The sequence below is a fragment of the Ovis canadensis genome, chromosome 20 (genome assembly GCF_042477335.2).
Source record: "Ovis canadensis isolate MfBH-ARS-UI-01 breed Bighorn chromosome 20, ARS-UI_OviCan_v2, whole genome shotgun sequence".
Lineage (NCBI taxonomy): Eukaryota > Metazoa > Chordata > Mammalia > Artiodactyla > Bovidae > Ovis > Ovis canadensis.
Window position 1 is genome coordinate 64,617,182 of NC_091264.1, and position 136,368 is coordinate 64,753,549.

Below are 136,368 nucleotides of genomic sequence, written 5' to 3' on the forward strand. Positions count from 1 at the left end.
CTTTCTAGGTCCGTCCTGCAAGTGGCATTGCTTCCTTCTTTTTTATGGCTGAGAAATAGCCCACTGTGTAGAGATGCCACGTCGTCTTTATCCCTGCAGCCGCTGATGGACGCGGAGGCCGCTTCCTTGTCTCGGCTATTGTGAACAGTGCTGCTATGCACACTGGGGGGCGCGTATCTTTGCAAATTAAGAGTTATTATCTTTTCTAGATGTATGCCCAGGAGTGGCATCGCTGGGTCATACGGTAGCTTCATTTTTAGTTTTTAAAGGAACTATACTGTTCTCCGCTGCTGAACCCGTTTACACTCCCATGGCAGTGCAGGAGGGTTCCCTTTTCTCCACACCCTCTCCAGCATTTGCTGTCTGGAGACTTTTTGATGACGGCCATTGGAAGCTGTATTTTTTTTAAGCCCTCTCACCCACTTTGCCCTCGCATTCCCCACTTGTGGTAGCCACCACTCAGTTCTTTGTCTCCGCGAGCTTGCTGTTCTGTTTCTCTTTTTTATAATCCACATGTGAGATCACACAGCGTCTGCCTTTCTGTCTGACTTACTTCACTCAGTGTAATGCTCTCAGTCCGTGTTGTCATGAAAAGCAGGATTTCCTTCTTCTCACAGATAAGTAACACTCTATTTATTATTCCAGTTTCCTTATCCACTCGTCCTCCAGCTTGTTTCCACACCTTGGTTGTTGTGAACAACGCTGCAATGAACGTAGGGATGCAGACATCTTTTCCAGACGGCGACTTGCTTTCCTTTGGATGGATACCTGGGAGAGGTGACTTGCTTTCCTTTGGACGGATACCCGGAACAGGAGCTGCTGGATCAGATGGCGCTTCTGGTTTTAATTTTTGGAGGAGCCTCCATTTTGGTTCTCATCGTGGCGGCACCAGTTTGCGCTCCCACCAACAGCGCCCAGGGGCTCCCTTTCCTCCTCTTCCTTGCAGTTGTTGCCATTTCTTGTCAGTTTGGTGACAGCCGTTCTGACAGGTGTGAGGTGATAGCTCACTGTGCTTTGGGTTTGCAGCTTCCTGATGATGGACGGTTAGTGATGTCGGGCCCTTTTCATGTACCTGGTGGTCATCTGTATGTCTTCTTTGGAAAAATGTCTGTTTAGGTTGCCTGCCCCGTTTTTAACCAGTTTGTTTTGCTATTGAATTGCTTGGGTTCTTTATATATTTGGGGTATTAACTCATTATCAGATATATTATTTGCAAATATTTTCTCCCACTCTGTAGACCGCCTTTTCATCTCGCTGATGGCTTCCTTTGTTGAGCAGAAGCTTTTCAGTGTGATATCACCCCTCTTGTTTATTTTTGTTTTTGCTGCCTTACCTTTTAAAGCCAATTTAAAAACTCAGCAACAAAACTAATCTCATGGAGCGTACAGCCTGTGTTTTCTTCTAGGAATTTTATGGTTTCAGGTCAGAAGTTCAAATATTTGACCCATTTGAGTTAATTTTGGGGTATGGTATAAGAGAGTCGGCCAATTTCATTCTTTTGCATGAAGCTGTCCAGTTTTCCCAGCACCATTTTTTAAAGACTGTCCTTTTCCATTGTATATTTTTGGCTGTTTTGTTGTAAATTAATTGGGTATATATGCGTGGGATTGTTTCTAGGTTTGCTATTCTGTTCCACTGGTTTGTGTATCTATTTTTATGCCAATACCACACAATTTTGATTACTTCTGTAAAAAATGCCACGGAAAGTTTGATAGAGATTGGATTGAATATGTAGATTCTTTGAGTAGTATAGACATGTAAACAATATTAATTCTTCCAATTCTTGAGCACAGAGTATCTCTCCATCTACTTGTATCTTCAATTTCTTTTATCAAACGTCTTAGAGGTTTCAGTGTACAGGTTTTCACTTCCATGGTTAACTTTGTTTTTGTATTTTATTTTTATTGATGCAGTTGTAAAATGGAACTGTTTTATTAATCTCTCTGCTAGTTCATTACTAGTGTGTGGAAATGCAACAAATTTTTGTATGTTGATTTTATATCCTGCATCTTTGTTGAATTTGACTTGTTGCATTTTCATTCAATTCAAAATATTTTCTAATTTGCCTTGAGATTTCTTTCTTAACCTATGGGTTATTTATTTAAAAGTGTATTTTTAAATTTATAAGTATTTGGAGATATTTCAGTCATCTTTTTGTTTTTGACTTCTGGTTTAATTCACTATGATCAGAGATGTATGATTTTTATTCTCTTAAATCTGTAAGAATTGTCCATAGCCCAGGATATGGTCTATGTTAGCCTATGTTATAGAATTTTTAACTACGGTCATACTTAGTTAGAACTAACTAACTAACTATGTTAGTCTATTTCCCTATGTTAGGGAAATAGAATGTGTGTTCTGCTTTTATTGACTGGGGTGCTCTAAAAATGTCAGGTCGGTTGGTACAGTTCTTTATCTTGCTAATTTTCTATACCCTTGTTTTATTGATTATTGAGAAAGAAGTACAGAAGCTTCCAATTATAATTATGTTTTTTTCCATTTTTTATTATACAATTTTTCTTCATGTATTTTGAAGCTCACTTGTTGGGTACATATGAGTTTGCTGCTGCTGCTGCTGCTAAGTCACTTCAGTCGTGTCCGACTCTGTGTGATCCCATAGAAGCCAGCCCACCAGGCTCCCCCGTCCCTGGGATTCTCCAGGCAAGGGCACTGGAGTGGGGCCGTTGCTCTCTAGGGTTGTTATATCTAACTGGTTGTTGTGTTCAGTCACTCAGTCATGACCCACTCTTTGCGACCCCATGGATGGCAGCAGCCAGGCTTCCTCGTCCTTCACCATCTCCTGGAGTTCGCTCAAACTCATGTCCACTGAGTCAGTGATGCCATCCAACCATCTCATCCTCTGTCACCCCCTTCTCCTCCTGCCTTCAGTCTTTCCCACATCAGGATCTTTTCCAGTGCGTTGGCTCTTCACATCCGGAGGCCAAAGTACTAGAGCTAATTGGCAGGTCCACCTATTATCATGTCTCTTTAACTCTAGCAATTTTCCTTACTTTTTGAGTTACCCCTGTTTTCTTTTGATTAGTGTTTGCATGGCATCTTTTCCATCTCTTTGCATTTAAACTACCTCTGTAAATATATATAAAGTAGGTTTCTTGTAGACAGCATATAGATAGGCCTTTTTAAAAAAATCATGGTGACAATTCTTATCTTTTTATTGGTATGTTTGGAACCCTTTACATTTATTATTGTTAGGATTTACATCTGCCCTCTTATTATTGTAAATTTTTCCCTATTTAAATTTCTCTGTTTCCTCTTTACTGCCTTCTTTTGAATGACTTGATTAGGATTTTTTGAAAAGCTGAGCGCCGAAGAATTGATGCTTTTGAACTGTGGTCTTGGAGAAGACTTTTGAGAGTCCCTTGGACTGCAAGGATATCCAATCAGTCCATCCTAAAGGAAATCAGTCATGAATATTCACTGGAAGGATTGATGCTGAAGCTGAAGCTCCAATACTTTGGCTACCTGATGCGAAGAACTGACTCATTGGAAAAGACCCTGATGCTGGGAAAGATTGAAGGTGGGAGGAGTAGGGGACGACAGAGGATGAGATGGTTGGATGGCATCACTGACTCAATGGACATGAGTTTGAGTAAGCTCCAGGAGCTGGTGATGGACAGGGAGGCCTAGCGTGCTGCAGTCCATGGGGTTGCAAGGAGTTGGACACGACTGAGTGACTGAACTGAACTGAAGGTTTTTACTGGGGCTTCCCAACAGCTCAGCAGTAAAGAATCTGCCTGCCAGAGCAGAAGACGCAAGAGGCACGGGTTAGATCCCTCGTTCGGGAAGATCCCTTGGAGAGGGAAATGGAAACCCACTCCAGCATTCTTGCTTGGAGAATTCCACGGGCAGAGGAGCCTGGTGGGCCACAGTCCATGGGGTCGAAGAGTCAGACGTGATGTAGAGACTGAACAGGAGCAACAGCATCTAAGCTGATCACAAGCCAGGGGTCAGGGAGCCTGGAGCTTCTTTGCTTGGGTGATTTCTCCTGGCTGCTGGTCATCTAGAAATCCGAATTTCTTGGGGTGGGGTGGGGTGGGGAGATTCTGGCTCAGCCAAAGGCATTAGCTCATAAACCGTATCAGACTTTGGCTGGTCACAGCAGGACTGACGTGTTATCAAATTAGTCCAAAGGCAAATCCAAAGGGCAGGGAAAAGATTGGATTAATCACAAGAAACTACTGATTTGGAATTGAGTCGATCTTCACAGCCAGATCCTAGTAAATGGTTGCTTCTCAGATTTCCAAGGACCCAATTCTGAACGCCTTTGCTGAGGGCTTACTCTAGGGGAGTGAACGTTCGGAATCAAATCCTTTTTATTCACTTGCAGCTGATAGTGAGATTTTTCCATTCCTAGTTTCCTGGTTGGTCCAGGTCATATGTTACCAGTTGTCTATTGCTTGACATTTAAGTTGTTGGGTTTTGTTTTTTTTTTAACTCTGTAATAATTGTTTTTATACCTGAATCTCTGTGAGAGAACTCTTACCGTGCCTGGCATTTAATATACATTAGTTATTACAATTTTCAGTAATCCTTTTTAACTGGTTAGCCCTTGACTTTCTGTGATTTTAAGTTGAGCATCTTGCATTCTTTAAATTTCATGACAAAAGTTTTTAACCTACTTTTCTATTGAGGAGATTTCTTCTTTTCGTATTGATTTATTTGTTGCTATTCAGCTGCTAAGTCATGCCCAGCTCTTTGTGTCCCCATGGACTGCGGCACGCCAGACTTCCCTGTCCTTCTCTATCTCCTTGAGTTTGCTCAGATTCATGTTTTTATTGATTTGTAAGAACTCTTTATATATTATATTATGTTGAGAATACCAATCCTTTATCTGTCATATAAGTTTCAAACATTTCTCGCAGTTTGTTCTTTGCATGTCAACTTAGTTTATGGTGATTTTTTTGGGTCACATGGCAGTTTTTATATTTTCATTTTAATGTAGCCTAATCTGACAGTTTTTCCTTGTTGACTTGTGACTTTAATATATATTTTAAAATTCACTCAGTTTTGTAGTGTTGATTATAATTGTTTCTTTTTACATAGATACTCTAGCTGAGATCTATTTCTGAAATACTGTAAGGTGGTGAGTTAGATTTTTTTTTTTTCCCCCAGAAGGTACTAAATTAAAATGAAAACTTAGGAATACTTCTTAACCTGCTCCTTGAACCAGAGGTATTTTTTTCTAACTAGCAGTAATAAAAGTAAAAACTAATGTTTGTATAAGATTTGCAACTTACAAAGCTTGTTTATATACTTATCAGTTGGCAATCTTTCTGTTTCAGGTAGGAGAAGCCTGAGTCAAACTGGCCTATATAAAAGGTTCAGTAACTCACTAACCCTAACCCTAACCTTAACTTACCTGAAAAACCTAGACATCATCTGGGCTTTGCACGGGGCTGGATTTGGAAGGTCAGTAACCTCACCCTCCTGCTTCAGCCTTAGGATAACACTTGTTAGGGTCGTAAGACAATGTCTAGCAGTTTCCAGGAATTCCCTGCTGTCTTGTCCACATCCAGGGTGGACAAAGACTCTTCTTTTGATTGCTCTCAGAAGAATGAGGGATTTTCTTTCCCAGATCCCACAATAAATGTCTTCTTGTCTTTTCCAGCTGTGGTGTCCAGGAAAATGACAAGTGATCTCTTTCGATTTAGTCAATCAAAGCCTTCTCTAGCACAGGGGGTGAGGTTGGGGAGAGGTGGCTACTGCACCTTGAGGTGTCCAGGAAAGGTGACTCTCCACCCAAGAAAAAATTAGGGTTGTGTCACTGAGAGGCCAGTAATTTGAACTTTTTTGACTTTGCCTTTCTTTGGGATTGAAATGAAAATTGACCTTTTCTAGTCCTGTGGCCACTGCTGAGTTTTCCAAATTTGCTTGCTCCTTGGAAAATAAGCTATGACAAACCTAGACAGCATATTAAAAACAAGAGTCATTATTTTGCCGACAAAGGTCCATATAGTCAAAACTATGGTTTCTCCAGTGGTCATGGATGGATGTGAGAGTTGGACTATAAAGAAAGCTGAGCATGAAGGAATTGATGCTTTTGTACTGAGGTGTTGGAGAAGACTCTTGAGAGTCCCTTGGACTGCAAGGAGATCCAACCAGTCCATCCTAAAGGAGATCAGTCCTGGGTGTTCATTGGAAGGACTGATGTTGAAGCTAAAACTCCAATACCTTGGCCACCTGAAGCAAAGAGCTGACTCATTGGAAAAGCCCCTAATGCTGGGAAAGACTGAAGGCAGGAGGAGAAGAGGACGACAGAGGACGAGATGGTTGGATGGCACCATCTACTCGACGGACATGAGTCTGAGCAAGCTCTGGGAGATGGTGAAGGACAGGGAGGCCTGGCGTGCTGCAGGCCACGGGGTCGCAAAGAGTCGGACATGATTTAGTGATTGAACAACAACAGAAGTGGAGCCGATTTGCTAATTTCTACTGTGCAGCGAAGTAGTTCAGTTATATGTACACACAAAGTCTTTTTTCGCATTCTTTTCATTATGGTTTATCCCAGGATGTTGACTGTAGCTCCCTGGGCTCTACAGCAGGGCCTTGTTTTGCTTTTCCATCCACAGTGTTACCTGAGGGCGAGGATATGAGATGCATGGAGCAGGGGCAGGGCCGACCTCTAAACATGACCACAGCCTGCATGTGTGTGTCTCAGAGGCTGGAGCACTCATCTCGGGTTCCCTGTTACAACCCCCCAGTGGGGTACCCACCCCTGGAGGCCCTAGGGCCCTGCCGCCACCTTGGCTGGGACGCTAGCCGCCTGGCCCTGGGAGCCTGCAGCTTTTCAGATGAGATCACCACCGTCTGACCCCGGGAGCAGGGCTCCAGGCCAGGATGCTCCAAATCAAGCCAGATGCTGTGCTTTTCCTAGAGGCAGGAGTACGTGTGTTCCAGCTTTGTAGGAGAAAAACCACTCGGGCTTCACGTTTGGATGACACTTGGCTCCCACCTCCTATAAGCCTGAACGTCTGTGGAGCAGGGAGGTGAGCCCGAGTCGAAGGATCCAGCTGACGTGGTTCGTGAGTGTGTCGGGAGGAAAGGCGCAGGAAGCCGGGGGCTGCGGCCAGGACTGTGACATCATGGCTTTGGCATCCTGTCCGGTCCTGGAAAAATGCCGCCCACACCACCCCGAGGAACTGAGACTCAGGAGACAGAAGCTATGTGGCTGCTCGGCCAAGTCCTGGGAGCAAGGAGCCGGGCTTGGAGGTCTTATCCGTCAGAGCGAGGGAAGGGTGAAACGCTGGTATGTGGACGGCCGCCAAGAACTCAAGGAGAGACGAGAGGAGAAACAAAACCCTTTAGTTGAAACGCCAGTGGAAAAACACTTCTCACAGACAAACACCGAGAAGCACAGTGTGTCCTTATTGTGCCTGGGCTTTCTTTCTTTTTTTTTAAACGGTTTTGGAAAAATGATCTTTTGATGTTTATAAAGTGGCTCCTGAATGAGGGTCACTCTGGGGCAGTTGGGAACTCACGGCCTGAGCGCTCGCATTTCCCAGACATAGTGAGGAGGGAAGGTGAGTGTGCGGGAGCTGGTGGCGGGAGGAAGAGGAGGAAGAGAAGGGACTTTCACCTCCTCTGGTGGCGGAGGAGTGAGCGGTCAGGGTGCGCACACCCCCCTTCGGTGAGTGCATCTAAGGGCCCTGCCATCTGGTCCACAAAGGGGAAGTATTTCACCCGGGCCTAAAGCAAGAGAGCTGCCAGGGAGGGGGCCCCTCTGGTCGCCCAGATCCAGACCCCAGAGCCTCCTCCTCTCCCCAGGTGCGGGGCCATGTGCCTAAATGATACGTCGGCTGTCGGCCGGGCCGTCTCTGCTCTCCGTTTTCCTGCAGTCCTTGCTGGTCGCACAGCCCGGCTGCACCCCGCCTCTGCCCTGCGGTCCCTGCTGGGATGTGGCTCCCTTCTCTGAGCTCTGTGAGGGCAGGCTAGGCTCGATTGTCTGCATTCTCAGTATCTATGCTATAAAAGGTGCTCAGTCAACGGATTTCAGTTAATAAGCGCATAGACCATGGCTTACACTTTTAAATTAACAGAGGAGTTGAGGCTCATATCCCATGCAGACAGAACCTCTGTCCAGCAGGAGGGGACCCAGACATGACAATTTCTGGGCAGCTACAAACGCAGCCCAGCTTCAAGCCAACATTCTTTCACTATGTAGAGTCCACATTTATTTAAGTGCTTCCCAGGTGGCTCAGGGATAAAGAATCTTCCTGCCAATGTAGGAGAGGCAAGAGACATGGGTTCGATCCCTGGTTTGGGAAGATTCCCTGGAGGAGGACAGGGCAACCCACTCCAGTATTCTTACCTGGAAATCCCATGGATAGAGGAGCCTGGCGGGCTACAGTCCACGGGGCCGCAGAGAGTTAGACACAGCTGCGTGCACACGCGTGTCCACACACAAACATACCACGTTTATTTAGCAAGAAGAAATAGCCTGTGGTGGAAACTGTATCTCTCTTCCCACTTAGGGATTTGTTAGAGACATTGAACACAGCCCAGCATCTAAACTGTGTCTGGAGTTGCCGTTTTTCATTTCATTTTTTTCCATCTCTTTTGACTGGATTACAGTGAGTCACTCACATACACAGAGAATTGAAATAACACAGAGCCTTATTCAAAATGAATTTAAAATTTATTTTTCCTGGCTTTCATTACCCCCCAAAAGACATTTTCCATTTTTCTGGGGTCTTTATTATCTTTGGGGTTTTCTTTTGCAATTTTCTGAGCACAGTTTCTTGTTTACACACTAAGCGGTCTGAAATTTACACAATGAGACAAACCCCTCAGTCCCAGGAAACACCCTCCTCGGCGCGTTCTGTGGGGTCAGAACCTCGACTGACCGTGGAAGCGGCCTCAGCTGACGGACGCTGGTGGCTGCACCTTCAGCGTTCTCTCAGCCGGGAAATATGAGCTGAGCCAGGGGATCTCCGCTCCCTCTCCACTGGGGGAGTGAGCCACGCAGTGGGGAGAGGAGGTTTCTATGGAGTCATTTATCCGAAGAGGCTTCCATGAGCTCCTGCATTAATGAGGCCCCACTTCTGATGGTTCCAGGAAGGCCTGAGTATGTGGGGAGCCGGGGCTCCAGAAGGTGCCTGGTGTTTTGCAGGTTAAGCCCCCTACCTGAGCCCTCTGCTCACATCCATCAACAGCCAGCCTGACGGCGACCAATGGCCAGGAAATAATGACAATAGCGCCAGCTGCCCCAGAGTGTGAGCTCCACCCAACGCGGCCGGCTCCCAGGGCGCAGGAAGCGAGGTCCAGACAGGCAAATGCACCAGGTGTAAGAAACAGGTGCTCAGTGAACAGTGGGGACTGGAGGAATTCGCTGACACGTCGCTCTGGATAAAGCCCCCCTCTGTGTCCTTTTATTGAGCCCTCTCCACTATGAAGAGCACCGCCGTGTCCATTTGACAGGTGAGAAAACTGAGGCCCAGAGGCAGACTTATCCACATAAGTACAGCTGACCTGAGCTCGGACCTGTTGGACCTTGGGATCTGCGCTCTTTCCACATCCTGCGTGGTCGCTGGGGACCTGATTCTATCAGAGAACCTGGCAAGGCACAGAGGACGCCCACTGCAGCACCCACTCCCCGCAGACTGCTGGCCCCCGGGGGCAGAGGCTCAGGGCCGTTTGCAGGGCAGCAGAGCCTCCTGTGCTGCCAACTGCAGATAAAGCCCAGCAGAGCCTCGGCTGGTCGGCTTGTCGCTGCCCCAGAGCAAGGCTTTATTTGACTCTGTGTGGGCGGGTTTTGTGAGGCAGAGAGGGGTCGAAGTCCAGGGCTGCAGAAAGCGGCTCTCCAGGGCATTCTCACAGGAATCGCTGGTTTTGTGATGGATGGGCCTCACTTGGGGCTCCGCCAGCGGGCTGGAAGCACTGTGCCCTTTCTGTAGAGTGGTCCTGCCTCTGGGCATGTATTCTGGGCGTGTTTTCCACATCACAGCATTTTCACATTTTCACATGTGTATGCGTGTGTGTGCACTGGTGATTGAAGGGCACACGCCTGTGACCAGCCCCAGCAGCTGAGCCGGGGGCAGAATCCCTGGGGGAGGGGGCGGGCAGGGGCGGCTGATCAGGGGACTCCCAGACCCGGTCCAGACCTGGTGACTCAGCCTCTGGGCTGGGTCCCTGGAATGTTTAACATGTTTCCTAAGCCAGCGGTCACCAACCTTTGAGGCACCGGTGCCTAATTTCATGGAAGACAGTCTTTCCGCGGACTGGGGTAGAGGGCATGGTTTAGGATGATTCAAGCACAGTAGTCTATTGTGCACTTTGTCTCTAACCTAAAGCCTCCAGTGATCTGACAGGAGGCACCAGCTCACGGCCCGGGGTGAGGACCCCTCTCCTAGACGGTTCTTACGCTGAAAGATTAGAACCACTGTTGGAGGGATTGGGCAAAAAGACGGATGTCCACCTTCTGCTTTTAGACTTGTGCAATATGGGATAATTTTGTAATTTAAGAAGTACAGGTTTGGGAGAAGAAAGGAAAGTAGGGGCAAGAGGGAACAGGCCGGGGTGGAGGCTTGGACAGAGGAGCCCAGTCTCCCAGACTCTGGGCTGCACAGTGATATTTACAGCTGCGGCCCCCTGGGCCCCCTTCTCTGTTTTCCTTCTCTCTCCTTCTCCCACATACCATCACCCCCCAGGCAAGCATCACTACAATACCACCCTCCCCACAAAAAGACCCCAAACGACTCCGAACTAGTATCCTCAATGTCCGGCCACTGGAATTGTTCATTCTGCCCAAGGGACAGACATCCCTATTTCATGACTGGTAGAGCCCATCCAAACCTTCCGTACTTTTGCAAAGCTGCCTTCTTATCACAAACAGATAAACCACCGTCTTCCGTCTCCCAGCTTCCAGTTCACGCGGGGGTGTTTGGGTTTTTGTATTTGTTTCAAATGACTTTCTTTCACATCAAAAATGCAGAAAAAGTCCATTTCAAAGAGGACCGTCGATTCTAAAATCTCTAGTTTTTCACTCTCGGTGTTTTTAAGGTGCTGCCACTCAGGCTGGCCCCCAGGCGGGTCCTGGCAGGTGTCAGTTGTACCTGATTCAAGGGCAGGCCGTGCTCACCACAGGGGGCCTTCCAGCCTGGACACCAGGCACTGGCCAACACTGACCCAAGCCCTCGGCCCCCTTGAGTCCTCCGCCCTGGTCCTGCAGGCCTCATGCCCTCTGCTTGTGAATAAGTCTTCTTGGTGACCGGGTCTTTCCCCAAACTGGGCAGATTAAGTTGCCTCAGACTGGCCTGCCAACTCCCAGGGTGGCCTGAGATTCACTGCTTGGGGAGGGGGTGGTGAGAGCCCCCCGGGCCCACATCTGCTGGCACACCCTAACCCCACAGCAGCCCTCGGCCAGGCTCCAACCACGCCAAAGGACGGGGTGAGCGGGGCTCCTTCACAGGAGGCAGGCGAGGTCTTCACGGGGTGGGAGAGCTTGCCACGGGGTGGAACGGCCATAGACAGCAAGTTCGCACAGGTGTCCTCGACCCAGGCTGCATGTTAGAATCACCGAGGACTGTCAGGACATCCCATCCCAGGCTCCACCCAGACAAGGAGGAAGCCAGAGTTTCTGGAGCTTTCTGTGCAACTCTGCACAGGCGCCCTGTGAGGAACCAGTGCGGAGACCCCTGCTCCCCTGTTGCCCCGGACAGTCGGCTGTGGCCCCGAAGCCCTGGGTCACCTTGGGGGTCAGGAAGCCCTAGCCTGGACCCCCAGTTGGAACCTGCGTTTTAACAAGGCCCCCGGGGTGGTTCGCTTATCCACTAACGTCCCAGAAGCTCAGCTTTGGATGACTACCCTCGAGATGCCCCGGTGCCTGAGTGTCTCAGCAGATACCCACCCCCCATCTGCAGGCCTGGGGAGCGGTCGCCTTCCACCCCCATCAGCAACACCTTGGGAACAGAGGTCACAGACTGAAGGCAGTGATCTGAGTGAACTCGTCCATACTGACAGCAGCATCTTGGTCCTGCGCGGTTTTGGAAAATAGGTCACTGCTGAGATAACAGTAACGGGTTGTTTTCTTACGTCTCCATGATCTTTGTCATGAAACAGAGCTACCCTGTGACTTACAGGCTTAAAATAGCAACTGTTTATTTGTTTCAGTAACAATGACTTACTGCTCAAATAAATATTTGTTCAAATGCTACGATTTATTTGAATCTTGCGGTTCAGCAGTTTGGGCCACGGTTCTCCTGCTGGTCTCGCCTAGGGTCGCTCTCACGGCTGTGGCCACCTGGTGGGTGGACGAGCTGGGGATGGTCTGAGACGGACACATGGGCAGTGAGACGCACCATCACCAGCTGCCAGGGTTCTCCACCACGTGACCGCGAAAGCCTCGGCAACTTACACGGTGGTGGCCACAGCTGGAAAGCGGGAAGCGGACACTGCGAGATCTTGCCTGGCCTTGCTCAGAATCTGCACATCACTTCCAGCGTATTCTATTCCATCTGGTAAAGCAGACTGCAAGGCCAGCCTGGATTCCAGGTGTGAGAAAGAAACCCACGTCTGATGGGAGGGGCTGCAGAGCGGGCGGCTCTGTTCCGTCCTCTCCACCCCTCCTTTTGCCACAGTTGTTTCCACCATTCCCCTGAGCAGAGGGCACTCCCCCAGCCCAAGGCCCCTGCACCTCAGCCCGCCAGGAGGGGCCCTGCCCACTCTGGGCTGCTCCTTGTTGGGGTGCATTTGAGCAGAGCCCAGACTGCCTGCACGCTGGAACCCGGGACACTGGGCCCAGCATGAGGCCCTCAGAGCTGGGTCCTTGGGCAAGTTCCCCAGGGCAGACCTGTGGGGGAAGACAGGCCAGAAATTGTGTCTCTCCCCATCTCTTTCTCTCTCTGCCTCTCATTTTCTGTCTTCCCCTGCTGTCTTTTCTGCACTGAAGTTTGCACCTACCATTCATCCATCCATTTGGCTACCAGTATCTCCTCAGCTCCTGTCCCATCCTGAGGTCCCCACCTGGCCCACGGGGGAGCCCAGGATGGCGCTGAGTGGGCACCAGCACATGTGGCTTCTCTGGAGGCTCAGATGGTAAAGAATCTGCCTGCAGTTCAGGAGACCCAGGTTTGATCCTTGTGTCAAGAAGATCCTCCTGAGAAGGGAATGGCACTCACTCCAGTGTTCTTGCCTGGAGAATCCCATGGATGAGGAGCCTGGTGGGCTACAGGGCATGGGGTCACAAAGAGTCAGACACGACTGAGCAACTCACATGCACGTGGTAATGAGTGTGACTTCTGGCAGCCACAGCGGTGTGGGCAGCCCTGGCCCAGGCCCACCAGGAGGAGGTGATGGGTCTGGTCCGCACGGAGGGTGGCTGACCCAGGAGGGCACGTGGAGAGTTGCAGGGGAGCGGAATTCGGAACACTCAGGCCCGCAGGCCACAGGAGAGAGCTGGGGCTAGGGGGCAGGTGGGCAGGTTGGGGCTCTGAGGGGCTGCCCAGGAAGGCCCAGTGCTGGTGAAGCCGGTCCCAGGAAGGCTGGTCGGGAGAGCAAGACGAGCTCAGGGGAACACCTTCCATCCTGGGGCCTCAGAGAGGGGCCGACTTCACAGGACTCAGTTCACAGAACGGGGACTTTGGAGTAAGAGCCAGGCAGGACTCAGGGGCTCAGGTCGGGGCCCAGGTTCTGAACAGGCCCAGCAGGACAGCTGCTCAGTCCGGAGTCACTGAGCTCCTGATTTCTGACGTCTGCAGTCCCAGTCCAAGCTCAGACCTCAGACTCAGAACTGCAGGGGGCCTCTGGGCAGCGGTGGGTGGGGAGCTGAGGGACTGGGGTGGGCAGTTAGGCAGAGGGGGCCTCTCCCCTTCCCCATCCCCTCCCAGGGCTCTGACCTCCCCATCGCCCTCTTGCTACGACATGTCAGCTTTCCTCCACCTCTGCCTCCAGCCCACCTGGGTCCTTCATGGGCTTCCTTCTTGAGAGTTTCTTCTTTTACTAATAAACCCTTGGAGGGGCTGCTGTTCCCAGACTGTCCTACTTTTGTAAAAAATTTGAGCAATTCTTTTCTACTCTGATTTTGATGGAACAGTTAAAAACAACAGTGTAAATTGTAGATGGCGGAGACTTGGAACTGTCTCCAGGACATCTTGTGACATGAAAATTCAAGTTGCAAGGGAATATATTTATCTAGTGTGATTTCAATGCTACTGTCTGTTTGTCTATGTAAGGATATATTTGTTTTTTGTTCGACATGCGTATATATTCGGTCTCTGTATACGCTGTGAAATGATCGGCACCATCAATCTAGTTAACACTCGTCACCTTATGCAGTTACACAGTTTTCTCTTGTGACAAAAACTTCTAAGATCTACATGCCCCGCGACTTTCAAATATGTGACGAATGTGATCAGCTGCAATCACCCGGGTGTGCGTCATCATTTGGGCAACTTTGGGGGATAATCTCTGTGGTGACTTCTTCCATGAAGGCAGATTTGCTCTCACAAGGATGTACCTGAATGAGGAAAAAATTCATGTATTTTCTTTCTGATGAAAGTGTCCTGTGGTGGGGGTGGGGAGGGAGGGGAGCAGCTGGGAGGAGGGGGTGCCTGTGAGGTGGGGTCTGAGGGGCAGGGGGCAGGTCTCCTCCAGTGGGTCCCACAGAAGGTGAAACAGCACCGTTAAAATGTCAGTATGATGTCCTGAAGTGGATTATGTTTAAAAGTTTGTGAGGAATTGTTTGGAGCTGGGAGAGCATTTTTCTGTGGAATCCTCCGCCAACGACACTGTTTTTCAGGACTGTCAGTGGAGGAGTCACTTTTCGAGCAAATCCACACAAACGCATTCCGCCCACGAGGGCCCGGCTGGCCACGCTCTGCAGGGCGTGGGTGGGCGTCTGCCTCAGTTTCCCCGTCTGTGACCCCAGGTGTCCCGCCTCACACCATCACTGGGAGGAGTCCACAGGTTTCTACATGTGAAGTACTTGGAGCAGCGACTGGCAGATAACTCGGCGAGTTTATTGTTAGCATTGCTATTTTCAACAAAATCACAACCTGCCTCAGCCCCTCTGCTCTGAAAGTCTGTGGAGGTCAGCTGTATCCGAGGCAGAGGGCCTTGAACCAGAGAGGTTGGCCTCGGGTCAGACTAACCCGTGAGAACAGGACATCCAGTGACAGGAGGGGGCCTGGCCGTATGACAGGACAAAGTCTGAGCCCAGATATGAGTCTGGGGGCTGGTGGGGCACCTGGAAGGCGATTGTTCCCCGAGTTGGCCCAGGACCCCGGGCTGCCTTGAAGACCTTTGACTGAGGTGTCCCCGACCTTAGCGGAAGCATGTTCATCCCTGCAGGCTGCACTTTGTGGCCGACGCCTCTGCCCAAGCCCATTGAGTGTCTCCAGCCCAGAGGTCAGCTTCCGGGCTCCTGAGCCCCTGGCCCCCCGACTGTCCCTCTGAGGACTGCTAAGTCAAGAGCATGAAGGACTCAGCTGGAGCCACTGGGTGCATAGCTTCCTGAGAGTGAGGCCTCTCAGGACCTGGATCCCCGGGATGCAGGGCAGGGGCTGCCCCCCATCAGGGGCTGGGAGGGGTCGGGGGCATCTCATGAGCCCCTCTGTCCGGGGGTCCAGCTCGGGCACCAGCAGGACCTCAGAGTCCACCCCCTGCCTCTGCTCCCGACTCTCTGGTGATCCTCCCCTGGCCCCAGCTCAGCCCCCAGAGCAGGCTGCACGGTTCAGCAGAGCCCTCTGCTTTGGGTGGTTTACAAAGCTCACGCTTATATGTGTCCTAAGGCTTCGTATTCTTTCACACACACCCTGCCGTCTGCTCACACAGCAATTCACACTCATAAACCCCATTTCTACTACAGTCCAGAAGTGGAGGTTGGCGTCGTCTCAGTGTGTTTTGAGTAATAGAGGGTGAGGCCTCTGAGGTGTGGGTCTCCCTCGAAACTCCTCTGCAGCGCTCCTGACTTCACCCGACGGGCACTTACGGAGCATCCCCTGGTTCAGCCCCACTTCACAGAGCCAGGCGCGACTCCCCGCCAAGCGGCCTTTCCAGAGCCGCACACGGGGTGATGTGCGTTTTCTTCGCTCTGGCTCCTTGCACTGTGAGTTCTTGTTGGAGGCAGGTGTTCACAGAGGTGAGCGATCAAGAGTCACGACTTAAAACAGATGTTTCTCATTTCCTGTTACACCCAGCTCTCACTCCCCTCCGGAAGGGAGGTGGACTTGAGCCCCATCCGTCATCGTGATCAAGGTCCAGGTGTCTGATGTGGGGAGACGGCAGGGTGAGAGTATATGGGGATGTTATGGGTAGAACTGGGTTCCCCTAAAAGATCTGCTGGCGTCTCACCACGTGGGGTGTTTCTTCTGGACCAGACGACACACCTCTGTCTAGCGTCTTCTCTGGTCCCTGCCCGGGGGCCACCACCCCGAGACATGGCACCCAAGATGCCCCCAGACTCCCCTCCCCAAGAGGAGCCGAGGACTCACCAGTCCGTCAGGAGGGCACTTGTGTGTGTTTACGATAAACTTTTGGCTATGAACAGAAATTATGAAAGGTGGAAGGAAACAATCACTGTGGGTTGGATTGGGTCCCCAGGATGGTGGCTTGAAGTCCTCGTTGAGATACCTGTGAGTGTGAACGCATTCAGGAACAAGGTTTCTGCGGGTTATTAAGAGGAAGTCACACAGTAGATGGGGCGCCTGGTGCAGACAGCTGTCCTGACAAGTTGGGTCTGGGAGGAGCCAGCCCAGCGCAGGGAACACTCGCCGGCTGACACTCACAAGTGCACACCCCCAGTTACTCATCCCGGGAGATGAGGACCCGGATTCGGAGCCAGGCGTGGGTTTCGTGTCTCAGTGCGGAGCCGTGATGAGAGCTGACAGTGAGTCCTTCCCCACCGCATCGAGGATGGGGTAACAGCAGTCATGTAAATGAAGGACCCACAGATGTGAGAAGGAATCCACCTTCTGCAAAATGCAGGACACTGCTGTCCAAGGTGTGTGAGGCTGCGGTCCAGGCATCTCAGTGGCAGGCCAGACGTGCGGGGGTTCGCTCCCTCCGCAGAGCGGCTCTGGGCTGGCTGTCTTGTGTGGCTGCTGATACAGTAGAGCCCCTCCCCGCTCCTTCTGAAAATGTCTTTAGGAGCTATTTAGGGAACTTTCCAGAAGGCTGGTCATCTTACCCACATGACTTTCCACAGCTTGGCTGCCTCCTCACTCCTGAGACCTGGCTTCATTTGAGTTTCAGTTCCTTAAAAATAAAGCCTACCTGCCCAAGTGATGACTTGCCTGAGGTTAACCAAAAGACTCTGCCCTGGGTATGCGTCACGAGCACTAGAGGCACTTAAAGCTTCACCACACACACCTCGGAGGGGATCTGATGGCTCCATGGAAGGGCACCGGTGTGGCGGAGTGTTATTTATGATCAGAAAACAGTGGAGAGCACACATTTCCCCCCACGTGCGGACTGTTAAGTGACTTCTGGTACATCCATAAGATGACGTACTCAGCTCAGTTCAGACTCAGTTGTGTCCAGCTTTTTGCGACCCCATGGACTGTAGCACCCCAGGCCTCCCTGTCCATCATCAACTCCCGGAGTTTACTCAAACTCATGTCCATTGAGTCAGTGATGCCATCCAACCATCTCATCCTCTGTTGTTCCCTTCTCCTCCCACCTTCAATCTTTCCCAGCATCAGGGTCTTTTCTAATAAGTCAGTTCTTTGCATCAGGCGGCCAAAGTATTAGAGCTTCAGCTTCAGCATCAGTCCTTCCAATGAATATTCATGACTGATTTCCTTTAGGATGGACTGGTTGGATCTCCTTGCAGTCCAAGGGACTCTCAAGAGTCTTCTCCAAGACCACAGTTCAAAAGCATCAACTTGGTGCTCAGCTTTCTTTATGGTCCAGCTCTCACATCCATCCACGACTACTGGAAAAACAATAGCTTTGACTGGACAGACCTTTGTTGGCAAAGTAATGTCTCTGCTTTTTAATATGCTGTCTAGGTTGGCCATAACTTTTCTTCCAAGGAGTGACTGTCTTTTAATTTCATGGGTGCAGTCACCATCTGCAGTGATTTTGGAGCCCAGAAAAATAGTCTCTCACTGTTTCCATTGTTTCCCCATCTATTTACCATGAAGCAGCATAATCTTTATTTTTTGAATGTTGCATTTTAAGCCAGCTTTTTCACTCTTCTCTTTCACTTTCATCAAGAGGCTCTTTAGTTCTTCTTCCCTTTCTGCCATAAGTATGGTATCATCTGCATTTCTGAGGTTATTGATATTTCTCCTGGAAATCTTGATTCCAGCTTGTGCTTCATCCAGCCCGGCATTTTGCATGATGTACTCTGCATGTAAATTAAATAAACAGGGTGACAATATACAGCCTTGACGTACTCCTTTCCCTATTTGGAACCAGTCTGCTGTTCCATGTCCAGTTCTAACTGTTGCTTATGAATCTGCATACAGATTTCTCAGGAGGCAGGTCAGGTGGTCTGGTATTCCCATCTCTTTAAGAATTTTCCACAGTTTGTTGTGATCCGCACAGTCAAAGGTTTTAGCGTAATCAATGAAGCCGAAGTAGATGGTTTTTTTTTTTTTCTGAAATGCTCTTGCTTTTTCGATGATCCAACAGATGTTGGCAATTTGATCTCTGGTTCCTCTGCCTTTTCTAAATCCAGCTTGAACATCTGGAAGTTCTCGGTTCACATACTGCTGAAGCCCCGCTTGGGGAATTTGGAGCGTTACTTTGCCAGCGTGTGAGATGAGTGCAACTGAAGTGCTCGCGAGGCGTCAAAGCTTAAGTTGTAAGAAACAATCGCGAAGCGCTGACACTGTAATCCCAGGTTTGTGACGACAGATCCCCAAGGCCGCGCTTCAGTGCGATGAAGGGGCCTCTAGTTCTCCTTGGGCCTCTTTGTATTCTTTGCGTTTTCTGCAATGAGTATATATCTTTTTGTAATGAAAAATAAATCAGGTTGACTGAGGTCTATACAAAACGCAGCCCATTTTAAACATGCAGCTGTCTGAGTGACACATTCAGATGGCAATACGACCACCCCCACCGTCAAGACGTCCCCATCCTCCCAGCAAGCCCCCTCCTGCCCGCTTTGCAGTCAAGCCCCATCCCAGCTCCTGGCAGCTGGTCTCTGCCTTCTGTTGCCATCGGCTTGCCTGTTCTAATGTCACGTAAATGGAAGCCACAGAATGCAATCTTGCGGATGTGGCTTTCTTCTCTTAGCATGTTGTCGAGATTCATCCATTGGCCTCCATCCTTCACATGAGATAATGAAGCTGCCGCCAGCTGGGTTTTCCAGGCCTTGTTGTTGGCACCGCTCTTAACTGGTAACAGTATGGACACCTCTCTGGAAATTCCACTCATTGTTCGATCTTCTCCCTAACTTGACTTCCTCCCCAGGGAGCCCTTCATGATAGTTCTTTTCCCAAACAATGACGATTCCTCCGTCTTGAATCCGTGTGTACCATGTTCTTGATGTAACATAGCTCATTGTGTTCTGGTTTAATCTACCCTGATACATCAGACGTTAGGCTTCTTAAAGCCAAGAACCATATTATTTGGCCGCAATACCTCCGGATCTACACACATCACGATCTGCCGGTCTGACATGTGGGAGCACAGGCTCTCTCTGGTCACCCCGGCTCCTCACTGCCCCACACGAGCCGTGCTCACTCTGCTCATGTCCTCACCGGGTGCCATGAGCCGCAGTGTCCTCAGGCTGTAGGACACCCCCAGGTTCCTACAGGATGTTCATCACAGGTCGGAAGGCCGAGTGTCCGAGTCTGGGGACGGTCTGTGCCTGGCATGTCACAGGACAGGCTGGCTCACTTAGCAGAGGTGGCCAAGAGCCCTTGCGAATTCTCGTCTCCATCACAGCCTCTCCAAGCTTTGTTTTGGACCCTTAAGAAAACCCACAACTCAGCCCATGTCCTGTGTAGCTATGCCGTATGAAAGTGGGTCCCAGGTTGCCTGAGGCCCCCCCAACAATCTCGTCCCTCTGCTGCGGGACTTCTCAGAGCCGTCAGAAAATCAGGAGCTTGGTGGGTCCTCAATAGAAGGATGCTACACCCAGCCTTTTCCAAATGCGTTTACCCACAGACCCTGCCACATTTCAGAAACTTCCCTGTGGAATGATTCCAGGCTCTCAGGAAGCTGTAGAAATACTCCAGAGAGGTCCTGGTTTCCCTGATTTTATTTCCTGCTGCAGTGATCTGTCAGACTCCGAGACTTCCAGAAACTGCCTTCAAGGATTATGTGCTGCTTTCAAACTAAAGTCTCTTGCTTGACCAAGACAAAGAGAATCAACCAACTCCTACAAGGAGCCTGAGACGTTTTCATGTTTAGAAATGAGCATGTTTGTTTATGAACCGCATACTCAACTGCTCTTTTCAAGCTAAGCTTCTGTATTCCAAGCGCCAGACCATAATATTATATGTATGTTTCAATTTTTAGTAGCAGTTCCAGGCAAATTAAAACCCAACCAAAATACTGTATTTCAGAGTCACGTAGGAGTCAGATGGCTTATTCCTCCCTGGGAGTTCGTGGCTGACACTGGTTATCAGGAGAGGAAAGCAAGCCCTAATTACAGAGAGGCTGGGGTGGGAGCCGTCGTAATGAGAGACAAGGTCCAGCCAAACGCTGCCCTGCAGATTGCCGCTTGCCTGGGAGTAGTTTCTCCTCAAGGGCTGACAAGGGGGGCACTCCTGACCGAGGCTGTGGGACACCCTCCTCGTGAGCGTCTCAGGGGCTCTGCCCCACCTTCGGGAGTCTTCTGTTCCCTCGCCCTGTCCAGCCTGGCCCACGCCTCCCGTCGCAGCAGACCTGCTATGACTCTGCCTATGCAGGGATGCTCCTGGCACGCCCGCCCTCACCCCTGCCTCTGTCTGGAGACACCCTGGCTGGTCTTCAGGACTCAACTGGACGCACTCACTTCTCTGATGCCCCAGTGAGAGCCCACCCTCTCGCCCCCCTGCTTCCTCAACCCCATTTTCACTCTTCGGAATTTTCCTGCCAGGTCCAGAAACCCAGCTCAGACTGACTAAGGCAAAAAGGGGCAATTTACTGGTCTGGAAGCCAAACTGGGGCAGGACGGGAATGCTCGGCAGCAGACCCTGGGCCGAAGCTCCAGCATCCTGGGTCCCAAACTCCACCTAGGGGAGGGCCCACGGTGGCCATGTTCTGACTCCGGTCCACAGCCTTACACCCACGAGGGAAGGGCTTGGTCCTCCCAGCAGCAGTTCAGCAAGTCCCGGAGGGACCTGCGTCCCTCACTGTGACGGGAGCAGGAGGCACCTGGATGGGTCAGGGCTGGCCGGGCGTCACGTTCCGCTTCAGCCACAAGGTGCAGGGGCATGCGGGCAAGAAGGTCAGTTTATTGGTTGAAGAATGAGAACGGGGAGGACCGGAAGCTAGCCACCAGTAGCAGGACAGTTCTGCCTCTATCAAGAACGGGTCACACCTGAGACGGACTCATGAACACTGAACAGGCTTTTGGTCACCAAGGGGAAGGGGAGGGGGCGAGGGAAGGATCGGGAGTTTGGGATGAGCAGATGCATACTGTTATATATGGGCTGGATAGACAGCAAGGTCCTACTGTAGGGCACAGGGAACTATAGCTGGAACCCTGACTATAATGGCAAAGAATATAACAGAGAATGCATGTATGTATGTAGAGGTGAGTCGCTTTGCTGTAGAGCAAAAACTAGCAACATTGTAAACCAACCTTACTTCAGTAAAACTAAAGAGAAAAGAGGAGCTCACGTCTCACACACCTGGACGCACCCTGACCCTCTGTGCTTTCAGTCTGGACTGAGAGCTCAGTGAGGGAAGACGCCTGGGCTTTCTGGTCCTCCTGGTCCCGAGAGCAGCCACAGGGCCACTCCTGACACCCAGGGACCCTGACAAGGCTTGCAGAATTGAATAGTCATTAATAACTTTATTTTGCACGATGGACTTAATGTAACAGGATTCATGAAGTTTACAAGACCTGGGATCCTTGCATGCTTTCACTGAACCATGCCGTGAAGGAGCAGGCTGAGTGAACACTTCCTCAAGGAACTGATCTTTCCCTCACAGCAAACCTATTTACCTGCCTAGAACCTGTCGTTAGTTCTCTAATTAAGTTTTAAAGAATAAATAAGGCAAAGATTTACTGTCGAGTCACCAAGCAGCTACTTTGTGAAACTGTTATCTATCAAATTACCTAATAGGGCTTTACTTTGGATTAGTTCAGTCATGATAAAGATTTAAAAAAAAAAAAAAAGCTTTCATAGATTTTGACTTGCCGAATCCAATATTGCTATATTTCATATAAATGACTAACCTCCCCCCTTTTCAGTCTTATGGCAGCATTAGAAAAGCTAGTTAATATTCTAGTTACCAGTAACTGGAAAAAGACAGGTTTCATTTCAGACATATTGTCCCAGGCTTTCTGGACCAAAGGGTTGCTCATATTTGTATAGGGGTGTTTGGGAAAAACAGCTTGCTAATAAGTTTCCAGAAAATGCAGGACCCAGTGTGTACACGAAGGTGTTGGGGGTGGGGACGGGGTCCCTCCCAGCTCCCGAGAGAGAGCTGGGTGCTCTCTGCTGTCTGTCCCCCTTCTCTGCCCCCACCCTGCCCTGCAAAGTCCACCTCCTCAACCCCACCGGGCTTCACATCCTTCTCCTTATTCCCAACATCAGTGCCCAGGTCTAGGTCAGCATCCTCTCTTTCGAGGCCAGGATCTGGCAAGCTTCTTCTGGAAAGAGCCACCTAATAGGTAAAGGACATCCAACCGGTCCATCCTGAAGGAAATCAACCCTGAATATTCTTTGGAAGGACTGATGCTGAAGTTGAAGCTCCAATATTTTGATCACCTGATACAAAGGGTCAGCTCACTGGAAAAGACCCTGATGCTGGGAAGATTGAAGGCAGGAGGAAAAGGGGACGACAGAGGATGAGGTGGTTGGATGGCATCACCGACTTCATGGACGTGAGTTTGAGCATGCTCTGGGAGATGGTGATGGACGGGGAAGCCTGGCGTCCTGCAGCCCAGGGGGTCTCAAAGAGTCAGACACGACAGTCACCGAACAACAGCACTAGTTTTTGTCCCAGCCTCCCAGCTCTGCCACAGCAGAAATGGCCACAGACAGCATGTCTGTGAATGGAGGTGCGGGCGTGCGTGATCGGTCGAGTCCGACTCAGCCGCCCCGCCCGGCTCCTCTGTCCACGGGGTTGCAAGGAGTCGGGCGAGACAGAAGCAACCGAGCAGAGTGGAGCCTAATCTCAGGGATGTCCTTTCACACACTCTAGGTTTTCTCCCCTTGGTCTTTCAAGTTCCTCCTGATAGAGCATCCCTCCCTTCTCTCCCTCAGTCTCCACTGAAGGAATCAGGTCCGTGTCTGACTCTTTGCAACCCTATGGACCCCACCAGGCTCCTCCGTCCATGGGATTCTCCAGGCAAGAATCCTGGGGTGGGTTCCCATTTCCTTCTCAAGGGGAGCTTCCCAACCCAGGTTTCAAAACCGCGTCTCCTCCTGCATTGGCAGGCGGGTTCTTTATCACTGCCACGTGGGAAGGTGGATGGAGGTGGCCCTGGTCCATTAAACCCCAGGCTTTGGGTGCGTGGCCCTCGGGCTGCAGTTTGCCAAGCCCTGGAACGCATTCTTCAGCCACCTCAACCCCACGTCAGCAGCCTGTGTGTTTTCCTTCTTTATATCCCCAGGTTCCTATAGGAAGTCTGGCACCCAAAGACACGCAATGAAAGTCTGTAGGAAGACTGCTGAGCGTACACGCCAAGGGCGTCAGTCTGTTATCAAGCAGTCAAACATTATTTCAATTTCAGTAACTTAAAAGATTCAGAGCTCTTTTTAGATTTGGTGAAAGTTAGAAATCCATTCCCTTGCTAACAACACAATTACCTAGTAATGTTCTGGGAACAGTTGTTTCAGGAGCATGGAGTCCAGCATCTCTAATGGCAAGCCTTTAACAACACATTCCTCTTGGTGGTAAGTTTGACCAAGGCTTGGACAAGAGACGTTTTGTTTTTTGTTTAAACAAGAGCATCTCAGACATAAATGAGTGATGGAATCTGCTGGCTGGCAGGAAGACTGTCGTATCACTGAATTCGGTATTGGGTCAGACGTGCTTAACTTATCTTTAGGGTTAATCATTCTTGGAAGAAATTCCTCACCTTGTTCTAAGCCACAGCAAAAAGGTTTTGTTCTGTTTGCTCTTAGGAAGACGGGTTTTACACAGGTCACACAGCCCTTGGCTGCTTGAACACAACTCCGTGTTGGGTCGGGGTCCTACCCCTGGGGGCTGCATGGAGCTCGGGTGTCCTCCGCTGGGCAACACATAACCCCTATGTCCAAGTGAGATCTGTGTAAATCATTCACCAGCCCCATCAGCAGACCCCTCCAAGGCTTTGTGCTTTTGAGAACTGATTAGAGGATCACGGAGCCAGGGTGCCTCCCAAACAAGGCCGCTCTGGGGTTAGACGCCTCGTGCTCCGCCAGCAGCCACGGAAACCCCGCAGCCCCTTCCACGGCCCGTGAGACCAGCCGCGCCCATCTGTCCCTTGCGCCTTCACACTGGCTGCTCGAAACCAGTGCAGGGGGCGGGGGGCCCGGGGCAGGGAGGACACACGCACTAGAAACAGGCAAACGCGGCGAATCAGACCCAGAGCAGCGCGGAGCCCCTGGTCAAGCCTCTTCCTCTCATCTTCCCACACAGAAATGTGTTAAAAGACAGCAACGGAGCAGCCCAACGCCTGATTTCTAAAACCATGGGTTTCAGAAAGATCAACATTATTTGATTCCTGCCTTCAAGGGGTCTGTGTGGGAGATAAAACATGGACATGTGAAAAGGTGACTAATAGCGTCAACCTCCCAGAGTGACCCCTGTAAGCTTCCCAACCACCCTGTATCCTGGCTTTCTCATCTGAAAAACGTTGCAGGAGAGGAGGCTAGACTAAATCACGTCGACAAAGCCTCTAGAACGTAACAACGCTGTTAGCATCTGTTTAATAAAAAGAAGACATTATTGTCGTCATTATCATTAACCCGCGAAGAAAGAAGTTGGAGATGAGGAGAGTGGCCGAAAATTATGATTCGAAGCAAGTGAGCCCACGGCTCTAAGGCTCACTCAGAGCCTCATCTATCACAGAATTCAAAACAGGATCCAGAGAGAAACAGCTGTTACCCAAACCTACTCTGCTGGCCCCACACCAAGGTCTCAGGAATCTTGAAAACAATGCCTGCAGCTCACAGTGAAGCTGGCCTCCACGGAAGCACTGGAGTCACCCGGCCTTGGGGACACGTTCTGAACTGGTCGTGTCTCTGCTGGGCTTTGAAAAGGAAGCTCTTGCTATGGCAACTGGTTCACCCTGGACCCCCCAAGCAACCCCATGGGAGAGAAGAGCCGACCTCGTGTTTCCTTTCAGGAAGTAGAAAATCACATTTCATGTAGAGTTTTAGAGGACTCTCTAATGATTTAATTGAATTTTATGCCTCCTTCATCATGGAAATCCAAACATAGAAATGGAAAATGCTTTGATTTTGTACACACTAGGACTTGGGGATGCATCTGTTTTCTATGCTCAAAAGAGGTGGCGAGTGGGCAGTTTCTAACAGAGGGCTTCTGGCAGACTGTGTCACCCGTAGCTACCACTGCCTGCGGATCGCTGTTCTGTCAGTACTCCTAGTTGTAAGCAACAGAAATCAAGTCTGCTGTTTCAAGAAAAGTGGAAATTGGTTTAAAAGGTACTGAGGAGCTCAAAAACTCATGGAAGGATGGAGAGCCAGGCTCAGAAGCTAAGCAGCTTGAAACGGCCTCCCTTACCCACATCAAAAAACGCCCCCTGGGGCAGGGAGATAGGAATTAGGAGATTGGGATTAAAATATACACACTACTATAAATAAGGTATACAAAATAAAGTAGGTAACTAATTTAAACCTGCTGATTAACCAGAGAACTGTACTCAATATCTGGTGTCAACTTTAATGGAAACGAATTTGACAAAGAATATATATGTATAGGCTTTCCTCGTGGCTCAGACGATAAAAAATCCACCTGCAATGTGGGAGACCTGGGTTTGGTCCCTGGGTTGGGAAGATCCCCTGGAGGAGGGCATGGCAGCCCCCTGCAGTATTCTTGCCTGGAGAATCCCCCTGGACAGAGGAGCCTGTCGGGCTTTAGTCCATGGGTCACACAGAGGCAGACATGACTTCATGGTTAAGTATAGCGTGCGTGCACACACACACACGCACGTATATTTATGTGTAGACCTGAATCACTGGCTATACACCTGAAACCAACATTGTCGATTGAGTGTGCTCAAAAAAATGCCACTGCTGCTGCACCAGAAGCTGACTGAGGCCCCCGGGCCCAGGCGCTACTGCAGTCAGAGCTTGGCCACTGGCCCTTGGGACACTGGGTGCAGCCCTCCCTCCTCACTCGTGTGGATTCTGCACCGTCCCTGTCTCTCCACACCACTGGCTTCTGACTCAGGGCTTGGCCTGGGTGCCTGATTGGTGGAGTCAGTCCATGCTGAACTGCCCAGGAAGCTAGGGAAGCGAGCAGTTGGCGTAGTCAACTTCTGCACTGTGGGGTGTGCTTTGACGCTTAACGCAGGAGATGCTACAAACACAAGAAAAGGGTTCGGACCAGGAAGACGGATTTCGGCTACAGTAGTCCTAGCCTATCCAGCTGTAAGTGGTTTAAACAAGGACTCTTCTCGCATCACCAGGGTTCAGAAGTAAGTGGTGTCAAATGCGGTAAATTCAGACGCCAAGCAGGTGAATAGAGACACATGTGCGTGATATATCCCCAGCCCTCTGTCTACAGAGCGCTGGTCTGTGTTTCTGGACTTGGTGCTTTATGGTTACGAGATGACGGCCACAACCCTAGATGTTATATCTCCACACTAGCAAGTTCTAAGCATAGAGTGGAGTTTCTTTCTGCAAATATCTTCTGATCAGCAAGGAAACCTTGCCCTGGAAGTTATATAGGAGGCATCTCCCTGTGTGCCCCTGGCCAGGATTAGGGCTCAATTCTGTGTCCTTGCTGCAGAGGAGGCTGGGAAAGCAAGTATCCTGTGCTTTCAGCCTCCACAGCCGGATGTGAACTCTGCCAAGAAAGAGGAAGGGGAGGAAGTTTTAGGCAGACCACCGACAGGACTGCATTGCCACCCTCCTTAGAGAAGCTGGGGGCGCTCTGGGCTGATACTATGAAGCGGGACTTACCCTGGGCTTCCCCCTGCATAGTAACGCCATCTTTCAGCATCGCTCGCCTGATGGGCTTTGTTGGGAAGGACTGTGCAGGTCCACCCAGGCTCAGCAGGAAAGGGTGATGTCATAGGCCATGGGAAGGACGGGGGAAGCGTCACGGCCGGTGCCCCCACGTCCCACACCCATTCTGGGAAGGCTCTGGCCTGTCTCCTGGCCTCTTCATTTCCTTGCAAAGCTCCCATCCAGCCTGAGGAGAGCCCAGTGCGCCAGCTGTGGGGCTGGGCCCCTCTGCTCTCAGTCACCCACCCGCGCCGTCCTCTTCCTGGTCGTCAGGTGGTCCCTTTGCTTGTCACACTTTTCCAGATGCAGCGATTGGGGTGGATCCCAAAGGCTGGTGGGGGCCCACACTGGCTGGGGGAGACCGACTGTGTGACGGGCAAGAGCCAATGTTTCCTCCTCACGTGTCCGTCCCCCCCGTTGGGGCCGCTCGGGGGCGATTTTGCTCATCTCCTACGGTGCGTTTGCTCCTGAGATCCCGTGATGTTCGGTTCAAACCTCTGGATTCCAGAGTGAGAAGTGGCTGACTCCTTCGGCCTTTCTTAGAGCGTAACTCTAAGAGGCAAAGATTCCGCACTGTATTTAGTTGCACTGAGCAGCTCCAGCTGCCTGCAACCAATTCTGGTAAATTCTCTTCTCCTTTTTGTTACGTTAAAAATATTTTTTTAAAAAAATTTTCCTTGTTATGGCTTTTTAAATATATCCGTCATTAAAAACTGGACATTTAACTTCCAAATACATGCGATTTTAAAAGTATTTTTGATATTAATTTCTCATTTGATATTAATTCCTCACTTAGATGTTTTCTTCAATCATCCTCTTGTGTTTTTTCAGTCTTCTAACTTCATTGAGGCTCTCAATGGCTAAGTCAAGGATTTCTCTTGGTAAATGTCACACTGTACTTGAAAATATGTGCGTTACTTTCAAATATCTTTTGATATTGATTTCTAACATAATTCCACAGTGATAAGAGGACAGACTCTGCATGACTTCAACCTGTACATCATGAAACTCTTGCACCTTATTCTACGTCCCTGGTTATGTTCCTGGGTCTCCTAGTTTATAGTCTATGGGAACTTGAACAGAATTTGTACCCTACTCTTCTGTGAAAATTGCACAAATCTTAGTTATGAAGCAAAAAATTGAAAATAAAGAATAGTGTACTGATTAACAGTAAAAAGAATAAACGTAAGAGAACTATTAGCAGTGAGCACTAGCCAGGCCACACCCATTATCACCGCTAATGATACGTAACACACAGAGGAAATGGGACGGCTTACAAGCCACCTCCCTGTACGAGCTATCGCCCTGAGTTCCCAGGCGACAGCAGTCTTCTGGGCGAGTCAGTGTGAGTAATAGCCAGGGTGAGCGTCCGCTGAGTTCTCACAACCTTCTAACCACCCAGCAAAGTGCTTCCTGCGTCCCTCCGTTCCTTCCGCTAATCCCTGCAGCCACACCGTGAGGGAGGCATTGTTTGTCCTCTCTGTCCAGAGAGGAAATCAAAGCCTAAAGAATGCAAGCAACGGCCCCCGCGGTCACAGGGCTCTTAAATGTAGACTCTGGGTTCAAACACGAGTCCATCTCATTCCAAAATCTAAAGATGGACCCTTATTCTACAGCCCCTGGTTGTTATTTTCGTTCAGCTTCACTGTTACTCCCTTTTCGGGGTTGCGGAAGCTGATGCGTAGTCACGGTTGGTCCATCCAAGTCCACCAAGCTGGTAAAGGGGGAACCACACAAGGCTGCTTGTTCCATTACGCCAAAGGCTGCAGACGAGCAGGACCACTGAAAAGAGAAGTTAGAGAGTGGGGTCCATTGTTTAACTGCCTGACTCATCAGATGCCACCCGCTTATCCAAGCTCCCAAACACAGTTCCATGCAGCTAGGCTGGAAGACCAACGTCTGGAAGGCAAGAGATCTGGGTCAAAATCTTGGTCAATTACTGCATCCCTCTGAGCCTCAGGCTCTCTGTCTGTGAAATAAAACCTACTCCATGGAATTGTTGCAGGGATTACGGGAGCCATTTCGTGAACTGTCTACACAGTGCCTGACGCTTAAATATGCCCCCATTGTGTGCCGTCTCCGCAGGCCATCTTTTCCCCCCTGTTTCCAGGAGGTTGGACTTCCTCCACCCTGATTCGGGAATGCTTCAGGAGGACCGTGTGCCCTGGTTGTGGGTTTCCCACCAGGACTGACCAGAAGCCGTGACACTTTTGATGTTTTGCACGAAATGCATCCGTAGAGTTTTGGGCCTTGTAAACAGAGATGTCTTACAGCAGATGCCCAGGGCTTCATATCGGAGAGTAAATATTGATAGCAAGGCTGAGCCAACAATTTCACTTATGTCTGGAAAGCAGAGATGGCTCCTTAAGCATCAAATCCAGGACTTTGCCTGATGGATAAAGACCAAAAGGCTAAGTGCCCTCTGATTCTTATTCACTTACTCTCTTGAAAGTGGATCCTGAAACTTTCAAATGACAGCAACAATTTAGTCATGCCTTCTTCCAAGTTGCTGGTGACCTAAAGGGTGTGTCCCACACAGGAGTCTACAGGTAGGTGCTTGGGCCCCTCCATCAAGAGACTTGGGTGCCAACATCATCCTTCTAGACACCAGGTTCCCTGAGGGTGGGGCCTTTGTAGCCTGGTACACAGGCCGTGTCCAGTAAATGTCCATGGATGGATGGATGCTTCCAACTTCCTCAAAGTGGAGCTACCGTAGCGAGGAGACTTCCTTCCAGTCCTAAATGCCAAAGCTGCAAAAATAGGTGCCACTTCCTTCTGGGTTTTTTTGCAGAAACTTTCCCTCTCAAGTCATCTAAGCTGACTCGTAAAACAAAAAACTGGAGACAGGAAGTGAGCTTCTTGGATGACATCAGTCCTGGCCGCAGCCCAGGCAGGGACTCTCCTGGGCTCCGGGGCTGGCCACAGCCACAGCCACAGTGACAACAAGGCCACCTCGGCCATCTGAAGACTCCAGGTTCATGCCCCGTCCCCTATCGGGGGCTAAGAAGGAAGTGGCTCCAGAAGTCAAGACACCCATTTTAGGCTTTTCGTCTCTGACTGCCCAAGATGAATAAGCAGGAAACATTTCCCTCAATTCTGCTGCAGCACTGGGCAGTTAGTTACAGCTTCATTTCAAAATCCTGCACCCTTCAGACAAATCTGCTCTGGGATATTCAGCCACGGCTTGAGGACAGACAGGAGCAGTCCTGGACGGGGGGCCTGCTGTGCGTCCAGCGCCATGACCTTCCCTCGCCCGTGAGACAGCCTGCAAGCTGGGCTTTATCTTCACGTTAGCGAAAGGACATTAAGGCTCAGGTTTGAAACATCAGGTTTAAATAAGAAATGTTCAGGTGAATTAAGAAGGGCAGAGGCAACGTGTGGTGGCTTAGCTCACCTGCCTCTCGTGTAAACCACAAACAAGAAAACACCAGCGCATCTATCTGCGCTTTGAATTATTATCTACAGTCTTGCGATCATGTGTTTGGGGTTGTTTTTGTTTTCAGAACAGCAATAGATCTGTACCCGCACATCCTCGTTGTTTCTTCTTGCGATCACCCTGCAGTGTTGGCCGTGACCTTTCCCATTCAGCAACTCCTGGACGGGTGCCTTGGAGAATATTTGTCAACCAGGTATTTCAAAATGGGACCCTACAAAGTCCTACTTAAACAAGTTTAAATTAAACAGAACTAAAATTAAAGAGATTTAGTTACTGCTTTTTTTCTTTTGGGGTCTTTAATCTGCCTGCACATGTCATGCATTGTCCGGGGTCTGTATGACCATATATAACATTTTCCAGTCGTATTGGAGACCATCATTCCCCTCCCCACCGCCCCCACCCCACTGCGCTTCCTACCATTTCCGAAAAAGAGTATAGCACAGAGTTTGGGAAAACTATGACTGAATGGATCTGTTTTTTGCAAGACCAGTCCTTAGAAGCCACTTCTATCTGGGAACTTATCTACAATCCCAGAAGCTGCCATCAGATGAACTGTGAGCTGGATCTTGGTACCTCAGTGTTTTCCACTGGGACTAAATAAGCCTCTGAGAACCACTGTCTGGCACCACCGCCCAAGCTATGGCCACTCCACAAATGTGCAACAATAATAACTTTCCACAGAGAGCAGTCCAAGGTCTCAACGTTCTTTCATCCAGGTGCCCTGGCAGTTAGCCATCTGCCTGCTTGATTTTCCACTGAGAGCAAGGACCACGTCTGCTCACCTGTGTGCCCCCATCATCAGCCCACTCGGGTCTGTTGAAATAATCCTCGTTTAGACACACACCCGACTCTCCAGGTGGACGTGGAAAGGTGGGTTCGTAAGTGACGCAAGTCAGGAAGCAGCCCAGGTGGGACGAAGACTCAGGATGAATCAGGAGCTGAATAATAAGACTATTTTGCTAAAGGTGCACTCTCAGTGGTTACTGGATAGTATCCTAGAGAAAAAAAGGCTGAGACTCAGGGAGGGAGCAAATTGATCTGTAACTCGAGAATGTAGACACAAAATACCTCACAGAGAAGTGTGCGCCCTCTTGCCAAACCCCTGTCTCTGCACAGACCTGAGGATTGTTGCCGTCAGGCTGAAGATGTTAACAACAAACAGAGGGAAACAAACTCGCCCAGAGTTAAGTGAGAACAGAAAGGCTCAGAACCATCCTGCCACTGCCAGCGGAGGAAACAGACATACCCAAACCCCTGCCCTTGGGCAGGGAAGAGGCAGGACTTCCCTCTCACATCGTGTTTTCCAGAGCTGAGACAGGGGGCCACCTGACCGGCCAAACTTCCACCCAATGACAGTCACTCCTTGGCCCATCTGCTCAGTCCAGGGTGGAGATGGGGTTAATATGGGACATAGGGAATAGTTTATAGATTTAATTTAGGGAGACTATTTGTTCCAGGTGCCTTAGTAGGCCGAAGGGACAGGCAGGGGACCACTGCCTCCACCGTGGAGGGGCCGTGGGGCATGGGGGTGCCTTGGCCCGAGGTGCTTTACCAAAGCCCCCAGGCTGGGCTGTGCAGAGGAGGGAGAGACCCTAACACTCCCAATTCTGCTCCTCCTGGCGACGTGGGTCCGGGGTTACCTTGCCGGCCCCGGCAGCAGTGTTAAGGTGTCAAATGCATCATATAAGCTTACGTGTGTATGCTCAGTTGCTAAGTCATGTCCGACTCTTTGCAACCCTGTGAACTGTAGCCCACCAGGGATTTCCCACATGGGATTTCCCAGGCAAGAACACGAGTGGGTTGCCACTTCCTCCTCCAGGGGATCTTCCCTATCCAGGGATCAAATCTGCGTCTCCAGCATTGACAGGTGGATGCTTTACTGCTGAGCCACCTGGGCAGACTTAGGGTTCTTCTTCTTTTTTTTTTAATTTCTGGCTGCCTTTCTTGGGGAAGGTGTCCCAGAGGAAGATGAGGAAGATATTTGTTTAATTTATTTTTGGCTGTGCTGGGTCTTCGTTGCTGCTCGAGGGCGTTCTCTAGTCGCAAACTAGTCGCGGTGAGCAGGGGCTACTCTCTGTCACGGTGTGCGGGCTTCTCATTGTGACGGCTTCTCCTGCCGCAGAGGACGGGCTCTAGGCACGCAGGCTTCAGCAGCTGCAGCCTGTGAGCTGGGTAGCTGTGGCTCCCAGGGTCTAGAGTGTGGGTCCAATAGCCGTGGCACATGGCTTCGTTGCTCCGAGGCATGTGGGATTCTCCCGGATCAGGGACTGAACCCGTGTCTCCTGCATTGGCAGGCGATTCTTTATCACTGAGCCACCAGGGAAGCCCTAGGGTTCTATTTTAAAATGTCTGTTTGATGTCCATTAGTGTGGGTCTTCTTTAATCTAGAAACTGGACACTAGGTCTCTGCTCACCTTCTGTCTGTAAAATCATACTCTTTTTTTTTTTGGTTCTAAATTCTATGGAACTCAGTCCGTGTAAATAAAGCAGAAAATCTGTAAGATACTGAAAAAGCTAAAAGAGGTAAACAGCACCTTTTTGAAATTAGATTTTGAGACTGGAGTTAGGTTTTTGGCTCTGGCGGGTAATGACAGCGACTGAGGCTCTGTGTGGCCCCTGGGCATAGAGGCGACTGGCAGGTGACTAGCCGTGTGCCCCCGCTGGTGCCCGGGCTTTCCCGGCCCCTCTTCCAGAAACCCAGATCTCTCCATGGGCTCCAGCTAAAGGGTAACCCGGCCCAGCTAAGAGCCTCTGAACCCTCTGCAACTAACGCCCAGGCTGACCCCTGGAGGCCCCTGCCTTGCTTGCTGCTGTGTATTTAATGTCTAAAGTTCCATTTGACTTGGATGGTTTCGGGTAAGAACAAACAGAGGAGAAACTAATAGTAGCTGGGAGACCCACAGGGTCTGAGCCTCCCGGGCCCTTCCACCAGCACCCAGCAGGGCCCTGGGCCCTGGCAGGTGAGTTTCAGACGCTCACCTGCTGTGGCAGAGGTGAGCCCACCCTAGCAGTAGGTGAAGAGGGCCAGCGGCCCCCGGGGAACGAAAGTGCTCCTGGCTCAGTGATGGTGGGCAACTTGTACAGGGCTCTGGGAAGCGTTCACCCACCGGGGCTGGGCAGCTCCGACAAGCACCGTCTGGAAACAGTACAAGCGCTGGCGAGAGCTCCCCGCCGGGCCAGGGGCAGGCTTGTCCCGCCTGAGTGGACCCTGCGGAGAGGTGGCTCCGTTTCTGTGGTGCTTTTCAGGTCATTTCCAACAGGTGAGTCCAAAAATGACGCACACTCAGCATCACTGTTTGCCGTCAAATGCAGTCACCCACGGAAACCTCAGGCTGGTCAGGACACGCAGGGCGAGAGGCAGAGGACAGTCAGGGCGGCTGACGGGATTCATGAGGACACGAATCAGTGCAGTTTGCCAGGCACCATGATGCTGCCTTCCACGTCAAGCTCTAAAGGGCAGAGGCGACTGGGGGCGGGGAGCCGCTGTCTGGGGGCGGGGAACATCGTACCCAGATCTGCCCCACACCCTCAGGGAGTGCGGGCCTGGGCCTTGCGCTGGCACCCAAAGCTCAGCTCGTCCAGCAGGACAGGACTGCTGGTGTCCAGAGCGGAGGGCAGTGTTCGAGGTAGAGTCTCTCTCTCTTACAGACACACACACACACACCCATCTATACACACACACACCTGTACACATACACACACACACCTATACACATACACACTCACCTATATACATACACACACACACACACCCTGTACATATACATACACACAGAGACACATACCTATACACACACACACACTCACACACACCTATACACATACACACTCACCTATATACATACACACACACACCCATCTATACACACACACCTGTACACACACTCACACACACCTGTACACATACACACTCAGCTATATACATACACAGTCTATACACACACACCTATATACATACACACACACATCTATACACATACACACAAACCTATATATATATACACACACACACCCATCTATACACACACTCACACACACCTGTACACATATACACTCACTTATATACATACACATACACACCCATCTATACACACACACATCTATACATGCTCACACACACCTGTACCCATATACACACACCTATACACACTCACACACACCTATACACACACACCCATCTATATACACACACATGTATACACACACACACCTGTACACATACACACTCACCCATATACATACACACAACACACCCATCTATACACACGCATATCTATACCTACTCACACACACCTGTACACACACATACTCACTTATACACACACACACACCTATACACACACACATCTATACACATACACACACACACACACCTATACACTCACACACACACGCTCAGCGTGAGGCCAGGAGAGCTTCATGCCTGGGTGTCATAAAGAAATAATAATTCACTGTGAATGCGGTTTTGGACGTCACCAGGGATTTCAGTCATGAGTAAGGGGAGGAAAGCTGGCTGGGCTGGGTTAACTCAGGCTCAGGCTGCTGTTCTGGGAAAGAACGGCTCCACTTTCGAGCCAAGTGGGCGGCCTGGGCACCGAGCTTCCTGGGGCTTTGGCGGCCCTGTCCCCCACACCACCACCTCTGCACCAGGCCCCCCACCCCCGTGCCTGATCGCCTACCCCCCCACACACCCCCAACCCCCTCCCCTGTGCCCGAGTCCCTCCCCTGTGCCCGAGCCCCTCCCCTGTGCCCAACCCCCACCCCCATGCCTGAGCCCCCTCTCCCGTCCCTGGCCCCCTCCCCGTCATCTGTCTGGCAGCATGGAGCGTGCGTGTCGTCACAAGTCTTACTAGCTCCATCTCGTTCTGTTTTCTTAGAAGGAACTTCAAGCTGCTGCATGAAAATTACACGTTGGTGGCGGGAAAAGAACCAAACCCCCAAAGCCACTTTCCTGAGCAGCTTTCCGTGGAGGAGGGGGAGCCCCATGGGAGGCTGAGGGTCAGGAAAGCTTTCTTCCTTCCCTGCTGGAGATCAGCACTTACTGATATATTTATTTGGAGGAAAAGAGCTGACAAAGAGACTGTGTTGACTAACTCGTGGGCCCAGGGTGAGAAGCAGAGCCCCTGAGAGGAGGGGCAGCCCTCGGGGCATGGCGCCCACCCCCGGGGCCTGGAGGGGAGCTACTGCTGGGGGGGCTGTGCCCGACTGCCCTGGTGTGGGTCCCCCCATGGCTCAGAGCCCCGAGAAGCCCAGCGGGCCCTGCTGGCCAGCTGGCCTGCAGGCCCTGCTGTCCCGCAGGCCCTGCTGTCCCAGGGCCCTGGGCTCTGGGCACCTTCCCTTAGTTCCTCGGCTGGCGCGGGGTCCTGAGCGCTCCCTCCGGCACAGCCAAGGACCATGGACTGGCGGTCATCAGGCTGGCCCCGCGGGACCCCAGGGCTGGCCCCGCAGTTCCCCCCCGGCTCCTGCGGTCCCCTCCCCACTCTGCCCTCTCTCTCAGTCCCTGTCTGAACTGCTGCTGCTGCTCCGGTTTCCCTTGAGGGAAGAGGGCACACGCATCCTCAAACTGCCTCACCTGAGCTCAGGGGCTTTCCCACTCGGGTGGCCCTCCCCGGTCAGAGGCACCGTCGGGCGGGTGTGGCCCGCAGCCCCCACCCCTCCCAGGCCCGCGTCTGCTGGGGTCCAAACCCTGGCCTCAGCCCCTTGCCCACGTTCCTCTCGGGCCCTCAGCTGCTTCTGTTTCCACAAGAACTTTCTGACTCGCTACCTAACCCGCTGCGCCCAAGACTGTCCCCCACACAGCACTCAGGGTCCCAGAACTAGGGTACAGCCGCTACCGGAGGCCCCCCAGGGCAGGTCTGCCCCAGCCACACTTGCCCCCGACACACACGTGCCTGGGCGACGCACACACACCATCACACACAAGACACACACCCAACACTCCCACCCAACTCATGCATACACAGCCACACACATCCACACACACGCGCTCTTCGTAAAACTCAGAATAAGACCTCTAAACAACACCCAGCCTGGCATGCTAAGCTCCCACCGTTAACTCCAATCCACTCACCCAGCCTCCCTGCCAGAAGCCCCAGGCTCCCCTGATGACACTTTTAGGGACTGCTTGAAATGAGCTCATGACTTGCAGGAGAAGTTTCCAGGAACTAGTTTGCAGCTGTTGTTCTACAGACAACAACAAAAGCTGCGCAAGCATACACACATACACAGACCCGCGTGAAAGACCACGCGTCTATTACACATATTTCTGTATATTATATATGCTTCCATGTAACACAGCTGAGTACACTGTGCGGGGGAAATGGCTCAAAGGATGTCCCCCGCCCTCGTCACCTTTGGGCGGGGCAAGGTGAGGACCCTGCCTGCAGCCGTCTCTGCTCTCAGCCTAGTGGCTTTAGCCCTTAACTGTTTGCTGTCCTCGGTGGGTGGAGGTCCCCGGAGGCAGGGCCACAGCTTTAGCTGCGTGTCCTGAGTGGTCAGCGCGGGCTGGTGCAGAGCCAGCTCCCAGGAGAGGGCGTGGGCGGGGCTCGCAGCTCCTATAAGAGCCTGTCCGGAAGCAGGACTGGGGAGCACCGCTGTACTGGGTGGGGGGCAGTGACTGGGTGCTCAGTGAGGCGGGCGTGGCTTCCACAACCTGCATTTGCAAAGGCGTCACCTTTGGGACTTCCCTGGGGGCTCAGACGGTAAAGCGTCTGCCTACAATGCGAGATATCCAGGTTCAATCTCTGGGTCAGGAAGATCTCCTGGAGAAGGAAATGGCAACCCACTCCAGTATTCTTGCCTGGAAAAAGCCCATGGATGGAGGAACCTGGTAGGCTGCAGTCCATGGGATTGCAGAGTCTGACACGACTGAGCGACTTCACTCACCTTTACCAGTAACTTGTAGGCATGTTTCCAAAACCCTTCAGGCGGGATGCTTTTGTGGGTGTGCGTGCCTTCCTTAAGCCAGCAGACTGCTTGAAGACACAGAGTCTGGGGGAGATGGCCAGGATACTAAAGGTGTCTCAGGTCTTCGGCTTAATGGCCCCCAAACACCTTCCCCAACAAAGTCTGCCACAGAGTCGGATTCATCCCCTTGGGCTGCCCGTTTTCAGCCCAGCCACACCGCAGACTCACCTGGGGAAGTAGGCCCTTGCACTAGAAGCTTCCGCCTAGGAGTCTGGTTGAGGGGCTGGTCCTGGGCGTCCCATTCTGAAGAGCTGACCCGCTGACTCTGATGGGCGGTCAGGACTGAGAACCCAGCTGAGGCAGCAGACTCTTCCCTGTTTCCAGGAGCTTCTCTGAATGCAAGAGGCTCATGTCAGGGAGGTGCTGATGGCATCTGCTTTCTTTTTTGCTTTGGAAGATTTTTATTTATTTTTTGATGTGGGCCACTTTTAAAAAGTCTTTATTGGATTTGTTACCGTGTTGCTTCAGCTTTAGGCACGTGGGATCTGAATTCCCCAGCCAGGGATGGACGCCCCACCCTGCGCATTAAGAGCAGAGTCTTAACCACTGGGTCACCAGGGAAGTCCCCTCTACTTTCATTTAAAATCATAAATGAACAAAATAACCACTCAGAGATTTCCCCTTTACTGCCTGACAGCCTGAACTCAGGAGGCAGGCCGGTGGCGGGAGGAGGGGTGGGAGTTTGTTACCCAGCTTGCTGAGAACAGCTGGTCACGTGGCCCCTCCTGACAGTCTCTGGGGTTTGTGCAGGTCTTCACCTGGGTTTACGTTGTTTAATTCACGCTGGGCCATCGGTTAAACCAACAAAGCATTTGGGATAATGACATTTAAATCCAAGTGTATGAAGAAAAATAACATCATCATTCCTCATATCAGCTTCAAAAACATTACTTTCAATAAATTGAAATTTTTTTTGGCTGATTCATGTTGATATATGGTAGAAAGTATCAATATTGTAGAGCAATTATCCTTCAATTAAAAATAAAATTTAAAAAATAAATTGGAATTCTTACAGGAAATCCATTCCAGTATCTCCAAATCATTGTCCAAAAGAGAAAAAACAGTAACTATTACATACAATTACTTCCCCATTTACTGAAATTAAAATTTAACAAATGAAACACTCTCCCCATTGTCTTATCATTTTGAAACAAATCATGAAAATTCTTTAAAATTAGTCCATGGCCCATTTTTGATGCCCTTATCATGGTTAAATTTCCAACTGCATTGTAATATTTGTTGTTTGCCCAAACCAAACACAATACAAACATCATTGTTAAAGTGGATTGCCAAAAAATTGTGGGTTTTCGTATAAAATTATGGTGTTTACATAGCACACGCCACCCATAAAGTGAGAAAAAGTAAAATTGTATCTTACAAATTATAATGATCAATAATAATACATTAGAAATGCTTCATGACATCCTTGCTATCATACTGATCTGAAATAAGATACTAAAATTAAAATAATAACTTTTGGCTAGCACCATGAAAAAATATTTTTTTCTTGATTTTGAAGGAGTTTTCAGATTATACATTACATGAAGTGTTTGTGGGTCTAAAACTTTGGGGGAAATGGCATCTCTTTCCCAACTTGATTATCAGAATTACGCAAAGAAACTTCTGGTCCCCTGCCCGTCCCCAGGGCCACAAATCAGAGTCTCCAAGAGACACGGAGGCACCTCTGTTTTTTGGGAGAGCATTTCTAGTTTTAATAAACACCCCCAGATGATTCTGATGATGAGCCTGGTGTAGAAAACACCCTTCTTGTCAGAAAAAAATAAGGCCATAAAATCAAACGTCTGCTGGCAAAGCACACGGCTGGCAAAAGGAGGTTTGACAGGAGCGTGGCCGTGCCACGGGAGGTCGTAGAAAGCTGGCACGAGGGCAGTAGACACTGAAGGGAGAGACCCAGGGCGCAGACGATTGAGGCTGCACGTTATTGCAAGCCCATGGCCCAGGGACTTGTCTCTGATCCGTCTCTTTCCGTGGGACTCTACCTCTGACGCCTCATCAGCCTCTGAGGATGGTGCTAAGGGTTCAAAGAAATCATCTGGGCAAAGCGTTGGGCCCCAGAGCAGCTGAGCCTGAGAACCCAGAGAAAGGGAGATGACTTGGGAGAGTGATTCTGACTCTGCTCCAACCTGCCTCGGTGAAACGCTTATTCTCGTTTCTGTAGCTGTAACTTGTCTGCTGTCCTCTGCTTCTAAGGTTGGACGGTGTCTTCACGGATCCCGGCAATCTGGGGTCTCCTGCCGCTGCCCTGGGCTGGCACTTGGCTCACTGAGCTGTCTCCAAGGCTGGGGGGATCAAGTGAGAGCAGCTCGGTGAAGGGGGCTAAACAGTGCTGTCTTTGGAACATTGAGTCTTCCAGGTTCTCTGGGCAATGACGAATGTTCTAGAGAAAGAGAATTTACTTGCCAGTCTCCACTGAGCAAGCAAAGAAGCCAGGCTGGCTTGGTGGGGGGCGTCACTCTTCCTGAGGTCTTTGATTTATTCTCCCCACAAAGCACGCTTTCACTGAACATCTTTCAGAGATGAAAATGTAATTGTTAGCTCGGCTTACAAATCGGAGGTGCTGTTCTGAAGCCCAGAAAAATAACTCCGTGGAAGCACACAGGCTGGTAATGAGATTAGAGGTTCAACTTTCAGAAGTTGCACAGAATAAAATGCATATTCAGGAAGCTTGAGATGGGGTCCCATGCGGACCAAAAATATGTTATGCAAATACAGTGTGTCTGTATTAGTCAGGGAAGTGATGAAAAATACAAAGAAAGCAATTTCGAAGCCTTTCTGTTCCTTAAAGAAAAGACATGGAGGGTTCAGAATCTGTTCCTTGAAGAAAAGACATGGAGGGTTCAGAAGAGCCCCTGCCCCTCCCCGAGAGGGCATCTCCTCTCAGGACCACTGGTTGGTCTGGGAGGCACCTGGGAAAAACCCCTCACCTCCAGTGTACCCACCGCCCCCCCATCTTGGCACTGAAAATGCAGCCAAACCACACACTAGGGTGAAAAGGAGGGGAAGGAATGGAACAGTTATTTTCATCTTTATCTTTACGGTTCACGCCTTTACTCTCCATCTATTGTGCGAGCTGACTTCCTATCTCTTCCTTCCTTTCAGACACAATGCTCTTAACTGCTGAAAATTATTAGTGTGTTTCAGCAAAATTCTAACAGCAAATGTTTACCATGTGGGGCTCATTTCTTTTTCTTTTTTTTTTCGTTGAAAGGATGAAATGGAAGTTTGGGATGTTTCCGGTTCATACAGTGACATATCCATAACATCTCTCCTTGATGAGTTGCTCCCCGAGTTTAACAGGCTAACTAAATCCAGGACAAGACTTGTGTATGTGAATTTTATAAAGAGAACAGGAGGTGTCTGCTGCGACAAACTGAATGTGCAGCTTTAAATTTACTAGCGAGGTCTAAAACGGGGGCCTCAAGACGTCAGTCTGGTAAGTGAGCTCATTACCAGGGAGAAGGGCCCCTGAAAACGGGGGAAGACACTGGTGCAGAGGTGCATGGTCCAACGTCTGAGCACGGAGCGAAGCCCCCAGGCCTCATCTCCAGGGTGCATTCTATAGAAGGCGTAGGCAGCTCGGCCGCCTACTAAAAGCGGAACTGGGTTCTGAAGAGCTCACACCAGTACAGTCAGGGAGACGGCCGCTATGGCTTCCAGCCTACTACAAACCTCTGCTTTGAAACTAAACCGTGCTGGAGTTAAAAATGGATAGATGGGGCTTCCCTGGTGGCTCAGGGATAAAGAATCCGCCTCCCAGTGCAGAAGACACAGGTTCCATCCCTGGTCCCAGAAGATCCCGCACGCCGTGGAGCAACTAAGTCCACGCTCAGCAACTACTGAGCTTGTGCTGTGGAGCCTGGGGGCTGCATAGACCGAAGCCTGTGCGCCCTGGAGCCCGTGCTTGGCACCAAGAGAAGCCACCCCAGCGAGGACCCTGGGCACCACAATGAAAGTGGCCCCTGCCCCCCAGAACTAGGGAGAGCCAGCGTGTAGCAGCGAAGACCTAGCAAAGCCAAGATAAATAAATAAAATTACTATTTTTTAAAATTAATAGATGGAGTTGTCAGAGGTACCTGATCAGCTTCTAGAATGTCATCTTCCCTGTATCCCAGTCTTCAAGAGTCAGGAACTCTCATTTAAAAAACAAGAAGGAAGATTTACACACAGAGAGAACAGACTTGTGGGCGGGGGTGGGGGAAGGAGGGAAGCATTGGGAGTCTGGGATGAGCTGGTGTAAACTATAATACACACAGGACGGACAGACAACCAGGCCCTACTGTGTAGTACAGGGCGCTGTAGCCACTATCCTGTGATAAAAGCATAATAAAAAATGAAAAAATATATATATACATGTATAACTGAGCACTTGGCTGTACAGCAGAAATCAAACAAAACATTGTAAGTCGGTCATATTTCAATAAAAGTTAAAAATAAATAAAAGTGAAAAACCTAAAGGAAAACCCTGGCCACTTGGTCACTTCTCAGGATCCAGAGCCTTTTCGTCTTTTGTGAAGAGCCTCCGACAGTCAGATGAAGTCTGCTCACGTTCGTGCTGCCCCTACCAGACTTCCCATCAGCGAGAGCCGCCCGTTGAAGGAGTTCGTGGACGGGGACAAGAGGGACCTTTCCAGGGAGAGAGCGGGCGTGTCAGACAAATACTTAAAAAACTAAACTGAAGGGGTGAAAACATGACGCTAAGCGCAGCTGGCTCCTGGGGTAAATAGTCATAAGTTTTGAAGCTGGATTGAGAGTCAGGGAACGGAAAAGCAAAAATGAGCAAAACAGACAGAGAAACTCTCCTCTTGAGATCACCAGTAAGGTCACAGAGGCGTTTAGGGGTTTCATTTCCTTAGGAAGTCTGCTCATTCACACCAGGTTGTCATAGAAACATTGTTTAAAGTGTTTGCCGGCCATTTCATTGTTTCACTGGAGAACCCGGGGAACCACCAAGTACTGGATCCAGAGGAAACAGAAAGGTCCCCTCCTGCCCACTCCCCCAGCATAAAGAATTCTGGACCCGTTCTTACTTAAGAGTTCCTGGAAGTGCTTTTTGTTTGAAAACTCTGATTGTCCCTCCCAGCTGGGGGCCAATTCAGAGGGAAAGTTGAGCTATTAAGAACAAATCTTAGAGGAGGTGGACAGTGCCTGCTTCCTGAACGATGGAACATCTAAAGTGGGACGTTTGGAATATGTGTAAATATTTTTACCCACCTTGTTAAAATGCTTCTAATTTTAAGTTTGTGTGTAACAGGTAGATCATGTAAAAAAAGGTCTCAACAACACGCTGCTGCTGCTGCTGCTGCTGAGTCGCTTCAGTCGTGTCCGACTCTGTGTGACCCCATAGACGGCAGCCCACCAGGCTCCCTCGTCCCTGGGATTCTCCAGGCAAGAACACTGGAGTGGGTAACACTTAGACGGTTCGTTTTCCTGTGAGTCTGAGACTTAAACAGGCATTTTGGTGCTGCTGTTCAGTCGCTAAGTTGTGTTTGACTCTTTGTGACCCCGTGGACTGCCGCATGTCAGGTTCCTCTGCCCTCCACCATCTCCTGGAGTTGTTCAAATTCATGTCCATTGAGTCAGTGATGCTATCTAACCATCTCATCCTCTGTTGCCCCATTCTCCTCCTGCCTTCAATCTTTCCCAACATTAGGGCCTTTTCCAATGAGTCAGCTCTTCACATCAGGTGGCCAAACTATTGGAGCTTCAGCTTCAGCATCAGTCCTTCCAGTGAATATTGAGGACTGATCTCCTTTAGGATGGACTGGTTGGATCTCCTTGCAGTCCAAGGGACTCTCAGAGTCTTCTCCAGCACCACAGTTCAAAAGCATCAATTCTTCGGCACTCAGCTTTCTTTATGGTCCAACTCTCACATCCATACGTGACTACTGGGAAAACCATAGTTTTGACTAGATGGACCTTTGTCGTCAAAGTGATCTCTCTGCTTTTTAATGTGCTGTCCAGGTTTATCATAGTTTTCATTCCAAGGAGCAAGCACTCTTTAATTTTATGGCTGCAGTCACTGTCCGCAGTGATTTGGGAGCCCCAGAAAATAAAGCCTGTCACCGCTTCCCCTTTCTCCCCTTCTAGGGATTCTCAGATTCATTTTCCATGGATGGTCATCCTTCCTGTTTCCTGGTGCCCCTTGAGCTGAAGTGAACAGCCAGAGCAATGGAAAGATGAGGCGTCCTAGAGAAGCTTGGTTTCTGCCCAATACCCTTAGCTGTCAATTTCATTCTTTTATTCATTGTTTTGGAAGCCACTTCAAGCCCTTTTTGGAATGAAAGAATTGTCATAAACAATCAAACCGTCCCTCTGTGTTTGTATTCTAGGAAGAATTGCATTTCTCCTAACACAGGACTTAAAATTGTTGGGTTTAATTGGAAAATGGTTTCCTCAATTCCATTTTGTCTCAGTTTGAAAGACATGGACTACATGTCAAAAGCCGTTTCCCTGAAAGCAACCCAAACCAGCAAAATTAATCACCAAGAGCTATTATCATTGGAGACTAGACAGTGCCTGACTCCAGGAGGGCACGGTTACAGGGGTGAACAGCGTGGAGATCATGGAGACCTTCTGTTTGCCTGGAGCACGTCCACACAGCCGCCTGGGTAGACCAGTTCTCCCAGGGAGGTGGCCTTTAACAAATCCATCCTGTGAGGGGCTGTGTGGGGTCCGTCATGGCAGCTGCTTTGGATGGAGTCTGATGTTCAAATGCGGTTCCCCAGCAAACCAAGACAGCAATCTCTCTGACTGTCAGAGCAGGACCTGCTGACAGTGAACTTGGAGGAGCTTTAGGAGTATAATCAGAATCAAAGGAGGTGCCGGTCTGCTGAACTTTAAATAGATTATTAACAAAAAGCAGAGCCTGACAGAGCAGTCTGCAGTGGCTTACCTTCTAAAGTGCAGCTCAGCCCAGAGCTGGTCATCAAACTAGCACTGTTTTCTAGAATCTGTCTGTCTGGGAAGGCGGTGGAAAGACCTCGAGTGTGAACTCTCCCCACATGCTCTCTCCTAGCTCAGAGGGTCTATATGAGCAACTTAAACAATTTTAAGTAAGGAAGATGCAAACATGCCTCGTATGCCGGCTTGTGGTCAACCACTGGCCCGAGTCGGAATGCAGTGGTTCCCCCATCTCTTTAAAAATGTATCTACTCATTTTTTTCAATCTTATGACTTCTGCCCTGGGCCAGCTGAGGCCAGGTCATTTTGAATGTTTGAATTAAGGAGCCCTTGGGAAAAGAAAGTTTCATTATCTTCCTGTCTGGGTGAGTGTCAGAACAATTCATCATAACAACTAATACAAATGTACTTATTTCTATAAAAGCCAACTCCCTGGACCGAGACGTGGGCATTTGTGCCGTTGCCCTGAGCTTTTTTTCTGGTTTCAGTTCACTGAACGCTTTGTGTCCGTGTAAGCCGCATCGGTGGGGTGCTCGCAGGCCTGAGACGGTGAACGGAGAGCAGAAATGTGCCATTAGCTGGAATACTTGGGGTGTGCAGACAGCCAAGTGAAGTCACCAGGGCTGCTGCTTGGAAGTTAATACCCAGGCCAACCGGAGAGACAGAGAGAAGACTAAAATGAGAGGCTTTATGGGTATGGCCTTGCCTGCAGTGAGCACATCTGGGAATGAAACGGCAGATGTTCCCGAACGCCAGAAAGGAAATCGGGAAGTGGTTGTCCGCTCTAGAGAGGAGGGTCGCCTGTGACTCCTCTGTAAGACAGACACCTTCAGCTGTGATCCTGGTGCACATTTCCCCCATTTGCTTAGACTCAGCCTCAAGAAGAGCTAGACTCACCATGCCGAGAAGGCAAAGAGAAATAAACAATGGCTTCCCACCTCAGAAGGATGCTCTTGAGATTAAGAAGGAAGGACACAGAAGGGGCAAGAAGAAGAGCTTATCCTTCGGACACAGAGGAAAGGAAGAGGCTGCCACCTGGGGGGCGGGCAGCGCGCGTGGGGCAGGGCTGCTGGGAGGCGAGTGGGGATGGAACGGGCATCGAGGGGGTGAACGGCAGCCAACACACACTGCCCGGCGGAGGCTCAGCCACACGGGTGGGCAGGCTGGGGAGCTGCCCTTTCTGTCCTCTCTGGACCGGGGCTCCTGGACCCCTGCCTGCCCTCTGCTGTGGACGGGGTGCCCACCTCTCCAAACACCCGATGAGCCCCAGAACTGCCTCTTGGTTCCTTTCTTAAATAGTCCAAATCATGTAATTCCCTCCCCTCCCCCTCAAAAGGCAAAGGACGTCCTACTCAGCAAAGCTGCTGGAACACATCAAGCTCCCTAGGTGGGTGAGGCTGACTGGCCAAATTCACCCCCCAAATGCAAATTACTGCTCATTTTAATCAAATTTATAGAAACTTAGTCCACATATTACAGAGATGTCGGCTCTGTAAAGTGAGGGGCAGTGGAATTCAGCCATGGTCTTCTTAACTAGGAATTCTCGCTCCCCTCGTGCCCAGTGGCTGATGGTGAGCGTGGATGGAGTCCGCACCAAGTGGAGGGTGTGCTGGGTGTGTAGACGTGAGCAGACGTCAAAGGAAGCGAATGTCAGCCCAAACCTCCCCCCACCGCCCGCCCTGATTTCTTGCACAAGCCTGGAGGACCTCCTTCTCCTTTTCATTCGCTCATGGGATGAAATGCTGCCTGGGTACCAACCCAGAGTCCGTGTTGTGGGATGAAATGCTGCCTGGGTACCAACCCAGAGTCCGTGTTGTGGGATGAAATGTTGCCTGGGTACCAACCCAGAGCCCGTGTTGTGCAGATGAAATGGTGCCTGGGTACCAACCCAGAGTCCGTGTTGTGGGATGAAATGTTGCCTGGGTACCAACCCAGAGTCCGTGTTGTGCAGATGAAATGTTGCCTGGGTACCAACCCAGAGTCCGTGTTGTGGGATGAAATGTTGCCTGGGTACCAACCCAGAGTCCGTGTTGTGGGATGAAATGTTGCCTGGGTACCAACCCAGAGTCCGTGTTGTGGGATGCAGCTCATGCAGGTACATTCAGGACAGCACCTCTGCCCCAGGAGCATGAATAACTTTACAACCAACAAGCATTTTACTGTCAAATGATCATTATTTACTGAATGGGAGCAACGGAAGAGTATGAAACTCCAGCAGCCCTTCCCACTGGGGTTATTCAGTGCTGTGATGAAGGCTAACAGTCTTAAACAGTCAGGTTTTCCTTTCATTTTTCTCGGTGTCATGTTAAAAAAAACGGTGACTTGAGCTTAAGCACGCACCTCAGCTGCAGCAGAGAAGTCCGCCACCGCTGTCGTTCCATCTCTGAGAGGTGTCCAGCTCTGTGCGACCCCAGGGACTGCAGCACGCCACGGTTCCCTGTCCTGCACCATCTCCCGGAGTTTGCTCAGATTCGTGTCCACTGAGTCAGTGATGGCATCGGACCATTTCATCCGCTGCCGCCCCTTCTCTTCCCACCTCCAATCTTTCCCAGCATCAGGGTCTTTTCAAATGAGTCAGTTCTTCGCATCAGGTGGCCAAAGTATTTGAGTTTCAGCTTCAGCAGTCTGTTACTCAGGCCTTAGGTAACAAATTCCATCCTCTGAAAAGGGGCTCCTGGAATGGTATTCAGGATGGCAAGAACCCACAGAGATGAGGTCGACAGGAATAGGGTCAGGATTCCTCAGGAGTGATGGGGATGAGAAGGAACTCATGGAGAAGATGACAGATTTAAAGAGAATTCATGCCCGCGCGAGCCTCGGTCACTTGCAGCCCTGCCTTCCTTTAGAGTCAGGAACTGAGACACTGGACACGCTGGTTGACTACAGCCCGGCCAGCCTGGCGTCTGCAGTGACAGCGGAGAAGCGGCCGAGGGAGAATCTGCTTAGACGGATGCTTCCATGTCCTTTGAATCACTGCAGCAGCCCTCGCTTTCTGCATTGAATTCAGAAAATATGGAAAGTGCACAAAGGAAGACAAGCTCTGCCATCCTGTTCCTGAGAGACGATCTCTATGAATCCTTTCTAGACGGGTCGGTGCCTGGGATTTGGATCTCCTGGAAGAGCTGGGTTTGGTGATAAGATTAGAGTGATAACAATGGAGAACTCTCCAAATGTCTCTTTTGGGGGTTGGGGATGGATCGCTTTGGTGGGAAGGACAGGGATGGCTCAGGCATTCCTTCCCCTTGCTCACTTTATTCATTCAGCGGGTGCTCAGCATTTATCACGTGCCAGGCCCTGGGTCAGGCGTTGGGGAGATAGATATGCAGGAGATAGTTACAGTCCCCGTCCTCATGGAGATGAAATTCCAGCCAGGAAAATGTAATTAACACTTATTTACAGTCAGGAGATGAGGAGGACACCCTGAGCGGGCATCCAGGTCTCCTGACACTGTCCAGACTCTCTTGGTCTGGCCGAGGCTAGGATCAGCCCTGCTATCCAGAGCCGCCTGCAGAGAAGGGGCTCTGAGACCTCCTGGGGACTTGTCAGAAATGCAGCCCCTCCGGCTCCGCCCACCAAACCGGGATCTGCTCTTTCACAAGGTCCCAGGGGAGTCACAGGCCCATCAGGGCTTGAGAAGTGCTGGTCTGAAGGATGTGGGCATCGGCAGTCCCGGGGAGGGGCGGGGTGCAGTGTGGAGTGAAAGCCCGACAGGCCTGTGAGCCCAATACCCATGGCCCCCACGGGGACTGACAGGAGCCGGAGAAGAAGCTGGTGTGGCTGGACCTCGGCCAGAGGAAGCTGTGTGATCAGCCGGGAGGCCTGGGTAGGGGGCAGTCCTGGGCTTGGGGGCACTTCGGTTCCTCCCTGAGCCCCAGTTTCCTCACCTGCAGGGGCAATTACCCTCCCCACCCCCGAGGGCCATTCTGAGGGTCAGATCAGTTAATGTGTCTGGAAGACTCAGTGCTGAGGCCCCGCCAGGACCGCGCATCTGCAGAGAACAGAGAAGTGCTGTGTTTGTAGGAGGCGTCCTGAACCGCATTCCCAGGTCCAGAACCACCCATGCGGCAGAACTCAGAGTGAATTACGACCCAGCCATAGGCAAGTATGAAACAGTGCCATTTGCAGCAACATGGAGAGCGAAGTAAGTCAGACAGAGACGAACATCACACGATGCTGCTTACACGGGGAATCTAAAAAACATGGTACAAGTAAACTCATTTATGAAACAGAAGCAGAGTCAGAGAGAAAACAGAATTCCTGGGGTGTGTGGGGGGAACTGATCAATTGGGAGATTGGGGTTGACATGTACAGATGACTATATATGAAACGGATAACTATTAGTGACCTACTGTATAGCACAAGGAACTCTACTCTGTAATGGCCTACATGGGAAAGAGTCTAAAACAGAGTGGATATATGTATACTATAACTGAGCCACTTTATAGTATACCCGAAACTAACACAGCATTATAAACTAGACTCCAATACTAAGTTAACAAAAATAATGCTGCTGCTGCTGCTGCTGCTGCTGCTGCTGCTGCTGCTGCTGCTGCGTTGATTCAGTTGTGTCTGACTCTGTGCGACCCCATAGACGGCAGTCCACCAGGTTCCCCCCGTCCCTGGGATTCTCCAGGCAAGAACACTGGGGCGGGTTGCCATTTCCTTCTCTAACGCATGAAAGTGAAAAGTGAAAGTGAAGTCGCTCAGTCGTGTCCGACTCTTAGAAACCCCATGGACTGCAGCTTTCCAGGCTCCCCCGTCCATGGGATTTTCCAGGCAAGAGTACTGGAGTGGGGTGCCATTGCCTTCTCTGACAAAAATAATGATGTCCCCGTAACTAGTTTACGCAACTCATCGCAAGCACAGGCAGTGATGAAAACCGCTCTAGCTCCAATTTTGCATGTGGCGGAGGTGGGAGGGGTGACAAACGGCGGGACCAGTGGGGCTAGGGTCCTTCTCGGGCCAGGAGGGCCTCCCCGACCCCGACTCCCTTCCTGGCTGGAGCCCCCAGCTCCCCACCGTGCTGTCTGATGCAGGCCGGGAGGGACCACCAGGCTTTGCTCTTTCTTAACTGCCAGGGTTTGGGAAAGGATAGAGCTTAACAAAATAATCTAAACCCAAACAAAACCACCACTGAAGAAAAATAAACGGAGAAGCGATCCTCCCCTCGAGGGTAAAGGACTTGAATTTCATGCAGTCTTTTACTCTTGTTTTTCCCTCTTAAGAATCAGATTAAAGTGTCTGGTTTCCCAAGCGCTTGCCTACAACCAGGGCTCCTCAGACACACCTGTGCAATTCTAGCTGCCTTGGCAGCCCAGCAGGTGACCCAGAGAGCCGCTCTTTGTTTCTGCTTCACGCGTATTATTTAGCCCCAGGCGCCCAGCTACCCAATCAGCCTGATTCACAACCTGAAACCACCCCACCTCCTCTGTGCCTGCTCCTGACGTTTATATAACATGGGTCCTCGGAGGTCTGACAGCACACTTTCTGCCCTTTACCACCCAGCTGGCCTCACAGACGTGGGCTTCTTACATTTTCATGTTCAATTCTTGGGCTTCCCTGGTGGCTAAGAAGGTAAAGAATCCGCCTGCAATGCGGGAGACCTGGGTTCGATCCCTGGGTTGGGAAGACTCCCTGAGGAAGGGAACGGCTACCCACTCCAGTATTCTGGCCTGGAGAATTCCACGGACTGTATAGTTCGTGGGGCTGCAAAGCGCTGGACACGACAGAAAGACTTTCACTTGATACCGGGAAAGGCAAATCCAGACCGAGGGCCCAGGTGAGCAATGAGACGGCACACCGGACTTGGCGGCTGGGCTGGACCAGTGCTTGATTCTGCAAAGAGGGATGAGGTCCCAGTGAGGTTTTCTTCTCAGGCTTTTTCTGTTACCTCGCTAGGGCCTCATCCCACTTTTTGGAGTCAAGCACTGGGTGCACTCCGGCTGTTTATTAGGTTGGCCGAAAAATTTGTTGTGGCTGTTGATAGCACCATGCTGTACCCACCAGCCATTTCCACCTATAGTTTTTCCATTGACGTGGTTTCCGGGGCTTCCCCTGGTGGCTTAGCAGTAAAGAATCTGCTTCCCAGTGCAGGAGACGCAGGTTCGATCCCTGAGTCGGGAAGATCCCCTGGAGGAGGCTATGGCAACCCACTCCAGTATTCTTTCCTGGAGAATCCCATGGAGAAGAGCCTGGGGTGGGGTGGGGGCTACAGTCCATGGGGTTGCAAAGCGTCAGACACAACCGAGAGACTAAAGAGCAAATCACAGGCCCTACCTTTAGGACCGACGCATTTTCTGCGGCTGCATAGTGTTCTCCACACGCACCTATCACTGTATGTGGTGGAAGGTCATTCCACGTTCTCACCGCGGCAACCACTGCACATTTCCCTTAGTGCTCACGTGGGAATGTTTCTCTGGATTGACTCTAAAAGAGGACCTGTTGGATCATCAGCACTGCACTGTCTTCAGTTTTAACAATTGCCAAACTGCCTTCCAAAGAGCCCTTTCCAAAGGAGCTGCCCCACATCAGTACTCAAAGAGGGTACATATCTCTCCATAACCTGGCAAAAACTCCCATTCTTGTCAGACTTTCCCAAGTATAAGTTTCCAAGTTAAACACAACTCTCATATCTTTCTACAAATATGGCATGCACAGGAGCCAAAAGCTTATTCACCTCATTAATTTTTGAGGACGTTTATAAGATGAAAAAGCTGATTCAAAGACCATTTGTGGAAATGGATTTGTAGAGTCAGATTATATTAAAGTAAGATTGCAAGGCTAGATATAAAAATGGTCAGTGTCTTATAGGGCAGTACATTATAACCTTTGACGTTAACTCTACTTTGGGACAAAAATTATTTGCATCTCTTCTGTGCACGAATCTGCAGGTTGGTATGCCTTTCATTAATAGTAAACCGCAGCGTCAGACAACAGTACATTCAACTAGAAAAGGAAGTAATCCTTGGGCTTGAAAAATATCCTTTGATAGGACATTGGAAGGATCACTGTTTTTCTGGTCTCATTTTCAGATTTTGGATAATTTTTCTTAATAGATTTTTAAAAATCTGTATCAAAACAATGGATTAAAAAGTGGCAGCTCACTGTGCTTTACTCAGAATTTCTGTAATGATTAGTAAGTTCTGGGCAGTTGCTATTTTTATTCTCTAGTTCCAGGTCTCTTTAAACAAACATCGCTGACAGGAAAATGCTTCCTTCTCTTCAGTGACCAGAGTGTCTGGCACAGCTGAAGGGCTGCCTCGCGAAGTTAGATCTCCTAGGCAACAGGGAAACCAAGACCTGATTGCTCCCAGGAAAGATTTGGCTGGATGCATAAAAGCTCCTGGGCTTCCTTGGTGGCTCAGAGGGTAAAGAGTCTGCCCGCAATGTGGGAGGTTCAATGCCTGGGCCTGGAAGATCCCGTGGAGAAAGAAATGGCACCCTACTCCAGTACTCTTGGCTAGAGAAGCTGCAAAGAGTCGGCTGTGACTGGGTGACTTGACTTCCTAAAAGCTCCTGCGCTCTGGTGGCAGAGAGGCTGCCGGGCCCAGCAGCAGAGCGGGAAAGGGCACAGCGGCGGGAGGCCTCAGTGGGGCTTTGTGGTGGGGGGGGGGGATACTCGGCCCAGCCTCCCACCTCCACCCTCTGGCACCTCTTGCAGACCCCACGGTCAGCCCCTCAGTCACCAGGACTCAGCGGTCAGCCCCTCAGTCACCAGCACGGATGGGCGGCTGCCACTTTAGGGGGCCGCCAGCCTGTGGAAAACACCTTCTCTTCTCAGCTCACAAGGCAAACAGGAGGTGAAGATAAACTTGGGTGAAAGCTTGGACGAAAGCTGACTGAGCAAAACTCGGAGTCGGTGATTGTGTGTAAGGGTGTGTAAGGGTGTGTAAGGGTGTGTTGGGGGTGTGTTGGGGTGGGGGGTACACACCCCTCGGACAAGTTGCGTCACGCGACCGACAACCGGCCTTCGGTGCCCACAGTTTCTGCCGAGCTTCTTTAGACTTTCTAGAAGTGCCAAGCGCTGAAGGGCCTCGCCCTGGGTCTGTCCACCCCGCCTCGGGCGACGTGAGGTCGCCCAAGACACTCTGCAATCGAGTTCCAACGCCTGAACTAACTTCCGAGTCTTGAACTCTGGCTTGAAGTTACCTCCCAGTGAGGACCATCCTGCGGAGCGAGCGGCTGCGACCCCCGGTTCTCCCCCGGCAGCTGCCCCGGGGCCACTCTCGAAACCCCTCGGCTCAGCACGCGCCCCGCGCAGGCGGGGCCGCTCTTCCCTGGGGCCCTGTCCCACCGCCGGCCCGGCCCGCTTCTGAGCAGCGGTTCCCTCTCCGTCCGGGGGTGGGGGCCCTGGGGGCCGGCGCGGGCCCGCCGCGTCGTCTGTCCCCTGCCGCGCCCGGGCAGTGGCGCGGCTGGAATGCGCGGGGGACGCGGGGCGGGCGGCTCCGGCCTCGGGCCCGGCCCGGGGAGGACGTGCGGGCGGCGGGAACCCGCCAGACAGTCCCGGCGCCGGGTCCCCGGAGCGGTGCGCCCCGCCGCGCGTAAGTTCAGCTTCCACTGCTCCAGGTCGGGTGGGGCGCGTGGCCCCCTGACCCGAGGGTTTCCCAAGATGGAGAAACGAGCCGAGAACAGTCGCCACCCGGGGCCCGGCCCAGGCTCTTCCGGGCCGGCCGGCGGCTAGGGCCGGGGAGGGGGTTGGCGGGCGGGCGGGGCGCGGAGGCGGGGCCGGCGCTCGGGTTTCCGCTCCGCCCCGCGGCCTGGGGACCCGCGGCCCCAGCGGCGCGGGCTCCGGAGGCGGCGCGGGGCGCGGCGGCCAGGCCACCCCTCCGCCCGGAGGCGGGACGGCGGAGGCGCCCTCGGCCTCGACGTCGGGACCGCGCCGCCCGCGATGGGAAGCGCCTTATAAGCCTGTGGCCGCGCCACCCCCGAGAGCGCGCGGCCCCCGGCCCCGGGCGGGCCCCTACCGAGCCGGCCTCCGGACAGGTTAAGGGAGGACCTCGGCCCGTCCCCGGCCTCGGGCGAACCCGGACCCCGGAGAAACCCCTGATCGCTCCAACTCTGGACAGACCTCAGACGGACCCCGACCCGGGATAGATCCCGGCTGCAGACGGCTCCCGGCCGCGGGCGGACCCCGGACAGATCCCGGATCGCTCCGACTCTGGACAGACCTCGGACGGACCCCGGCCCCGGATAGACTCCAGCCGCAGGAGGACCCCGGACAGACCTTGGCCCGGAATAGATCCCGGCTGCAGACGGCTCCCGGCCCCGGACGGACCCCGCGCGGACCCCGGCCGCGGGTGGACCCCGGCCCGGGCGGGCGTGCCCCTGCCGGCCGGGGATGCGCGGCCCGCGGCATGGCCTCGGCGGTGTTTGAGGGCACGTCGCTCGTGAACATGTTCGTGCGCGGCTGCTGGGTGAACGGCATCCGCCGGCTTGTCGTCAGCCGGCGCGGCGACGAGGAGGAGTTCTTCGAGATCCGCACCGAGTGGTCGGACCGCAGCGTGCTCTATCTGCACCGCAGCCTGGCCGACCTGGGCCGCCTGTGGCAGCGCCTCCGCGACGCCTTCCCGGAGGACCGGCCGGAGCTGGCGCGCGCGCCGCTGCGCCAAGGTGGGCGCGGGCCCGGCCTGGGGGACTGGGGGACTGGGGGTTTCGGGGGGCTCGGGGACCGAGGGCCTCGAGGTCTGGGAGGCAGGAGTGGGCTCGTGTAAAGTGCGAGGGCGGGCTTGCAGGGGAGCTTGTTAAGCCGGGATGGCCGCCCTACGGCCCCGGCACGGGACAGGGATCCTCAGACCTCCGCCCGCCCCCGAACGGTGAACAGCACTGGCGGGCGGGCGGCAGTCTGCGTGCGGGCCGAGGCAGGCGGGACGGGCGAGCCACCGGCCAGCCCCTGCGACCGCGGCCGGAGGGGCTGCGAGAGCCTTGGGGAGAGTTAAGGAAAGCGTCCCGCGGGGGGCGCGCCCTGTCTGGCGGCACCCCCTACCCCGCGGGGCCGCTTCCCCTGTCCCCGGTGGCCGGTTGGCCGACTGCTCGAGTGCGAGGTGCCACGCGGCCTCTGTCTCTCCCCAGGAGGGGCCGCTGGGGTGGGTCCGCCTTGGGTTTGATGAACCGGGCCGCCTCCTCCAGGCCTTGTGACTTTTCCTGGCTCGCGGGGACTGGGTGGCTTCCCGTTTCCTCTCCGCGGCCAGCCCGTGGGCCGCGGAGAGGAGGCTGGAGGAGAAGGAGCCCAGGCTCAAGTTGAGGCTGGAAGGCTGGGCCCCCTCACCACCCCACAAGCGGGACTACCTGCCCCGCTGAGCAGGCGGGCACCGTCCTGTAAACGCAGCCCAGGGGCACCTTCGGGGGCGTCTCCCTGAGGTCTTGGGATACTCTCCACCCCCACTGGTGACAGCCCTGCCCTGAGTGTGAATTATCTGGGTAATTAGCTCATTCTCATGACACATCTTCTGGCAGACGCGTCACTTGGCAAGTCTCCCAACACTGGCAAGTTTGCCGGCCCTGCCCCTGGAGTCTCAGGCTGACGGCTGCTCTGGAGGGAGTTCAGTGACATCCCAAGCATGGCAGCAGTTTGCCTTGACTCGCTGTTTGGGGGTGTGTGTGTATTTTCACTGTATGAAATGGATGCCCAAATCAGGAAAGCTTAGATGAAGGACCAGCGCTTTATTCAATGCCTTTCATCTTCTCTGGAACGGGGAGGGCCGTAAGTAAACAGGTGCCCCCGAGAGCTAGCCCAGAGTCTGCCTTCCCCTCCTCCCCTCATGCTCTCCCAGGCCTCCAGGTCTCAGTGTCAGTGGACCCCGCTCGGCGGTGCTCCGGGCTGGCTCCTCCCCTTTCCCTGCGCGGGACTCCGCGCCCACTTTCCCCGGGAGGGTTGGCGCTCGTGCTCCCTGTCTGGCAGCAGCAAGCCCTCCAGGGACGTGGTTTCTGTCCTCACCCTCAGTGGCTTCTGACGAGGGTCACAGGCGGGAGGAGGGCACAGCTTCAGTTGTTTTGGGACCTGGGAAACGGAGCAGAAGGCAGGTGAGTGTGAGGCGGGTGACTCGCCATACACACACCCCTGCTGTGCACACACACGCCCACATTGTGCAGAACGTGGGTGACTGTGAGGCACGTGGCCCGCTGTGCACACCCACACCCCCATACATACATGCACCCCCGTCGTGCACACATATACACACCCATCATGCACGCACACACCTACCTTGCACACATACGTCCCCATCACGCACACCCCTGCCCCATCATGCACACCCACACCCGCCGTGCACACGCACGCCCCCATTGTGCACACACCTGCCGTGTACACACACTCCCGTCAAGTACACACACACCTGCCCCTATAGTGCACACCCACACCTGCCTTGCACATGCACACTCCCATCATGCACACACACCTGCCTTGCACACACAGGCCCCCATCGTGCACAGGCAGGCTCCCATTGTGCACACCCACACCTGCCATGCACACCCACACCTGCTGTGCGCCCGCACGCCCCCAGCTCTGTGTGTGCAGGCTGCACTGGGTCAGTCCCGAGTTTCTGAAGTGTCAGCACAGAGAGTGCCTCTGCAGAGTGGGCACCCACAGGGAGGCAGGAAGAGGGTGGTCACCAGGGAGAAACCAAGACGCAGAAGGGATCTCATAGCTGCGTTTAAGCGTCTGAAGGGTGAAATCAGAAAGATGGGGGTATTACATGCGATGGGGTGCGGGGCAGTTAGATGAGGACCAGGGTTGGGTGTGCACGCTCTCTAACGGCCCGTGATGGGCTGTGGGAACCATCTTCCCGGCTAGAGTCTTGACAGTCGAGGCAAGTGGGGAGACCGCCATCTGACTGGGGGGCCTCCTGCGAGGCCGGCTCAGCGCCTCGGAGGCCGAGGAAGGGCAACGTCAACCGTCTGTCTGGGTCCCGGTTCTCTGCTTGGAGGCACGCCACTGCCCCCAGCACCATCCGAGTGAGCCACACCTGCGGGAAGGCCTTGTTCTTCCTTCAATCCTCATAGGTCCAGGGAAGTTGTTTGCTGAGTGAAACACATCGCCATAAGGTCAAAGGAGAGTTCACTTTATTTCCAGGCAGATTTATTGTTTGCATAAAAAGATGGACTGGATGTCCAAACCATACACGCAAAAGGCATCCTGAAGTGTGTGTTGTGTTGAGATGGCAAGTTTTCTCAGTATAAGTCCCCATCAGAGGCCCTCAGTTTAAACCTATTGCGTATTTCTGGGCTGGGTTAGATTGGCCCTCTTGTCTTTTTCAGAAGTTCTGTGAGCCAGTCTGGCTCTCAGATCTCGTCCTGGCCGCTGGTGGCTGTTGTCAGCGGAGGACTGGGCACCTCCAAGGCACGGGGCAGCCCTGGCCCCGACCTGCCTCTGAGACCCGGCGTGCACTCGGGATGCGGAGGCGGCTGCCGTGGTCCCTGGGGAGCTGCGGTGGGAGCGTGTTCTGTGCCGCGCGTGTACTGTCCCTGCATTCTGCACGTGCGGGTGCTGCCTTGACCGTCTGTCCGTGCAACGTGTGTGTTTCCGGTGAGGTACTGAACCCCTGTGTGCAGTGGCGGCTCGGGGCTCGCCAGCTCGCCTCCCTGGCCTTCCGTCTGGGCGAGGCGGCGCTCGGGACTTGTCCTGCTTCCTCTGTCCTTTTCCTTGGCATCTTGACCTTACGCGCCTCTGCGTCCGGATCTGATGCCCATGTCCTTGCTTCCTTGTCCCCCTGCCAGGGGAGGAAGGGGGCTGCTTCCTGTGCATATTATCTCTGGGTGACCGAGGCGTCCCTCTGCGCTTTCCCACCCTCTAACACAGGTGGGCCACGTCTCCAGCTGAAATCTCCTCTGTGTAATATACTGGCTCAGGGCTTCCTAACCAGATGTGGCAAGGTCACTTGCCTGTTACATTGCTCATGTCTGGAAAGGTTTATGCTTTAAAAGACAACCATGCAGAATTCCCCAACGACTCCTTGGAGTTTTTGGACTATTTTGATCTTTTTTTTTTTTTTTTAATAGCACCCATTTCAGGCCCTATACAGTCAGCTCCGCAGCCAGAGATTCTATTTCCAAAGTGGTCAGGTGATCTTCGGTTCCTGATCGCTGTAATACCAAACACTTTGGCTTTGCATCCACTCTGCAAGTATCTCCCAGTCCGCCTCCCCTGTGCCAGGCAGCTTCTAGGTGCTGAGGACGCAGCAGAAAACAAAACAGACAAACCCTAGCCCTCGTGATTCTGTGTCTCGGTTTGAAGAATCTGGTAATGATCAAGATAAGTTAAAAATATGGTAGATGGTTGTACATGTTCAGAAGAAAGGAATTCAAGGAGGGAAGGAGAGGAGCTGTAACTTGTTGGGGCAAGGGAAGGGTTCACTTCCAGATGGGCCGGTGGGGGTAGGGGCAGAAAGGGACGTGAGTGCCTGGGATGGGGCTGCCAGCACACGTGCAAAGGCCCTGAGGCGGGCATGCACCCCAGTTCCTGAGCAGTGAGAGGGCAGGTGTGTCGGGGGGGAGTGGGCAGACTGCGCTCGGTGCAAGGCTCTTGCTGGAGATGGAGAGCTGGGAGCAGGGACTGCATGGATGGGCAGTCTGGCTGCCGTGCTGGAAAGGCTGGAGGAGGACCAGGGGAGGTGCCAGGGATGATATCTGTGTGGCATTTAGTCGCTCAGTCGTGTCCTGGTCTTTGCAACCCCGTGGACTGTAGCCCACCAGGCTCCTCTGTCCATGGGGATTCTCTAGGCAGGAATAGTGGAATAAGTTGCCATTCCCTTCTCCAGGGGATCTTCCTGACCCAGGGATCAAGCCCCGGACTCCTGCATTGCAGGCAGATTCTTTCTTTACCCTTTGAGCCACGAGGGGAAGCCCAGGGAAGTGGTCAAACACAGCTGATCTTGGAGGGAGAGCCTGGGGTTTACTGAGAGGCCAGACGTGCCTGTCGGGAGCATCAGGGGAGGCAGAATGCCGACGGGAGGAGCTGACAGAGGGCCTGGCTTTGAACGCGGTGTTTCCAGCGTTTCTCCAAGTGAGGCCCCTCCTTGAGAGCCTGCGTGTGTGCTGGGGTGACATCCGTACACCCTTGCCCCCAGGGACCTGGATCTGCCGGCGTCCTCACAGACCATCTGTCAGACATGGGGTGGAGGGAAGGTGTCCAGCACCTGCCAGCTGGGCCCGGATGTGGGCCTACCGGCCAGGACACCCCTGCCCACTGACAGCTCCAGGGACAGCGCTCACTCCCAGGCCCTGCTCTCAGGCGGACAGGGCAGGAGCTCTGTGCTTTCCCCACACGAGGGGGGAGATCGCTGTCTGATTTTGGGGCCAACTGCAGGACCCCGATTTTACTTTTTTGGTGACAGTGGCTGAAAACAGCAGCGGCTGCAGGGCTCCGGGCCACGGAGCAGTGAAGGCCACGTTCTCCCACCCAACGGACGCCGCACTGGGGCTGGGGTTCTGCCCTGCCCACACCCAGTGTGGCCCCCAGCCTGACTTCCCTGCAGGGGGTCCCCCTCTTCCAGTGAGGGGGCCGCTTCCCCTTCTCTGGGGCGTTTTGGGGGCTCTCTCTGCTTCACAGGCCTCGTTTTGAACCTCTTCCTTATATAGGGCGCCTGGCTTCAGCTGCGGGGCTCTGCTTTCCCCCGGGTCCCGAGGCAGCCACATCCGCCTCCTGGGAGCCGCTGTCGCTCCCTTCCTAATGCTCGGTTTCCTTCCCGAACCCGCCCCGGCTGTCGCTCCGAGCCCCCTGTCCGGGCCCCAGACACTCCGCCCGCGTCGGTGGCATGCGGCCCGTGGTCCTAACTGTGCTGTGGGCCCAGGTGAACCGGGCCAGCTCCCAGTTGGGGAAGGAGTGGTCAGAAGCTCAGGGCCGTCGCTGGCTCTGGAGCTTCTCAGCCGTGATCACTTCCCACCAGACGTCCACGGGGAGGCCTGGCTCTGCCTCTCAGCACCAGGCCCTGCTGGTAGCGTCCGGCTGCCCTGGGGCTGGCCCCCGGGACGCGGTCCTCTTCTCTTTGTAAAATAGCGTGAGCCTGCTGTGGCTCCGCTGTGTGTTTTATCCATGCTTTCCCAAGAGGCAGAAGGTGCCTGTGGTTGGGGGCCTTCAAAGCCAGGGAAGGTGGGCGTGCGGTGATGGCAGAACCCTGAGACGCGGGCTGGGTGTGCCCGCTCCGTGGGGCTCCGCCTGGAGCTGCAGGAGGGGCTGCGGGAGTGATGCCCCCATGGGGACCCCGGGCCCCGGTGCAGCCCAGCAGCTGTCAGCAGGGTGAGTCGGGGACCGTGAGCAAGGACTCGGCGTTGCCAGGGCTTGGTATCATCGTCCCACTAAAATCGTTCTCGTGGGCGCTTTTGTTCATGTTCACTTCCCTGGGTGACCGGGGACTTCCACCAGCCCTCCTGGTCGCCAGGCTGAAAAGAGGCTCCCGGGAAGTCCCCTGCCGCGCCCCGCTGGGGACGCCTCCCTGTGGTCACCTCGGTCTCGTGGGCATCATCCCAGCCAGCCTGGGGCAGGGTCTTGGCACCCGGTGCCCGTCCCCTGACACAGCCCAGGGCTTCCTGTTTGAGGGCCTGGGGCGGGTGCCGTTTATTCCTGAAATTCCTTCCGAGTTTTAAGGCAAACTAAGGCTCCGCGAGTGGCTCCTTAAGCATGCTGAGTGTGAAGCTGAGTAAGGAATTCTGCTTGCGGTTGGAGGAGAAGGGGGCGGCCTGGGGAAGGAGGGCTTGGTGCGAGGGGAGCACCTCACAGGCGTGGGAAGAAGCCAAGGAGTCTTCCCTCAGCCGGCTCCCGAGCCCCGTGTGCAGCAGGGGAGCCCAGGGCAGAGACCGGAGCCCGCCTCTGGAGTGAGAGGCCACAGTCCGCCTGGGGCGAGCAGGCTGCGGGCTGGACGCTGAGTGTAATGAAGAGGAATCACCTGGGTTAGCTCGCGCTCCCTGAGTGAGTCCCCGCTGCTTTTACCCTGCCTGTCCATACAGACAACACATATTTAGGAAGTTATCATGGAGGGTTTTCCCGGAAAATTTAAAACGCTTTGTTTCCAAAATTTGTGTTACACTCCCTGGTGGCTCAGTGGTAAAGAATCTGCCTGCCAATGCAAGAGACGCAGACTCGATCCCTGGGTTGGAAAAAACCACCTGGAGAAGGAAGTGGCAACCTACTTCAGTGTTCTTGGCTGGAAAATCCCATAGACAGAGGAGCCTGGCAGACTGCAGTCCATGGGGTCGCGAAAGAGTCGGACACGACGCAGCGACCAAACAGCAACGACAGCTTAAGGCACGCACATCTCTTGTGAGGACAAGGTGACCCTGCACCCCCAGCTCGTCCAGCCCGTCTGCTTCTCTGGACAGTGAAGGGTGGACTTTTGAAATGCAACGTCTTGCTTGATTCGGTTGGAGAGTTCACGTCACAGATTTCCCCAGGGCTCTGTCGTGGGTCTCCAGTTAAGAGACTTGCATTCTCTGGGTAACGGACTCGCCTTCCCAACTGACCCGAGAAGGATCTGTGTTCATACCCAGAACTGAAGGGGCCCCAGGCGCTCAGCTGGATTCCGCCCCGAGCCCATCCCTGGAGGCTGGCACGGAACCTCCGCCAGGGATGTGGGACGTGGGGCCAGGTGTCTGCGGCTCAGAGCCTGATCTTTGCGCTTGTACCAGGGTGTTCAGTTTGGGTTCCCAGAATGCGTCGGTGTTGGTGTTCGTAGAAGGACCTACCCTGGAACTCACAGAAGCTCATGTCCTGGCCTCGCTTCTCAAGACTGAGCCAGCTGGGACAGAAAGGGCCCCCTGGCTGCTCTAGCCTGAATTTTAACCTCCCAAAAGGATGTGAAATCAACATACTGAAATTTACATACAGTCGTGTTATCAGTCTTTGGGTTTCAAATTGTTAACTATTTTGGGTGACGTCTGGATAAATTTCTCACATCAGAAGCTGTGTAGAGTGAACTTTTAAGATTGAGGTTGTATTAGTGACTGTGCTTTATCAGAAACGAGACAATTTTCCGGGAAGGTGAAGTGTTCTGAGCCAGTTTCCTGCGAGGACGACGTGGATGCGGCGGGTCCTCGCGGGCTGCTGGAGCCCTCTGCTGGCTAGCCCTGGAATGACAGCAGCCCATAATCAAGAGGCCTTGGAGTTTCTCTGCCCAGCCTTGCAAATTCAAAACCACCTTACCCTCCTGCAGTTTTTAGAACCGCGATCTCAGACAGTAAATCTGGGTCAAACAAGATTGCCACAGTTTTTGCTCCATCAACAATATTTGGAATACAAAAGCTAACGTTCCTAGATAATCCCAAATTATTGTACGTCAACACATTTTCTAAAAAAAAAATTAAAAATCCTACTGTAAACAAGTGACATTTGGAAGAGCGGTACCAGTCAGTAAAAGCCAAAGCTGTCGGTCACAGAGGAAGAACAGAGCAGGCAGAACAGGAAGCTCCCAGCTGCGTGTGCTTGGTCTGGGGTCTCGATGCGTCATCTGTCCTGGGTGATGCGGGCTCCAGGTACCTGTTGTGTTCCCCCCCACCCCTCACCCCCCAACCCCCACCTCCCCATCCCCCACCTCCCCACCCCACCCCAGTTTGGAGAGGACCTGGCCCTTGGAGGCCACGTGGCTGGTGGTGACCCCTCCCTGCTCTGATGTGAGGTTGGGACAGGGGCTCTGACGGCGGGGCGGGGTGGGGGAGGTGTGTGCAGCCTCTCAGAGGCACCCAGCGGAATCTATGGCTTGTGAATCTCCACCTTTGGCCACAGCCCCCCTGCCCTGGGAAGAGGCCAGAGTCCTGGCCGTTCACGTGGACGGGTTCCCTCGGAGGAAGGAGGGCTTGCCCTGGGAACGCTGGTCCCAGTCGCCTGGCTGGTCTCTGGGCATTCTTGCTGGAGGGATGCCGGCAGTTTCTTTCCCCGCTGAGATGTCTTCAGCCCCTCTTGTCTTGAAGTGTGTTTTCGTTTCCTTGGAGCAGCATTTGGCTTCCCCTCTGGGGCTTCCCAGGTGGCGCTAGTGGTAAAGAACCCGTCTGCCGATGCAGGAGGTGTAAGAGACGCGGGGTCAGTCCCTGGGTTGGGAAGATCCCCTGGAGGAGGGCATGGCAACCCACCCCACTGTTCTTGCCTGGAGAATCCCATGGACAGAGGAGCCTGGTGGGCTACAGTCCGTGGGGTCACAGGGAGTCGGACGCGGCTGAGGCTGAGCACACGCGCACACACACACACACACACACACACACACACGTCACTGCTGCAGCCCGGCCACTATGTGCACTCCCCCCCGGCGGGGGTTTCCGTGTCTCTAAGGCAGCTCACAGGCGGTGCCTCCGAGTGCTGTCTGTGGCTCTCGAGAAGAAGCGGAAGCTCCTCAACCACGCTTACTGACTCTCGTTATTACGTAGGTTCCTTTGGCTGTTTTCCTTTCTTTTCCCTGCTTGTTCTCACTTCTCTGATTAAACTTATCCATTGGCGAAAGTTTTCCCACAGACAGAATTCAGGCTGAGGACATGGGGTGGGGCAAGAACCACAGGGTCCTACTGAGAATGAGGGCGTGGGGTCACAGGGCCCGAGCTGATGAAGCGAGCGGGGGAGGGTCCCCAGGGTCTGCGCCCCGAGCTGGAACGCTGATGTGTTACTGGAAGTCTGATGAGGCACTTGTTGCCTTTCTCTGCTTCCTTCTGGAAACAGGTCACCAGCAACATAAAGCTACAGGGTACCCAGTAAGTCTGAATGTCAGATAAACAGTGGATAGTCTCTAGTGTGTCTGTCCACGCTCCCGCGTTACTTGCTGTGTCGGAAGCGCCCATTGCCCTGGGCATCCTGCGCGCTGCGTTCTGATGCTGGAGCCCTAAGGGAAGGTCAGTGGAGACCAGAGTGTGTGTATTGACTCAGTGGCACCCTTGGTTATAAACCCAACGGTGGGCTTTACGTCCTGGAAAGTGGGAATAAATGTGCTGTGTGCGTTGGCCATACTCAAGGCTAATCTTCCTGTACTGTCCTTCAGTTCAGTTCAGTCGCTCAGTCGTGTCCGACTCTTTGCGACCCCATGAATCGCAGCACGCCAGGCCTCCCTGTCCATCACCAACTCCCAGTGTTCACTCAGACTCACGTCCATCGAGTTGGTGATGCCATCCAGCCATCTCATCCTCAGTCGTCCCCTTCTCCTCCTGTCCCCAATCCCTCTCAGCATCAGAGTCTTTTCCAATGAGTCAGCTCTTCTCATGAGGTGGCCAAAGTACTGGAGTTTCAGCTTTAGCATCATTCCTTCCAAAGAAATCCCAGGGCTGATCTCCTTCAGAATGGACTGGTTGGATCTCCTTGCAGTCCAAGGGACTCTCAAGAGTCTTCTCCAACACCACAGTTCAAAAGAATCAATTCTTCGGGGCTCAGCCTTCTTCACAGTCCAACTCTCACATCCATACAAGACCACAGGAAAAACCGTAGCCTTGACTAGACGGACCTTTGTCCTTACAGAATATAAAAACACGACGACCGTGTCGTGAACCTGAGTGATTTAACAGCAGTTTTCTAGGTGTCATAAAAACTGAAATGTGATGGTTTTCTTTTCTAAGAACAAAGAAGCACCTCGTGGGGATGATTTCTACAACTGTCCTCTCTAAAAGCTTTTCAGAGGATTTTTGCAGTATCCCTCTTTCCCTCCATAGACTTGTCCACAGCAGGAGCAAGATGGAGCTGTGTGTGGGGTGTGTGTGTGTGTGTGTGTACTTCTTTTTTTTTTTTCAGACATAGACTGGAGATTTAATTCTTACATGATAGTATACATGTTAGAATGCCATTCTCCCAAATCATCCCACCCTCTCCCTCTCCCTCTGAGTCCAAAAGTCCGTTATACACATCTGTGTCTCTTTCCCTGTCTTGCATACAGGGTCGTCATTGCCATCTTCCTAAATTCCATATATATGTGTTAGTATACTGTATTGGTGTTTTTCTTTCTGGCTTACTTCACTCTGTATAATCGGCTCCAGTTTCATCCATCTCATCAGAACTGACTCAAATGAATTCTTTTTTACGGCTGAGTAATACTCCATTGTGTATATGTACCACAGCTTTCTTATCCATTCATCTGCTGATGGACATCTAGGTTGTTTCCATGTCCTGGCTATTATAAACAGTGCTGCGATGAGCATTGGGGTACATGTGTTTCTTTCAATTCTGGTTTCCTCGGTGTGTATGCCCAGCAGTGGGATTGCTGGGTCATAAGGTAGTTCTATTTGCAATTTTTTAAGGAATCTCCACACTGTTCTCCATAGTGGCTGTACTAGTTTGCATTCCCACCAACAGTGTAGGAGGGTTCCCTTTTCTCCACACCATCTCCAGCATTTATTGCTTGCAGATTTTTGGATCGCAGACATTCTGACTGGTGTGAAGTGGTACCTCATTGTGGTTTTGATTTGCATTTCTCTAATAATGAGTGATGTTGAGCATCTTTTCATGTGTTTGTTAGCCATCCGTATGTCTTTGGAGAAATGTCTATTTAGTTCTTTGGCCCATTTTTTGATTGGGTCGTTTATTTTTCTGGAATTGAGCTGCATAAGTTGCTTGTATATTTTTGAGATTAGTTGTTTGTCAGTTGCTTCATTTGCTATTATTTTCTCCCATTCAGAAGGCTGTCTTTTCACCTTGCTTATATTTTCCTTTGTTGTGCAGAAGCTTTTAAGTTTAATTAGATCCCATTTGTTTATTTTTGCTTTTATTTCCAGAATTCTGGGAGGTGGATCATAGAGGATCCTGCTGTGATTTATGTCTGAGAGTGTTTTGCCTATGTTCTCCTCTAGGAGTTTTATAGTTTCTGATCTTACATTTAGATCTTTAATCCATTTTGAGTTTATTTTTGTGTGCGGTGTTAGAAAGTGATCTAGTTTCATTCTTTTACAAGTGGTTGACCAGTTTTCCCAGCACCACTTGTTAAAGAGATTGTCTTTACTCCATTGTATATTCTTGCCTCCTTTGTCAAAGATAAGGTGTCCATATGTGTGTGGATTTATCTCTGGGCTTTCTATTTTGTTCCATTGATCTATATGTCTGTCTTTGTGCCAGTACCATACTGTCTTGATGACTGTGGCTTTGTAGTAGAGCCTGAAGTCAGGCAAGTTGATTCCTCCAGTTCCATTCTTCTTTCTCAAGATTGCTTTGGCTATTCGAGGTTTTTTGTATTTCCATACAAAGCTTGAAATTATTTGTTCTAGTTCTGTGAAAAATGTGGCTGGTAGCTTGATAGGGATTGCATTGAATTTGTAAATTGCTTTGGGTAGTATACTCATTTTCACTATATTGATTCTTCCGATCCATGAACATGGTATATTTCTCCATCTATTAGTGTCCTCTTTGATTTCTTTCATCAGTGTTTTATAGTTTTCTATATATAGGTCTTTAGTTTCTTTAGGTAGATATATTCCTAAGTATTTTATTCTTTTCGTTGCAATGGTTAATGGAATTGTTTCCTTAATTTCTTTTTCTACTTTCTCATTATTCGTGTATAGGAATGCAAGGGATTTCTGTGTGTTGATTTTATATCCTGCAACTTTACTATATTCATTGATTAGCTCTAGTAATTTTCTGGTGGAGTCTTTAGGGTTTTCCATGTAGAGGATCATGTCATCTGCAAACAGTGAGAGTTTTACTTCTTCTTTTCCAATTTGGATTCCTTTTATTTCTTTTTCTGCTCTGATTGCTGCGGCCCAAACTTCCAGAACTATGTTGAATAGTAGCAGTGAAAGTGGACACCCTTGTCTTGTTCCTGACTTTAGGGGGAAATGCTTTCAATTTTTCACCATTGAGGATAATGTTTGCTGTGGGTTTGTCATATATAGCTTTTATTATGTTGAGGTATGTTCCTTCTATTCCTGCTTTCTGGAGAGTTTTTATCATAAACGGATGTTGAGTTTTGTCAAAGGCCTTCTCTGCATCTATTGAGATAATCATATGGTTTTTATTTTTCAATTTGTTAATGTGGTGAATTACATTGATTGATTTGCAGATATTGAAGAATCCTTGCATCCCTGGGATAAAGCCCACTTGGTCATGGTGTATGATCTTTTTAATGTGTTGTTGGATTCTGATTGCCAGAATTTTGTTGAGGATTTTTGCATCTATGTTCATCAGTGATATTGGCCTGTAGTTTTCTTTTTTTGTGACATCTTTGTCAGGTTTTGGTATTAGGGTGATGGTGGCCTCATAGAATGAGTTTGGAAGTTTACCTTCCTCTGCAATTTTCTGGAAGAGTTTGAGGAGGATAGGTGTTAGCTCTTCTCGAAATTTTTGGTAGAATTCAGCTGTGAAGCCGTCTGGACCTGGGCTTTTGTTTGCTGGAAGATTTCTGATTACAGTTTCAATTTCCGTGCTTGTGATGGGTCTGTTAAGATTTTCTATTTCTTTCTGGTTCAGTTTTGGAAAATTGTACTTTTCTAAGAATTTGTCCATTTCTTCCACGTTGTCCATTTTGTTGGCATACAACTGCTGATAGTAGTCTCTTATGATCCTTTGTATTTCTGTGTTGTCTGTTGTGATCTCTCCATTTTCATTTCTAATTTTATTGATTTGATTTTTCTCTCTTTGCTTCTTGATGACTCTGGCTAATGGTTTGTCAATTTTATTTATCCTTTCAAAGAACCAGCTTTTGGCTTTGTTGATTTTTGCTATGGTCTCTTTTGTTTCTTTTGCATTTATTTCTGCCCTAATTTTCAAGATTTCTTTCCTTCTCCTAACTCTGGGGTTCTCCAATTCTTCCTTTTCTAGTTGCTTTAGTTGTAGAGTTAGGTTATTTATTTGAGTTTTTTCTTGTTTCTTGAGGTATGCCTGTATTGCTATGAACTTTCCTCTTAGCACTGCTTTTATAGTGTCCCACAGGTTTTGGGTTGTTGTGTTTTCATTTTCATTAGTTTCTATGCATATTTTGATTTCTTTTTTGATTTCTTCTGTGATTTGTTGGTTATTCAGAAGTGTGTTGTTCAGCCTCCATATGTTGGAATTTTTAATAGTTTTTCTCCTGTAATTGAGATCTAATCTTAATGCATTATGGTCAGAAAAGATGCTTGGAATGATTTCGATTTTTTTGAATTTATCAAGTTTAGATTTATGGCCCAGGATGTGATCTATCCTGGAGAAGGTTCCATGAGCACTTAAAAAAAAAGGTGAAATTCATTGTTTTGGGGTGAAATGTCCTATAGATATCAATTAGGTCTAACTGATCTAATGTATCATTTAAAGTTTGCGTTTCTTTGTTAATTTTCTGTTTAGTTGATCTGTCTATAGGTGTGAGTGGGGTATTAAAGTCTCCCACTATTATTGTGTTATTGTTGATTTCCCCTTTCATACTTGTTAGCATTTGTCTTACATATTGCAGTGCTCCTATATTGGGTGCATATATATTTATAATTGTTATATCTTCTTCTTGGATTGTTCCTTTGATCATTATGTAGTGGCCTTCTTTGTCTCTTTTCACAGCCTTTGTTTTAAAGTCTATTTTATCGGATATGAGTATTGCCACTCCTGCTTTCTTTTGGTCTCTATTTGCGTGGTATATCTTTTTCCAGCCCTTCACTTTCAGTCTGTATGTGTCCCTTGTTTTGAGGTGGGTCTCTTGTAAGCAGCATATAGAGGGGTCTTGTTTTTGTATCCATTCGGCCAGTCTTTGTCTTTTGGTTGGGGCGTTCAACCCATTTACGTTTAAGGTAATTATTGCTAAGTATGATCCCGTTACCATTTACTTTATTGTTTTGGGTTCGGGTTTATACACCCTTTTCATGTTTCCTGTCTAGAGAATATCCTTTAGAATTTGTTGGAGAGCTGGTTTGGTGGTGCTGAATTCTCTCAGCTTTTGCTTGTCTGTAAAGCTTTTGATTTCTCCTTTGTATTTGAATGAGATCCTTGCTGGGTACAGTAATCTGGGCTGTAGGTTATTATCTTTCATCACTTTAAGTATGTCTTGCCATTCCCTCCTGGCCTGAAGAGTTTCTATTGAAAGATCAGCTGTTATCCTTATGGGAATCCCCTTGTGTGTTATTTGTTGTTTTTCCCTTGCTGCTTTTAATATTTGTTCTTTGTGTTTGATCTTTGTTAATTTGATTAATATGTGTCTTGGGGTGTTTCGCCTTGGGTTTATCCTATTTGGAACTCTCTGTGTTTCTTGGACTTGGGTGATTATTTCCTTCCCCATTTTAGGGAAGTTTTCAACTATTATCTCCTCAAGGATTTTCTCATGATCTTTCTTTCTGTCTTCTTCTTCTGGGACTCCTATAATTCGAATGTTGGAGCGTTTCATATTGTCCTGGAGGTCTCTGAGATTGTCCTCGTTTCTTTTAATTCGTTTTTCTTGTTTGCTCTCTGATTCATTTATTTCTACCATTCTATCTTCTATTTCACTAATCCTATCTTCTGCCTCCGTTATTCTACTATTTGTTGCCTCCAGAGTGTTTCTGATCTCATTTATTGCATTATTCATTATATTTTGACTCTTTTTTATTTCTTCTAGGTCCTTGTTAAACCTTTCTTGCATCTTCTCAATCCTTGTCTCTAGGCTATTTATCTGTGATTCCATTTTGATTTCAAGATTTTGGATCATTTTCACTATCAATATTCGGAATTCCTTCTCCGGTAGATTCCCTACTTCTTCCTCTTTTGTTTGGTTTGGTGGGCAACTCTCCTGTTCCTTTACCTGCTGAGTATTCCTCTGTCTCTTCATCTTGGTTATATTGCTGCGTTTGGGGTGGCCTTTTTATATTCTGGTAATTTGTGGAGTTCTCTTTATTATGGAGCTTCCTCACTTTGGGTGGGGTTCTATCAGTGGCTTGTCAAGGTTTCCTGGTTAGGGAGGCTTGTGTTGGAGTTTTGGTGGGTGGAGCTGGGTTTCTTCTCTCTGGAGTGCAGTGGAGTGACCCGTAATGGGTTATGAGACATCAAAGGTTTGGGGATAATTTTGAGCTGCCTGTATATTGAAGCTCAGGGGAGTGTTCCTGTGTTGCTGGAGAATTTGCGTGGTATGTCTTGTTTTGGAACTTGTTGGCCCTTGGGTGGAGCTTGGTTTCGGTGTAGGTATGAAGGCATTTGATGAGCTCCTATTGCTTAATGTTCCCTGAATTCAAGAGTTCTCTAATGTTTTCAGGCTTTGGATTTAAGCCTCCTGCTTCTGGTTTTCAGTTTTATTTTTACAGTAGCCTCTAGACTTCTCCATCTATACAGCACTGATGATAAAACATCTAGGTTAAAGATGAAAAGTTTCTCCACATTGAGGGACACTCAGAGAGGTTCACTGAGTTACAAGGAGAAGAGAAGATGGAGGGGGTAGTTAGAGGTAACTGGATGAGATGCGGTGAGATCAAAAGAGGAGAGAGCAAGCTAGCCAGTAGTCACTTCCTTATGTGCGCTCTATAGTCTGGACCGCTCAGAGGTATTTACAGAGTTATACGTGGAAGAGGAGAGGGAGGAAGTAGACAGAGGTGACCAGGAGGATAAGAGAGAGGAATGAGTAGGAGAGAGACAAATCCTGCCAGTAACCAGTTCCTTAGGTGTTCTCTACCGTCTGGAACACACAGAGATTCACAGAGTTGGATAGAGAAGAGATGGGGGAGAAAAGAGACAGAGGCCACCTGGTGGAGAAAAAGGAGAGTCCAGAGGAGGAGAGAGTGGTCAAGCCAGTAATCTCGCTCTCAGGTAAACTTGGGTAGTGAAGTTTGGGTTTTTAAATGTACAAAATTGACAACAAAAACCTAAGAGCAAAGATTAAAAATCTAGAGTAGAGGTTGGATTTTCAAAGATACAATATTAAAGAAAAGCAGAAGGAAAAAGGAAGAAAGAAAAAAAAAGAATTATTAAAAAACAAACAAACAAACAAACAAAAACAAAAAAACACCAACAACCATCCAAAGAGTATATATGGTGTTTGCCTTAAAAAAAAAAAAGTCTTTTTTTTTTAAATAGTAATAATAGGTTATAGAAATAAAAATTAGAGGAGAAATAGAAGACTTAACAATTTAAAAAAGTTAGAAAAAAAAAAGAAAAAAGAAGAAAAACAAAAAAGCAAAAAAAAAAAAGGAATGATTTTAAAAATAGTAAAAATGTATCTGGCCCTTCTCTGATGTTATGGGCCGTGTGGGATCACTTCCAAGGCGGTTCCCTCTGTTTAACTTCTGTTTGCTGGTTTTTTAGGCTCACTAGTTCAGTCGCGCTGTGGGGAGGGGGGATGCTGCAAACAAATAGCACTATCGTGTGCACACAGTATCTCAGCCCTGCTTGACCTGTCCTTTCTCGCGGCACAAACCGCTCCGGCTCTACGATGCTCAGCCGGGAACCGTCTGGGGCCGGCCCTAGGCTGCGTGCACTTCCCCGGTCCAAGCCGCTCAGGTTCGGCGCTCAGGCAGCCCTCAGAGGCACAAATTCGGCTGGGACTGCGCTTTGTGCCCTTCCCAGGTCCGAGTAGCTCAGGAGTTTGGCGAGCGCGATCGCCGCGGCTTGTCACCTTTTCTGCTGCTGCTGCTCAGCTTTCTGGGTGGACTGCTGGCGCACCCCGTGAGGCAGACTGTGACTGTCCAGCACCCCCAGAAGTCTTAGCAAAGGAGCCTGCTTGCAGTTAGGTACGTAAAGTCTCTCCGGGTCTGCAATTGCCCCTTTCCAGACCTTACGGCTCTGGCTGCCTGTCCCCGGCGGGGGATGGTCTGCAGCCGGCTTTTTCCGCTCCGTCCTTTGTTCTGTGCTGGGTCCTGGCGGTGTCTTATGTTCGAGCTTTTCGCGTGGTAGCTATCCCACAGTCTGGGTTGCTAGCCCCAGTTAGATAGTTCTGGTTGCGCGTGGCGCGTTCCTGCCCGATTCTTGCAAAGCTCTGCAGCCCGCGCCTCCCGCGCGCCCCTGCCCTGCCCCCACTTCCCAATGGCGGATGCAGGCGTCTGTGCTGCTTTTCCGCTGGGGGAGTTACTGGTGGGCTTGTAATCTCTTGGTTTTAATTATTTATCTATTTTTCCTTCCTGTTATGTTGCCCTCTGTGTTTCCAAGGCTCGCCACAGACTCGGCAGGGAGAGTGTTTCCTGGTGTTTGGAAACCTCTCTTCTTAAAATTCCCTTCCCGGGACGGGCTTCCCTTCCCGGGACGGAGCTCCCTCCCCACCTCCTTTGTCTCCTTTCTCGTCTTTTATATTTTTTCCTACCTGTTTTTGAAGACAACGGTCTGGTTTTCTGGTTGCCTGATGTCCTCTGCCAGCCTACAAAAGTTGTTTTGCTCGGCGTTGAAATGTTCTTTTGAGGAATTTGTGAGGGAGGAAGTGGTCTTCCCGTCCTATTCCTCCGCCATCTTTCCCTCCCCCCGTGTGTGTACTTCTAAACAAGCACGCAGGCCTGGGAGGATGTGTCCTGAGACCCTGAGACTCTGCCCCGGGTGTAGCTTCTTCCCTTCCTCCTGCCCCCAGCCTGCCAGGCGGCGGTGGGGCGGGCAGCCTGGGAGAGAGGGGTGGCTCAACCCCGTCTCTCTGCCAACGGCTGGGGCACCACGTGGCGGGCAGCGCAGGGTGTGTGGACCGGAGTCTGGGGTCTGCGGCCAGCTGCCTGGGCCCGCGTGGCCGAGAGCGCTTGTCAGGACCAGACAGGCCACTGCGGGGAAGACCCCGGGTCAGCAGCTGAAGGGGCACTGGTCTGTCTCCAGGAAGTTCAGGGACCAGCTCCTGACCTTGGCTGGACATCCTCGACTCCGGCTGATGCGAGGGGCCTCTGGATTTCAGTCAGGCAGTTTAGGAAGTTAATTTTATCTCAATGTGGATCTAGTGAGTTGCCTGCAAAATGAACAACCATTCTCCTATCTAACAAAACCAGGACTTCTGAAAACTGAGATTCAGTGACTGAAAGTAGTTCTGGGATGCCAGCCTCTGTGGTTTGGGTCCCGGGTCACGTGAAATGTCCTGGGAATCCGTGTTGCTCCTGGGAAGCTGATGTGAAGGGCCGGTCATGGGAAAGTCGGCGCTCTGCACGGCTCACGGGGAGACGGAAACGCACCCCAGCTCTCTGTGCTGTTCAGTTCAGCTGCTCAGTCGTGTCCAACTCTTTGTGACCCCATGGACCGCAGCACGCCAGGCCTCCCTGTCCATCACCAACTCCCAGAGTTCACTCAAACTCATGTCCATCGAGTCAGTGATGCCCTCCAGCCACCTCATCCTCTGTCGTCCCATTCTCCTCCCGCCTGTTAGCTCTCGTATTTTAAAGACAAAACACTGTGCTTTCTAGTAGCCAGTCAGGATGTCTGGTAGCTGGAATGAGGGGTAAAAGCTCAGGTTCCCGGAAGGTGCCATGAGTCATGCCCATGCTGGTTTTCTCTGAGTAAAGATCTGGTTTTTCCCTTCTAACCCCACATCTAAATGACTTCTCTAGTACAGGCTCCATTTCCAAAGGCCCTGTGGTCGCCTTAGCTGTGTCACTGGGGGCGGGGAGGGGCAGCTTCCCTGGCGGCAGCCATCACACACACTGGCGGGGCCAGGGTCTGGCCCTGCCCGCTGTGCAGGGTGTGGATGGAGCTGGCCTGCCTGTCCCACTCGGAGAGGCCTTTGGGGCCTCTGTGGATTTCAGATGGCCCCTCTTCAGCACATGCCTTCATCTTTGGGTCGTTGAGACCCAGACTGGGGCTGAGGACCAGGCTCCCAGGGCAGGACTGGGCCCATGCGAGGCTGAGTGCCCTTCTGTGGAGGGCGACCCCAGGGTGGTGTCCCCACTGCGGGCGGCCTGTTGGCCTGTGTTTAATTTGGGAGCCCATGTCCTGGTCTGCTCCTCTGATGGAGGCCTTTCTGCTTCGACCCCAGGACTGGTCGCCATCAAGGAGGCCCATGACATTGAGACCAGGCTCAACGAGGTGGAGAAGCTTCTCAAGGCCATCATCAGCATGCCGCGCAAGGTGGGGGTGCGGGCGGGAGGGCAGGGCGCTGGGTGGGTGACATGGAGACCAGGCTTAACGAGGTGGGGAAGCTTCTCAAGGCCATCATTAGCATGCCTCGCAAGGTGGGGGTGTGGGCGGGAGGGCAGGGCAGGGCGCCGGGTGGGCCGGTGGGTGGCAGGCGCCCTCCTGGAGGCATCAGAGGCGGGGCGGGGCCAGGAGCCAAGGAGAGGGCGCCTCCTTGGGCTCTGGGAGCTCCAGTGTTTTCTCCCCCTGGGAAGATGCGGAAGCAGGGGCTCACAGTTTACTGGAAAGTGAGGGGGATGTGTGAAACGCCGGCGCAGACCTGGCCTGCATTGTTCCCACGGTCCCCATCCTGCCTTCCCTGGGCCCCGAGCCCCCCAAGCTCCCCGAGCCCCTGATCGGGGCGCGGGGACGTGGCCCAGGCCATCCCGCCAGCAGGAGGAACGTGTAGGAAGGAACATGCTTCTCCCCAGTACTCCAGGTCAGAAGTCGTGCTCACCTTCTTCGAAAGATCGCCCCTGGATCAGGTGTTAAAGAATGACAACGTGCATAAGATCCAGCCCAGCTTTCAGAGTCCGGTGAAGATCTCAGGTGAGAGCGCGGGGGAAGCGCGGGGTGGTGTGGGCGCAGCGCGGCCGAGGGTCCTGGAGACCTTCCCAGCCCCTGTCCACGTGCTGGGCACGCCTGCCCCCCTCGGGGCCGAAGAAGGACAGAAGCGGAGGGGAGGGGCTGCTTCCAGATCTTGTGAAACGGTGCGCGTCTCCCTGCTGGCCTGCTGCTTGCCCGCTGCCTGCTTCCAAAGGTGTATAAGTCGGAACTTACTTTTAAAAAAGAAATGGTCTATGAGGAAAGCATTAGTGAGGCGTCTTGAAGCGAATGGCTGGAATCCATCACCAAGCGCAAAAATACGAGTTCAGCTTGCGCGGCATTGCCTTTGCCTTGGGCTTTAGGGCAGGTGGGACAGAAAGGGACACCCGGCGTGTAGCTCCTCAGTGTGGGCCTTGGGCCGCGCCTTCTGGCAAAAGTCAGCAGCGGGAGGAGATGGCCAGCTGTCCTGCAGGTCTCAGGGGAGCGAGGGGGAGCCGGGGCTCAGCCCACTGGCAGCTTCCTCTAATCCAGGCTTCGCACGTCACTGTGGCGCTAGACTCTCTCCTCGGTGCTGCAGGCGAGGCTCTGAGGAGCGTTTTGTAGGGAGAGGTCTGTCCCGGGAGCCCAGGAACTTGTCTGGGCCCGGGCGAGGTCCTGTGGGACCACGCCCTGGGGGGACGGGGAGGGTGCTCCCACCGGAGGTAAGATGTACCTTCGTCATTCACTGAGTGGAGAACTGGACGTATCCAGACGAGAGGAGGGTCAGTTCAGGAGTCCTTTCCATAACACGGTTCTTTACGGCAGCGCCGCCAGCCCCTGAGGTCCTGGCTGCCGAGAGCCGCCCTGCTCCCAGTCTCGGCCCGTGTTGGGGGTGTGCACAGACTCGGGGATCCCCAGGCCGGGCCTCCCCCCAGGACACGTCGTCAGTACCCACGTGGGCCACCCCGGATCTGACTTCCTGGCTCATTGATTTGTTGATTTCCTGTGGTCCTAGGCAGGTCAGGATGTGGCCCGGCCGGGTCTCCCCCGTCACTGCGGAGCCCTGCTCGGAACAGGCCTTCAGCCTCCTCCCCGCCGGGCCTGTCTCCTCTCTCCCGCAAGCCCGCCCATGCACGTCCACTCCGGTCCTGCTAAATTCCCCTCGCTCCTGAAAGGGCCCTGGCCCGCGCTCACCACCTTTCCTCCCAGACTTCTCTGACGTGGCCTCTCGGGAGGCGCCGCCGCCTGGGGGGCAGCCCTGCCTCGGCTCACTCAGGCCTCCAGGCTGACCGGCTGGGGGCCAGGCCTCCACTAGGTGGCGCCAGGCGCTCGTGGCTTAAGGACCAGCCGCCTCCCGGGGCCTTGGTTGTGGCAAGAGCTCTGGCCTCTTCGGCGAGGCTTTGAGTGGATGGAAACATTCTTCACACGATGTTAATCTAAAAGCTTGTTACCAACTCTAAGAAAGCTGTGCAGCTTAAAAGGAAGCATACACCTTTGAACTGATATCAGCCACAAAACCCAGAGTATTCAGGTTTGGGAAGGCTGGAAATATAATTTAACTTTTTATTACTACTAAGTCACTTCAGTCGTGTCCGACTCTGTGCGACCCCATAGACGGCAGCCCACCAGGCTCCCCCGTCCTTGGGATTCTCCAGGCAAGAACACTGGAGTGGGTTGCCATTTCCTTCTCCAATGCATGAAAGTGAAAAGTGAAAGTGAAGTCGCTTTGTCGCGTCCGACCCTCAGTGACGCCATGGACTGCAGCCTACCAGGCTCCTCTGTCCATGGGATTTTCCAGGCAAAAGTACTGGAGTGGGGTGCCATTGCCTTCTCCGAACTTTTTATTAGCCAGGCATTTGTACAGTCTCAGCCTTAATTTTCACCAGCGTTTGTTAGAGTCTTTATAAAAACTATCTCATTTAACGTCCCCCCCAAAAGTGCCCCTTAGGATAGACACTGTTATTCCCATTTTACAGGCTTCTGCTGCTGCTGCTAAGTCGCTTCAGTCGTGTCTGACTCTGTGCGACCCCATAGACGGCAGCCCACCAGACTCCTCCGTCCATGGGATTTTCCAGGCAAGAGTACTGGAGTGGGTTGCCGTTGCCTTCTCCTATTTGACAGGCTAAAAAACAGCAAAGAGTAACCTCCTTCACAGGCTTAAGTGGTAGACCTGGAGTTCCCTGGAGGCCCAGCTGGCTTCTCTTCGCCGACATTAAGGAATGGTCTGCAACCAACGTGTTCGGGGGTCTGGCTCCACTTTCTAGATTCCGTGTTCCAGAACAGCAACTCTCACATCTAATAAAGACCGGGAGATTCCTATGTGAGGTGGCTATTCGCAGCACTCATGTTTGTTTCCACTTGTAGGATCTTCCCCCCCCCAGTTCCCCTGGAGAGGGGTGGGAGAGAGGATTCGGAGTTGTCAGCTGGCTGTTTTCGCTTGTAGGATCTTCCCCCCCAGTTCCCCTGGAGAGGGGTGGGAGAGAGGATTTGGAGTTGTCAGCTGGCTGTGCTGAGGTCGCTGAGGTTTTACATGCTTCCTGGGGCAGATTTGAGTCAGTTAATAAAAGCAGAAAAGAAGGTGGTCCTGCGGGCTCCCCGGTGGTCCAGTGGTTAAGATCCATACTCCCAAGGCAGGGGGGCTGGGGTCAATCTAGTCAGGGAACTAAGATTCCATGTGCTGCACGATGCGGCCCCAACAATTGTTTTTTAATTTAAAAGAAAGAGTGGCTCTGTGCTGTCCCACGTTTCGAGCTGTGAGGTTGGGGGTCTGGCCCCCGCTGTCAGGAGCCGTCCCCTGTGGGTCTCTCTGCCCACTCAGGCACTTGTCAGCCTCCTCTTTGCACCCGGTGGTGCCCTTGACCTTGGTGGTTACAGTCACCGACTTCTTTCTGGTTTTCGGCTCCTTCTTCTGACTCACGAGCTTTCTCAGGCGGTGGGGTCTGGGGGGGCTCCACCGGGAGAGGAGGTCGAGGACAAGGCGCTTGTTGGTGCCGCTCACGGGGGGCAGGTCCAACGGCCCACCAGGAAGGGCCACTGAGATGTGCGCTGTCCCTTCTCCAGAAAGTTGGAGGAAGTTTCAGCCATTACTTGGCAAATCTGTCTGATGGACAGTCATTTGGTCCTGGGAGCGGGAGAAGGAAGCCTAGTTTCCTGCCTTCTTTTTGCGTGGTTTCCCTAAGTGTCTTCCTACGGAGAGGAGCTGAGAAAACTGAGCTGCGAGTACCTAAAATACCTGTAACGATTACAAGCAGACACGAAGTTACAGTCTCACTTGTTTAAAACGAGCAGATCTGTCCATGGGGATAAAATAATCTAAATGATGGTTATGGTATAAGAAATAAAAGGAAACGGTGCCCCAGACAACCAGGGCATCAGACGCCCGCCGAGATGGCAGCACGGGGCGTCCTGTGGCCTGACCGGGACAGAGAATGCTGCTGTGAGCTGTCCACGTGTGTCAGGGCCTGCGTGGAAGACGGTGGTGCCTTGGGAAAGCAGGAATCTGGAGTGTTTTTAAGCACGTTTTTAAAGTGAGGTAGGTGGAAGGCCTGAGCATGGGGCTTGCTGACCAGGGTTGGCAGTTGGGGGCCAGCCAGCGTTCAGGCAGCTGCCGCCCTGATAATGCCCCCCAACCCCAGCCCCCGGTGCCTGTTCTTGGGGTTTGTGGTCTGCTGAGGGAAGGGCTGGGCACGCAGTCCAGGAAGTGTCAGCCGGAGGAGGAGGACGAGAGGAGATGCGTGAGCCCCAAATGTCAGAACTTCAAACCCTGACCCCCTTGTGAATTACCTCCCCCATTGCTCTCATTTTCAGAAATCATGAGGTCCAATGGATTCTGTTTAGCAAATACGGAAACGATCGTTATTGACCACAGTATTCCAAACGGCAAAGACCAGCTCGGGGCTGTGGACCCCACGGAGCACCTGTAAGTGGACTGATTGTCGCTGGCAGGGCCCAGCTGGGTTCGCGGGTTCTGCCCTGTCTGTGCTCACGGGCTGGAAGCCTGCACTCCGCGGGCAGCCCTTCCCCGCCTGGGGTGCTCGGGGGGTCAGGCGCCCGCCCAGCCTCACGGCCCGCCTCCTCGCGCAGGTTTGAGGGCGGGGGCGAACTCCCCGCCGAGCTGGGGGACGGGGACGACCCAGCGGCCTACGTCACCAACCTGTCCTACTACCACCTGGCGCCCTTCGAGACGGACATTCTGGACTGAGGCCCCCGGGCGCCGCCCCCAGCCCGCCCAGGACTTGCTCCCTCCAGCCTGGGCGGACCACAAGTGCCTGCGAGACGGCCCGGGCCAGGACTGGACACCCAGCCAGCCATCCCCACGCGCCCTCCCTGGACCAGCGCACAGGACGTTTCAAGTGAGACCTTGCTGGGTCCCCGGGTTCTGGACGACACGGGGGGTGTTCTCTCACCCAGGTTTCCCAGAACCAGAATGTGCAGCTTCCAGTCCTGCCTCCTACCTTCTTCCCAGGAGCCATGGGCTTCCTGTCAGCCGAGGGGTGTTGGCGGAACATTGGTCGTGAGTGGGGTATCGGCTGCGGGCATGGGGGACCCGCTGACCGGTGCCCACGTGGGGGACACAGAGAGGATGGAGCCCACCCGGCCTCCTGCGAGGGGTGAGGACGCTGGGGCCCCGGGCGGCCGGGGGCCATTCCCCTGCCTGTCACCAAGCTTGCAGCGATACAGCCACCACGTCAGCCTGAGAAGACGGGAACCGGGAGGTCACCAAGTGTCCCTGGCGGGTCCCCGGCTGCCCTCGGGGAGGGTCTGGGTTCTGCGTGTTCATCTCCTCCCAGAGTCTACTAATGACCAGAATTTGCTTGTGTAAATAATAGTAAATTATTGAGAATCCTAATTTTACACAGTCTGTTTTTAAATCTATTTTCATGAAATAAAACACATTGCTCTCCTCTAATCTGTTTATCACGTGGCTCTTGTCCCTGCCCCGGGGCCAGGGGACACCACACACTGCCCGGCCAGCCGCCCCAGCACTCGCTGTCCTTTAGGAAGTGTGTTCTCACCCTGGGGAGTGATCTGTGCAAAGAAGAAGTGAAAGTCGCTCAGTCGTGTCCAACTCTTTGTGACCCCATGGACTACCCAGCCCACGGAAGTCTCCAGGCCAGAATGCTGGAGTGGGTGGCCTTTCCCTCCTCCAGGGGATCTTCCCAACCCAGGGGTCGAACCCGGGTCTCCCACATTGCAGGCTGATTCTCTGCCAGCTGAGCTACCAGGGAAGCCCAAGAATCCTGGAGTGGGTAGCCTATCCCTTCGCCAGCGGATCTAAACTGGAAAAGGAAACAGGCGGTGTGTGTGCTTTTGACTTTGGGTCTCCCCTTCCTGAGAGCTCCCCGCTGGCGGCCCCGGGAAGACCCTCCTGTGACCCAGTGGGCAGCAGATGGCCTTCCCGTGGCCTCCGCACCTCACTGGCCTCCAGCCGCGTTCGGTCAAGGCAGCCCGCTTCCTAATAGGCAGTTGGGTGGCCGACGGGGTCAACAGCTGCCTTCCTCTCTTGGGGGTCAAATTCAGTTCTGAATGGATGGAGTCTCCTCCTGACAGGGTTAGAATCAACCACACTCAGTCGATCAGCGTCCAAGTTCCAATCGCTCGTTCCTGGGTATCTCCCTCGTTATCCATGTTCCACAGGGCGCTTCTCCCCAGCTGTGGGGTCACAGCGGGGGCAGCTCCCTTAGCTCCTCAGCTCATGGGGACCGTGTCACCTCTCGGGGCCCGGCTCAGCTCCCCAGGCCCACCGCAGCTTTCACACAGAATGCTCCACTGTTTTCCAGTCAGCATACACCCAGATCTCTAAGGTAAGGGTCAGATTTTTGCATGTTTTCCTATAAAATACATCACAGCGTTCTCTGACTTCCTTTTTTTTTTTTTTTCCTGGAAAAATATGATCTTCCAGGCCCATTTGTTGCGTGCCCAGATTTGGAAGAAGCGGGCGTACACATCAGTATTTTCAAGCGCAGCAGTAAACGGGGCCCGTGCAAACTCCTGGTGAGGACGCCGCTGTGGGCGGTGGGGACTCGGGCTCGTGCCCTGTGTGGAAGCTGGCGGTCACGCGGGTGTCGTGGGCACAGAGCAGCCAGTCCACCCAGCCCTTCAGCAGAAGCTGGGAATCTGACTTTCTATGTGAAGTGCCCCAATTTAGAGATGTTGCAAAAAGCAAAAGTAACGAGAAACGACCAAGTAAAAGAACCAGGAATTTCGGGCTTCTGGACTGTCAGCTCAGAGAATTGATGCCCCAGGGCTTAGGTGGACATGGGAAGTCCACTCGCTGGTCCACATGCCCCTGTGAGTGGGGAAGTCCACCGGTGAGTTGAACCTGTTTCGTGAGTGTGGACATTGGAGGAGAGGGAGGGAAGAAATTAGATCAAATACCAGTGTAAATGCCCCTGGGATCAAGACTTCAGAGTTGATGGACAACACCTGAGACCACAAAAAGTCAACCAGTGAATTAGGAGCCTGGGGTCAGCAGATTTAAGCCACTGCATAAAGAAGAGAAAACACCAAGGTCCTGCTATGTAGCACAGGGGACTATACTCAGTGTCTTGTAATAACCTGTGTTGGAAAAGACCCTGAAAAAGACTAGCTGTTTCTGTGTTACTGAGTCGCTGCTGTACACCAGACCCTGCGCCAGCTTGCATCCCCCACTGACCGTGCAGGACGGCTCCCCGGTCTCCACACCCTCTCCAGCGTCTATTATTTGTAGACTGTCTCACGACGTCCATTCTGACGAGTGGTGATGCCTCGCTGCAGTTTTGATTTGCGTTTCTCCCATCGTCATCGACGCTGCGCATCCCTTCGTGTGCCTCTTGGCCTCGCTACGGTCTCCAGGCTCTTTGGTGGGTTTGGAGCCGCCGGTCACCCAGTTTCCGGTCGAGGACACGGGCGTCTTCCGCTGAAGTCCATTTCTTCCGGGAGAAGCAGGTCTGGGCAGTGTGTGGGGCCCGGGGACATGGCTGCTGCTGACCGCAGGCTGCACCTCCTCTTCATGGTTTTGAAAATACGTTTTTATTTTTGGAACTGTTTGCTGTCCTTTCCTGAAAGGGAGCTTAATGACCAGGTACCCCTCTGGTGTCCTACCCCACCCACAGGGAGAGTGATTTTTGCCCATTTCAGTTTCTCGAGCATTTGATGGAAACACACAACGTCAACAGTAGGGCTTTGAGAAGCTGGAACAGCTGGATGACGGGAGTGCGAAGTCCTCCCGTGACTCGAAACGCTGACTCACTGAGAGAGGTCTGATCGAGCCTCATCCGCCTCCCACTGGGTTATTTTATTTTATTTTTTATAATTTGATGCGTGGAGTTGATTTGACTGAGTCAGCCTGCTGTTTTGCAGAGAGAAGACTTCAATACAATCCACGAAGTCGGTGCTCTGAGCACTTAGGCAGAGCTGCCCTGGCCTCCCAGCCCTGAGGCTGCGATGCTGGGAGGGGACTGAAGACACCAGCCTCCAGGCGGCCGGGAGGCCACCGCGGGGAGCAGGGGAGGGGAAGGCATCATCCAGCGGGTGGAAAACTCTGAACAGAGCGTGAGGGAGGCCGAGGAGGCGGCAGGGTGAGCAGGAGGGACTGTGGTCACAGGGAGGTAAGGGCCGCGGCCGAGCGTGAGACGCACCTCTGGGCCTGAACGTGCGGAAACGGGGCCTGACAGCTCAGTCTCCAGGGAGCTTGGCAGGGCGGGCAGCTCACAGGCCAGTCTGCGGCCCCTCCTGGCCATGTAGGTGCAGGAGGGGGACACATGGGTGGGTGGTCTCTGCTGTCCAGGCTGGTCCCAGCGCACACTTGAGCAGAGCTGCTTTCTTCAGGCCTGGGCTCAGCCTGCAGACAGGAGCTGAGCGGTTCTCCCGGCCCAGGAGCCCCTCAGGGGCCCTGGGATCCGGTTAGACGAGCTCAGAGCCCTGGCGCGGGAGGCTCACGCTTGTCATCCCAGCCCCTCTCCCCCCAGGGGAGAGGGTGTGGGGCCTCCTCTCCCCCCAGGCCGGGCGGGTTAGCCTGCTGCCGCCCCCGCCCCCGCCGGGCAGTGTCTGCTCCCTCGGGAATCTGGCTCCACTGGACCTTTGGGCACAGGGTGGTGGTGGGGGATGGCCGCGCCGGCGCTTCCCCAGAAGGAAACTAAGAGAAAGGAATGAGGACGTGCAGCTGTGCAACCCACGGGCTCTGTCCACGCGTCTGCGGAGGAGGACAGGCGGGACCCGCCCCTGAGGCTGGCCGGCCCCCGGGCTGCTTGGCTTCCTGGGTCACTAGAAGCCAGAGGCAAGTGTGGATTTGGAAGGTCCCAGGTCGTCCAGGGAAACCTCTAGGTTTGGGGGGCTCCTCCCCGCAGTAGGGGGGCCTTGACCTGGGTGCCGTCACTGCTGTGGGCTGGTGGCCTCCCCTCCAGCCCCAGGGGAGCCTGGACTGGGTGTGCTGTGGCCCCCAGGCCCCAGACCTGCAGGCCTTGCCTGACCCCACTGCTCTGTGTTGAGCCCGGACCTCCTGACCTTGTCCGGCAGGGCTCCGCTCCCACAGCCCACCCGTGGCCAGAGCCCTGTCCACGCATGGGCCCAGCGGCACGGCCGGCCGATCCTCCACCATCACCATGAGGGGCTTCTGGTCACCAGTGGGCTCGCTACTTCTATGTTCTGTTTACAGACCTGTGTCTCACTGGGCCCCAAGCCCTCGGTTCAGAGGCCACATAATCCATTCTGCACGGCCAGCTCTGCGTAGGGACGTGAAAACCAGTTTGGGTAATGCATTGAATAGAAACTGGTGATAAATTGAACGGAATATCCCAGAGAATTCTCTCTTCACAAATCTTTTCCGAAAACCTCAGGAGCCTGAATATGCTCCACTATTTACTTGATTATCGCCCTGGTAATCAGCTTCCAAAATGAGCTCTGAGCAGGCCCCGGGGGGTGTGGGGTCTGGAAGATTTGCGAGCAGCCGGATGCCGGGGACGCGCCCGCCCTCTCGGGAGCCCGGCTGTTCCTCGCACACGAGGTCGCCAAGCCCATCGTTTCTCGCCGTCACTCGCTGCCCTGATTTTCCACCTGGAACAGGTTCAAGTGCTATGACTGATGTTAATCACTGCTCGTGACGGTTATTACCGTTTAGGAGTGAAGTGGCTCTGGCTGGAATTCTCCTCTTAACAGTCGTGTGCTCGTGATAAGGGTTGAAGTCGCTGCAGTGAGTCCCTAGGCAGCAGTTGTACTTTGGAGCCAGGTGGACAGGGTTCACATCTCAGCTATACCCCCAAAGGGTAACTCAGAGCCAGTCCCAGGAGCCCTCTGTGCCTCAGTTTGCCCACCTGGAAAGAGGGGTGCTCATAGGTTCTTCACAGTCTGTTACAAGAATCCAGTGAAAGAAAGCATGGGAATGCTTAGCAGTGTCTGGAAAACAATCTGTGGCCAGTAGGTGATGGAGTCTGTTACTGGACACCCGTGTTAGGAGCAATTCGTAGTAGGCTTTGCTGAGGGGCTGTTCCCAGCCGGTTTCAGGGGGAAGCGTCCAACAGGCGCAGGGTATTGCCAGGCTTTGCGCTAGTGGCCGTGAGCTGGGCGGATCACGGACCTGACCACGGGCATTTCTTACGCTTTCGTGGATGATTCCGACGGAAGCACACAGCATGTGTAAGAAATGCGCCCGAGGAACAGCACGGAGATAAATACGGAAGAAAAGGGTGACGGGCACTTTGCTCTGATTTAATCCGCTTGGTTCATCATATTCAAACCCAGAGAAGCACAGTCTTCAGTGTCGGGCAGAAGTGCAGGCTCGAAGGTGGCTGTGGGCTGCGCCGTCGCTGTCTGGAGGTGCAGCTGCTGGGTGACCCCCTGACCCCCCACGCATTCTCATGGGCAGAGTCGCTCTCCATCAAACCCTCCCAGCTTCCCTTCCCCTGGTGGAACCTGCCACCTGGTTGCTTCCTTACTCTGAGGTGCAGAACCCTCATCACAGTGTAAGGAGCATCCCTTCCCTGGGGATCCGAAGTGTGACCAGGGACCAAACTCCAGACCCCAAGGAAGGGGCTCTGGTGGTCGGATTCCAGGGCTCGGCTGTGGGCAGGGTGAGGACAGGGTCCCGTGTCAGGACAGTACCAGGATCCTCCCTGAAATAGTGTTGAGCACGGTCCCCGGCTGGTCTTAGCAAAGCCGAGATGGGGTGCCAGGCTCTGCCCTGGGGCCCGCGAGACGAGGGCAAGCAGGCTAGGGGGGCTCTCACTCTGCTTCACCCGCAGCTCGCAGCTCGCAGCTCTGGGTCGTTTCTAGGACACTAAGATGTGTGTTTAGATAAAGCTGGAAGCTGCGGTCACGACCTCTGAAGTCCTCCTTTCCTTCTGCCGCTAGCTGAAGGAAAGCTTCTGGGCTTTGGAGGCCGACGTGTGTGGGCTGAAATCTTCATTGCTGCCCACATTCGGGCAGCCCCAGGGTCTGCAGGGCTTTCCTGAGCCAGAGACGGTTGAGCTGAAATGGGAAAGGAGGACGAGTGGGAAGGGGCGGGCAGGAAAGAGCCCGGGAGAGGGGGCGGCACCCGCAAAGCCCGTGAGCAGGAGCGTGGCCTCGAGCAGCCGCGCTTCTGCTGACCAGCTTCTTCCCCAGCCTGTCCCAGAGCAGTGAGGGGGAGCGAGCAGTGAGACCTCACCGGCTGGCGCAGGGAGGGCTTGCTCCTTTCCACGGCCGTGGACACCCATCTCCCTGTGAAAGTGAAAGTGAAGTCGCTCAGTCGTGTCTGACTCTTTGCGACCCATGGACTGTAGCTTACCAAGCTCCTCTGTTCATGGGATTTCCCTACGAAAGCCCTAGAAAAATCTCGCTCCCCTCACAAAGAGAGCATGTTCTGGAATTTAGAAGATGTTGCAGCAACGCGGATCCAGGGAGCCAGAGCCACGCCCACCGGGAGAAGCTGCCCGTCCCAGGCCCGGCCTGCAACGAAAGGGCGAAATGCTGTCACTCAGCCGGGGGCGGGGGCTCACGCAGGGGGGCAGGGGTTCACGCAGGAGCGGAGGGGGTTCACGCAGGGGCAGGGGGGCTCATGCAGGGGTGGAGGGGGTTCACGCAGGAGTGGACAGGGCTCACGCAGGGGCGGGGGGTCATGCAGGGGTGGGGGCTCACGCAGGGGTGGGGGGGCTCACGCAGGGGTGGGGGATTCACGCAGGAGTGGACGGGGCTCACGCAGGGGTGGAGGGGGTTCACGCAGAGGTGGGGGGGTTCACGCAGCAGTGGGGGGTTCACGCAGCGGTGGGGGGGTTCACACAGGGGTGGAAGGGGTTCACGCAGGGGTGGGGGGGTTCACGCAGCGGTGGGGGGGTTCACACAGGGGTGGGGGGCTTCACGCAGGGGTGAAGGGCTTCACGCAGGGGTTAAGGGGTTCACGCAGGGGTTAAGGGGTTCACGCAGGGGTGGAGAGGGCTCATGCAGGGGTGAAGGGGTTCACGCAGGGGTGGAGGGGGCTCACGCAGGGTGGGGTGGTTCATGCGGGGGTGGGGGTTCATGCAGGGGTGGAGGGGGTTCACGCAGGGGTGGGGGATTCGCACAGGGGTGAGGGGGTTCACGAAGGGGTGGAGGGGGCTCACTCGGGGTGGGGGGGTTCACACAGGGGTGGAGGGGGTTCACGCAGGGGTGGAGGGGGTTCACGCAGGAATGGGATTTCACGCAGGGGTGGAGGGGGTTCACGCAGGGGTGGAGGGGGCTCACCTACCGGCTGGCTCCCTGGGGGGTGGTTCCTGGTCTCCCCTGCTTTGTCACACAGGGAGAGAAAGCCAAAGGACTATAGGATTTCTCCACCGTGGGTCCCAGCTGAGCCTGAATTATTCAAACGCGCTGGATCAATTATTCAGGACGATGAATTGGCGTGTGCGGTGTGGGTTTGCTAGTAAACAAGAGGACTGAGACGCAATGGGCAGGAGACACGCCCCACCCCTCTCGCTGATGGCATCTGTGTCTTGCCCTGACTTCAGGGCTCTTTCTGGGGAGAGCAGTGACCCCACGGACGCTCCCCGGACAGATCCGGGAGTGGCGGGAGCGGCTGGACTTGTCCCCCAGGCCTGGCTCCCAAGGCCAGATTGTATTTGACCTCAGATTGGCCGTAGGTCTGCCAGGACGTCTTGTGAGTTTGCTTTCTCCATCGTTTGTTGTGAAATGTCTTCGTGGTAGTTGTGAAACAGATCTTTGTTGCAAGTCCTCGTCCTAGCCTGGAGGGCGTGAGATTGAAAATACGTGGGGCCCAGGCCCCAGACGAATGTGAACCCTTCAGCTGACGAGGTGGCGGGGTTTTTCTGAACCACATCAGGGAGGTCTGGAGCCTCCCGCCCCGCCCGTGTGCCTGTTCAGGCCCCCAGTCACCCACAAATTCTCCTCTGATTCTGTGTCTTCTCCAGCTTAATGCGTCCAGAACAGCCGCCCCTCGCCTCCTGCAAACCTGCCCGTTCCCAGCGATCTCCAGCCAGGAATGTGGGGACTGTTCTTGGCCCTCTGTCCCCTCCACCATCAGGCCATCGTGAAACCCCGTCTCCAGATTACCTCTCACCTCCGTCCTCACTGCCCCCTGCCACCCACTGCCTGCCAGTCCTTACCAGGCCACCAGATCCCAGGGTCTGAGCTCAGCCCCAGTCAGGTAGCTGTGCCCACAAACTGGCTTGTAGCAGGCGTATCAGCCACGTCCCTCCAATCTTGGCAAGAATCCATCACAAGGCCAAGGACAGCAGGTGGGAGTGGGTGCCAGGTCCATCCTGGCCTTAAAAGCTCCTTAAAGGAACAGATTTTCCTTTGCTGGGGATCTGTGGATTACTGTATGTGATTCAAATTGAGTTTTTTACCTAAGCTTGTCTGAGTGCTTCCAAACTTGCTTCTCTGTTGATCTGAGTGGCTGGCTACCTGAGGCTTTGGCCCTTCGGGGGTCCAGGGGAGCCACAAAGGGGAAGCTACTCGGGGGTGTGTTTTCAGGACTATGCGGGTGAAAGTAGAGACCTCCTCTAAAGGATGGGTTAGCCCGCCTGGGGTCATCGAGTCACCCCCCATCTGCACCCCACAGGGGCGTGTTTACGCCCAGGGTCTCCTGGGAGAGCTGGGGGGGAGGCATGTCCAAATATGGGACTTCTGCCCCCGGTCATGCTCCCAGCACGCAGGGACAGACACGGACACTCCCGTGGACACTCAGCGCCTGGACATCAGAGGGTTTCTGTGTGTGTTTGCGGTTTCTCATGCTTTGTTTCGTTTTAGTTCAGAAAAATATTCCGACCCTGGAGGAAAGCTCTCCCTGCAGCAGGAGAACCAGGTTGGGTGGGGCGTCTAACCCCCGGGGGTCTTCAGGCCGCCCTGTGGTTCCTGGCAGGACAGTCCCTGCTGACAGCAGGCACTGGGCTCCGTCCCTCCCTGGAGATCCTGGCATCCCGGTGAGGACGGTGGCCAGGAGCGCGGGCCGCTCAGAGCAGCCCTCGGTCCCGCTGTGGGTCTTCCGACCCAAGCTCCCTGGGGACCCCCCACCCCCCGGCCACCTTATTAGCATACCAGAAACCCTCTCCTCGATAAAGGAAATTCCAAAGAGCTGGAAACTCTGCCAGGACCTGGGGCAGACTGTGTACAGACTTCGCCGGCCACTGTTCGTGCTGCGCTTCTCTGGAGCAGACTGTACAGTCTTCACCGTTGTTCTCTGTTTGTGTTGTGCCTCCCACGACTGCGAGCGATGATTTACGCAGTTCCGTGTTTACCGTCCGTCTGTCCCACTGCACCGTCAGCTCCATGCAGACAGGGGTCTGGTTGCTCCTGTTTAGATGTGTCCTCCAAGCCCGACGCCCCGGCCCCAGAGCTGCTCACGTGATGGTTACACAGAGCTTGAGCGGCAGGGAACGAGGCCAGAGAGGCACTTGGGGGCCAGACTGCAGGCCAGAAGTTGTCAAGTCCCCAGGGTCCAGCGTCATGAAGCCCCTTTGCAACACAGTCCTTGGAAGCCTGGGGGCAGCGGTGGAAGATTCCTGTGACCCAGGACTTCACTGCAGGGCGGGGTGTGACTGAGCTCTAAGTCAGGGAAAAGGGCCCAAAATACAGAAGGGGGTGAGATTCGTCTCTCTCATGCTCAACAGCCTGAGAAGTGATAATCAAAGGCAAGAAGGGGAGGAGCAGGAGACGGAGGAGACGTGGGGCCCACGTGGGGAGTTGGGGACCAGCCCTGGTGCCTGCTGAGCATCTCTCCTCCGAAGTTGCGGGGAGAAACCGCGGGGAGGGAGCCAGTTCCTCCAGGGGGAGCTGATGAAGGCTCAGGTCACAGGCGTCAGCATCCCCTGCTGACAGCCAGGGCAAGTATGGAAATACATCAAAAAATATAAATATACAAGAAACATGTTGATGTCTGCTGATGAAAATAGCAGAGCAGCAGAGCCAGATGACATCGTGCTGTGAGATGGCCTGCTGGTCAGTGCAGACTGGTCCATGCAGTCCTCTTTCCAGAGCAGACTGGAGGGCCTTTACACAGGCAGACAAAGGTCTCCGGCCTTCACTCTCTCTGCTCGGCTAAGCTGAGCCTGCTCTTCAGATCCACTGTGCTTTTATTGCAAATAAGAACAGAAGCGTTGAGCACAAATGAAAGTGAAATTCACTTGGTCGTGTCTGACTCTTTGCAACCCCATGGATTGCACCTGTACAGTCCATGGAATTCTCCAGGCCAGAATACTGGAGTGGGTAGCCTTATCCCTTCTCCAGAGGATCTTCCCTACCCAGGGATCAAACCCAGGTCTCCTGCATTGCTGGCAAATTCTTTACCAGCTGAGGCACAAGAAAGGTTTAGCACAATGATCAAACTCAAACATTTCTATGTTGTCAAATAAAAATATAGTGTTCAAGTTTTTTAAGCCCATAAACTTAGAGGCACATTTTAAAGAAAATAAGCTATAAAAAGAAAGTCCTGCCACCTTGAAAAAGGCCAGGTGGGGGGTTAGGAGAGCAGAAAAGGAGGAAACAGAAGAGAAAATCACATTTCTTCCAGGGAGCTGGAGCCAGTGACTTGGGGGAGCTCCCCGGGGCGGGGCGGGGCTGGAGAACCAAGGCCTTGAGCAAACGCTGAACATTGGTCGTTACTAACATTGACTTGGTCATCTAGGCTTTTCAAGGTAACGGTTTGTATTTTAAAAGATGATTTCCAATCTTTTAGAATCTCGCTCTAAGTGGAATACTCTATGTTTCCTTCTGGAAGCCATTAACCTGCACTTGGGTGGCTGGCAGAATCTTAACTATACCTGGAAGGAGCTGCCAGTCTTGTTCAGATATGATACCAAGTCCAGACTAAATGTATCCCCACCTTAGCTTCCCTCAGAGAATCCTAGCAAAGCCCTGGCGTGCCATCCACAGAAAGAGGGCCGTGGGGGGTGGCTGAGTGGGAAGAGGCGGGCTTCCTGCCTGCAGTTGCAGGGACGTCCTTGGAGAAGGTAAGTGTACCGATTTTCTTCCCTTTCTTTCCACATCTCTCTTGTATTGATGCACTTCCCTTTCATTAAGCACTTTATTTTCACTGCATGTTTGATTCTTAGGTTGACTCTGTATTTTTATCCTCCTAAATATCTAAGAAGGATATTATACGTTTGAAAAAAATAAACAGAAAATACCGAGCTTGGCAAATTTCACAGGAGGATGTGAGTTTGTGAACACCCTGCCGGAGCCCTTCCAGGACCTTGGAAGCAGGCAGTAAGTCAGAGTCGTGAGGCTTTAGCACCATAGCAAACCCACCGTCCCCAGGCAGGGTCCAGGCCCAGAGAGAACCCTTCCGGGAAATGCCTGTGATCTGGGCCAAGTCTCTGGTTTCACACCCATGGTGACTGTCACCCAGAGAAGGGGTCACGTCCAGTCTCTTTATCCCCACCAAGAAGTCTAAGTGGGGGAGGCGGGGATCACACGCCAAGAATGCCTCTTGTCCCCAAACAACCTCCTCCTCGCTGCTCTCTGGACAAAGTCCCCCAGTCACTCGTTAAGTCATGCCCTCGTTACACAGAAATCTGCTGAGTGTTTGCTCTGAGCCAGGCATCCTGCCAGGAGGGCATCCAGCCTGTGGCCTGTTCTGTGGCTTCGGGCTTAAAGCTCTGCTTGCTGTTCTCTGGGCCCCGATACTGCTCCTGTGCGATGGGCTGTCTCACGGGCGGAAGGGTGGGGTCCTGGATGCCACTCAGCCCCCCAGTGCAGGCAGCCCGGGGCTCTGGCCACGAGGCATGGATGCAAGGCCCAGCTCTGGCCTAGTGAGGTGCATCCCTTGGGCAGTCAGCCTCCCTGAGCGCTGTGTGTTCATCTGTACGTGTTTGTCTCTCGGTCGTGTCCGACTCTACAACCTCGTGGACTATGTCCCACCAGACTCCTCTGTCCATGCAGTGCTCCAGGCAAGATTACTGCCGTGGGCTGCCATTTCATACTCCATTTATCTCTAAAGCCCAGTACGTAGTACTGAAGAACTCCTTAAAACCCAGGTAGATTTAAGTTCGAGAGGGAAAACCATTGGCAAGTTGCTAATAAGCAAAACACATCATGTTTTCGGCCCCTGACAGATGACTATTGGTGGCCATTGGGTGCTTCCTCGCTGAATTGGTGGCTGAAGTCCCTTCAGGGGCCCAGGTCCAGGTAGGGGACTCGAAGAATAATTGAGGTTATTTGTGATCTCAGGTCTGTATCAACACACGGAGTCCAGATGAAAGGGGTTTGCCTCAGACTCATTGGAGGGGCACAGGTTTGGTGAAAAAGATCTGAGAGGTGGGTAGACTGTGTAACTCTGTGGCGGTCCAGGGGGCCTTAAGAAGAGTGTAACTTGGTAGGAAGCTTGACACTCACCATGAAGGACAGAAGAGGACTCAAAGCGGGATGTCCAAAGCCCCTGAGGCCTCACCTGTGAAGCTTAGACATCTGTGTGGCTGGGAACGGCCCCTTCCCAGGGGCAGGAGGAGGGCAGGGGCAGAGGGGAGAGGTCGGGATCAGGGTGATCGTCACTAGGAAATGCATGAAATCTGGAGGCACAAAATAATGAATTAAAATGGATTAAACTCATGGCCGGAAACCGAAGTTGGCCGCGAAAACTCACAAAAATCGTGCCGTCTCCACGCAAGGAACAGTGTGTAAATGAGACTCTGTATCAGATGTGCGTTTTGTGTGTGTGTGTGTGTGTGTGTGTGTGTGAAGGCTGAGAGTACCCGCTGGGCTGCGGCACTCTGATTTGAACTTGGTTTGGGGATTTATTGTTGTGAGGTCTCCCTTTGGCCCGGGAGAAAGCCCCCGGGGACAAGCAGAGACCCTCGCACTAGAGTCCGCAGGTCACACTTGCTGTGTCCCCTGCTCGCCCGCAGACTCGTGCTTTGCTCTCGTTTTTAACGTCGTCTGCTTCTTTGCCTGCACTGGGCCTCAGCTGCAGTGCGTGGGCCCTCCCCGGCTGCCTGAAGGCGTCTCTCTAGTTCTGGCGTGTGCGCTCAGCAGTTGCTGTGCTTGGACTCAACTGCCCCGTGGACTGTGGGATCTAGTTCCCTGACCAGGGATCAAACCCTTGTCCCCTGCATTGGAAGGCAGATTCTTAACCACTGGACAGCCGGGAAGCCCCCCTGGGCCCACACGTTTCTGTGTCTGTCTCTGTGAATTGCTGCCAGCCCTTCACGAGCACAGGCTTGGAAGTCTCATCTTTAGCTCAGTGTGCTCAACGCCTTGGTAAATGCTGAATGAGACACCGATCATGCCATAACCGCCTCAAGAACAGACAGGAGTATGAGAGCTGCTTAAACGCTTAATGGCCTGCGTCCCTTGGTTAAGATGGGAGTGTAGCACCTCTGTATGCATTTTACAAGTTGGCATCTGCCCAGCTGGACTGTGGTCATGGGTCCAACCTCGGGTCCACCCTCTGGGCCGCTTCTCCAGGAGGAGCTGGAGGCGGATCCATCTTCAGCATTCAGGTTTCTGACAGAAGGCATGTTATTGTTGTTTAGTCACTAAGTCGTGTCCGACTCTGCAACCCCTTGGACTGCAGCCCGCCAGGCTCCTCTGTCTGTGGGATTCTCTAGGCAGGAATCCTGCAGTGGGTTGCCGTTTCCTTCTCCAGAGTATCTTCCTGATCCAGGGACAGAGTCTGCATCTCCCGCATGGGCGAGCAGACGCTTTACTACTGAGCTGCCAGGGGAGCCCAGTCTCACCCTTCTGAATTCTGCGTCATTCTATCGTCACTCTGGCTGTGGGCTAAATAATACACAGAACTTTTTTTGACCCCAAAGATCACATGCTATTTTAGACCTCTGCAAGATCCGCACGTGTTCTGTTACTGGAGACAGGCGAGCGTTCTTAGATCTCTCACGGGAGTGGGCGCCCTCCAGGTCACCTGCCCTACAAACTAGTCAGGCGCAGACAGGGTGGCCTGCATGGAAGGAGGGAGAGATGCCCCCGGAGGACGGCGGGGCTCTTCCTTCCTCCAAGGAGGAGTTCTCCGGGCCCTCCCTCCTTCCCTGCAGCCTTGGACTTAAGGCCCAGCACGTCAGCTGGAAGCGCCCCGGGAAGCCTCCCTGTGCGTGTGCTGATGGAGAAGAGTCAGGACCCGAAAATGCAGGGATGGAAACCCTCACCCACACGGCCTCGCACGAGATGAGGCCTCCCCAACAAGCACTGAACTGATTTTCTCTGCCAAGGGATAAGATCAACATGCCTCACGCTTTGCAACTGTTTCTTGGCGAGTCTTAAGGGGCTGACCGCAGTCGCAGATGGTGCGCTGTGTTGGGAAGAAACCCAAGGAAGGGCTTCTGTGTGCACCCCCTGGGCTCCGGCCAGGGGGTGCCAGGATGCCAGGGTGCTTGTGTGTGGGGGGGGCAGTCCATGGAGTGACCTGCCTGTGTGGAGACTCCACAGCTGGTGTGTGAGGCGTTAAAGCTAACCTCAGTGTGCCCATGCTGAAAAGCTAATGTCACTTCCCCGCCCCTGCCAGACTGACAATTTGCTGTGAATTCAGACGAGGCAGAGGAGAGGCACCCCAGGGAAGGAGTGAGGGGCCCTGTGCCCGCCACGTGGTCCCCCCTCGTGCCCTGCCCCCAGCCCAGCCGCCCGTTCCTAACAACCAAGACGAGCAAAGCGTCTTACCAGCACCTTCCTTCATTCTCACTTGGGTTCTGTGCTTACCCCGTGTCACCAGGGGGAAAACGGGGCCCAGAGAAATGGTTGGTTTCCCTGCCGGGGGCTACTGCCTGAAGGTCTTGAGCTAGGCGCCCAGTCATGAGCTTTGCAACTTCAGTGGTTTCTTGGCCCAGAGAGCCATTTCCCATAAGATGGAAATACAGAGATACAGAGTTACTAGAAGGAATGACAAAAAATATTGAATCTCATATCTGGTTGCCTTTAAGAAACTGCTAAACATGTTCAATAGAACTCTAAAAACTGAAGTAGATCTCAGGATATTTAGGTTGTAGTCGCACTTACTCCTTTGAATCTGTGAGCTTCCTTTGAGATGCGGTGGAGTTCCCAGGTGGTCCTAACGGTAAAGACTCCACTTGCCGATGCAGGACACACAGGAGATGCGGGTTCTGTCCCTGGGAAGGGAAGATCCCCTGGAGAAGAGAATGGCAACCCTCCACAGAACTCTTGCCTGGGGAAACCCATGCAAGAACCCATGGAGCCTGGCGGGCTGTAGTCCATGGGGTCGCAAAGAATCAGACATGACTGAGCATCTGAGCCGCAGCTCAGAGATGGAGTATCAAGGACCCTGCATCCAATGATTGTCTGACTTGAAAGCATCCACCTCTATTTTTGGAACATGATCCAGGGTCAAGGTTCCTTCCACATGTCACTGATATGACCAAATATACAGGGGTGTTTTTGTTGTTGTTGTTTTAAGAATTTTTGTTTTTGGACCATTTTCAAAAGCTTCATTGAATTTGTCACAATATTGCTTCTGTGTTATGTTTTGGTTTTTTGGCCTAGAGACATGTGGGATCTTAGCTTCATGACCAGGGTTTGAACCTGTACCCCTGCCTTGGAAGCGTGGCGTCTTAACCACTGGACTGCCAGGAAAGCCCCTGTATGCGGTTTTAAACCCCCGTCTTCTCCTAGCTTCAGGCTCCCAAGAGTGCATATCTTACTAATGGGAAATCAATGCACACCCACCAGAGAATGCAGCAGGTGATGGCTTTGAGGTGTGGAATGCGTGCTTGGCCAACCCATTTAATTAACTGCTCAGCAGAAAAGAAAAGTGCAGGCCCCGTGGTGGCCTGGGGCGTGAGGAAGGAGGAGATGAAACCCTGCCTGTGGCAAGCATGCCCCCGGAGACCCTGGGTGTCTTCTCCAGCGCCCGCCTGCCGATCCCCGCCCTCAAGGGCCTGCGAGGACCCAGCCACCCCTGTGGGGAGGTGCCCTGCGACCCTGGGCTTCACTTGGAGCTGCGAGCATTTCAGACTTTACTCCCCAAGAGGCCGGCCAGGGGTCCGCCAAGCACAGGGGGCGAGGATCTACTTTGCCGCCCTCTTAACGTTATGTTTCAGAAGGACCTGGCCCAGAGCCGACAACGGAGAAGGTAGGCCAGGTGAGGACCGCAAGGCACGTGGTCCCCCTTAGGCCTCGGTCACCACTCAGTGTGGCGGTAACTCAGAAGAGGCTCAAATGCCCCTCTAAGAAGGATCGATGGAGCTCTGGTGGAGCAAATGCGTAGTAAAGGGGCGCACGGACTCAAGACAGGCCCGGGGGTGCGCTCCTGTGAAATCTGCCAGGGAGGCCACTTGCTCCCTCCATGGCTTGTGGAGGCCCGAGGCACGTTCAGTCCCTGCCCTCAGCCTCATGCTTACGATGCTCCCCATCTTAACCCTCAAAGAGCGTTGATAAAGCTGACTCCTGGGACGCGGGGAAAATAACCTGGGGCAAAACTGAGAACCAGTAATAGGAATGATGACAATGAATGGCCACAGGCTTCCGTGTGGCTCAGACGATGAAGAGTCCGCCCACCAACGCAGGAGACCTGGGCTTGATCCCTGGAACGGGAAGATCCCCCTGGAGAAGGGAATGGCAGTCCACTCCAGTATTCTTGCCTGGACAATCCCACGGACCGAGGAGCCTGGCGGGCTACAATCCATGGGCTCGCAAAGAGTCAGATACACTGAGCAACTAACACTTTCACTTTCGTATTTGCCAAAACACACTCACAGCCCACGACTCGTTTGACCTTTCAGCTGGACTGTGAGGTGGGGAGGTTTCCCTGGTGGGAAGATGGAGCTTAGGAGGCTCTCGGACCCGCGTTTACAGGCTGAGTTGGGGCGAGCGGGGGTGGGCCAGGTGGGCCAGGGTCTCTGAGGGTGAACCCAGGGCACCCCGGCTGGAGAGCGGCCCTCTCCCCAGCCCTCCCCTCAGTCATGCGTTTCCTTTATTCCAACCTCAAATCTGCTGACCTCCCCTAAGACACCAACCAATAATTAACACCTCATGGAAGCCTCACTGGGAGCTGGAAAATTCCAGGTGGTTGAAAACAAGCCACCGTATCTCCTTTCCCCCAAGGGAAGGTGAATAATTGAGCATCTGCCTTCCCCAGGAGCCCCGCTCTGCACCACGGAACCAGCGTGTGGCTGCCAAGCGTCCCTCTCGGGTATCGGAGGTTCTAACTCAGTGGAAAGGAGGGTCTATGTTCTGGGGCCGTCTCAGTACCTGGCATGCTGCCTGGCCATGCTGGACAGAGCGGCCCTCTGAGGCCCAGGGTGCCTCGTCCCGCTGCCCTGGAGACACATGGTGGGAGCAGGGAGGGTCCCTTGCCCAGGGCAGCCCGTCACGGCCGTGGCTGTGTCAGAGCCGGACAGAGCCCAGGCCCACCCAGCCCACCTTGGCTGTTTGGGCCCTGGGCCTGGGTGATTGGGGCAGAGAGGTCGTGCTCCTTCCTGGAGGTGTTTGGCAGCCAGCGAGTGCGTTTTGGTTGGTTTGCACGTGACAGGCTCACTGGCAGGTGGGTTGTTTACTGTCTCTAGGCACCGCTGACCCTCAGAGGGGTGGTCCCTCCAGGGTTATCAAGGTCTCAGAAAGCAAAGCATCACATAGAGGTTAAAAGACACGGTTAACACGAGGCAGCTGCTGCTTTGCCTGCCCAGGGCTTTCTTCCCTTGAGGAGGGTCTTCCCTTCTCCGTCTCATGACGTGTCTTCTCAGATGATTGTCCCCATGGTTTCAGTCACTGGCTGAGGGGCCTGACCTTAGGTGGGCAAGGTCGGTTTCCAGGATCTTCTCGCAGAGCTGGGGACCTGCTCTTAGGGGGCAGCAGGACAGCATGGGTCTACAGGTGGAGAGATAGGAGATGTGCAGAGAAGCAGAGAGGAGGGAAGAGAGAGCCTGGGGCCTGCGAGCCCTGAACCAGCCGTCCCTGAGGCCGACCCCGTCTCTGTCCTCCGTCACAAGAGTCAGTCACTTGCTCTTTCACCTAAAATAGTCTGATTGTATTTTCTTCGTTTGAATTTTGCATTTTTAAAAGAGAAACTATATGTGTTTTAATTTATTCTTGGAACGTTTCTTGCTTCCTTTCTAGTGATGCTTATACCCCCCAAGCAGTTCCCCTCGTATAAGGGGGCATTTCGGTGATCTAACAACTAATAGGTTATGGTTTTTTCTGAGGCACCCAGACAGAAATGAAGAGTAAATGTTCAAGGCAAAGGATAAGAAGGGCAGGTTTTGTTGGACGCAGTCATCCCTATTTTAAGAGCTTTTTAGCATAGCGGTGGGGGCTCCTCAGGCACGAACACACACTTGACAAGACATTGGTGCAACAGGGCACGTTTGCTGAGGTCCTCGGCCATCAAAGTAGTTTCAAGAAAGTGACATTGCCAGCAATTAGGCAGATCGTCTTCCGGCAAATGCCACCGTCGGGGAGCCCTCGGAGGGAGACGGGGTCACGGGAGACGGGGCCACGGGAGACGGTGTGTGCTGTCTGCTGAGAAGGCTGCTGATTGAGATGTGGGGGGCCTGGGGGTGGAACATGAGGACTCTGACAGCGCTTGAACAGGACAGGCTGGCTGTCCAGTCTTCCAGCTCAAAGTCCAAGGCTACAGGCTGGCCCTCCCCACGCAGCCAGGCCCCACGTTCTCACTCGCTTACGTTTATCTTGCTTCTAATCTCACTTGCTTAACTTTTGATGCCTCCTTCGCAACTTGACACGTTCAAGATTTTTAAAAAATATACCCATTGTAGGCACTATTGGCCCATGGGCCTCTTTCACAAAGGAACTTAAACTCCAAATAAAAGGCAGGAGCGCCCAGGCCCAGCGCCCTGGCCTCTTTGCAAAGAGGAGAACCTTGTATGCTTCCCTGTGATTCTAACCTGGAGGGGAGGGGAGGGTGGGTACCGTCGCTCAGCATAAACCGAGCTCTGTGTTCACTATTGACTTTAAAGGCACCAAAGCTGAAAATCCTTCTCCAAATATTTCTGGGCTGAAAGAACAGCGGCGTCGCCAAACCAAACCTCGTTCTTTTCCTTGTTCTTTTCCTTCTTCTGAATGCCTGACGTCTTCCTGTGGCTTTTTTCCTAACCCCTGACCAAACCCGTCCTTGGAACACAGGTGTTCCTATTTACCCTTCGCAACCCACTTCCTGGAACCCTTCTGGGAAAAGACAAATATTTAGAAAACGGCCAAGCAAATAAGGATCTCTGATTTCCATGAGCGCGGGTCCAACTTGTGCCCAAAACTCTGCCCCTAGGCAGCAGTAGCCCTTTCTATTAACTATTTATCCATTCCTCTACTCAGCCACCCTTTCAGCAAACATTTTTATCACGTGCTGTTACCTGTGAACAGGGCGTGGTCTCTGCATTCCTGACGCTCTTGTCTGCGTCCCCCTGAAACGTGAGTTCTAATCGCGGAGATGGCTGGGAACGCGTAGAGTGGGGTGCTGGTTTGCTGACTGTGTCCGGTCACCTCTGCTTATGTGGGGCTGTGAGAACATCCTCTCCAGGAGGAGCAGACCTCAGGGAGGCCCGCTGGTGACAGGTGGTTCACGCCCACCAGCTTGTGAGGTCTCTCAACAAGCCTCTGGGGTGATAGGGGCTGGCAGGTCCTGTTTCCTCCAAGGACACTGGACTGATGGGAGCTAAGTCACCGTGCAAGATTGCTTGGGTAGGGATCAAGACCCCTCGTCTACGCTTACCTTGTGACAGCATCTCCACTGTTTGGGAAAAACAACAGCAACACTATCTCTAGGTTTGGCGTCTGTGACCCCACCTTCTCTGGTGCTTTCCTCTGGTTCCTTTCTGGCCTGGGGGGCTGCTCCAAGCTCCTCGGGGGCTTGCCCTTGGCCTTCAGCTCAGTTTGCACGTTTTACTGGGTGAACGACTGCACTCCAAGAGCGCACGGCGGAAAGGTGGCCTTGCTCCCCCTTAATGTTTCTAAATTTGCCAAACGTGTAAACAAGGGCATCCTTGTGTTTTGCAGAATTTCCAGGCAGAATAGAATCTAACCCACGCTCCAGGCTCCGGACATCACATGCACAGGGTTCCAGCATTAGTACACGCTGGAAACGCCCACGTTCCAAGGAAAAGGACAGCGGCTTTTGCAGCAAAAGGCCTAAGTGAATGTGACGTCAGGGGAGAGGAGTCTTTGGCCAGGCGTGGGCGGCATGGCCAGCGGAGGACGTGACCATCAGAGGCCCACGCCCGAGGTCGCAGAGAGCTTCCCGCACCTCCAGCAAAGGGTCGTCGTGCCATGGCCCACGTTCTCTTTCGGGTTTAGCTACGAAAGTGTTTGGTCTCCCTTCCTTCAGGGAAGGGCCTGGGTTTTTGTTTTGTTTTGTAACATATTTCTCTAAACTCTGCGGTAGCCAGAATCGTGTTGTATATTTTCAGTGACTTGTCTGACCACCCAGTCCTCTCTTTTGGAAAATATCCCCTAGATCTTCACCAGCCACCCCCTTCGGGCACTTTGCGGGGTTTCTCGGGTAGCAGGGCGCCCAGGATCTCGCCAGGCAGCCCTGGGGTAGAGGTGGCCTCTCACGTCGGATGGTGGGAAGTACCCCAGCTCCCTGACAGCCAGCCTCAGACGGGCTGGATCTGGTGTACCGGGTGCGTTCTGGTGTTTCTCCCTGACGACTGGCCCCAGGGACCCCTCAGCTCCCAGGACTTGTCTCCAGCTCCCGAGGGTCCCTCCTTCACTTAGGCCAACACAGTGATGGGCTGGCCGAAAGACGGGCATTCTTCATGAGAAACCGCTTTCTCCCCCGCTGGGCTGGCAGCTACCTTTCCGGGGAGGCGGGGGGCCACTCCCTCTCCAGGGCCAGGTACGGGGGGACTTTGTACCAGACTAGAAGGACAGGCAGAAAGGGTTGACCTCCGGTGTCCCCAGGGCCACCATGGTTCCCAGTCCTCCTTTTCTGTCTGTTTTTATGGAAGACTGCAGGGTAGGGGCGGGAGGGAGCACGGAGGCTGGCCTCTGTTGTGGGGCTGCAGGTACAACACAGGATGCCCAGGTTGTTCTGAATTTTAGATAAATAGCAAAAGCATTTTAGCGTGAGTGCAGCCCCAGAACCACCTGCATTCTTGTTTGCTAAGCCTGGCAACCCTATGTGAGCACCCTAAGCTTCCTGCACCTCTCATCAAGGGGACCACTCCCCTTGCACAGCTTCCAGCAGTGACCCCGCCCCTCCCCAGAGTCTGGGGGCCTGCAGTCAGCCTGGCTCAGCTCCGTCTGCACCTTAAACAGATCTGAGAGCAGCCCAGGCTGGCTGGTTTTCCCTGGGGGGTGATTTCAGCGCTGTTTCACTGGTATGGGGTTGTGAACGTCCTGCGGGCTCCACTGGGAAGCCGTTTAAACCAGTGCTTCTTGAATGTGAATTGTGTGTGAGTCACCTGGGGACCTGGGCACCCAGATACTGAGTCAGAGGTCTCTGGTGGGGCCTGCGGATCTGCGTCTCTGACAGGCTCCCAGGGGACACCCACCAGCCGCTTAGAAATGGAGATAAGACGTGGTCAGACCTGGTTGTAGGGGATGGCCAGGCTCAGTTTTATCTCGTGGTCCCGGGAGGCTGGAGTCGCTTCAGACTGTGGGTTGTGACCCACCAGTGACTCACGAAACCCGGTTCATAGGTTGTGAGCCGTTTAAATTCCTGGACACTGTTTTTTTTAATGACAATCCAACATTTAATTAGAAGGGGAGGCAATTTTTACAAATAAATATCATGTGAATAATTTTTTGTCCAAAATAAAGGATTTGTTGCGTGCACTCATTAGATGTCCTCTTCCAAGCCACACGATTCGTTGGCACTCGCGAGTTAGCTAAACTGCCTAAAGTGTGGATAATAAAATAAATCACGCGTTTCAGTAAAAAGCGAGAGGCTGTGCTGCCCTCGTCATCTCGTCATTTTCGTAGTCCTCACTGACTCGGACTGTTGGCTCACGCCCCTGTCGACTGCCTGATCTCAGAGTCAAGGGCTGGCCTTGCACCCTGGTCTCACCCTAATTAGTCAGTGGAGAGAGACTCGGGGGGACCACACCTTGGGAGGGGAGAGGGGCCTGGGAGTCAGCCTGGGGAACGCCCAGGATCCCTGCCAGGCCTTGAGACGAGCCAGGAGCCCCCAGGGAAGCAGCAAGGAGTGTCTTGATGTGCGGGCAACTCTCCCACACCCTCACCTCCAAAGCAACATGGGCGCCTCTGTGGACGCCAAAGGCCCAGAAGCCCTGAACTCTGGCCGAGCCAGCCTGTTCTCCCGTCCTGGAAGCTGTCAGAGGGTGAGGAGGTGTGTATTTGCCTGGACTGTGGGTGAATCTCAGGGGATTGTGGCTGCCTCAGCAGCAGTGGGCCCAGCATCCGTAGCACAGGAGTCCTCATGGAAAGTGGTGGTTGACGCAGGACCCCTGTGTCTCCCAGTGAGGCCTTGGCTGTCCCGGTGCCTGGAAGCTCCCGGACGGATGGCCCTTGGTTCTGAGTCTGAAGCCATCACAGCACGGCCTTAGGGTCTCCCCAGAGTGGCCCCTTGAAGATATCCCGCCCAGGGCCCTCCCATGCCAGTCTTGTTCTTTCCTCCTTCAGACATGATGGGGACCAGGGAGACCTCGGGGTCCCGGTGTCAGGGGACACCCAGGCAGGTGTCTCTCTCCACAGCTCACTCACAGCTTCCAAACAGCGACCCGAGGCTGAGACCCTGCCTCCATGATGACAGGTTTGGCAAGAGCAACCCCTGTGCGTGACGATGAGAGAGCCGTCAGGCTAGAAGCCGTTCTGACAATGAAGGAGAGCTCCCATCTGCTCTTCCATTTGGGTTATTTAAAGGCAAGAAGCTTAAACTCCGTCTTTTGTTAAAGCAGACGAGAAGCAGCAGCCTTTCTTCTCTTTCTTCTTCCTGAACAAGCAGGGACTAAGGGGAAACTCGTGTTGCAAACTCGCCTCCCTCGAGACCTGCTCGTGTGGAGAGCAGCGTGCATCGGTGCGTTTCTGCTCATCGCTGCCTGCGTGGGGATCACACACTCGGCGTGCTCACGGGCCCCGCTCTGCAGAGGCTCTGCTTGCTCGTTTTTAAACTTTTTACTTGGGGTACAGTTGATTTACAGCGTTGTGTGTTTCTGCTGCATGGCAACGCGGGTCGGGTCAGCCGTACACACACGAACATCCGCTCTCCTCTAGACTCCGTTCCCATGCGGGTCCTGACATACAGAGGCCCCCGTGCTCTGCGGCGTCGCCTCCGACCCTGACCGGTGGGATGGCAAAACCCAAGAAATTAATGGAGATGGAGCAAGTGTGAGGGAAACGCCTGGCTGTGCAGCAGTGCTGTGGACGGCACCGCCCAGCTCCTGTCCACAGCTTCCCTGTAAACGGTGCCATCTGAACATCCTTGTCTTCCAGCGGCCACGTCACAGCAGGGGGAGGGGCAACAGCAGTGACCCCCTCCGGCTGGTACCCCGGACGCAGCCCCTTCCCTGGGCCCAGGGCCAGAACCTCCCTCCGGGTGCTCTGAGGCTGGTCGAGCTGGTTTCTCTGCTCCGGCTCCTCATAGCCCCATCTTTTGCTGTAGGACAGTTTTGCCCACGTTTGGTTAGTCCGGGTATTTGGGGAGCTAGTTCCTGAAGCCGGGCAGTGCTGCGGCTTTCCCCTCTACACACCTTGGAATGGGCCCACAGGCCTGTCCCGTCCTTCGCTTTCTCTCCCTCTTGTCCTCATCGCTGAGCTCCTGCTGTTGCAGGTAGCACATTAGGTGCTAGAGAATCACAGACAAGACACGGTTCTGGCCGCAGAGGACCCCTGGGTACCGGGAACGCCACGGACGGTGGTCCCCGCGGGCGGGGCCTTGCAGGGGAGGGCATCCCTGTGCTTTGTTAACCGGTGGCCCAGTAGCAGGCAGCTGCACCGGGAGGGACGCTGCTGGCTGCAAGCTGAGAGATTAACCTGCTCATCCCAGGAGAGCAGCCTGGAGCCTGGGCACCAGGGATTCAGGGTGTCCTCAAGAAAAGGCCGGAGGAGGCCTGGGAATGCGCCCCTTCTGCGTCTGACCCCCAAGGCCCCGCAGCCACACTGCTGCCGGACTGGGGGCCAGTGAACCTAGGGAGCTGCCCGGCAGCGCTCCGAGGAGGGACCTGGGGTCCAGGGCCAGGCTGGGTGGACAGGCTGACTGAAGGTGTCAAGAACGTTCAGGGAGCTTCCGGCTTTGCCTTCTTTCTCCTCTCTCTTATTTCCCTATAACATCTCTTCACCCTCATTTTAATTTTATATCAAAGTAATTCCCTCCCTCAAAAAAAATCCACTTTTTTGTGGATAGGAAATATTTTATGCTTAATTTTTTCCAAGATATGTTTCCTGAGTGTAAATCTCCTTTCCTTTCCCCTTTGCAGCTTCCAGCAAGTTTTTTCTCCTCCCCTCCGGTTCTTCCACAAGAACAAGACAGGGCCTCAACCCTCTTCCCCTAAAACCTGGGACTCTTCCCCCCGAAATTTCCTCACCCAGGAAACGGCGGGCCCCCGGCGCTCCCTGCCCTCCTCCTCCGCAGAGGCTAGCCCCCACTTTGTGTCTGCTTCCTCTCCGGCCCCAGGGATGGAGCAGAGCCTAGAGCGCCTTGGGTGAGGCGGTGGCCTCTCAGGCTGATGGGTCTTCGGCCCGCCGGCTCTTGGAGGATGAGCAGCAGATGCGGCCTGCGGTGTCCGCCCCGCCCTCCTCGTCCCCCACGCTTTGACCGGGCTAAACAGGGCACTACAGGCATCACCGAAGAAGAAAAGCCGAAAGCTGCGGTGGGAGAGGCTGCCCTCTCCCTGCTTAGCAGGAAGAGGGTGCCAGGGCCGGCTCAGGGTGGGGCCGACTGCGGTCTCTTCGAGGTTCTTTCCTTACTCTGGGCCCGTGCCTGCTCCACCACCCCCCGCAGCTCGTCCTGGTGTGAGGATCCCCACGTGGAGACTAAGGACGGGTTTCCTGCATTTCAGGAGCTCCAGGGGTGACCGTAAGTGAGGACCAGAAAGCTCCAAGCAGGAGAGGCCGCAGTACTTTTTAAAAGTGTGTCTGTCATGACTTAACTCCAGAGGATGCGGGGTGGTGAGGGAACTGGTCGGGGGGGTGGGGGGACAGATGAAAGTGGAAAGGAGGCGCGGGCCGCAGCCAGGAGGGAAGACGTCTGGGCTGGGAGCCTGCTGACCGCGCACGTGCTCGCGTGGTGAGTGAGCACCTGGCTTGCGAGAGGCTGCCTGACGGAGCGAGTCTCCGGCTGGAAGTGGCTGAATAAGCGCCCTGATGTGCTAGACGGCAGTGTCTCTGCTTTCATCCTGAAATGATTCACTGACAGCTTACTGACTCAGCGCTGGCCTGTCCTCTCCTGGAGGTCAGGCCCCAGGGTGAGTGACTGTGTAGACGCCACCGCGATGGGACCTGCCGATGAACAGAAGAGCCAGCCTCCCGGCTCAGGGCCCAGGGCGGCCCTGCAGCCCCTCCCCTTCCCCCGGCCTCGGCCTCTCCTGCGGCCACAGCCCGCCGGGGTCTGGGCTCTGACCCGGCCCCCTTCCAGGGTGCCGACTCCAGCCCCGCCCTGAGCCAAGCCCCCACCCCCAGGGCTCAGTGACCCTCCTGCGGGCTCCCCCCGCCCGCTGCCCCTGTCGGCTCCCTCTGTTGCTCCTGCTGGCTCGAGGACCGGCTTCCTTCCACCACCGTGGGCCGCGCTCCTGGCTGGTGTGGAAGTCAGGTGTTGGCCCTCAGCCTCCCCGAGGCTCCCCAAGGACAGGGCAGAAGGCGGGACCAGCATGGCACTCCCCTCGCTCAGGCCAGCGGCCAGTGCCAGTTGTCCACGGACTCTGAAGACCCCTGGCTCCAGGCTCACCCTTCCAGGGACGACAGCGTCTGCTAATGACCAGGCTGTGATGCGGTCCCTGGTTCTTTCTTAAAACCAGATACATGTCCCTAATCAAGGAAGATATTGAACCCATGAATGTCAAGTGCTTCTGAAATGGAGTTTTGCAGATTGTTGCCTCTCTCTACAAAAGAAGTTACACGTCCGTTATAGAAACATCAGAAAATATAGGTGAGCAAATGAGCCTTGTCCAACAGCTGTAGTTTAAATTCTCTAGAGAAGGTTGCGGAACTCTTGGAGAGTTCGTCCTACGTCTGTCCACAGGCACCTAGGCACATACACAGGGGTCTCGTATGCATACAAATATTCGAATGCTTTGCGTGTGCTGCCCGTGCCTGCAGACGTGCGCATGCTCTGTGTCTTGTACATGAGCATGTAAACACCCGCGCCGTGTGTCTTCCACATGTGTGCAAACATGTACGTACCTCTGACGGTTCTTTCACATGCTTGCAGGTACGCACGTACATTATGCGTGTCTTTCCCATGTACACAAACACACACGTGCATCACATGTGACTTTTACAGACACAAGCAAGGCACATAATGTGTTTTTAAGTATGTACACAAGCGCATATGAACACCTCTCGTGTGAACCTTTGTGTGTGCATATGTTATTTTTCAAACCAGATGATGCAAGGCCGGCCTCCTGTGACCTGGCATTTTCAGCTCTTTGCTTCTCACTTCTGGAGGATTGCACGTCTTTCCAGGCCGATAGGTCCCCGTCTGCTGCGGCATCATCCACAATCGCTGTCTAGTTTAATACCAGGCTGTGCAGGTGATTAGCGGTCTATCTAATTGCTCCCAGAGCTAGACATTCAGGTAGCTCTCTGCACTGTTTCGGGGCAGCGTCCTCAGGTTTGCTGAAGTCTCTTCCAGGATTAATTGCTCATTTTGCCAGCCGCTCAGGGAAGAGTCAGCTGTCATTTCTGTGGCATGTTTTGGCCCCAGAGTCTCTTGTGGGCAGCTCTGTCCACCCTCCTGTCTCTGCAGGGACGGGGGTTGCACCCAGGGGGAGGGGCACCTGGACCCCCCTGCCTCCCCTGCCCCACCAGCAACTCAGACCCCTCAGTTTAGCCCACGTTTCCTGGTCTTTGTCCCACAGTTTGCACATGGTCAGTTCTCAAGTAAAGTGTCGAATGGAAAGACGTTTCTACAGATGGAGCCTGGGAGAAAACCCGGTGGCTACCACCCCTTTATCTGTATTAGAGGCACTGCAGACCCGGGGTCAAGACGCACAAGACTTAAGACCTTGTAACTTAGCTCCTCAGGTCTTTGCCCCTTTGGATGGAGGTTAGGATGGCATCTAATAAAATACGAAGGAAATTAGCCACAAGCCTTTCCCCACGGGGTTGTGAAGACCGTCAGCACCACCGTCAAAAGCCCAGGGCCAGTGTCCCCTCACCGTCAGCTCTCATTACCCTTATGGGCTATGGTTTCCTGAATAAAATAAATGAGGGTTTTAATTAAGTGCTAAGCTCTTAATGGGTGCCAAGTTGAATTGAATTAAGTGATTTCTCAGTTAGTATAACACAGAGATAAGCTCCAATACCTTGGCCACCTGATGCGAAGAATTGACTCATTGGAAAAGACCCTGATGCTGGGAAAGATTGAAGGCAGGAGGAGAAGGGGGCAGCAGCAGATGAGACGGTTGGATGGCATCACTGACTCAATGGACATGAGTTTGAGCAAACTCCAGGAGACAGTGAAGGACAGGGAAGCCTGGCGTGCTGCAGTCCATGGTGCCGAAGAGTCGGACACGACTGAGCAACGGAACTGAACTGAACTGGTAAGAAAGAGAAAAAAAGAACAAGAATTTCTTACTAATACAGTTTCCTGAGCCTCCGCAGGGCCCGTGCGTCCAAGATCACTGGCCTAGGTGTCTGGCGAGCGGGTCTGAGAAATCTTCCAAGGGCCCGGGCTGTGACGGTGACTCAGGCCTCGCTGACCACACTCTGTGCCGTGTGTGAGGGGCTCGGACTGGGACTGTGTGGCCTGTGTGTGTGACTCTAATTTCCAAGTGGAGAAATGCGCCGTGGGGAACCGTTTAAAACCGCTGACTGGGTATCGTGGGAGGGACTGTACCCAGCCAGGAGCCAGCCCCAGGTCACTCTGGGAAACTGAGAAGGATCCCGCCGAGTCTGCTCAAAGCCACCACCCTTCTTGTCTGGCTGCCCCTCCGCCTCCCCATCCGTGTCTGAGCAAGAGTGTCCTCTGCCATGGGGCTCCACGCTCCAGAAGTACCTCAGGAGATGTTTAAATGCGTGTTCCCCGGGCCCCCCTGGCCCCCAGGGATCAGAAGTTTCCTGCTGTCTGGGGGCTCCTGACTTAGCTTTTCATGGAGCGCACAGTGAGAGGGTATTTCCATGGGAGCCACACAGTGTGAGACGGGATGCCTCCTTTTCCTTGATTCCAGTCTTTAATCACTGAGCTACACCCTCTCCTTAAACCCCACTAATTATATGACGTGAGAACACATCCGAGCTGGGGAAGCCCACGTTTCAATAAAACCACCCGTCCCAGCTCTGAAAACCCAACCACTGGCTTCCCTCACTCCCCCTGTTCATCTCAGAGATTTCAGAGCTCCGAGAGACATGCAATTATTTTATTTAAGGCTCAGCCTGCTCCTGCTGCCGAAATGTTTTGAAACTCACAAATTGCTGTCTGAGCTCTCAGTGGTGGTGTTGTACTAGATTTCCTGACAATAAAAATAAGGCTTTTCATTTTCATCATTTATAGTAAGTGCAGCTAATATTAAGCATAACAAAAAGGCACTTCATTTTCTCAGAAAGAAAACTTACTGAGGGAAGGTATTGAAAAATGAAAGAACAATGTTTTTCATCATTCGTGTTTACTATCAGTTGCATTTTTCAGCCTGTGACACATTGCTAGTCGTAAGTTCATTTTATTTCCCATGACTTACCTTGAGCAATTTTTATCAGTTGTTTCTAATTAGCATAATGAAACTGATTGCTTGTTTTGAGTTATTCATCTCATTGAACGAAATGGCATGTAATCAGCTTGCTGCCTTGTGTCAAAAAGGTTACCAGAACGCCAGCTGCTCCGGGGGCTACGCCTCACCTGCACACAAGTTCTAACACCCGTGCAGACGTGTGTACACACAGACTCAGAACAAGGCAGTGCTAACCCGAACTTTCCCGGATGACCCTTCAGTGCGAGGCCCAGAGCTTTGGGCGTCAGGTCAACGCTTTGCAGAGGACAGAGGGCAGTGGACTGGAGAATGTCCCAAAGGGAGAAACGAAGCCTGGGACCCACAGGGTCTCAGAGCAGGCTCAGGGTACCCCGCCAGCCCCAGCCGCCACAGGCAGGACCCAGCTCGCCTGGCTCAATGGTGGAGCTGACTTTATAAGTCAAGGATGTCAAAGAAATGCATGAATAAAAATGCAATATCCTCACAACTTTCCAGGACTGTGTCTCCAGGCAGTGATTAAACTTGGAATTGAAAATCAAAAGAGAAGGCACTTCCATTACTGTCAAACCTGCGTTCTGAACCTCTTTGATGTGAACCGCGTGCATTTCCTGTCTCATTCATCACCGTGATGTTTCCTAAGAACTTTGCGTGCCATGCAGCAGCCGAAGACAAGATTCTAACAGGACGTGAGGCACCCTCTGGCCTTTTCCCATCAACCGCAGGAATTTCTTAAAGCACATCTTTCAAGTCAGGCCCAGCGGAGAGCCAAGCTCCAAGCATCTGTTTTCCCACCTGTGATGACATTAAGGCCCATGGTGATCGGAGCTTGACAGAATAGCGCCTGGTGTCCATGCCCGTGGGTAGGCGCACCCCCAGGCCACAGGCATGTGAAGCCACCCTTCTCCTTTATGTGACCACACAGGCATCTGTGGGCCCGGCCAAGAGGCGTGACTAAAGCAGGACATGGAAAGGGGTGCAGTCTCCAGCCGCACGGGAAAGAGAGAGCTCCATGAACCTTGGTGCCCAGCCTCAAGGTCCCACCCCTGTGTCCCCACCCCAGGTCACGGCGGTGCAGGCAGCTGTCCCCGAGGCTGACTTCCTGCGGATGAAGCACCGCCCCCCTGACCGAGCAGGACGCAGGCCCGCAGCACCTGTGTGTGTGTCAACACTGAGCTTAGAGTGAGCCCTCTCATGAAAACAGACTCCATCTTCAGGACAGATCAGATCCCAGGAGCCTGCTCTGCCGCACTGAGGTTCCAGGCGATTGGGCGGCCGGGGCGCCTTCCCCCAGGCGTGTCTGGTGGCTTCTCCTGCTTCTCGCTGGTCTTCCTCCACCTGTGTCTCTGCAGATCGGGGCCTGGTCCCCAGTCCCGCCGGCAGTGAGGTGTGGCTGGGGAGACTGCCCTGGCAGGAACAGCCACCAAGCCTGCAGCAGCCTCTCCCGCTCCGACTTCAGGGAGGCCAGTGTTGTCCCCATCACCCCGGCAGCGTGGTCGTAAGTCCCAGGAGGGCGTGGGTCACCTCAGGAAGGCCGTGTTTCTAAACCCATCACGCGTTAGCAGCTGACGTCAGCAGGGCCGCCATGAAGGAGAACCTGTAGATGCTTTGCTGAGCAAGAAGCCTCAGCCCAGCGCTGCTGCTGGAGCTGTTCCCTGTGAGTCAGAGGGGAACCCTCGGGGGCGTCTACCCTCCCACCCATTTCAGAAGATCCCACCGGGGCCCTCCTTCAGGTCTGCGATCCGCACTCTCCATGGAGGGAGGCTGGCCGGACACCCCACCCCAGCCCCGTCACACACTCAGTCGCCACCCAGCCCCTCCTCTGCTTCCTCCTTTCACGCTTTTTCACCTTAAAAATGTGCTTATTCAACAAAGCCCGCTGCTCAGCGGCCGCCTGGCTCCTGCTGCGGTGGAGTCTGTTTATCCCCTGATGTTCCCGAGGACCCCTAGTCATGCCTGCCCCCGAGGAGACGGCCGTGGGCACTGCGTTCAGACAGAAAGGGAAATGTGATGGGGCTTCCCCCCTCCCCCCAGATTTTAAAAAGATAAAATTCCCAAACAGAAGCACGAGATCGCATCCCATTTTATCCTCCTTTAATGAACCGTTTACTTATTCAGACTCCACATCATGCAGACGCTATTCTGGGCACCAGGGAAAGAAGAGAGGAGTGGTGTGTATGCGGCGGGTGGGCGATGCTGACGAAAGTGAAACAGGCAGACGTGTCAGTCGCTCCGTCGTGTCTGACTCTTTGCGGCCCCACCAGGCTCCTCTGTCCGTGGGATTTTCCAGGCAAGAACACTGGAGTGGGTTGCTGTTCCCTTCTCCAGGTGATCTTCCCCACCCAGGGATCGAACCCGCGTCTCCTGCAGTGGCTGGCAGATTCTTTATCATCTGAGCCCCCAGGGAAGCCCTGGAGGGCAAATCCAGAAGGCAGACCTTTTCCTGTGACCCGTGAGTCCCAAGCGGCTCTGTTGGGGTCAGTCCTATCTGTGCAGAGTTGAGGCCCCTTCCCTGTCTACCGACGCCCTGAAAGCCCTCCCTGGGGTTCTGGAATAGCCCCCGAGCCAGAGTCACCGTGTACCAAGCATTATTTGGTCCATAAAAATAAACTGTCTATGGGCAGGACACACAACAGACTCTCTGTCATCTCCGCCTTACAGAAGGCGTCACCATGCAACGAGTGAGAGGACTCTCGTGAAGTCACAGGCTACAGTGGGAACAAGGGAGGGGTTTCTCCCCAGCGACACTTTCCTTTCTCATTTTATGAAAGATAAGAAATTTCACCTTACGAAGACAAGGCCTGTGTGAAGAAATTAAATTATTTTAATGTGCAGTACTTCTTTGGTATATTAAATATCATTTCTTAAAATGCTTTTAATTCAAGAAATGTGAAAATGAAATGTGAGACCCCTTGCAAATAAAATTTAGGTGATTAATTCTGACGTTAGCGGAGAATTGCCAGGGAGACGGTGTCATGCAACGCTTTTATCGCAAGAAGGGCAGCAGCTGTGAGTGGAGGCAGGGAAGCTGAGAGAAGGGGTGGAAGACGCTCGGTGGAGGGTGGTCTCTGGGCGGAGAGAAAGCAGGCGGGCTAACCAGAGTGAGGGATAGGCTCTGAAGTCCTGCTGGCGTCCAAGTGACCCACGGATGAGTCCTGGGTGCGGGAAGCTGCAGGGGACGAGGCTGGATGAGCGGCGAACTGGAGGCCAAGCCGGCCTCCTCTTGCGCGCTGCTGCCCCCAAACCACCCTCCACGCCCAGCCGGACCACCCTGCAATCCCGAATACCATCCCTACGTCCCTCCTCTCGTCACGTGGCGGGTGACATCCTCACGAGCCAAACGGCCACCCACCCGCTCCAGGCCTCTCTCAGCTCCATCCCCACTCGCTGGTTCCTTGGACCGCAGCGCCCTGGGTTCTCTAAGGACCACGGCTGTCCCAGGAGTGCCTGGCCCACGGCCTCCCTTCTCCCTGGTGCCCCCTGCTCCCAGTCTGTCCTCCTCCTCCTCAGATTTCAGCTCTGACTCTGCTCCTCCAGACATAACTCCTTCGAGCAGGTCAACCTGCTGCCCTCGCACCTGTTATCGCGACCAGGGGTTGAGGTCCATCTCTGGATCGACAGTGAGCCCTCGAGGGGAGGCATATGCCGTCCACCGGCTCCCCATCACCCCCGGCGTCCAGGCAGGACCTGGGTCCCGACAGGTGCGAAGGCGGGGAGGAGCAGAGGAAGCCCCCTGGGTCCAGCCCACACCTGCCCCGGGGCAGCAGCCCCGCCTTGAGAGGCAGGTGTCACCTCCACGATGGACTTGGCTTCTGGCGTCAGAATCCCGAGATTCCACCTCCTACCCGGTGACCTTGGTCTAGGAGCAGAATTCCTTCCACATTCATCTCACCATCTGTGAAATGGGATCCCAGCGTCTCCCTCACCCAGCACTCCGTGAGAAGCACTTAGCCACACGGACAAGCAACGTGGGTGTTTACTAAGGATGCGCTATGTGCCAGGAATGATTGTGGATTTTCTAATGTACAGGCCCGTTCAATTCTCACCACAGCAACCCCAGTAAGCACCTGTTAAAGGAATGAACAGGCAGTCCGAAGCTGCTCAGGGGGCCATTCCTAACCCCGTGGAAGCAGCAGGACTGCCCCGGCTGCCCGCCCGCTCCTGCCCCAGGAAGAGGCTTGCGCGTGGGTGCCTTTTCTGCTTTTCTTTGTCGGTCCGTCTCCACAAAGTTGACTTGCAACACGCCTTGCCTGACCCAGCGTCGTTTGTTGCAACACGCCTTGCCTGACCCAGCGTCGTTTTAGCCAGATTCTGGCGACAGCTGGTCTTACTGGCTTAGTTTATTATGACATTTCAACTCACCAGCATCAGGCTTATCAAGAAGAGAGTAGGATTTTCTTAAAAAAAGAATCTGTGTGGCTTAGACTTATCTTTTAAGCTTGTTCTGGGGGGTAAACACATTTCAAGTGGAAGAAAGGCCAGTGTGCGGTCATCTTTCCTAAAACATTAAATGGTAAGACTCCATTTACCAAAAGCGATCCTTGAGTAGGCAACTGTCAGTCATTTCTCATATCAGGTTTTATTAAGCTCTATAATTCAGCGCCATTTTCTCCTGAAGGAAGACTTACATTTTGTAGACTATGATGGATAAGGCAGTGGTTAAGAGACCCAAGCCTCGCCTGGTACTTTTACAACCTCGGGCAAATTACTTTACTTCCCTTACTCCTGGGTCTGCATCACCATGAAATATGAAATTAAAAAGTGTGTCCATGTCCCAGCACCGTGTCAGGCATGCGAGAAATACACAATAAATGGTACTTGTCATTATTTTAACGTCAGCTTTATTTTTCCGTAAATTGGAAAACAGTGGGGAAAATGATGGGGAATTTTTTATATCAACTTGACCGTGAAAATACTTTGGGTTTTTTTCTTTTCTGGTCTCAGGAATTAAGAACTCGTGGAGAACAAAGAAGTTAGGAGAGGAGAGAACACTTTCCTTCAAATCTATAAATGAACAGATTCTCAGTAGACGGCTGTTGAAGTTAGGTTTACCATTTCCCCCAAGAAGTTCAGCTTCAGCTTTCTGAGAACACAGCAGGCAAGGGCTCTGTGTCAATCTGCACGGAACGGTGTGGGGTATAACCGTGAGGGCAGTCGTTCTCCGATGGTGCCTCATCCTTCTGCGGGGTTTTGAACAGAATCCACATCTATTACTGTACTCAGGCAGGAAACAGTCAGCTAGAGCCTGTCCAGATCCTCCCCAGACACTTAATTCTATTCTATGTGGGCTCAAGCCTAACTTCATTAATACGAATGAAAACAACTGAAAATCAGGAAAAAAAAAATCTGCAGCATTTATTATGCTCGTTAGGAAATATTTCTGCTTATGCCTTATCCTCAGGAGTATTTTGATTCCAGCTTCTGTTGAGTGCCCAGCATCTCTTTACCATCCACAGAGCTCTGTGGGTACCTCTCACCAAACCACCCCCGTGCCTAATACAGCCGTGAAAAGACACGCATGACTCGGCCCCTCAGAGGAGGGTTATGGGCACCAGCCTCTGAGGAGGTGACCCTCCCTGAGGCTGCTCCAGGTGTCTGCACGCCCGGGTGGTGCTTCCCACTCTGGGCCGGGGTTGGCCTGTGTGACCAACGGTGCAGAGGTGATGGTGAGTCAGAGTCCTGGTTACTAGAGGCATCTTTCTCTCTCACTCTGACTCACGGAAGGGCTACAGGGTACCTGGTGGAGACCCCCACATCGTCAGGAACGGGGAGGATCTGAGGTCGTCGTGTCTCCCATCACATCCCGGGGGCTGACCTGGGGAGCAGCTTCTCCAGCCCCCGTGGAGCCTTCAGATGATACAGTCTTGCTGACGGCTTGATGGCAACCTCGCGGGAGACCGTGGGCCAGACTCTTTTCAGAGAGAGAGAACGCTGAGTACTAATAATTCTGTTTCCCCAGGGCTGACCCATGGGTTTCTTTTTGCAAATACATTTTGAAGCATCCTTTTCTGGCCCTGCCTTCACAACACATAGAGTTATACCATGATTTTAAACAAAAACTATTTACAAAAGCGCGCTCAAAAACGTCTGGCCCTCTGCCTGTCCTCAGTGGGGAATGAGAGTGGACACATGGTCACAATAGTGGTTATGAAAACGTTGCTCTTTTACGAAGGGAAAGATTGACTATGGAAAATAAAATGGAGGACAAATTGCAAATCATCCCAAATCATTAAAGCTATTAACTCTGAGTAATTGAGATTTCTCTTAATTAAAAAGAAAAACAGCCTGCTCAAGGAGGACCATGTTGAGCTGCCTTCTCAAGAAATCCAGCTCGAGGCCTAATACTGATGTCCTTCCTCCACCTGTGCATGGCGGCTCAATTGCTGAGTCATGTCCGGCTCTTTGCGACCCTTTGGACTGGAACCTGCCAGGCTCCTCTGTCCATGGAGTTTTCCACATAGGAATGCTGGAGTGGGTTGCCATTTCCTCCTCTAGGGGATCTTCCTGACCCAGGGGTCGAACTCACGTCTCCTGTGTCCCCTGCATTGCAGGCAGATTCTTTACCAGCTGAGCCATCAGGGAGACTCTGGCATCCCCGGAGGCTGCTCTAAACACAGAGAAATGTAGGTTTTCAGGAGCCGCCCGCAGCTCAGATGGAGATGGGTGCTGAGAGCATGCGTGTTTCGTGGTCCCCGCGGTGGCAAAAGAGCTCTTCCATTGAGATGCGGGGGTGTTGTAAGGACACCTTCTCGGCCTGCCTGGCGGTGTCACCCCCACCCCACACGACCGACAGCTCCTAACCTGTCACGGGAAACGGAAAGACCATGTTTGTAACCAAAATGAGGGCAGGCAGGCTCTGGGTGAGGCCCTTCACTTGTACCGTCAGCCCTCAGAATCCGAAGGGATTCCCACGTGTGCCGCAGCGGCCTTAGCAGATGGGCCGTGTGTGTGCCGAGTAGCCGGCGCCTGGGTCCCCAGTCTCCTCTGCCCTGGTGACCCGTCCTCCCCACACCTGCCCATGCAGCTGCTGTCTGATGCTTGGGGAGGTGACGCTAGGGCTTCAGCCACAGAAGTCTGTTGACATCCTGGCGTCAGCAGTAAGATCTGGTGAGACCGAAGCCTGCCTCGGCATCACACTGTACAAAGCTATTTGATTAAAAAAAAAAAAAAGGCAAAAGTTCACATTCATTCATTTGACAGCTATCTATCTGGTGACCCCTCCACTGTGTGCAAATCCTTGAAAAGCAGAGATAAAATAAACCTGGAGCCCGTCCCAGAAAAATGACGAGTGATGGGAGCTTAGATACTAGAAATGAAAACACACCGAGAAGAAGCAGAGGACCCTTTCTGTTACTCAGCCTCGCCCCACCTGGTCTTGGGCCACTCACCCCGACGGGGTGTCTGTGTGTCCAGGCGGCCTTAGTCTCGTCCAGACCCCGCTGCATGACTGTGGGCTGGGGAGAGGCGCCCCCAACCCCGCTGTCATTCTTTAAAGAACAGGAGTGTCCACTGGCTTCTGTTTTGGACTTCAGGTTTTGTTTTATAAAACACACGTATGTACACACGTTCACCACTTCTCTGAATAGCAGCCGAATCTGTTAACCTGCTCCATTTGGGGAAAAAGAGGAAAAAAGCCGGGTTCACTGGAGTCTGCGGATCACAGAGCCGGGCTAACGGGGCTGCTCTCACCACTAGAGCAAAAATCGAAGGGTCACCCATGCTGTTCCCACAGAGGAGGCCTTTAGCTCTCCAGGAGCGCCTGGAGCCCAGCAGCCTCCAGCTTCCTTCAAGGCTGGGAAACATCTCTGAATACAATTACCTGCGCTCTGCTGAGCAGGGAAAGGTCATAGATGGACGGACTGTGAATTCAACATCAACATCTTTTTAATGATGAGGATAGAGCAGACCGTACCTCAGGGAACAGGAGAAGCCTGCAGATTTCAGCATCGGGATATTGTCGCTGTTGTTCTGTGGTTAAGTCGTGTCCAACTCTGTGCGACCCCATGGATTGCAGCCCATCAGGCTCCTCTGTCCAAGGGATTCTCCAGGCAGGAAAGCTGGAGCGGGTTGCCATTCCCTTCTCCAGGGGGCCTTCCCGACCCAGGGGTCAGAGCCGCGTCTTCTGCGCTGGCAGGAGGACTCTCCACCATTGAGGCACCGGGGAAGCCCACCATGGGTATTAGAGCCCACAGAAATACAGTAGTTAGAGCATAATAAGAGGAGATGGTGACTGCAGCCAGGAAATTAAAAGGCGCTTACTCCTTGGAAGGAAAGTTATGACCAGCATAGACAGCATATTCAAAAGCAGAGACATTACTTTGCCAACAAAGGTCCATCTAGTCAAGGCTATGGTTTTTCCTGTGGTCATGTATGGATGTGAGAGTAGGACTGTGAAGAAAGCTGAGCACCGAAGAATTGATGCTTTTGAACTGCGGTGTTGGAGAAGACTCTTGAGAGTCCCTTGGACTGCAAGGAGATCCAACCAGTCTATCCTAAAGGAGATCAGTCCTGGATGTTCTTTGGAAGGGCTGATGCTAAAGCTGAAACTCCAGTACTTTGGCGACCTCATGGGAAGAGTTGACTCATTGGAAAAGACTCTGATGCTGGGAGGGATTGGGGGCAGGAGGAGAAGGGGACGACCGAGGATGAGATGGCTGGATGGCATCACTGACTCGATGGACATGAGTCTGAGTGAACTCTGGGAGTTGGTGATGGACAGGGAGGTCTGGTGTGCTGTGATTCATGGGATCGCAAAGAGTCAGACACGACTGAGTGACTGAACTGAGCTGAAGAGGAGATGAGCTTTCTCAAGACCCAAGAAAAGGAGATGGGTTTAGAAATTTGCATGCGTCTTCTTCTCTGAGCCAGTCAACACTGATGGAGGGGTTTGTGCAGGAGAACAGGCTCTGGACATACCAGCGGCGATGGAGATGCAGACTCTGGAGTCCTGCTGAAGCGTGGGGATCCCGACTCCACTCCTTACCAACTGAGTGACATTCAAAATTATGTGCTTTCTCCGTGACCCACATTCCCCTGTAAAGTGGGCATATCAGTCATGTTATACAATGGTAGTGTTAGGAGAAGCAAATGATGCCGTTTCTGGCAAGCACAGTACTGAGTTTTATCAAGCATGATGGAAGCAGAGTCCTCCCCATTCTCCCAGGTCCTTCCCCTCGCCTGGGTTATGTTTCCGAAGACAGCCACGCCACGTCTCCCCTCCTAAATGCTCTTTTGCACTCTGACTACAGTGCTGATTATTGCAGAGAACCAAGTCGCCCTTTCTAAGCATTGTTTAGAAAAGCTACTCTCACTCCAACTTGGGATGCCAGGAAAACACCTTGGGATGCCGAGGTGCAGCCTCGGCAATAAATCAAGGACTCCCCCCACCCGTTGCCCTCCAAAAACCTGAGTGGAGGTGAGAGGGGGAGGGGGCGACCAGGTGTCCTAGGAGTTGCCGAGAGGGGAGCGGGTTTGCAGCCTTGTACAGCTGTTCCCAGGCAGTAAGAATCTGTCCCAGGTGCCTCCAGAGGATTTGGGGAAGTCAGCTGAAGTAAGCATGGCGACAAAACGTAGGGTGGAAAAGCCACGGCAGGGAAAATTCCTGTGCACGTAGCTTAGAGACGGGGTCTGACAGTCCAGGAGGACCGTGTCCTGAGCGACACAGCTCATCTCCAACAGCGTCCGCAGAGCATCCCAGGAAGTGATGACTGCAGGTGTGAAAGGTGAAAGCACCTTACTCTGTATTAGCAATGCCAGCCTGGCCCTGGGTGCTCCCTAGGCAGGCCGGTGCCTTGACTTGATCACCCTGCCTGCCTGCCTGGGCACAACCCCACCTTGACCATGCTAACCTCCACCCGAGACGCAGTGGAACCGCTGAGCTGGCTCTGCTTGGAATGATGGTGCCTATTATCTAATTAGAAACACATTCTTATAAACGTTAGCTTCTGAAGGCCATGTGTCACCAGCGGAATCTGCACTGAGGTTTTCAGCGGCCACTCCTAACTCAAGAGCCATGGGTTGGAAGAGCCGTGTAGTTGCCAAGAGCAACCAGGTGAGGCCGGGAGAGGGGCCGGCTGCAGCGCTCGGCCACAGAGAGCAGCTCAGCATTAAGCGCTTTAAAAGAAACTGCAGATGGGGCTTCCCTGGTGGTGCAGTGGTTAAGAATCCGCCTACTGATGCAGGAGATGTGGGTTCGATCTCTGGTCCAGGAAGACCCCACATGCTGCTGGGCCACTAAGCCTGTGGGCCACAGCTACTGAGCCTGAGATCTAGAGCCCGGAAGCTGGACGACCCAGCCCAGAGCCACAGCTGCTGAAGCCTGTGAGCCCTGGAGCCCGTGCTTCGCAACTCGAGACGCCACCACGCTGAGCGGCTCGCTCGCGACGGCCCGAGGGTAGCCCCGGCTCCCCACAACTACAGAAAAAGCCTCGCAGCAACGAAGACCCAGCACAAAAACCAACAAGTAAGTAAAAATTTAAAAAAAGAATGATTAGATACCGCATTTACAAAAAGCAGCTGCAGAGAGAGAAAATACGCAGTGAGCAAGGCGACTATTCAAAATACAGGGTGACTGACAGCAAAGACTCTCGTTTCCTGCTGAGTCATTCACACCCAACCCCGAACACGATGCCCCATGCTCACAGGCCAGTGAGGAGGGTCTGGATTACTCACAGGACTTCTCTCTCTTCACCTGGGCTTTCCATCCAGAAGATGCATGCTGGGACAGCTCTGATCCGAACATCAGCTCTGTCCCAGGCCCGGTCACTCCCTCCTCGTGAGATGGAGAGAAAACCAGCCCTTGCATGAACCGAGGCTGTAAGCCAGCCCGAGTCCTGAGCAAGCTGCCTGCAGGAGGAAGCCCGCATCTCCCGAGTCAAAGAGTGCTCCACCACGGGTCTACCACGGGCCAGTCTCCATCTGGATGAACAAGTACCTACTGAATGGAACAAAAGCCTTATCATCAGTTTGAAGCAGCTGCACTTGGTTTGAAAGTGAAGTCGCTCAGTCATGTCCGACTCTTTGTGATCCCATGGACTGTAGTCTAAGAGGCTTCTCTGTCCATGGGATTTTCCAGGCAAGAGTACTGGAGTGGGTTGCCATTTCCTTCTCCAGGGGATCTTCCTGACCCAGGGATCAAACCCAGGTCTCCTTCACTGCAGGCAGACACTTTACCCTCTGAGCCACCAGGGAAGCCTGAGTAGATGCTTTTCTTAGACGACTAAGCACGGCCTTAGTCTCTCAGTAGGGTCTGTCCGTGGGAGTTCCTGGCAAGAACACTGGAGCGGGTTGCCATTTCCTCCTCCAGGGAATCTTCCCAACCTCGGAATTGAACCCAAGTCTCCTTGTCTCTTGCATTTCAGGCGGACATTTTACCCGCTGAGGCATCAGGGAAGCCAGCACGGCCAGAGGGTTCATTAAAACATACTTCCTGGATAAAGAGCGGCACACGCTCCCAAACCCTCTTCTTCCCAATCGTAAAACATTGAAACAAATGTAACTGCACTTCTTCACCATTGCATGTAATGTTCACAATTAACGAGCCTTAAACTATTTTTAAAGGAATGAATAAGAGAAGGAGAAATCTGAAGAAAATCCCAGAGTACTTAACAATAACCAGGTGATAAGAAAGGGGAAAGGGAAGCGAATGGATATGCAAATTCTTGGCACTGGGAAGGCTGGTGGTTATGAACAATGTCCAATTCTTCACTTTGATAGAACAGTGCAGGATGAAATATGTTTGTAATAATTTCAGAGTAACCACTATTGGGATAACATTTAGATGCAATTTTTCATACTCCTGGAGGAGAAAAGAAGACATAGAATGATCAAACAACAAAGAAGCAGGAAAGGTAAAAGAAAGGAAGTGACAAGAAGTCACAGTGAACACAGAGCATAAAATCAGGCAGCAGGAGAAAGGCCGAACGTATCGTTAATCACAGTGCAGAGCGTGCGTGGATGGAATGACTCCCCTTGCTACGTCTCACATTTGAGAAGAAAGGAATAGATTCAGTGAAAGAGCAAAAAATCAGCCAGATGCTACTTTTAAGGTACATTCCTGCAACTAATGATAGAGGGGAAAGGTAGAAATGAAGACTCGAGCAGGAGGAGCTGCGCCGGCAGTCCAGTGGTTAGGACTTCGCCCTCCGGCACAGGGGGTGCAGATCTGATCCTGGTCGGGGAGCCAAGATCCCACCTGCTTCTCCATCAGCAAACAAACAGGACTGAGTGGCAGTCTTCCAAGAAAATGCCAACCACGCCAGTCGGCCGAAGTCCTTTAAAGTCAAGATATCAAATAAGGCTCAGAGGAATGTTACTGGAGAAAGATATCATCACCAAACAAACTGCAGCAATCATCAACATTTCCACACAGACTACATTGTGTGGAATTACTTGAAGCAAAAAAAAAAAAATAGGAATTCAAGGTCATTTTCACAAGTTCACAATGAGCCCTAAAAATTTATATTTTTAAATGTAACAAATCCAGTAGAAAAAGAATATGATTAGAGTAGTCCAATTACACGATAGGCTTTATTTAACACATATACTATTATTGTATAACACAAAATCTTTCTAAAGTGTCCACGGACTGTTTGCAGAAACTACTAGCGGGTCTCCTGTGACCTACTGGTCAGGACTCCAGGCTGCCGCTGGGGTGGCCTGAGTTCAGTGGCTGGTTGGGGCGCTGAGGGTGACGGGGCAAGAGAAGAAGAGAGATTATAAACTGCGCCATAAAGCGAATCCTGGCAGACTCATATTCTGTCCCCTTTTCCAAAATCCGTGCTGACGTCCTAGCACTCAGGATCTCAGAATGTCACTGTGATGGGACATAGAACCTTTAAGAGTTCAAGTTCAATGAGTCAGTCAGGGTGGTTTTTAACCCGTTCTGACTGCTGTCCTTAGAAGAGGAGGTTCGGACCCCAGAAGAGGCTCCAGAGGGACGGGCGTCGGAGGACACAGAGGCCTCGGAGAAACCCGCCCTGTGGCACCTCGACCTTGGACGTCCGGCGCCACGGCAGCATCTGGGGCGGCGTGAGCCTCTCCCCACACCCGCAGGGCTGATGGAAGGTGCCTGTGGTTCACACAACTCTGCCCCCACAGAGAGCCACCCCCGGCCCAGGACCCAGGCGGATGCGCAGAAGTGAGGCCTGACGACAGAGGAAAGCGGTGTGTGTGGAGCTCACAGAGCCGGCCTCTGCTCACTGCGCTCACGGGCCATTTCAGGGCTTCCCGCGGACAGTTTCTCTGCGTGCACTTTCAGCCCGACCGGCTGCTTCGGAGCCTAATCTCCACCTCAGCCGCCACTCGACAGGTGGCCAGGGCCTCAAGCTTGGAGCGGACAGACAGATGCACACAAAGGTCCCCCAGAAACAGAAATACACGTCAACACGTGTGTGCACGCGTGGGCATTGTCGGTGCTCCCAGCCCCACAGTGCGGGCCTCCTACCCAGCGGTTCCTCCCCTCCCCCACCCCCAAATTTACAGCCAACAGCTGAAGAAGCAAGGAAAAACTGCCATCGCTAACTGAGTAAGGGGCTTGGTCCTCCTGCTGGCAGCCCTACCGGAGAGCCCACTGGACGGGGTCCACCTCGGGGATGCACAGCGCTGACCCCTGAGGACCACCTGCAAGCTGTCGCCCCCTCCCCAGGATGCTCACTGACTGCAGGAGTGGAGACAAGGAGGGGAGGGGATGAGCGAGGGACCGGGGCCCAGGAGGGAAGCGAGGGCAGTGCAGGACCTGCAGACCCTGCCTACAGGGCAGGAAGGCTCAGCCAGAAGCCTGGCCTGCGAGAGGCTCTTCCGATGTTTCTCTTCCCCCCGGGGTTCTCTCCCTGGCACAGAAGAGGCACTTCTGCTACCCCACCCACGAGGGCCGTGCCTTGAGCTCAGTGGTGAGACGGGTCTGATGTAGGAGGGGAGGGGGACAGGGGGAGAGTGGACCCCAGGGGTCAGAGGACAGGTCTCACTTCTCTTTCTCCATTGTGGCTTCGGCCCAGAGAGGAACGAGGCCTCGGGTCCAGGCAGGAGCCCAGAGCACGGCGGGCTGTGGTTCCTGCTGCCCTCTCGGACTCCGGAAAGCACTCAGAGCCTAGCTGCTACTGCCAACCCCGGGGAGGCCACATCCGCCCGTGGTACAACCAGGCATGGCAGAGGTGGCCCTGGGTGGTCCAGTGTCAAAGGTCCATGGACACTGCAAGGCCAGACTCCCCCAGGCCAGCCACAGGCTGGTCACAGCTGCGCACGATGACCCCACTGCAGAGCCCAGCTGCATGGCTAAGAGCTCTGGGTGCAGAGAAAGCTCTGGGTCTGCAGACCCGGGTGCAGGCGAGGCTCCTCTGCCAGGTGGGCACCAGCAGGAGACCAGACGAGCCCGACCCCATGACAGTATCCCCTGGGGGCAGCCACAGGCGGGGTGTGGGACGGCCCTCAGCAGACGACATGGTCCGGGGGTGCCAGGTCAACGCCAGCATCTCTGGTGCCCCTACTTTCCACCCATTAGACAGGAGGAGAGGCAGGAAGGGGGCGGGGAGGCAGCCAGTGTCTGGGCGTGTTTGCCCAGAAAAAGAGAATTATCCCAAGAAATTGTTTACATTTTCAGGTCAAAATCTGAATCACAGTGGACATGAATTTACACTTTTTAATTAAAAATACAGCATAATTAAAAATGCTTCCCCTGATAACCAGTGGGCAGGGCTCAGAAGGAAGACTGAATTAGATGTAGATAAAGCCAAGACCCTAATTTTCTCAGCACCGCTGAGTTGCAGGATGACGCCAAGTCCAGTAAGACGCCCAGGCCTTTCCCTCCCGTAAGCAGGCCAGGTCCCAGGGGACAAAGGCCCGAGGGCGTGTGGGCTGAGGGCTATTTTCCTTCCTAATTTGAATACCTAATTCTTTTAAAAAAAGTTTTATTTTATATTGAAGATAGATGGTTAGACAGCATCACCAACTTAACGGACATGAATTTGAGCAAACTCCTCGGAGACAGTGAGGGAGGGGGGAGCCTGGCGGCTGTAGTCCACTACAGCCACAGAGAGTGGGCCACAGAGAGTCGGACTTAGCAACTGAAGGACAACATATCCGATTAATGCTATGATATTTTCAGGTGAGCAGTGAAAGAGCTCAAACATGTGTGTGCATATATCCAATCTCCCCCAGATTCCCTTCCCATCTAGGCTGCCACATAGCATTGAGCAGAGTTCCAGGTGCTGTGCATGGTCACTCATTGAGAATGTAGCAATTGTACACCATCTACTCTTAAAACAACTGTTCAGATCCAGAGAGCCGTAAAAAGAACTCCTGATGAAGGCTTGGACAGGCGGGTTCACATGTTTCCCTAGTTCCACACTTCCTGAGGACTCATCAGTGTGCCCTTCCACCGGCCTGTGATCACCAACCAAGGTCCAGTTTCCAGCTTTTTTCTCATTGATCAGTTAGACGAGAGACTGAAATTTCCGTTTTCCTTTCTTTATTTTTAAACTTTAATGTCTCCTTACTTTGAAAGTTTAAAAGTTTCTTTGAAAGTTCCTTTTGCACAAGAAACTTCAGTTTTCCACGGCATTTCCTGACATCTATCAGCCGTCTTCACTGGCAGCTGGTAACCGCGAAGAAAGTAAGGGAGTATTCCTGGCGGGAGGAGAAGGGGACGACAGAGGATGAGATGGCTGGATGGCATCATCGACTCAATGGACACGAGTCTGAGTGAGCTCCAGGAGTTGGTGATGGACAGGGAGGCCTGGCGTGCTGCAGTCCGTGGGGTCGCAAAGAGTCGGACACAACTGAGCGACTAAACTGAGCTGATTCCTGTGATGGCTCTTCCTATTTTTTTGCCCCTGGCGATTGTTTATGGGGGAGAAAGCTTATTTAAAAGATATGTGGGGTAAAGGAAGAAAATGAACAAGCGGGCCTCCCAGGCTCCCTGCCGCCCCACCTCCTGTCCCGGGTTTGGGCTGTGAGCCTGTACCCTGCCCACTCTGGGGTTCCCTGGGGATCATGCAAGTCCCCGTGAGGAGGCGTCATGCCCCACCCTGACCTTGGGCTCCTGAGGCCACCTGCTGAGAGGAAGGGAGACTGGCTCCTGCGGGACCTCGCCTTCTGTGCCCTCGCAGTCCTGAGTGCCCATGCCCTGCCAGCGCCAGCCTTGTCACATCCTCGGTGCTGCCCCAGGGCTGGGGCCCTTGGTGCCCCTCAGGCGGGGTCCTGAGGACCCTCTGGAATGGGGGGCTTCCCACGCTTGTCTGGAACCTCATGGACACCTCTGAGGACCATGGCATCCCCTGGCCGTTTCAGGCGGGGCTTTGGGATGAGTCCGCCTGTGTCTGAATGCCCCGCTGATTCATTCATTCACTCACCGAGCACTCTGAACCTTCATTCATTCAGCACAGATTCACAGAATCCCCAAGGCTCCCCTGATGGCTCAGCAGGTAAAGAATCTGCCTGCCAGTACAAGAAACGCAGGTTCGGGAGCTTAGGGTCGGGAAGACCCTGGGTCTTCCCTGGGTCGGGAAGATCCTCTGGATGGGGAAGTAGCAACCCGCTCCAGGATTCTTGCCTGGGAAACCCGCGGACAGAGGAGCCTGGCGTGCCACAGTCCACGGGGCCGCAAAGCGTCAGACACGACTGAGCACACACACACACACACACACACACACACACACCACACACCAAGGCACCCCTCTGGGTATTGTTCTCTGCTTTCCCTAGATACTGCTCCAACGCCAAGGGTTAGACGTTAGGAAGAAGATAGCACATAGAAAAATACAAAACAACACATTTCTCGAAGAGGCCAGAGAAGGCTTGTACTGTAAAAACCTGTATACACCCTGTAGAGAGAATGCACATTCTTCCTGCTCCCGCCTTTGAAAAGGACTGCAAAGGCGTGAGGACCAAGACTCCCGGTTAGGATGAGGTCGTCCAGGCCAGCCCCGTGGTCCAGGCAGTGAGGAGTAAGCTCCCAATGGCGGTGGTGGGGGGACATGGGCACTCTGGAGCCCTGGGGCACCCAGAGTGGGCATCTCTAGCACAGCCCCAGGTCTGACGCATGTCAGCTTCCACGGTGATAAGGGGCGCTCCGCGCTCAGGAGCCTGCCTTTTTACAACAGCTGTAAAAACCTCACTTTGAAAATAAAGAAAAGGTGATTGTCACGACCCCTGAGCTCTAGTCTGGATCTGGTGCTGACACCTCAACCAGCTCCCCTGACGGTAGCGTGCTCCCCATCTCGGAGCAGGGGTGATGGTAACAGCAGCCTGCTGTGCGGGATCCCCCTGCGTGCTAGTCCCAGCTTTCCGTTAGACAGGAGGAGCCCGAGGCACAGAGAGGTGCGTCATCTTGCCGATGGTCCCATGGCTGGGCCAGGCTTCTAACCCAGACGGATTGTGTGCCTCTAAGAAAGAAAAAGGGGCACTCAGTTGCCAGCTTCGGGCCCCTCTAAGATGCTCAGGGCCCCAGTGACCTGTGAGGTTGGGTTAATGGTAGAATAAAGGCGCTACTCTGCAAGCCTGAGCAAAGACTGCAGAGCAGTTCCTGAAAGCACTTCCCAGATTTGCCCGGAGGGGCCGATTGTGCTGCAGTCATGGGGACCCTGGTGGCTGCCAGTAAGACGCGCACCTTACGAAGAGGGCGGACAGGACACAATGAGTGTTAACGCACCTCCCGTAAGCCAGCTGCCTCCATAAGGCCTCCCGCAACGAGGAGGGTTCAGAGCAGTTGGTACAAAGCCTAGTTACTCCGAACTGAAACAAAATGAAGACTGTAAATTTTAGATCACCAAGTATGCTGACTGCTGGTAGAATTGGGGCCTGCCAGGGCAGAAGGTCATAAACCCACCAAGTTCATGGCCACGGAGAGGAACGCAGGGCCGAGAGGGCTGTCTGTGGGGCCTCTGCCAGCCTCCTGTCCCTGCAAACATTGGAGATGAAATGAGTTGACTCTCGATGCTCCTAGCCTGTGGCCGCTCCAGAGCCAGGCTGATATTCAGGTCATGCTGTGGGAAGAACTGATTCCCAGGCTTCAGAGTCTAACCTTTCTCAACTGAATCCCTCGAAGACAGAGGCCCCAGTGGGTCGCCGCCAGGAACTGCCCACCGCTAAAGAAAGCAGCCTTGACTGAGGTCACACCACGTCCTGGGGCAGCTGTGTGCCACAGCTGGTCTCGCCAACAGCTCCTGAGGGCCGTGGGCTCCAGAGTCCCCGTGGGAACGAGGCCTCCTGCAGTAACCGATACTCCTCACCACACCCCGCCAGACTCTTCGGACTGTATCTCTCTTTGTGACCCCATGGACTGTAGCCCTCCAGGCTCCTCTGTCCATGGGATTTCCCAGGCAAGAATAGTGGAGTGGGTTGCCATTCCCTTCTCTAGGGTATCATCCTTACCCAGGGGTCAAACCCAGGTCTCCTGCCTGGCAGGCAGATTCTTTACCATCTGAGCCGCCAGGGATGCTTGTCAAATCTGGCAATTTTCATAAAGACACAAGACAGTTTTGGCAGAAGTCAGAACTTCCATCATCCCTGTGTAACTCGGCTGGTAGCCTTCCACCAGGGACAACTTGTGGACGGCCAGTGACAGAAGCAGCCCAGACAGACGCATCCTTAGAGGACAGCGACCCTGGGACTCAGATATGCTTGCAAGACAAACCACCGTGGTGTTAAGACTTTACAGCAGCCATCCTTCAGTGAATTTCCCTGGCAAAAAAAAAAAAAAAATCTCCATTTAGAAGTGCCTTTGAAATTTACTTGGAATATTGGCAGTGCTATGAAACCATCATCCTTTAAATACGAATTCATTCACTGATCCAGGTCAGTTCTACAAGTGTGGACTACACACCTCGCACGTTCGGGAAGGAACGGCCTCGGGGGTGGTGGGGGGGAGGAGGGGGTGGCGCAGGAGTGGGGGGCGGAGCCAGAGAGACACCTCTGCAGCAGCTACACCTGGTAGACCAGTGGGGACGAGGCCGGTGGGTGTGGCCGGTGGGTGTGACCGGTGGGTGTGGCCGCTGGAGGGCGTGGCCAGGAAAAGAGGGAGGAGAGGGCTGGAGTTAAAAGCCATAAAGCTGTTTCCTTAGAAAACGCCATATTAAAATGAGAGACATTCAAACCACATTGTCAAACAGCCCATTCCCTGCCTGAGGGGTCCTGCTCCCCTGGCTTTGGGTGGGTGCACACCATCTTCCATGGGTCGGGAAGATCCCCCGGAGGAGGAAATAGCAACCTACTCCAGGATCCTTGCCTGGGGAATCCCATGGGCAGACGAGCCTGGAGGGCTACAGTCCACAGGGTCACAGAGAGTCAGACACGACTGAGCGCACGCCTGAGCACGGAACGCCACAGACAGGCCGTGCAGCCCACAGGGGAACGTGACGGCCCGAGGCCCTTCCCGTCCCGGGAGGGCCGCCTGCTGCCGAGCTGTTGCAACACGCAGTCGCTGGGTGGACGTTGGCCAAGTTTGTGCCTCGTTTTCCCCACGGACGGCCCAAAGAGGAGGAGAACCCGCTTTCTGCTGTGTCATCAGGCCACGCAAGGGTACCATGGAAGGATGTCAGGTGGGGGCTATGGGCTCAGAGGTTTGCTGTGATGAATAAATCACAGCGAGTATCTACGCCCTGAGGGATGATGGCTGAGCTCCCAGCACTCACCCAATCGCTTTTTAAAAAAATTCCTCCCAGTGAAGGTCATATTTATTTATTTATTTAAGTTAATCTGTTTCTTTCATGTTTTTAAAAATATTGCTGCTAGAAGATTTAAAAGTACAGTTATGGCTGGTTATTTTTATTGGACAGTGCTGGCCTAGATGATCCCGGTTTTTTAAAAACTTTATTTTGTATTGGGATATACCAGAGTCGGGCATGACTGAGCACACAAGCATTGCACGCATAGGCGATTAACAACGTTGTGACGGTTTCAGGTAAACAGTGAAGGGACTCAGCCATACATATACATGTATCCACTTTCCCCCAAACTCCCTCCCAGACAGGCTGCCACGAAATATTGAACAGAGTTCCCAGTGCTGTACTGTAGATCAAAGGTCATATTTAGTATGAGCAAAAGATAAAACTCATAGCGAAATGGGGACACATGAAGACAACTTCGCTGATCGCTGAAGAAGGCTTTCTTCTGTCTCCTTGCTCTTCTTTGGAACTCTGCATTCAGATGCTTTTTTCTTTCCTTTTCTCCTTTGCTTTTCGCTTCTCTTCTTTTCACAGCTATTCGTAAGGTCTCCCCAGACAGCCATTTTGCTTTTCTGCATTTCTTTTCCGTGGGGATGGTCTTGATCCCTGTCTCCTATACAGTGTCACGAACCTCATTCCATAGTTCATCAGGCACTCTATCTATCAGATCTAGGCCCTTAAATCTATTTCTGACTTCCACTGTATAATCATAAGGGATCAGCCCTGGGATTTCTTTGGAAGAAATGATGCTGAGGCTGAAACTCCAGTACTTTGGCCACCTCATGCAAAGAGTTGACTCATTGGAAAAGACTCTGATGCTGGGGGGGCTTGGGGGCAGGAGGAGAAGGGGACGACAGAGGATGAGATGGCTGGATGGCATCACTGACTCGGTGGACGTGAGTCTGAGTGAACTCTGGAAGTTGGTGATGGACAGGGAGGCCTGGTGTGCTGCGATTCATGGGGTTGCAAAGAGTCGGACACGACTGAGCGACTGAACTGAACTGAACTGAAGACAGCTTCATCAGCATAAACAAAACAGTTTACACAAGTAGAATAACCCAGTGGCCTCAGAGCCTGCTGTAGACACGGCCCAGGCAGCGTGGCAGGCCCTGATGACCAGGGGCACTCGAGGAGGCCGAGCAAGCGGGCTGGCCCGGCTCTGTCTCACAAAGGCTGCTGCACGTGGCGAGACCTATAATCTCCTAACTCCGCTTGCTCTGGCCGCCAGGGGCGAACGCTGCTCCCCTGCCCTCTCCCTGGAGGCAGGCAAACTGAGACTTTCTGAGTTCCAGTCTTGTTGATCCGTGCAATATTTACATAAGAAAGGAGCAGACTGACTCTGAGTTACCATCTAGGTTAAGCATTCTGAAACTCCAGTCTTAAGTAGCTTTCGCTCACAATCACCTGTCAGCCTCACAGCTAGGTCTCCTTTCATTTCCATCTTACAGATGAGGAAACTATGGCACAGAGAGGTCAGGGGAGCTAAGAGGAGACCACACAGCATGTAAATAGCAGAAAAAGTCAAACCTGTGTCTGTTTGAGTCCAGGGTCTAAATTCTTGGCTATTATGCTGAATACTGGCTACGATGGTTCATCTGACCTGTCAACTTGACTGGGTCACAAGTCGCCCCGGTATCTGGTTAAATGTTGTGCTCAGTGTTTCTGTGAAGGTGTCTCCAGAAGAGGCTGGCATCTGAATCCATAAACTGAGTGGAGAAGGTAGTCCTCCTAGCGTGGGTGGGCCTCATCCAAACCTTTAGAGGCCTGAAGACAAAAAACGGGGTGGGAAGAGGAGGAAGGGGTGCTCTCTCTCTCTCTGCCTGACTGTTGAGCTGGGACCGGCATCGTCTCCTGTCCTGGGACTTGGCATGGGACTTGCAGCACTTACATCTCCCGTCCTCAGGCCTTTGAGTTTACAGCACTTCTCCGTCTCCATCACCAGATGAGCTATTTTCTTCATAATAAATCACTCTATAGATGATAGAACAAAAGAAGGGAGGAAAGAGAAAGAAAGGAAGGAAGAAAGAAAAGAAAGAGGGAAGGAGGGAGGGAGGTAGAGAGAGAAAGAGGTATAGAGAAAATAGATACAGGTGTAGATTGTATAAAGATATAGACATAGATACAGACGTTGAAGCTGAAACTCTAATACTTTGGCCACCTGATGCGAAGAGCCAACTCATTGGAAAAGACCCTGGTGCTGGGAAAGATTGGGGGCAGGAGGAGAAGGGGACAACAGAGGATGAGATGGTTGGATGGCATCACCCACTCAATGGACATGAGTTTGAGTAAGCTGGACAGGGAGGCCTAGCGTGCTGCAGTCCATGGGGTCGCAAGGAGTTGGACATGACTTAGCAACTGAAGAACAGCAACAACATAGACACTGACAGATGGATGCATGGATCCTACTGGTTCTGTTCCTCCAGAGAGTCCTACTACGCTGCCTCTCAAGAAAAATCCTCCTTGGCGTCCTTTTCCTCTTTGCCATGTCCCTAGAAGAAGGACGATGGGATGGAAGTCTGAGTAGCAGTGTCTTCATCCACGTAACCCATCAACATCGTCACTATTATTATTGCTGTAAGGCCGGACCCCGGGGGCCATGAGGGGCCGCCCCTTTCTCTCCCCCGCTGGCGGGGGAGGTCTCTAGTGGAAGGAGCCTCCCAGATCCTGGGGACCAATGACAGCACACTTCGCCAGCGAAAGCCGCCCCACCCCAGCCACGCAGAAGGACCTGTCAGCCCGCGACGGCTCGGCCTGGCGACCTATCCGAACCCCCGTCCATCTAGCCTGACCATCCCTCGCAACGAACGTATAAACACCACCCCCAACACGGTCCGGGCGCGGACTTCCTCAGCCTGCCTCGTTCGGGTCCGGGAACCGGCCAGGGAGCGCTTCGCCATTACAAAGCCTGTTAGCCACTCTTTTGGTGTCCTGGTCTTTTACCTAACTTTATTAGCTGCTATTATATCAAACATCAGTTTAACATAAGTTCTCATAAAATGAGATGGCTTTACAGAATTTTCCTTCCCAATTTTCAATAAAAATAAAAAAAATTTAAACTGGCAAAAAAATAGGATTTTCCAACAGCCACCAAGGAGGAAAGACTACAACCCGAAAAAGTACATTTAAAAACCGGAAACCCAGGGCAGGGAAAGATTCCAGGACAGAGTCCAGGGCACAGCCAGTCTTTAAGGCCCAGAAGCCATAAGGGAGGGCCCCCTTGCTGAGATGGGGGCTGTCTCTCTCCCTGACTGTGGCAACAGTTGTGAGAAAGGGTAACGGAAGGAGGGTTAGGCGAGGGCTGCTGTCAGACTGCCCGAGGGGAAGGCCCTGAATCCCGGAGCGTTTCCTGCCTGCCGCGAGGCGGAGCAGGTCTTGGTTCATGAAACTAAGTCCAGATTGCGCGACAGGTAAACCCGATCAGGTCAAGGCCTTCCCTCCGCCGGGGCCATACTCTAAGGCACCAGGAAAACAGACTTTAAGCTGCTTGCAGAGAAAAACAACCCGGTCTCAGGGACGGAAGGAGTCATGTCAAGTTACCTCTTTCATTCAGAGCAGATTGTTTGGAAAGAGCTCCTTAAGCAGGTGTCAGATGAAAAGAAACGAGTGAGCAGCTAGGCAAGCATCCAGCACAGTGGGGGGCGGGGGAGAGGAGGGCGGGAAGGAAGCTGGGAAGCTGATGGACTGGGGCGGGAGCGGGAAGAGATGGGGCGGGCAGGGGGAGGGCAGGGGGAGGGGGAAGGGAGGGGAGGGGAGGGCAGGACAGGGGAGGGGAGGGCAGGGCAGGGGAGGGGAGGGCAGGGCAGGGGAGGGGCGGCGGAGAGGAGGGTGGGAAGGAAGCTGGGAAGCTGACGGACTGGGCGGGAGGGGAAGAGAGGGGGCGGGCAGGGGAGGGGAGGGGGAGGGCAGGGGAGGAGACGGGGAGGACCAGACCACATCAAGAGTCCGAAGATGAGTCGAAATAACCGCTGAGAAAGGGAGCATGTGTGCCCAAAGGCACAGGTAGTGGAAAGTGAGTCTGTTTACAGATAAAGCGCAGGTCGAGCATCAACTGGGCCCGCTGTCATCAAGCAGGCTGTGGCTGATGTAACGCCGGCGCATGGCTGCACAGGTCGGCCGGGGCTGCTGTAACAAAGCACCCCAAACTGGGGGCAGCAGAGAGGGACCTCTCCCAGATCTGGAAGCTGAAGCCCACAGCCGAGGTGATGGCAGGGTGGGCTCCTTCCGGGGCCTCGCAGGGGGAACTGTCCCAGGCCCTCTCCCGGATTCCAGGGGTCGTCAGCAGCCTGGGGTGCCCGAGGCTTTAACCGTCCCACCCGAGTCTCAGCCTCTGTGTGTCTGTGTGTCAGAGTGTCCGTCTGTAAGGACAGCAATCCCCGCCACCAGTATGGCCTCATTCTAACCTGATCACGCCTGCGAAGACCCTGGCTCAGACGGCCCGTAGTCACAGGGACCACGTCAGGAACATACCTTGGGGGAAACTCCATGCAACCAGCAGCAGAAGCGCAACAAGGTGAAGAGGAAGCTGGGAGGAAACAGAAGCGGCCCGGGAACCCGGAAAGCCTCGTCTTCACTCGGAAGAGACAACCGATCTGTTCTCAAGTGGAGACAGGCAGTGTAGACGTGGGGGGGTGTGTGTGCGTGTGTGCGTGTGCACGCGCACAGGCGTGTGTAAAATCCCAGCACACGCATTTCTCTGCAGGTCTTCCCAGGTGGCCCAGTGGTAAAGAATCCGTCTGCCAATGCAGGAGGCACATGTTCAGTGCCCAGGTGGGTAAGATGCCCTGGAGGAGGGCATGGCAGCCCCCTCCAGTGTTCTTGCCTGGAGAATCCCATGCACAGAGGAGCCTGGATGGAGGGCTACAGTCCATGGGGTCGCAAAGAGTCGGACAGGACTGAGAGACTAAATAACAATAACTCATTTTTCTGTAATCTCTTACACTAAGAGGAATAATCACTTTTGTGATAAAGAGACACTTGTCTCAAGAGTATAAAGTATAAAAATAAAGAGATACTTTATTTTTATCCTTCTATAAAATAAGCAAATGTTCAATGTAAAGATTCCTCTTCTTTTAAAGACCCTAGTGACTACTTACAAGGTTGTTCCTTAAGCAATTCTGATACTCACTTCCTCCCTGACAACCACCAACACCGTCAGAAGTGTGTGAATAAACCAGAGACCTGGTTATATTGAAAGTCCTGGCAGCTAGCAGCATGCCCACTACGTAGCTGCTGCTTAATGTCGGCTAAATTGGATTATTTTGTTTCTAATTGCACAGGGTTGTACCAGATAACATACAACCAAGCCGGAGCTGATAAGCCCTCTGGAATTCTGGTCCACAGGAGGTACACGGTGTCCAGTTTTCAAGGACTACGTCTTTCGTTTCTTTTTCACACCCAGCAGCCTGACTCTGGGAGGTTATTTCCAGACAAGGCTGAGGGGGAGAGGGCACACCAGTCTGCAGTTGGGCTGACCGTGTAGAGAATGGGTAGATGAGCCCCTTCCTTTTCTCTGGAGTGTATTTCATGCCCCTTGATCTAAAGTCACATTCTCCAGCTACACAGAGATCCCATCCTTGGACTGCAGAATCTGCCGGTGGAAAGCCTGGGGTGATGCCGCCAGCTCTTGGGGCCCAGCCCCGTTCCTGCACACGCGGCGTTGCTCTTCCAGACGCAGTGGCTCAGCAGTGAGCGGACGCTGGCGTGGACAGACGCCATGGGGCGTGCGGGACGTCCACACTCCATCACCCACAGAGAGTCTGCCATCCTCCGGCCCCCCGCACGGCCCCCTCCAACCTGTGGGACGCCGCACAAAGGACTCGGGTTTAGCCCGGACATGGCCTCTGCCTTCACTAACAGGCCCTTGGGGAGGCAGCGGGGGCTGTATCCATCCAGCCGGAGTGGCTCCCTGCACCCCTTCGTGCAGTCGGCATTCCAATCACAGACCTGGGGTCTTGCAGGGGCGCCCGTTGTTCAGTCCTGTCCTGACCCGTTGTGGAGCCGGTCAGGGGCAGAAGCCACCCGCTGGGACGTCTGGCTCTGGGACCTTGGGCTCCGGCTGCCCAGCTGGGCTGCTCCTTACTCTGGGCTGCCAAGAGCTGGGGATAATGACCTCGGGGAACTCGGGTCCAGTCCGAGCACCAGCAGGAACCCAGATGGGCCCCATTCCCAGCTGCTCGTGGTCTCTGTCACACACACACGTACACACACACGTACACACACACACAGCACAGATGCACGCACACACTCCAGTTGCCTTCCGAGCACAGCACCAGAGCAGTCAGCAACGCTGGACCCCACTTACCGGGACTCTGGCCCAGATGGGCCCCCCGCCCCCACCTCGGGCCCACACCCTTGTGCACACAGCCCCCCCCCCCACCTCCCTGCTATTCCTTCCGGCTCCCACCTCTTAGCGCCTCTGGGACTGACTGAGGAAAAGCATCCGTTTCCCGAGCCCCATTTCCTCCTGTCCCTGATCCGAGCCTTCCTCTGCACCCACAGGATGTATTTCTGTGTCCTTCCCAGAGCAGCTCTGTCTACGTACAAAATCCCCTGATCCCCTGGCGGGGTTCTGGAGGCTGGGTTCTCAACCACCGAGGACTCCAGCTCCCTGGAGCCCTGGGCCGCGCTCTCTAAGGCCAGGAGTTATCCAGTCCCTGAGGCTGCTGCTGTTTCTCCCAGTTTTACTGTGGCCAGAGGCTGGTGGCCGGCTGGCACCTCACGAGCCCCACCCAAGCAGCATCCGCTGTTGTGAGGATGCTGTGGGGAGGAGCCTGAAGACCATGTTCCAGGAGCCGCGGCAGCATCGAGCTGCAAGAACAGTAACAAGAATTCCCACGTGCCCTTTACCCAGTTCTCCATTGTTGATAATGAACACGTTTACTTTATCACTCCCCCCGACATTTATATGCATACTTCTATTTTTCTTGTGTGTGAACAATTTTAGAGTCAGTAGCAGGACATTCTTTTCCCCTAAATATTCCATCTCGAGTTTTGCAAGAACAGGAGTGTTCCCTGACACACTGACAGTACAATGATCAGATCAGGTGATTTGACCTAGAAGCAATACTGTGCTCTAACCCACCATGCGGATTCCACCCTCAGGGGTCCCCTTTTCCGGACCCACACAAGGCGGTGCGGAGCCGCGGGTTGAAGGTCCTCATCATCTCTCTTCATCTGGAGAAGGTGGCCATCCCTTCTTTGTCCGTAAGGACACTGAGCATCTTCAGTGCTGTTGACGGAGAGTTGACGACCCTGGCATTGGTGAAGAGGACAGGCCCCTCTCTTGAGGATGCTCTCAGTTTGACTTTGCAGCCGTGTCATGTCACGGGATGAGATGTGGGATTTGCATTTTGGCGGGAGCAGCGTCCCCTAGGCTGTCTGTCTGACCCATCACTGCCAGCAAAGGCTTTCCTCACCTGGCCAGGTAGAGTCTGCCAGCTGGCTTCCTTTGCTTGTTTGTTCTCAGTGACAAAACCCAGGAACAAACTGGTTTCTTAAAAAATCTGTTTTCTTTGGCCACACCGCATGGCTTGGGAACCAGGCAGGGAACCAGTGCCCTTGGCAATGAAAGCAGAGCCCCAGCTCCTAGACTGCCAAGGAAGCCCCAGGTCGCTGCGTGCTAAAGATGGGAGTCATCTATTAATAAGTGCCTAGGTTTATATAATCTCCCCAAATGACCTAAAGAGTTTCCTTCCTTCACAAACAGATAAGCAGACTCACTCAAGATAAACAAGCAAGTGCCGTCCAGCAAGACTGAAGCAGAAGAGACAAACACGGAGGCATTTGTCTCCCCAGTTCTTGAAGCTTCACAAGGCCTCGGTGATTAATACAGAACATGAGCAGACACACGACCACTGGAACAGCAGAGAAAGTCCAGAAATAGCCCCGTGTGCCCTGGGACACTAATATACGACAAATGGGGGCCAAACGGGATTCTGTGGTGAACAGCGCAGGGAACAGTGGCTAGTTGTTGGGGGAAGGGAAGCAGGGACCACCCAGAGTCCATCCAGAGAGACCCCATGGCAAAGCTGTCAATGTGAAAGTAAGCCCCGGCAGGTGCTGCCAGAGGGTATGCCCCCCGTGTCCATCACACAGAGTTCAGACCCCTCGCTGCCTCATTCCAGGCCCTGGACTGCTGCCCACGGGGACACCACCGCGGCAGGCTTCTCCCAGCATGGAGCTACGGCCAGACGGGGGTGCGAGGAACATGAGGGCGGGGTGCCCGCTCCTGGTCCCCCCAGACGGGGGCCCCTCTCTGGGGGGCCTGGTCTACACGGCTCCCTCCCTCCAGGCTGCATGACTCCTCCATCGCTGGGGGCCCAGGGTGATGGCCTCTCTGTTGCCGCGGGGCCCCCATCCTCGCCCTGCCCCTGGGCCCCCCTAAAACTTGCCCATGCCCTTGTCATTAGTCCCTTTGTATGTAACCTCTACTTGAGTCCCCTGACTTTGGGTGTGCCCTGCAATTCCTGCTGGGACTCTGAATAGAATAACCTTGGAGTGGAGAGACGTGGAGCTGTGTCTCAGAATCCAGCAGCCAAAACACAGAGGCGAATACCTGCAAGCGTACGGACTTCCCAGGTGGCCCAGCGGTCAAGGCTTCGCCTTCTAATGCTGAAGGTGCCCGTTCGACCCCCAGTCGGGGAGCTGAGACCCCACGTTCCTCTCAGCCAAAGAGCCGAGAAACAGAAGCAGCATTGTAACAGATTCAATAGGGACTTTGAAAATGGCCCAGAGTTTTAAAAAAACTGCAAATGTGAGCAACAGCCACTTCCATACAGAAAACCAAACCAAAGCACAACACAGAAGGGAAAGCGAAAAGGGCAAAACCCAGGGAAGATAATGGCACCTCACGACACAAGGAGTGTTTTCCTCCAAAATACACAGAGCGCTCTCGGAGATGAAAGCAAGAAAGACCACAAGACCAACAGAAAATCAGGCCGAGGTCACGGGCAGGTCACGGAACAGGAAACACACATGGCTCAAAACACGTGCAGGCCCGACAGTCAGAGACCGCTGCGGTAACAGCGCAGCAGGGTCCAGGCTCCCATCGGCCAGCTGGCAGGACGGCAGGCGAGCTCTCTGGCGTCGGGGGGCCGGGGTGCCCAGGCTGTCGTCCTTTCTCAGTGGAGGTGCCTGCCTGCCTGTGAGGGGCACGGCCAGCAAGACGTCCAACGGCCTTTCCCCGACTCCGTGACCTGCTCCAAGGTCACCCCTGACGCGGGGGCACTGACCTCTGACCAGGTGGCTCCCTGCAGGATCATCTATGATTCTAAAACACGTGCAAACCAGCAAGTGGCTGAATCCAAGGGCTGGGCTAGGCCACCCGATGACTTACCAGGGCCTGTCTGTGCGGGGGGAAGAGGACGCTCCCTTGGAGCTAAAAGCCAAATATTCCCTGGGCACTTGACTAAGGGGAAACAGTAAGTGTGAAAAGCGTGGTGCATTTGGTGGGCCAGCTCTGGGGTAAGAAGGTAGGAAATAAGAACGTGCATGTCATTGGTCTTGAGTTTGCACAGAGAAGGGAGACGGAAGGCACGAGGAAGTTAGGGTGGACGCAGGTGTGGGGTGGGGGCCAGGCCGGGTAGGAAGGAGG

The 136,368-nt window shown here is 53.1% G+C and overlaps 1 protein-coding gene and 5 long non-coding RNA genes across 8 annotated transcripts; 4 read left to right on the forward strand and 2 right to left on the reverse strand.

Moving 5' to 3' along the window:
• Positions 1-7,447: 7,447 nt before the first annotated feature.
• LOC138425014 (uncharacterized) lies at positions 7,448-12,172 on the forward strand. Its single transcript, XR_011251062.1, has 2 exons — positions 7,448-7,541; positions 9,131-12,172. It is a non-coding gene; the product is annotated as an uncharacterized lncRNA (long non-coding RNA).
• Positions 12,173-33,528: 21,356 nt separating this feature from the next.
• LOC138425270 (uncharacterized) lies at positions 33,529-43,975 on the forward strand. The gene is made up of 4 exons (XR_011251145.1): positions 33,529-33,944; positions 40,880-41,104; positions 42,923-43,056; positions 43,759-43,975. It is a non-coding gene; the product is annotated as an uncharacterized lncRNA (long non-coding RNA).
• Positions 43,976-53,274: 9,299 nt separating this feature from the next.
• Positions 53,275-78,872, forward strand: PXDC1 (PX domain containing 1). Its single transcript, XM_069562918.1, has 5 exons — positions 53,275-54,180; positions 73,302-73,393; positions 73,870-73,987; positions 77,771-77,882; positions 78,047-78,872. The coding sequence occupies exons 1-5, from the start codon at positions 53,925-53,927 to the stop codon at positions 78,162-78,164; spliced, it is 696 nt and encodes a 231-aa protein (XP_069419019.1). The 5' UTR covers positions 53,275-53,924; the 3' UTR covers positions 78,165-78,872.
• Positions 78,873-79,768: 896 nt separating this feature from the next.
• On the reverse strand, positions 79,769-88,009 carry LOC138425269 (uncharacterized). 3 transcript variants are annotated; one of them, XR_011251142.1, is made up of 5 exons: positions 87,449-87,736; positions 86,515-86,686; positions 85,641-86,133; positions 84,585-84,865; positions 79,769-84,406 (listed from the first exon to the last, which is right to left on the reverse strand). It is a non-coding gene; the product is annotated as an uncharacterized lncRNA (long non-coding RNA). The 3 variants fall into 3 exon arrangements; XR_011251144.1 differs by having other exon boundaries at positions 86,515-86,718; positions 87,449-87,603; XR_011251143.1 differs by lacking the exon at positions 86,515-86,686 and having other exon boundaries at positions 87,449-88,009.
• Positions 88,010-97,553: 9,544 nt separating this feature from the next.
• Positions 97,554-100,096, forward strand: LOC138425271 (uncharacterized). Its single transcript, XR_011251146.1, has 2 exons — positions 97,554-97,729; positions 98,315-100,096. It is a non-coding gene; the product is annotated as an uncharacterized lncRNA (long non-coding RNA).
• Positions 100,097-126,904: 26,808 nt separating this feature from the next.
• LOC138425125 (uncharacterized) lies at positions 126,905-130,473 on the reverse strand. Its single transcript, XR_011251111.1, has 2 exons — positions 130,314-130,473; positions 126,905-129,265 (listed from the first exon to the last, which is right to left on the reverse strand). It is a non-coding gene; the product is annotated as an uncharacterized lncRNA (long non-coding RNA).
• Between the last annotated feature and the right edge of the window lie 5,895 nt (positions 130,474-136,368).

Excerpts from the sequence above, each read along its gene's own strand:
- PXDC1 (XM_069562918.1), top strand. The coding sequence starts at position 53,925 with ATGGCCTCGGCGGTGTTTGAGGGCACGTCGCTCGTGAACATGTTCGTG. Across the intron at positions 73,988-77,770 it reads GAGTCCGGTGAAGATCTCAG|AAATCATGAGGTCCAATGGA; the intron begins GTGAGAGCGCGG and ends TCTCATTTTCAG. Across the intron at positions 77,883-78,046 it reads GTGGACCCCACGGAGCACCT|GTTTGAGGGCGGGGGCGAAC; the intron begins GTAAGTGGACTG and ends CTCCTCGCGCAG.